At 36.2% G+C, this 144,179-nt stretch overlaps 8 protein-coding genes across 9 annotated transcripts; 3 read left to right on the plus strand and 5 right to left on the minus strand.

Annotated features, from left to right (window-relative positions):
- Positions 1–3,745: 3,745 nt before the first annotated feature.
- Positions 3,746–17,082, minus strand: LOC121419407 (cholesterol 24-hydroxylase-like). Its single transcript, XM_041613861.1, has 13 exons — positions 16,622–17,082; positions 15,426–15,506; positions 14,489–14,570; positions 12,983–13,143; positions 12,160–12,298; positions 10,927–11,040; positions 10,140–10,374; positions 9,539–9,611; positions 8,368–8,452; positions 7,672–7,782; positions 6,843–6,937; positions 5,815–5,887; positions 3,746–5,426 (listed from the first exon to the last, which is right to left on the minus strand). The coding sequence occupies exons 1-13, from the start codon at positions 16,759–16,761 to the stop codon at positions 5,286–5,288; spliced, it is 1,530 nt and encodes a 509-aa protein (XP_041469795.1). The 5' UTR covers positions 16,762–17,082; the 3' UTR covers positions 3,746–5,285.
- A 1,143-nt stretch (positions 17,083–18,225) lies between these two features.
- LOC121419408 (apoptotic protease-activating factor 1-like) lies at positions 18,226–45,066 on the plus strand. The gene is made up of 22 exons (XM_041613862.1): positions 18,226–18,394; positions 22,828–23,167; positions 24,472–24,510; positions 24,823–25,029; positions 25,690–25,876; positions 26,217–26,329; positions 27,025–27,395; positions 27,799–27,972; positions 28,787–28,956; positions 30,342–30,465; positions 30,790–31,065; positions 31,401–31,526; positions 34,810–35,061; positions 35,620–35,796; positions 36,529–36,657; positions 37,083–37,223; positions 37,875–38,030; positions 42,035–42,175; positions 42,607–42,732; positions 43,123–43,242; positions 43,968–44,087; positions 44,536–45,066. The coding sequence occupies exons 2-22, from the start codon at positions 22,861–22,863 to the stop codon at positions 44,713–44,715; spliced, it is 3,636 nt and encodes a 1,211-aa protein (XP_041469796.1). The 5' UTR covers positions 18,226–18,394; positions 22,828–22,860; the 3' UTR covers positions 44,716–45,066.
- Positions 45,067–51,403: 6,337 nt separating this feature from the next.
- On the plus strand, positions 51,404–62,026 carry LOC121419409 (radial spoke head protein 9 homolog). The gene is made up of 5 exons (XM_041613864.1): positions 51,404–51,806; positions 57,230–57,395; positions 57,707–57,836; positions 58,488–58,634; positions 59,671–62,026. Exons 1-5 carry the CDS (start codon positions 51,580–51,582, stop codon positions 59,832–59,834), a joined length of 834 nt encoding a protein of 277 aa, XP_041469798.1. The 5' UTR covers positions 51,404–51,579; the 3' UTR covers positions 59,835–62,026.
- A 2,398-nt stretch (positions 62,027–64,424) lies between these two features.
- LOC121419453 (neuronal acetylcholine receptor subunit alpha-7-like) lies at positions 64,425–77,600 on the minus strand. Its single transcript, XM_041613931.1, has 6 exons — positions 77,534–77,600; positions 70,715–70,869; positions 70,050–70,094; positions 68,859–68,968; positions 67,396–67,931; positions 64,425–66,042 (listed from the first exon to the last, which is right to left on the minus strand). Exons 1-6 carry the CDS (start codon positions 77,598–77,600, stop codon positions 65,609–65,611), a joined length of 1,347 nt encoding a protein of 448 aa, XP_041469865.1. The 3' UTR covers positions 64,425–65,608.
- A 6,964-nt stretch (positions 77,601–84,564) lies between these two features.
- On the plus strand, positions 84,565–94,591 carry LOC121419410 (galactose mutarotase-like). Its single transcript, XM_041613865.1, has 8 exons — positions 84,565–84,705; positions 87,040–87,241; positions 88,532–88,686; positions 89,823–90,032; positions 90,792–90,876; positions 91,364–91,499; positions 92,068–92,242; positions 93,225–94,591. The coding sequence occupies exons 2-8, from the start codon at positions 87,055–87,057 to the stop codon at positions 93,300–93,302; spliced, it is 1,026 nt and encodes a 341-aa protein (XP_041469799.1). The 5' UTR covers positions 84,565–84,705; positions 87,040–87,054; the 3' UTR covers positions 93,303–94,591.
- A 923-nt stretch (positions 94,592–95,514) lies between these two features.
- LOC121419411 (protein-cysteine N-palmitoyltransferase HHAT-like) lies at positions 95,515–108,544 on the minus strand. 2 transcript variants are annotated; one of them, XM_041613866.1, is made up of 12 exons: positions 108,464–108,544; positions 105,815–106,005; positions 105,041–105,108; positions 103,748–103,864; positions 103,127–103,321; positions 102,221–102,454; positions 101,201–101,372; positions 100,481–100,631; positions 99,916–99,951; positions 98,998–99,199; positions 98,178–98,322; positions 95,515–97,329 (listed from the first exon to the last, which is right to left on the minus strand). In XM_041613866.1, exons 2-12 carry the CDS (start codon positions 105,999–106,001, stop codon positions 97,205–97,207), a joined length of 1,632 nt encoding a protein of 543 aa, XP_041469800.1. In that variant the 5' UTR covers positions 106,002–106,005; positions 108,464–108,544; the 3' UTR covers positions 95,515–97,204. The 2 variants fall into 2 exon arrangements, with proteins under 2 accessions (XP_041469800.1, XP_041469801.1); XM_041613867.1 differs by lacking the exon at positions 103,127–103,321.
- Positions 108,545–111,598: 3,054 nt separating this feature from the next.
- LOC121419412 (transmembrane protein 187-like) lies at positions 111,599–118,421 on the minus strand. Its single transcript, XM_041613868.1, has 2 exons — positions 118,341–118,421; positions 111,599–113,262 (listed from the first exon to the last, which is right to left on the minus strand). Exon 2 carries the CDS (start codon positions 113,236–113,238, stop codon positions 112,408–112,410), a length of 831 nt encoding a protein of 276 aa, XP_041469802.1. The 5' UTR covers positions 113,239–113,262; positions 118,341–118,421; the 3' UTR covers positions 111,599–112,407.
- Positions 118,422–120,293: 1,872 nt separating this feature from the next.
- Positions 120,294–140,322, minus strand: LOC121419413 (atlastin-2-like). The gene is made up of 12 exons (XM_041613869.1): positions 140,247–140,322; positions 139,175–139,327; positions 138,560–138,694; positions 137,553–137,657; positions 136,997–137,110; positions 129,140–129,232; positions 128,379–128,514; positions 127,478–127,605; positions 126,741–126,797; positions 126,260–126,331; positions 125,328–125,759; positions 120,294–124,606 (listed from the first exon to the last, which is right to left on the minus strand). Exons 1-12 carry the CDS (start codon positions 140,319–140,321, stop codon positions 124,520–124,522), a joined length of 1,587 nt encoding a protein of 528 aa, XP_041469803.1. The 5' UTR covers position 140,322; the 3' UTR covers positions 120,294–124,519.
- Between the last annotated feature and the right edge of the window lie 3,857 nt (positions 140,323–144,179).

Genomic DNA, 144,179 nt, shown 5'->3' on the forward strand with positions numbered 1-144,179 from the left:
TACTGATCTCGGCACTTCATGTAGAGAGAGCGGCAGTCAGGAGTGAAATCCGAACATGCTTTTGCAGTCTCGTTGTTTATGATAGTTTTTTTTTATAAAAATAAATTTTTAACTAAATGAATAGAATGACAGACAAAATCAAAATAAACAGATACTTATAATGGAAAGACAAATTGAAGTTTGATGGATTGATACACTTAGAAGCTGCCGAAAGATAGATAGAAGACTGAAATAAATAGAGACAAGATAGACGGATAGATAGATAGAAATAGAGAGAGAGAGGTGGATAGATAGATAGATAGATAGAAAGAGAGAGAGAGAGAGATGGAGATGTGTCGTAGATAGAAATATGGACGGACAAAGAGAGAGAGAGAGAAAATGCTAGAGAGGGAGAGATTGAGAGACAGATAGATAGTTAGATAGATAGAAAGATAAAGTATGAGAGAGAAAGAGAAGATAGACAAATTAACAGATAGATAGATATATAGATAGTAGAGAAAGACAGGCAGATGGATAGATAAATAGAGATAGATAGATGTTAGATAGATAAAGAGGGAGACAAATAATATTAACAAATTAACAGATAGATAAGTTAAAAAATAGATAGATAAATAGATAGAGAGAATAAGAGAAAGACAGACAGATGGATAGATAGAGAGAGATATTAAATAGATAATTAAAGAATGAGAGAGACAGAGAAGATTATTAACAAATTAACAGATAGATGAGATACTCTAGTTAAAAAAATAGATAAATAGATAGAGAGAAATAGAGAAAGACAGACAGATGGATAGAGAGATAGATAGAGAATTTGAGAGATAGATAGATGTCAGATAGATCAAGAATGAGAGAGAAGAGCGACAAATTAACAGATAGATACTGTAGTTACATAGGTAGGTAGAGAGAGAGAGAAATAGAGAAAGACAGACAGATGGATGGATAGAGAGATTTGAGATAGATAGATGTTAGATAAAGAATGAGAGAGACAGAGAGGATTATTAGATAGATAGATACTGCAGTTACATAGATAGATAGAGATAGAATTTGAGAGATAGATATATAGACAGATAGAGAGAAAGATAGACATCAGCAAGTCGGCAAGGCAAATGATCAAACCTGGAAAGTATAAGCTCATGCAGCTGCATTTGCAAGACAGTACGGTATGTTCTGCGGATAACTTCGGTGCGGACTTTGGATCGCGCGCCCAGCTGATAATGTAAACAAACGTAGACGTAGACTCTTCGCTAGTCGCTTTTTAGCTACTTTTCCGGAAAATGCCTTCGCCAGGGTGTAAAACGGAAACGCGCGTACGGCACTGGCTAAAAAAGTACTTTCACTGACATGAGCATGATGATTGAAGAAGAAAAAAAAACATAGAAAGGACCCGGAGAAAAGAACTGAGAAATTACATTATTTTAACCTCTGGTAATCAACTAATGTCAGCATTCTCCATGCAAGTCACTTATCTACTTGACGTATTTATTGACATATAGAGGGGATGACACGGATGATAAAATTAAATGGAAACATTAAAAAGGATATTCCTGTTTGAAAATAATTACAATGCACGTCTGAACATGGACCATAGAGATATATACTTAATACATCTCTATGACATGGACCTACTTCGTAATAGGTCCATGGTCTGAATGACTAGAGTAAAATTCACCCAGCGAAATGTCGAACGACGTCATTCGTTTGTGAAGTTAGCAATATTTTGCGAAAACAGTTATAAGCACTGACCTTTATGCACATCGTTATGAATATTCATTAGGTGGACTGACGATGTCACATCCGCAACTTTCCCTTTAGTATACATGTAACTGTTATTAGTAATAAAATTAAATAATTGTAATTTCATGTAATAACTTATTTCATGAAATCAATTTTTTTTTTAAATACAAGCGTGAGTGATGACTCCCTTATATAATAAGTTTCAGAAATGAATATCTATCGCATTAAATCAGTTGTTAATCGTTTTTTTTTTTTTTGGGGGGGGGGGTTCTTGGAGGAAAAAATACGAAAGTGGAATATGACATCATCAGTTCGTTGTTCCGAAGGTTCGTTAGTACGAAAATGAAATACGAACCTCAGTCGGAATTACGAACCTTCGGAAATACGAACCGTCGGAATAACGAACCTTCGGAGTATCCTAACCTTCGGAATTACGAATGTATGCGATTGTCTCACATAACCTTCAAATAGCTCTATAACGCCCCCCTGTAGGGACCCTTCCTACATTAAGCTTTAAGTTCAATCACTGGCGTACAGGCGCGGGGGGGGGGTCTTGGTTCCACACCCAAGAGAAAATAAAATGAATTGTAGGAGACAACGTATAATGAAATGAATGGAAACAATGAATTGTGTTATTTGCTAAATAAAATGGAAAAATCTATCACATAATTGTGACTGGATGAGATTCATTCTTGACTGGTCTGCTCTTGGTCGGCACGTAGTTCGTCTTGATCAGTTTGTTGCATATATTAGTAGTTTGGTCTTCGTTGCCAGCACTACTCTTTTTCGCTGTCAATGTCAATAATAATCTACTCCTATGTTGCTGAAAGAAATTTGACCAGGAAAAATAGGGGAAGGTTTCACTATAAAATAAAGGTCGTTTTGGTCCAAAGAAATCTGACAAGCATTTCAAATATCTTGTTCTGAAAATCGAACATTCTGGGTAATGTTTTGTAATCCTGAACAAAATGCGTACATGATCGAAAAGTGACTTGTTGAGGACTGTTTGTAGTTAGCCAAAGCGATACATATTCAGTAATCAAATAAAGCGAGCACAAAGCGCGAGCTGAAAACTTTTGTCGTTCCAATCTAAAAATGGAAATTCTAAGCATATTTTATAATCATGGACAGGATATGCATATAGCTAAGCAATTCGAGCGCGAAGCGTGAGCGAAAAAAATAGATTTTGACCTAAAAACGGGTCACTCTATTCATGTTTTGTAAATCATGAAAATGTGGGTAATTGGGTATCTTAAATCAATAATGTGAGCGCGAAGCGCGAGCAGAAAATTTTAGTCTGAAACTGGATAATTTAAGCATGTTTTAAATGAAGAACAAGCTGTGTATCTCAATTAACATGCGTGCGCGTGTTTATGATTTACCTTGTATCTGGGCATTCTAAATATATTATTATAAATATAGTGACACGAAATGTTTTTTATTTCATTTTCCAAGTAGCCCCCTCACCTTGCTTTATTCACTCTTCTTCATTCGCTTATTTTCTCCTCTCTTTTCCCTTCTTTTTCTTTTTTTAAATGCCTTCCCCCTTTTTTGCTCCACCAATAGGGAGTCCTGGGCCCCCTTGATCCGCCAATGTAAATTTGACAAGCAAAAAAAAAAGTTTCACTACAAAATGAAGGTTGTTTTGGTGCCATGAAATTTGATAAGCCAAAAAGGGTTTTCAACACAAGATGTTGGTCCTTTTCCATACATTTCCTCTATGTGACACACCAACCAGAATTTCAGGAGGTGCTGCCTATGGAAAATAATACACGCATCACCCCTGGGAAAATCTTGGGGGTGTTTCAGAACCCCAGCACCCCTGCTGCCCGCTTTCCAGGTCCATGACGGATGCTCGATGGATAGAGCACTTGAAAGACGTATGCAATGAGTACACAACGGATGCATAGCGTTTTCCAACGGATGGCGAGATTTTTTAAAGGACAAGTCCACCCCAACAATAACTTGATTTGAATAAAAAGAGAAAAATTCAACATTGAATCATTATTTTTAGTAGATTATTAACATGTTTAATTGCTTACACATTGTACAGAAACATTCACGTTGCAAAATTGCGTTCTAAAACCTCACTCTCTGCCAGAAAACTAAGGAATCGCTACTTTTTAATGAAAATACAATTTATTCAATTTGCTACTACTTCGTCTGTAAATGAAAACTTTATTTCCATGATTACCCGTTGACGAAGGCTTGTCACTGGCAAGATTATTAATGTACTAACTCAAAACAAACTTTATCACAGATATACATGTATTTTATTTATAGTAAGTATACTGATTGTTATTACAATTATGACAATATTTGTATACCTTGTAAAAAGACGCCATTGGATTAATATGCAATAATTGGGTAAAGATGAATATTTTATGATTGTTCATTAATTTTCATTACATATATTTTTGCAATAATTCTTTACTATTGTTTGTGGAGGTTTCTTCGATATAATTTGTTAGAATAAAGTTACCAGAAGGTCATATATGGAAATGAAAAAAAAAACATGAAAATTCATGTCATGTTCTCATCATTTCATTCAACAACTAAAACATTAAATGTTACGTTGGAAAAAAAAACAAATGACAAATACGATACTAACATACAGAACAAAATATTTTAGAGAACCACGGTTGTAGAATATAGTAGGCAAAATGGCAAATGCTAAGAATCCTATTAAACAAATGTCTATTGCGAACAAAATCATACCAAAATAGTTCACATAGTATACTATTCATTTTACCCGTTAGTCGTGTATTCTATTTAAACAAGGCTATATTTCTTTGTAATACAGATGTTTACTCCATCGCAAAACATCTCCTTTCAATTTCCTATCATAAAGTGATTCGTTTCGGTCTGCTATGATCCATAATTCCCAAGTAAAACGAACAAATATTATGCAGAGGATAACACGGAAGTGCAAAAAAAAATACCTTGTCGATCGTATCTTTATACTTCAATGAAACAGTACTTTCATAATCGTCATTCGTTTTACTTGATTCAAAGTCTTATTTTTCGGTGGGGTGGGTATGGGGGTGGGGGATTCCTAAAGCTTTATGGCATGATTCACTGTCTGATGATTATCAACTAAATTTTGTCCGAAAAACTTCTACCGTGAAACATGGATACTTCGAGTCAAGCCATCACAATTAAAAGATTCTTAACTTTGTCCAGATGAATAGTATGTTGGTTATCATTCAAGATCCAAGTGTAGGACCCTTCAGGTATTCACCTAGCAAAATATAGGCTTAATTATGCTGATGATGAGTATCATTACTCATGCTAAAGTATAAGGTAATTATTAAGGGTTGAAGCTCTACTTTTGTTGTACCAGTCAGGCTCCAAATAGGCGCAATATAAATGTTGTGGACCACTACCACCACCATCATTGTTATCCTCCTCCTCATCATCATCAGGGCTGAGTTTAAAGTTTGGTGTCCGAATTCAGTCAGTCCAACAGCATTGTGTCAATTATGCCTCTGAAACTAGAGAGTGAAACATCATCACGTGATTTCAACTCTTCAGTTGGTGCAGAGTGACATTCAAACCCTGAGAGTCAAGTAATTCTTGCATTTATCCAACGGTTTCAGGGTGAGTTCATCAAGTATGACAGTGCGCTGAGACTGGTTAAAATGAAATTCAAACCGCTGAAGCAGTTTACCCAGGATTACCCTTGCTTCAATCTAAATGAGAAGAGACAAAAAAATATCGATAACCTTATAGTATGACTTGGTCAAGAGTGAAGATTACTGGGGGCACTTTAACAAAGGAGGATATCCGTCTCTTATCATACTCTGTACGACTCCATAAGAATATCAAAAGATTGTTTTATATAATTTTCTCTATTAATTGGTTAGTTAAAGAAAATAAATGATTTCATAAAATGATTCATAAATGAGTTGTGGTAGACTGCATGGAATTAAAAACGACAAGTTGAAAACAGGATCACTACAAATAAAAAGGTACGTCATGCCCGCGATTCGCGGGGTTCATTCGAATAACTAAAATAGAAACATTTTTCATAATGTTCATGTTTTATCTTTCAGAGAAACCTGATTTCTGTAAGCTTACCAGGGCAAATTGCTGACCGATGCAAGATCGTTGTCCAATTGAAAAAGGAAAGAATGCATAGATGTGCCTTGGTCTGAATATAAGGAGAGCAAAAAAGGAATTGGTCTAAAATCGGATCAACTTCTGAAAATGTGTTAAAGTTTTAAGAGTAAATCATGAACCACCTGATATTACTGATTACAGTTTATCACGTCTACTGTAACACGAATCCTGTGTATTAAATTCGAGTAAGTAGCTATATGCACCATTCAATTAAAATAGTTCAATGTATTTTATTAAAAGCAATGATAAGTTATGTAACTTTGACCTAATAACATACGCTGTGTACCAACGTATATGAGTGATTATATACATTGGAAAGTCATCTAAACCAGCACATTTCAATTAAATCAAAAAATGGTCTTTATTGATAATCAAACATGTCAACAATCACACATGAAAAACACAGCAGGAGCTGAAAAATCATGTTTACAAGTTGGTGTTGGCACTATAAATACATGGTTAAAAACCATAGTAAAATACATTAAAAAGGCTAAACATTTAAAAGTAAATACAATTCAGATAAAGCATAAAAGGCAATGAATGAATGAATGTAACATGATAATGGCAGACTTGAAGGAGAGGAGACTGACACTTATTAAATGACAAAAATAATTTATGGTTGGGTGGGGATGACCATTGTGCATTGCCTTTCCTAGTCGGCACACTCATCTTTTGTTGAGTATGTCATCCAAAAAGGCAATGGACTGGATTATACCAAACAATAAACTTTTAATTTGTTTATGGTATATGTTAGAATATTGCTGTTTTGTATGCATTTCAAACTGATCAAGTTATTTGGACAGTCATCGTTAAGACCATAAAAGCATCGGCTATTTGGAATTTTAATGGCCAGTACCACGCTTCCTAAATCATGTCAAGTAACACCAAATATTCGAGAACTTGTGTCGCAATATCGTCAAAGAGCATATCATAAGATTTTGCAAATAGAAATAGTAATAATAATGATAATAAAAACTTTTACTTACAGTTTATCATCTTCTCTTGGTTTGAAGCGATCAGGATTAAACAGGAGTGGATCATCGAAATATTCTTCCATCCTCGCCATAACTGAATGGAGAACCTGTTTAAAGAATGGTGTTTGAGAAGAATACCAAAAATATAATCTTATTATTTATTGAGCATCGTTTAAATAATAGAAGAACTTGATATTTTTCTACGCAAAAGCTCCGTATAGAAACATGCAAAGGGGTAATTTTGAAGAATGTAGTAATAACATTACATAAACTCTAACACACCATGGCCCTGTAAGAGTTACAATTGATCCAATCAATCGTAATTCTATGGAAATCCATCAGTGTCATAATTTTTTTTCTACAGGAAATTTGTACAATGTTCTTTGTAAGCAAAGAGAAGCACATTGAATTTTCAAGAAAACAATGAATGCATGAATATACATCATAGCTAGAAAATATTTTGAACATAATACATGTTGACGTTGCTGGCCGTCCATAGTTGCGATTGATCGGATCAATCGTAACTCTTTGTAAGATTGGGCCCTGATATATGACTTAGAGGATTAGCTGGTTCTATTATTTACAGTGGTCATGGTGGTGCAAATACCTGTGACCAGGTAGAGACTGGCCAAGTGAGAATAAACTTTCTAATTCATGGTATAATCAGAAGGTTCTAGTAATACTCCTCATTTAATTCTGCTTACACATTTATCATTGTCCATTATTCACACAACACTATGTCATTCTATTTGTCATAAAGATAGATAAAATATAATATAATCATACTTTAAGTCGTGCATTACCTATTCCACAATTATGATATGATTGTGAATATACTTACGGACACCTCAACGCCAGCAGGAATAGTGAGATCTTTATACTTGATCGGATGCGCAGTGACACGAGTAGTCCCTATAACAGGGGGATAGAGTCTCAGCGTCTCCTTGAAAACCTTGAAGTTTGAATGAATATTATTAATTTAACTTTATCGACCTACTCATACAGTTAAATAGTGCTTTCGTTTTGTAAAGAAGCTAGTAAAATCAACAGCAATGTTTTTCTTACACAGCAAATCAACACTATTTTCCATTCTTGGAGAAAAGCAATTGAATAAATAATTTTATATAAAACGTAAAAAGAATATTAAAGTGCCACGTAATCGATTTGGTCACTTCAGATTTACGAGGACATATATATAACCGTTTCACCAAAATAATGCATACCTCCAACTTTACTATTTCTCGTTCGATTTTTATGAAGATGGTCAGCGTTTTGTTTGTCTTCGTGAAATATCCCCTAGAATAAGCTCTTGCAGCTCCTTTTAAAATGTTCACATTGCAGGGAGGTAATAGAGATGCAGAAAGGGTGGAATTGATGAAACACAAGATCTGTTTATACATAATTTACACGAGTTTTACCATCCTGACCAATATGACCCATGTATAGATCAGTGATAAGCATGACCATAAGCCAAACTACTAGAAAACTGAAAGGTACAAACGGTTCATATTCCAATACGTGGTGTGATTATACGTACCATCATCATGTATTCGAGTTTAGCCAAATCTTCGTACTCGATGTAAGATTTCTGACCTAAAACTTCGTCGACTTCTGCCTGAAGTCTGAAATGAACAACAAAATGTACTCAATTCATAATATATTACTATATCCATTTACCGATAGAAAAAAAAACAGCACTTAAACAAGGGCCATCACTGACTTGTCACTGAACGAACGAATTGAAAAATAACTGGCCTATCATTAAGAAGCTCCAATCACCAAGGCTCGGTTGATTTCTTTAAGCTTTCTGCTCGATCTACCTCCATTATAGTCTCAATAACTTATCACTGAACGCGCGAATTGAAAAATAACTTGGCCTATCATTGAGGAGCTCCAATCACCAATTAATGCTCGGTTGATTTCTTTAAGCTTTCTGCTCGATCTACGAGCGAATTGAAAAATAACTGGCCGATCATCAAGGAGATCCAATCACCAAGGCTCGATTAAAACACTTTCTTTGAGCTTTCAGCTCGATCTACCTCCATCGTCATTTTCACATAAATGACTTCCGTGCAATGCATATGGTATTGCAAGAAAAAAAATCATTTAGGATATACACAGTAAGGCAGCCAAAACTTGTAACTACAAGTTTGCTTTGAACATATCTGTTGCACATAGCGAACAATTAAAAAACAAAGCACACAAAACCCTTTTGAACTTGGGAGGGCGTACGTTTAGCGAACTTCAGCGCACAAAAATATGAGCCACAATTGCTCGTTAAAAATACATTATATCAGATGAAAACGATCTATTTAATATCTAAGAATGTACTCTTTTGAGGGCAGAGGGCCACTCAAACTCGACAAAGAAGGTAAATGGTGTTTACTGGTAATTGGAAGAGGGTTAAAATAACTTGACGTAAGCACGGTATTTTTCAAAAAGTAATGGAAAACAATCTACGCTTTGGTTCAAATTCTAATCAAAATCTTATTATGGCATTTTGTCTACATTTTTTCTTTTGTTTACAAGTCTCAAGGAATATCTTGCACCACTTTTGTGTACCGCGGTGGTCAGGCGGATTACGTTCGATGATCTGTTGACAATGCTACAGAATCAATGTTCTCATTTATTGCTAAATGTGTTTTTTTTTAGCGAAGAAAATTGAATATTATATACCGATTTATTGATTTGGAAAGGAACAGACTTACTTCTTAGCTACTTCTGGATTTCTACCAAGCTGTTGGATGGTAAATGAAAGCAAGTCGCTCGTCGTTTCTTGACCTACGATGAAACAAAACAAACAAGACATGTAGGTATGGATATCAGCATTAATTGAGCTGAAAGAGTCAAACGAAATTGAACTTCAAAAAAGAAGAAAAACAGGCTCTTGAATCTATTCCATGACAGATATGTCTTTAAGAGGAAGGGTGGCATAGAGGCTGCAGGGAGCACGTGTCTGGCTTATACCGTTGGAACCTGCCTTACACAGTTACAGGGCTGCTTTTCGTTGTCGCTTGCATCAAGACGATATCTTGGTGGGTCTGAAATGCTTCCACATTTTCTCCTCCTCATCCTTCTTTTTAATCATCATCATCATCATCTTCTTATTATTCTACTTCGTTTTCTTCTTCTTCTTCTCCTTCTTCTTCTTCTTCTTTTGCGTCCTCCATTTTTAAAAGCTAAAACATGTTTTCAAAGAAGCTGTGAATAAATTCAACCAAAGTCTGTTGGCCCCTCACCCATTGATGAAACCTTGGATCCACCCCTGATACTTTGTAAGTTAAATAATCATCGACGTAATTTTTTTACCTGCTGCGAAGATTGTAGTAAATTCATCAACCATATTCTCCATCGTAAAGTCTTTGTCATCCACTAGATCGTTGGCGCAATCGAGTATCACATTGAGTATATCATGAGGTACATGATCACCTCTTTGACGAGCTTCAATTCGTTCTTTGATATGCTGTCGACCAGTCTCTCGAACGAAATTCACTGCCTCTCGCGATTCGTTCCGTACTTTCCTGGTCTTGCTTCGTGGGTCATACTTTTGATACACATAAAAATGTAATCTTGTCAGTATAACGTGGGGAGGATAATCGACTACAATATTATTATTAATACACTTGAACTCGGACTTCATTGAGGGCCGATCACTGCTCTTGATGTGAGCAACGAAACTAGAAAGGAATATTAAAAGATCGAATCATGACTCCTTCAACATTATTCTAGTAAGATGCCTCATTTGTTTAAAAACACGTTTTTCGCTATTTTAACATAAGGTAAATATGTGCACACAACTTGGTGCCAACATGACTGTAGGCAGACGAAGGGGGTATTGCAGGTTGTTGCCTCCCACAAGTTTTCTTGAAACTAAATCACAAGAATAAGAAAATCCAGAAAAAGTGTATAATATAGAAAATACTTTATTTCCATTTTTGAAGGAAAGTGTTCCCTATCAAGTATTCGGTGGCTTCTCTCTATCTTTTCTGTATATTGCTATTCATTAAAGTGGCTTGCCTCGTCATACCCCGACAACCATAGTTGTTAGAGGCAGTTCATTAACCCAAGGTATCCCACTCAATGTCCTTATACTTACCATATGAAATGGTTGTTCTATCATAGTTTGCATTCCTCTCAAACACGCATTGAAAGCAGCTGGAAAGGGGCAACTTGGGTCTCCTATTGCCCCTGTTGGCATACTGAATGCTACCTGCACAACAAATTAGGAGACCAGTTAGCACACAAAAGGGAAGATTTTGCTTTCTTCATTATAAACTATTATGTATTACCAAGGAGGTATTAATTCGTCTATCAAGACTTTGTTACATTTGTTAATTTTTGTAATATTTTCAAATACTAATATCAAATGGTAAACAAATGGAATCAACGAAACACAGAGACATACGCTTAATTGTTTACTTGCTTGACTTAGCCTGTTAAACTAAGATCCTGAAATAAGACTTGGTAACAACAATGTCCTTTCGAACACAATATAGGATACGCGAGGGTACATTATTTTCACAGTCGAAGTGATCTAAAGCTGATATGAACTTATTGTGTATCATGGTATGTAAAAGTGATAGATGGGCGTCGTTCAAACTGGCAAGGGAATCAGAGTCAATCTGTTGTGAGTTTTTTTTTGTAGACATGCTTGTATCGTTTTCTCTCATAAATCAAACATGTCAAATACACATTTATATAATTCATTTAACAAAATCGGACAAGTTGTTTATGATACTGCTTTTACAAAAGGAAGGTGAATCATGCATTCAGATATTCCAAAACCCTGTTATCAAACATTAATTAATTTATAGACATCAACTATTTGCTTCCACTCATATGTGGATGCAGGGGGCCAAGTGGCCGCCCCCTCCCCTTTGACATCACCCCTCAAAAAAATAATACTAATGATAAAGGGAGAAGGACAGGAGACAAAGATATGAGATAAAAAGGAAGATAAGAGATTAAAGAAAAATAAGATTACTAACAAATGTGTTGCAAATAAAGAGATGGGTATAATTAAAAAACACGAGCTTATAGCTCTTCGAGCGGTCAATGGTAAGTGGGAATGAAATTATCACCCCATGGCAAAGGTTAGATCTGCCCTTGGATATATTTTTCATATAAAAATAAATTTCTTACAAATCTTCCTACAATATTTTTGGACATGTTCCACAGGTAGGTAAACAGAATATACTCGATTAGGCAGACCTGGATCGCGGTAAATAACTGCATTGGGGCTATTATCGGACTCCATCGAGTTGATCGCTTGGCGTAGTCAACTCCACGCCCCCAGCCAACTTCCCTCTTGTAATCTATAAGTACTAACGTTTGCGATGACGTCAAGAGTGACATTGTTGAATTCGTCAAGCATTTCTACTTCTGTCTGTCCGTCAGCTTTACTAACGAGATGCTCACAAAGGTTCTCAGACTCAGAGTTGAATTTCTCCATCATACCAATTAAATATCTAGTTTAAAAATATAAAGCACAGACAAGTTATTACACTCTCCAGCAAATCATATTACGGATGATTTTAAATGATTACCATAATGGGGTATATGGAGATGCTTGCAAACGTCGCAAAAATGGGATTTCGATAGGGCTTGTAAAAAATATATAAACAAAATTATAACTTAGGTTGCATGAAAGTTGTATTAAACAGTTCTTAATGACCTAAATATTTTTCGGGGAAAATATTTCAATACGTTCAAAGTCTCTCTTCGACTCTCTTTTTTTCGCGCAAACAATTGCTCATGGTTGTAAAAACATCTGTAATTCATTGCAACAGGTTGTAAGACACAGTCAATAAAGATATGTTTGATTGGCAACTGCTTGCGACCACAATCGGCTCTGCGTGAAAAATTTGCGTTTAAGCAAAAAATATTAATTTCCTGTTTAAAACAGTTCGAATCAGCGTGAAAAAATTGCGTTTAAGCAAATATTATTCAATTCCGGTTTAAAACAGTATGTAAATAGCTTTCGATGACACACACATTCGGAATCGTTTGCAAAACTTGTCATAAAAGTTGACAAATCCAAACATCGCTTCGGACAAGCATTCCGTTCCTCGGTGAGACGTGCAAGACATGAAACATGGAAATTTTAAAGGAAATAAAAGGTGAATATGGTGAATAAATATAAGTCAACTCACTTTCGCCTGAATGCAGGATTAATAATGGCACGCTTATGAAACCATTTCTCGTGGTTAATTTCCGACACCAGACCTGTGCCCATGAAACGAGTCCCAAACATGTACTGAAAGTGATGATAGAATCTCAGCGGCTTTATATGACGGCTATTCAGAAGCAATTCCTGTCATTAACATAGGTAAATATATTATACTAATTACAATATGCATTTATGATGTTTACAAAGCGTCATATAAATAGATATAATCTACTCCGAGACACACTTCCAACCCTACCCCTTTTTTGGTCGAGCGGCATATTGATACAGCAAAATCCTTTCCCGATATTCAATGTCCAATCCTTATTATCTTAACGATACGCGTATCATTTCGAAACATTTGCATCCCTGAATCCTTATTAATCCATCATAGGATGTTAAAGACTACATGGGATAATTCAGAAAATTATTTAACGAAAAATTTCACAAAGCAACTATTCAAACTTCATCTGAAATTCTTGTCACTTGCACTTGACCATCCAAATATGACAGGTGGGAATGAAGAGAGCCTCATGCTTAGAAATCATGTTGATCATGAAAACACTCTATGATAATAAAATACCATGTCAATTGACCCAACATGACCTTTGACCATAATCATGTGTCTAAGTTGTGATGCCAATTCAAAAAATACCCACAATACGGCCAAATTTCATTGACCTTATATAGATGACCATTATTCATGTGCCCTGAAACGCACACAGGATACATGGTTACTCGATGTCCAAGTTTTATGAACTCGATCCATAAACTTTTAAACTTATGGTGAAAGTTCCACAAATACCACCAACATTATCAAAGTTAGTTGACCCTAAATGACCTTTGAACTTGGTCATGTGACCTGAAACTCGCACAGGATGTTCAGGGATACTTTATTGCTCTCAAAGTTCGTTGACCCTTAGTGACCTTTGACCTTGCTCAAGTGACTTTAAACCCAGGCAGGATCTTCAGTGATAAGTTAATACCCTTATGTTTATGTCTTTTAGGTCCATACCTTCTAAGTTATGACAACATTTCAAAAACTTAACCTCGGTTAAGATTTCGATACTGATTTTTTTTACATTTATTTATTTACCACTTGTGGGATGGAACACCCTATCAGCACATGCTGTTTTTCGTAGGGGTCCATGAATTCCCCAACATGGTCTAAGTTCATTGACCATAATGACCTTTGACCTTGGTCATGTGACCTGAAACCCATGCAGATATTCAGTAATACTTGATTACCTATATGTTAAAGTTTCATGATGACGTTGTAAAAACTTAACCTTGGTTAAGACGCCGCCGTAGGAAAATCGGTGCTTATAGTCTCGTTCTGCTATGCAGGCGAGACAAAAATTAAACGTATTTTTCATTTCATAATATTATCGATGATTAAAAGCGAAAACCCACGAGTATATCAACTATATGCACTAGTAATAAAATTTACTAAAATAAAACAGAAATATAAATTGTTAAACTAGAATCGTACCTTCACAACTTCAGGAACAGAAGCGATAATGTGAGCTCGGGAAAAAATACGCATCCAGAATACAGGTCCATGTTCAAGAGTTCTGTTTAATGTCAAGATTACATAAAAATAGGCCTTCATAACATTTCTCAAAATGCATTTGTATAAAACGATGAAAAGAAGAGTATGAGCCGTATGGATATTTAGTGAACCATTGATAGCATTATACGTTTTTATTTTGGTCGTTGTATTTCTTTATATGAAATTCATAATGATAGGTCAACTGTTGAGACACACTTTCTTATTATCATTTATCTATGCGAGGGGGATATTCGATTCGACGATTCGAGCCTTTATTTGTAAATGTAGGAATTTTAATCAACTCTGAACTAACTAACGTAAATTCTTTGTCTCTTGCCCACAAATTATAGATAAATCTTGAAAAAAAAAAATTAAATAATTTTTCTAACAAAAAACAAAACCAAGGGGGAATGGCCTCGATAGGTCTTTCCTAATTCCCCAAATCCACTGCATGTTGGTCCTATCCTTTCTATTTGTCATTATACTGATTTGTTTATGTATATGTTTATGACTGTTCTTTTTATTGTTCAAATGATATTGTATGTTGTATCATTGTACCTTTCTGGATATAATGATAATAATACACTTCATTTATAAGGCGCTTTTTCAACAGATAGAAAGCGCATTAAATAGCGAAAAAATAACAGAACACAAATAGGGAGTATGAAACATAAGAATAATAACTACAAAATTATGAACATTATATGGAAACCGTACGGAAAAATTAGAATAGGTAAGTTTGAGACATTTCTTAAATGAGGAAAATGTTGGGGGAAGTCTTTAGTGAAGACGGCAAGGAGTTCCATATTGTAGGGACAACGGTAGAGAAGGCTCTATCACCTATTTGATATAAATTGAATTGAAGTGAAATACTCACAGCGTGTACATTAACATTCCGAATGGCTGACCCAAAGTCTCCTTTGTACCCATGATGCTTAGTATGTTCCCAAGCAAAAAACTGAAGAAAAAAACAGAGAGAGAACGTTTTTTAATATATACATGTATTATATAAAAATAAAGAATATCTAGTTGGTGTTTTAACTGGATATGTCTTGATTTGTTTTGTTATCACTTAAGTCACTAAAGCCGATATGTGACAACACTTGGATCGGAGATTGAAATGATAAACATGAGAAAGAAAACATATTAACATCTCATCACATTGTACAATGACCTCTCCCCCTCAAGAGGAATACTATACCTCCTTATTCATTATTATTATTATCATGGAGCAGTCCATTAAAAAATGAGATCAACATGTAACCTCCTCATGATAAAATGATTTTATTTTTTACACCATTCACACCTCTATCATGTCTATATATAGTGAAATGTCGGCCTTTACACTTGTATCCGGGTCTCTAGCCGCCCTTTCACACCGTAATAAATAGCAATTTGAATAATGATTCCAGTGAAAAATAAGGCTAATGACGAATTTTTAGCACTTGTCATTTTTTTCTGGTAATAAATCCTTTATTTGTGGTTGAAGACCCTTTTTTTTGCTTGTCAAATTTTTTCGCGGACGAAATATCCTCCAAAAAATTTGCCTCCCTTTTGGGAAATCCTGGGTACAGGGGTACGCCGCTGGTTCTAAGGTCTATTTTTATTCGCATAACTATTTCAACGTTCTGCGCAAATAATTTTTCACTAACTTTTCAAAAGTAAGTGGTGCTCGCTCAAACGGAAATATTTTTCGACAGTTACATCGTCATTTGCTTAATTGGATCTGTACCTATGTAACAATGTGGAAAAATCACAGGATAATACCAATGTATAATTTTACAGGATTTTTTCTAAGTGTAAACTTTTTTTTGATACGCACTGTATAGGGTATACGTACAGCACCCTACATTACCATACATATATACATCAGGCATATTTATAAAACAGGCTGAGAGTAAAATACCGCAAGATGCACAACAAAATAAGCATTATGGGGGGGGGGTGAAATGGTTATGAATGTACACATTGATCGAGGTTACAAAACTTAAGTTATTGGTTGATGCAGAAATCATAATTCAACGTATCGTTTGAATAATACTCTGCAAGTGTATGCTAAAAGGGATGATATACCTATCTCTCTTCGGTCCTGGGAAGTCACGATATCTGTGCTCTGTTCGAAGAATAGAAATCACGAAAACAACCAGTCCAATTCCAAGCATCGTAGCAAGCAACGCCAACACATACCCAACAATCACGAGAAACATTCCCATGGTGTAACTTATCGTGAGGACTTCAATTAAATTAAATGAACACCACAAAGACCATTCACGCTCTGGACATGCTCTTGTGAAACCCTGATGAGTCGGACACTCGACATGAATTAAGAACAAAATAAAAGTTGTACAACTAATGTTACATGGACGAATGCTCGCAATCCCGCGAACGGTTTTTAGTGAAAAGGTGATTCAGTAATTCACAAAGAGTGTAAATAATGAAATACTAGTAGGCAATTGCACGTACGTAGACAGTGCGATCTGCGTTATGGTAGCTATACACGAAGTAAGGGGTCAGAGTACAGACGAGGAACTGTTGAAATTTATCAGTGCGATGTCATCATTGTGTAGACTACATGTAGTTTGACATCTCAAAAGTTTAAGGCTCCAAAATGAAAATTAGATGTCTTGGAATCTAAAATTCGGTATGCCCAGTAGACCCTAAAATTACGGCTATAATTATTAAGATCCAAGGCCTACTTAAAATTGAAACTAAATTTACTTGGGACCAATTAAAGAAAGCAAATATCAATTAGCAAATATAAAAAAGTCCCATGAGTGTAAGTCACACTGCGTTTTGTTCTAAGGCAAGGCCGTTTATTCACCCCCTGCTTTCTGGCACCTCGATCGGCTCCGCCCATCCCTCTTCAGGCTCTATTCTAATTGGCTATCATTTTTCCCTTTTCACTCTGCAAGTACAGACGGATGTCATGAACATGTCCGGTATATTTTTTTTGAGCATATGGATAGGATGAAAAATAACAATATTAGAGCTATGATCATGTGGAGCGTTGTGGCCCAGTGGGTATAAGTCTTCTGACTTTGAAACAGAGGGTCGTGGGTTCGAATCCCAGACATGGCGTAATTTCCTTCAGCAAGAAATTTATCCACATTGTGCTGCACTCGACCCAGGTGAGGTGAATGGGTACCCGGCAGGATTAATTCCTTGAATGCATGAGCGCTGAGAGGCAGCTCGAGCTAAAGCCGGGGTAATAATAATAATAATAATAACGCGCCTCGGAATAGAATATTTCGAGATAGATGGCGCTATATAAATGCCTATTATTATTATTACTATTATTATCATTATATTGTAGAACAACTAAAATTACTGTTTGTAAAATGGTTTTTAAAACAGTATACTATATTCTTCATAAATAGATTCTTGATAAAGAATTATTTACATTAGGGCCTACTCATAATATTATTTTGATATTTTGACATTCACTACCTTTAGCGTTTTTACATTGATTCAATTATTGTGTATCAAAGACATATTGTGTGAGGCTTTCGGAATATTATACTAGGACTATGCAGTTTGTAATTTCCCTATTATGAAACTTGTACTGTTTGAATTTGAATCGACACTGAAGTACAGACTTCGAGCAATTTCCTGTTTCTCGTGCATGTTGTCAATGTATTCATGGGGCCTCCTAGGTCCATGATATTTATACGACAAGCATCCACACACAATCCGTGTGATATGGAGACAAGCGACCATCTGATTATACTTACTGTACAGTGTGTTACGGTACCAGCAAATTATATACATTTTGACCCCTAAACAACAAGAATGCTACATATCATATACTAATGATCTTGATTTTCTCAATTGGCATAACGGTTAAATGTGAGTATACCCTTCTATATGTTCATTTGACATGACATTTTTAGCTCGCACTCTTACTTTGTTGCTGTGCGTGTATCACGTATGTTAATCCGTGTCTACTATCTTCTCGTTGCTAGTGTACGAGAGATTACAAAATATGATATTCCTACATGGTGTTTGTTTTATCTCGATAATTCAACAATGATCAACCATAGCCTTGGCCGTTGTTCAATCACGTTCAGTATATCCATTGACAAAAAAATGAATGCATTCTTGCGGCCCGTAACCATTTTTTTTTCCATTTATTCCAGGCATTTATTTTGTCAAATATACGTCGTTTGTGAGTGGCGTGAAGCTGATCTAGAGGTTTAATGTGAATCACTGCCGTATATAGGCGGGGGGGGGGGGGTTACATCCCCCAATTAATGAGTTACACTACAGATAAAAAAAATACAAGCCTTTTAGGCGAATCTTTATTCAAAATTAGTACAAATCGGCTACCTAGCTGATCAAAATAAACGGAAACAGTCTTTAGTATGAGAGCTAGTGTATCAAATATAGTTTAAAATGAGTAGGTAACAGCTCAATGACATTTTGTTTCAATATTGAATGAAAGATCATATTTTCTATATTTTACCTCATTTTCCCCTATAAAAAAATGAGCAGCACTACAATAGTAATAATAATGATAATGATGATAATAATGATAATGATAATAGTAATAATAACAATAATAGTAATAATAATAATGTGACTTATAAACTCGCCAAATCCACTCTGTAGAGTGCTCCAGGCGCACAACTGGAGCTAATAAGAGTTAAATAAAAGTTTTTAGAAGATTTTTGAAAGTTTATACAGAGGTACATTGATTAATGATAATAAGCCTTCAGCCAAATTCAAACACGGGCCGCGGAACTGTTTTCAGAGTTGCATGGCTACGCCGAAGGAGGGGGGGGGGGTACGGCACATTGTGGTAGATTACCAAAATGTGCAAAAAAAAATGCCGTAAAGGGGAGGGGGCGGCATTCCACGTAAAAAAATCATAATAAAATTTTATTTTTTTATACATGGTTTTGAAAAAGTGTGGGGGGGGGGCTCAAACACCCTAGCCCCTCCCCCCCGTGCCGCGGCCCCTGAAAAAAGAATGGAGTAAAATTATTTTGTGTTTAATAATAGTATACCAGATTTAATAATAAACAAACCCACATTTGCTATCAGTATTTCGTATCCTTTGCGAACTCGAATAAAAAAAAATCGTGTTCGAAAGTTCTGGATCGAAACCTTCATTACACATGTTATCGAAGATATCGGCTTACTAAGTTTCCTGGGGCCTGTTGCAGAAAGAGTTGCGTTTAAACGCAAGTCAAAAAGTCAAATGCAAGTCCCAAATGCGCGCTGTTGATTGGTTGAAAATCAAGTTGCGCTTGATATTTAGAGTTGCGATCGATTGCAACTCTTTCTGCAACGGGCCCCTGGTCTGAATACATGTCATTTTGCTATCCTCGTAATGGGGTATACTTATAGGCACATTATACTCCCACTGTATTACTCGCTCAACAAGGATTGTGATTTAGACCACTCCTTTGAAAGTGAAAGTTATACATGTAGAGTGAAGCTCCCCAAATTGAAATGATCTCCGGACTAAAACAGTTGATGTGATGAAGAAAGGCAAACAGTGACAATTCGTGATGGGGGGGGGGGGTATGAGACATACTACCCTATCTCCCACCTCTTCTCATGGCACCGTCATTATACTTATGGTGTTTTACTCTTCGTGAGTTAAATTGGTTCTTTCTTTCTTTTTAACCATGTAATATTCACATTGACAAAGAGAGTGTTACATTTGCAGATAAGCAGACAAATAAACAATATCTCAACTGGATACTAATGAAAATTGTTCTTTTGACGTTTACTTCAACTTATGCTTTGATCATTGCAGCTTTTATAATCATTATGTTAATTTCACTTTTACAAAGAGAAAAGTAAATGTTACGATTGTCCAATTAACACACACAGATTGATAAAAAAAAATCATAAAGCAACCTTGAGTTCAAGGTCTCAATACTCGCTGCATTTCAACCCAGGTTCGCTATTTCCATTTTTGTTTTGAAACCTTTGATAGATTATGGAAATGTGTGTCATTTCCTTTTATCAACCGTTACAGTTTGCAAAATAAATCATTAAGAGAACACCCACCAAATTGGAGTCGACTTCTCCTACACACATTATATTATGTATAGTGTTAAAGCATACTCTTATAAATAATATTATATTTTTCGAATTTGCATTTCATATAAGAATAAATATGATACGGTACCTTGGTATGATGCCGTATTATATTTGTGCGAACGAATTGTGAACAATATTAAGCACTTTACATCATATATTATACTCCCACTGTTGAAAATCAAGTTGCGCATTATTTTTAGAGTTGCGATCGATTGCAACTCTTTCTGCAACGGGCCCCTGGTCTGAATACATGTCATTTTGTTATCCTCGTAATGGGTTATACTTATAGGCACATTATACTCCCACTGTATTACTCGCTCAACAAGGATTGTGATTTAGACCACTCCTTTGAAAGTGAAAGTTATACATGTAGAGTGAAGCTCCCCAAATTAAAATGATCTCCGGACTAAACAGTTGATGTGATGAAGAAAGGCAAAAAGTGACAATTCGTGATGGGGGGGGGGGGTATGAGACATACTACCATATCTCCCACCTCTTCTCATGGCACCGTCATTATACTTATGGTGTTTTATGGTGAGTTAAATTGGTTCTTTCTTTCTTTTTAACCATGTAATATTCACATTGACAAAGAGAGTGTTACATTTGCAGATAAGCAGACAAATAAACAATATCTCAACTGGATACTAATGAAAATTGTTCTTACAAATCGGCTACCTAGCTGATCAAAATAAACGGAAACAGTCTTTACCGGTAGTATGAGAGCTAGTGTATCAAATATAGTTTAAAATGAGTAGGTAACAGCTCAATGACATTTTGTTTCAGTATTGAATGAAAGATCATATTTTCTATATTTTACCTCATTTTCCCCTATCAAAAAAATGAGCAGCACTACAATAGTAATAATAATGATAATGATGATAATAATGATAATGATAATAGTAATAATAACAATAATAGTAATAATAATAATGTGACTTATAAACTCGCCAAATCCACTCTGTAGAGTGCTCCAGGCGCACAACTGGAGCTAATAAGAGTTAAATAAAAGTTTTTAGAAGATTTTTGAAAGTTTATACAGAGGTACATTGATTAATGATAATAAGCCTTCAGCCAAATTCAAACACGGGCCGCGGAACTGTTTTCAGAGTTGCATGGCTACGCCGAAGGAGGGGGGGGGGGGGGGGTACGGCACATTGTGGTAGATTACCAAAAAGTCAAACGCAAGTCCCAAATGCGCGCTGTTGATTGGTTGGTTGAAAATCAAGTTGCGCATTATTTTTAGAGTTGCGATCGATTGCAACTCTTTCTGCAACGGGCCCCTGGTCTGAATACATGTCATTTTGTTATCCTCGTAATGGGTTATACTTATAGGCACATTATACTCCCACTGTATTACTCGCTCAACAAGGATTGTGATTTAGACCACTCCTTTGAAAGTGAAAGTTATACATGTAGAGTGAAGCTCCCCAAATTGAAATGATCTCCGGACTAAACAGTTGATGTGATGAAGAAAGGCAAAAAGTGACAATTCGTGATGGGGGGGGGGGTATGAGACATACTACCATATCTCCCACCTCTTCTCATGGCACCGTCATTATACTTATGGTGTTTTACTCTTCGTGAGTTAAATTGGTTCTTTCTTTCTTTTTAACCATGTAATATTCACATTGACAAAGAGAGTGTTACATTTGCAGATAAGCAGACAAATAAACAATATCTCAACTGGATACTAATGAAAATTGTTCTTTTGACGTTTACTTCAACTTATGCTTTGATCATTGCAGCTTTTATAATCATTATGTTAATTTCACTTTTACAAAGAGAAAAGTAAATGTTACGATTGTCCAATTAACACACACAGATTGATAAAAAAAAATCATAAAGCAACCTTGAGTTCAAGGTCTCAATACTCGCTGCATTTCAACCCAGGTTCGCTATTTCCATTTTTGTTTTGAAACCTTTGATAGATTATGGAAATGTGTGTCATTTCCTTTTATCAACCGTTACAGTTTGCAAAATAAATCATTAAGAGAACACCCACCAAATTGGAGTCGACTTCTCCTACACACATTATATTATGTATAGTGTTAAAGCATACTCTTATAAATAATATTATATTTTTCGAATTTGCATTTCATATAAGAATAAATATGATACGGTACCTTGGTATGATGCCGTATTATATTTGTGCGAACGAATTGTGAACAATATTAAGCACTTTACATCATATAAATTTATACCCTTTTCACTATTTTTCATAACAGAATCTTTGTTGATTGGTGTTATAATCTACCAGCATGGCATCCCCTTCACCACCATCTCATGGTTTCCATGCCAACGGGGCCTCCTTGAGTGACATCATAATGATGGAGCTATGTGAACACCTCCATCCCAATGATTACCGTCCTCTTGGTATCCGTCTTGGATTCACTGAAAACAGACTATCTCAGATCGAACGATCGCATCTTGGAGTGATATCGGAATGTTTTTATAGAATGTTGACCGAATGGAAAAGGCGGGAAGGACACGAAGCCAAGCCACAGATTCTTATCCAATCTCTGAGAGACAGCAAGAACTCAGAAGCAGCAGATTGGTTGCAATCAGGTGAAAAGAACTTATCAAATACCATCTGTTGAAAAAAGCTCGAGACTAGTATAGCTGAAAATCATGTTACAATTCAGTATTTCAGAATTTTTTAAAATATTCTCTTGTTCATTTGAGTGTTTATACATGGCTATAACGATGATAATAATTATGGTAAAAACAGTAACAATAACATTAACAATAACATTAACAAAAACAGTTAGAATTGCGTTTAACTCTTTGAAACTCTCGAAACAAATCAGTCAAAATGACGAGTTAATTATAGGTCAGCTGTGTGCAACTGTTATTCTAATCACATTTGACTTTTTCTTCTCGTATTTTACTATAGAACAGAGTTATTTCCGACTAGGATATTCGTCAGGAATGTGACTATACTTATCAGTAGCACACACCGGTATACGGATCTAGTCAATTTGACTGATTACTTCTGTGTTGGTTTTAATATTTGTTATACACGCTCGCATTGGAAGAGTGTGGATTGGGGCTGGAGACCCACCAGATTTTTTGTCATATCAAATTTAAAGGACAAGTCCACTCCAACAAAAACTTGATTTGAATAAAAGAGAAAAATTCAACAAGCACAACAGTGAAAATTTCATCAAAATCGGATGTAAAATAAGAAAGTTATGGCATTTTAAAGTTTCGCTTATTTTCAACAAAATAGTTATATGAACGAGCCAGTTACATCCGAATGAGAGAGTTGATGACATCACTCACTCACTATTTCTTTTGTATTTTATTATATGAAATATGAAATATTTTGATTTTTCTCGTCCTTGTCATGTAAAATGAAGTTTCATTCCTCCCTAAACACGTGGAGTTCCATTATTTTAACATTTTGTGCTTCAGGCAAGGAGGTCCAAATTGTCAAATTCGTAAAAATTGAAATATTGTATAATTCAAACAATAAAAAACAAAAGAAATAGTGAGTGACGTCATCGACTCTCTCATTTGGATGTAACTGGCTCGTTCATATAACTATTTTGTTGAAAATAAGCGAAACTTTGAAATGTCATAACTTTCTTATTTTACATATGATTTTGATGAAATTTTCAGCATTGTGCTTTTCTGGTTTTTCTCTATTGATTCAAATCAACATTTTTCTGAGGTGGACTTGACCTTTAACTTCGACGTAATATTGATTAAAAAAAGTTTTGATTGCCTCCTCGCTTCGGTCCTCCGTCTTATTCTGTCTTGTCGCATCAATAAACTATTCGTGATAGCAATGTTCTAATATGCTAGCTTGATATTGCTGAATGCAGTTATTAAAATTATATTTCATTTATCAATTTCATTTACTACAGAACTTGGACTTTGCAACGCTGCTTTACGGACCATATCAGGTAAAAATGACTCCCATTATTGAATATCACTTTAATAAATCGTTTGAAACTTTACCACTTAACATATACAGGTACATGGACAAAAATGATTCCTAGAATTCCAAATATGGGTACATTATAAAACTTCATCGATCATGATTATACCTTGTATGTAATTTGCTGACATGGGGTTTATATGTACCCTTCAGAGTGTGAATAGATATCGGTTAGACATGATTTATTCGTCTTCTTACAATCTTAGTTTTATTACAATTATCTAATAACAACTCATCAGGTGAAATTAAAATTAATTTCATTAATTCATTTTTCTAGTTGAAGATAAACTGAATGAAGGTAACGTTCCTGCCTTGCCTGACTGTTTAACAGAGAGACCAGCAGAATTAGCTGAACTGAGGTGTAAACTACGTAGAGTTGCTTCTTCAAATAAACCTAGTCGATGGGTGGTGGTGTATGGTATGGGAGGAATGGGTAAAACTGTCTTGGCTAATCAGGCTGTCAGAGATGATAAACTTGTAGAAGGTAAGTCGCAATTACTGTTAAAAAAGAAAAAAAATCACATTGCTGCATTACCTATTTTGCATACGCATCGTAACCGCTGGCATAATCCTTGCGTCACACCTATTGATCGGAGGGGGGGGGGGTCGATCTAGTGTTCCACCCCCCTCCCTGAGCAATAGGTTTGATGCAAGAATTTACGTCAGTGGCTTGGGGACACACCCCCCCCCTAAAAAAATAAATAAAATAATAATAAAAAAAGTAAAAAAATACTAAAATACTAAAATAAAATAAAATAAAATAAAAATAAATGAATAATAATAATAATAATAGATAAATAAATAAATCACAATCGAAATATTATAGATCTCTGAATAGCTTGTCAGTATGTATATCACGAAATATGATTTAAGTATTTTAAAGGTCAAAACTTTTGTCACTAAAAGCTCGATTGTGATAGACAATATCGCGTTATGAATGATCCCCAGTGAAGATAGATTTCAATTTTTAACTCAGCAATTATTTTACACCACAAGGAAAATGAAAATGAACAGTAATTTTTAGCAAAATTCTGATCTACACCGTTGAAAGATCACATATGTCTGTAATGGAAACCATTTCACAAAAAAATTGGTATAAAGTGTTGAAAATCACTATTTTTTAAATTCTTATTTCGAAAAATAGAGCATTTCTCGGACGGAATATTCTGGATGTCTATGGGTACGGTGAAGGAGGAGACTAGTATTCCTGATCGTCTAGAGACATTGTGTCGAATCTTTGACAGTAATCTATCATCAGCTCCTTCTCCTCCAAAGACAACAGAACAATGGAAGAATCTCTTAACTAAACTCATCAGTCAACGATATCCAAGGTGAGAGGGAATACAGCCTGTAGATTTACCAATGACGAGCAGTAGAATAGCATCGAACTCATGGCCATTTTTTTTTCAAAATTAGCCGTAACTATTTTTTACTTGATAACAATAATGATGAGCACTTCTGTTCATCTTCCTTCTTTGTGGTAATTTGCGTTACAGGAAAAATCTCATCAAAACTATTTTTCAGGGACTGACGCCTTCTTTCGTATACGAATCTTCTATATGATTTTATTTTTTGGTAGCAACTTGTTTATGTTTGCATTTTTGTCGATTTTCATGAATGAATGAATGATGCAGTTTGCAACCGTATTTAAAACTACATGTTTTGTTGCAGGTCTCTTTTGGTCTTGGATGACATCTGGATTCCAAATGTGGTGGCAGCATTTGACGTCCGTAGCACTGTTCTTATTACTACACGAGATAGCGGTGTGATGAGTCGAGTGTCAGGCAAGTCATTATGAGCGTTTAACTTTGAAACGTCCTAAAAAGATTGTTTTAATGATAAACTAGTTGAAAGTTTCCAGGTATCCGTACAAAGACTAAATGTGTGGTATATGTTAATAGTTGTTATAAAAAATTGTGCCTGATTGTTCGCGAACATCATTACGAACACTGTATAAAGATATATTTTTATGATTAAGAACAGTCACAAGATTGATACGTCGGAATATATAAATATATATATATAAATATATAAATATATAAACTTAAAAGGGCCAAGAAGTAACCACGTTCTCAAAATGTTACTCAAACTAATATATTTCATTTCAGTGATGGAATAAACTTTTATACGCGTTTGAACGATATTTTGATTAAGTCAATTTTTCACATTCTCGATAAAAAAGTAAAAAACATAGAAAACATGTTTTGTGACAAATCAACTCATGAGAAGTGAAAGCTTATAAGACCCAACGTTAACAAAATTATATAACTAAACCAAAGAATATCATATGCACGACACACTTCAAGTACATAATGTGAATTAACGTGATGAATCTCGCGTGTTTCACACGATGGTCACTTATAAGCCGTTTGTAAAAGATTAAGGTGAGACACTAGAACGTTCCGTGTTTCGTTAGAAATATAGATTCTCCATACTTCCTAGGACAAGGTAATATCTCGGCTACCTTCTTATCCCACAGGAGACAAAGAAGAGCTTAATCTGTCCCACGGTCTGTCTAAGGCTCAGTCTACCAAGGCTTTATCTGAATGGACGTGTATCCCACTAGACGATCTTCCTCCCGAAGCTGAGCTCATCCACGGTTTCAGCTGCGGATCACCTCTCGTCATCTCCATCGTAGGTGCTCTCCTCCGTGACTTCCCTGATCGATGGCAGTTCTATGTGGCTAAGATGGAAGCCAAGAAACTCAAGGATCTCTCCTCAGAATCCAGCTATGAATACAGTAGTGTCTATGATGCCATTGAAATGAGTGTGGAACAACTGACTAAAGCTCAAATCGACGTTTACTCTTGGTTTGCAGTATTTGATGAAGGTATCAGACTTTCGAGTCAGGTGAGTTATGATTTCACTGTGTTTAATGATGTTTAAAGTTAATAATTACTTTTTATTGAAAATTATAAAGCAAAGTATTAACGTTAATATCTTTCTTCTTTCTGAATATTTCATCATGATTTTTACAGTGATATTTTAAGAAACCCTGAATGTCACTTATAACACTCTTTAACGATTTCCCAGAACACTTTGACAACATTTAAAAGTATATCGTATGTAGCTTGTACAACGTGTTCATATTGTCCATTCAACGGAAAATTAAGAAAGGGAAACATTTAGGAATATAAGTTGCATTTTATTATAAATTGTATCAATAAAAAGTTATTAGTTCTTAAGTATGTTTCCGTTGAATATATAGTGGACCGATTCTTGGTGATTATCGAACTATTTTTTTTTCATGCAGGTCTTAGCGATGCTTGTTGAGTGTTCCAAAGAAGAAGTTGAAGATAGGATGAGAGGTATTACTCAGAGGTCTTTGGTGTCGACAGAATGGTCTACATATGATGAATGTCGAGTCTATTGGATTCATGACCTTCTTCATGATCATCTAGTAGCCAGAGGGGCTGCAAAGGACAAGGTAGGTGTCAACTTAGGGTAGGTGCTGATCCAGGGTCAGGGGCCTTACCCCCCCCCCCTTCAAACTGTCCTGACCCATTTTCTTTTTTTCTGGGGGGGCTACTCGACTCTTTGCGAGTAGCCCCCCCCCCATTCTATTGGATTCATGACCTTCTTCATGATCATCTAGTAGCCAGAGGGGCTGCAAAGGACAAGGTAGGTGTCAACTTAGGGTAGGTGCTGATCCAGGGTCAGGGGCCTTTAACCCCCCCCCCTTTCAAACTGTCCTGACCCATTTTCTTTTTTTTTCTGGGGGGGGGGGCTACTCGACTCTTTGCAACCAAAATGGTCCTTATGTGTGGCGATAGCACCCATTTTTCGCTTTGTGTAAAATTATTTATTGGGGAAATTTCACTTTCTTTTCTCAGGAACAACATTTATAGAGATCAATTTTTTCCAACGAAACTTATGGAGAAGAAGTTTTTTTTTTTTTTAGGTTTGTAGATAAGTTCTTTTTGTTGTTATGATATCATAAATTCTTATCTGCTCTTGCTGATGGTATATGCAATATTATTGATTAAAATAAATTAAACAAAATACCAAAAAAATCCCAAACAAATGGTGGCCGATTTACACTTTTATGATAAGAAATTTCACAATCTATCCACTAATCTTTTGTCTCGGTCATACCGTCAAGGAAGTTTTTTTTTCGTGTAAACCGAGAAGGAGAAATATATTGAAGATTTTTGAGTGTGCTTCAACCGAGCACAACTATTAGAGGCCATGTGATAATATGCAGTATAACGAAGTTTGATTATTTCTTTCTTTTACATCAGCCTCCGACTGTCTGCAATGAGTTTAAATGTCTGCTTACACTCTGTCGATTCAAATCATGTAGAAGAGATATTGTCCAGACCGCCTTACAACTCCCTCCTTCATGTACTGTTTACAGGCGAGCGCTTAGAGTAGCTCAGCAAACAAGAAATGGGTTTTTCATCAAAGAACGGTAAGAACCCTGACAAAATGTAATAGTTCATTCCCTATATGATTTAGAATGGCACTACAGATTTTAGTTCAAGGCACTACCATCACTTGAACCATGCACAGGTTTTTGTCCGTAGCTGCCGCTCTCTATAAAATCCCGTCACACTAGAGGCGAAATGAACCGGAATGCCGTCGGAATGAAAATTCTTGGTACATTCCTAGATATTCGAAGCGCATTCTAAAAATTCTGACTGCATTCTGAGTGCATTCCAGACATTCGGGTCCATTCTTGTGACCGGCCCGAATGTTTTGCTCATGTTCAAAACTTTCGAAGTGCATTCGAAGTGGAGAAATATCGAACGACATTCGAAGTGCATTCTGACTGCTCTCTGACTGCATTCTAAATATTCTTACGACATTCTAAGAGTATTCGAGGCATTGTGATCGCATTCTAGAGAAAACTGAATCGCATAAAACGCGGCCAGCTGCTGTTGTAACGTCATTTGGCAGTAGAAGTCACCCAGTCATGTCGCAAAAAAGGAAGACATTTTTGCAAAAGTAGTGAAAATTTCAAATTCCCTCCCGAATGTGGCACGAATTTTGGAAGTTCTTCATTCCGGCTGGTTCTGCTCGATTCCTGCTGATTCCGAATAAGTGTGACGGGGGTATTAAGGAGATGCCGTGGCCGAGTGGTCTGAGGCGCCTGACAAGACACATGAAAGTCTGGGGTTCGATCCTCGGCCACGCCCCTCATGCCCTTGAGCAAGGCATTTATTTTTTAAAGGAAAACGTCGAACAATTCTGCATCCATGTCCTACTTTTTTTCTTAGCCCCCCCCCCCCCTCTTATGGCCCCTGTATCATGAAATGTAAGATCCGTCGCTGCCTCACCTAACAAGAATATTACTGATCGTAGGAATAGTAGTATCTGTCAGTATATAGTATTCAATATTATCATTATTATTATCAAATATTAAGGAATCAATATTATCACTCTCATTCTTGTGATCGTCATCATCATCACCTTCGTCGTCGTCAGCATCATCATAATCATCATCACCACCATCCCCATCACTACCACCACAACCATCATCATCATCCCCATCACTACCACTATCATTATTATCCTCATCATCTTCGTTGTTGTCATCATCATCATCATTATCATCAACACCATTATTATCATTGTTATCATTATCATTATAATTATTAGATAACAAAAATTGTCCTATAAATGAACGATTGAGTACTGACAAATAAATCAATGGCAGATTACTGTCAAGAATGTAAAATAAACACTTTCATTCGAAATGTCAGAACATTTTTAATACTGACATTTCATAAACCATAAATAGGCATTCATCTTCTTTGACCGGGCACGTATTGCTCCCTTTTAACACTTTGTTAGGACAAATGACCAACCCTTGATGACTTGTGTTAGACATGGGGCCACTGGTAAACCTGCAAAACGGGCCAAACTCCTATCAGACGGAAAAGAAATCGTATCGGTTGGATATGAAGGAAGACTTCAGGTAAAAAACAACAACAAATAAATAAGCAATTCTAAAGCAAGGGGAAATGCTCATGGTAAGAAAAATCCCATGTGAAATGGAAACTGATATAAAAGGAGGTTTCGACATAACCTTATAAATAAGACAAACACGTGTTTCACGTTGATCACTGCCAGTTCAGTATTGGGGTTTTAGCACCCCCTCCCCCCCTGCAAACAAATTAATGTATTCATAAATGATATGTTCTTGTTATCGAATACATGAAACAATAGGATAGATTGATGTTTAATTCCTCGAGATTAAAAAAAATGTTACAACTTTTTTTTTTAAACGCCCTCACGAAAGATTGCCGACAGATATTCTGGTGCTGTTCGATTACTAACATCAGCTCATACTGACAGTATCGGTGACCTATCGGTTAGTCCTGATGGAACTCTCCTTGTGACATCATGCTCAGCTGATCGATGTATCAAGGTCTGGAATATCACAAAGGAATGCAGCCAGTCACAACGTCTTGTCAAGCAATTATGCCAGGATAGTTCCAGGATTACCTGTTGTGCTTTCGTTTCCGTCCGCAATGAATTGATGCTAGTATCAGCAGATGATTCAGGTTGCATCAAGGTATATCATTACTTTACTCATTCATTCATTCATTCATCCATTCATTCATCCATTCACTCATTCATTCATTCAACCATCAAATGGATAAATAAACGATTCACAAAGTAAGAGCAAAAATACATAGATGGCTCGGAGACCCAGGAGAAGCAATGCTCATTAAAAGGGGTCGTCACCAGAATACATACAAATTCGGATTCGAATAGAACTTGAAACAGAAATATACATGTATATTATTTTTTTTAAAACGTTGCTTGCTTGATGGCATAAATAATTTTGAAGGTTCAAGTGAAACATATAATTAAGTTACTGCGAACTTCTCTTTTTTGTCTTTACAGATATATGATGGATGTTTTTCATTGAAGCACTCTGTGAAAGCACACACTCTGTCTATCATTTCTTGCAGTGCTTGTCACAGTGATGGAACTATTTTAACGTGTGCAAAGAAGGACGACACTGCGATGGTGCATTTCTAATTATTTTTTTTTCTTTTTAGTCAAAAAATATAAAAAAGCTAGGAACAATATTTTTTAACCCATTTGTTTTCATAAGACCGTATCATGATCAAAACGGTTCCATGTAGTATAGTAAAACACCGAACTTTTTGTTGTTGTTGTTTACTTTATGTTGCCATTGGATCATGATCTGGGGCTCGTAACACAAAGCTTAGCAATGATCGTAGAACATTTTTCTACGATTGATTGTATTGACTACAATGTACAATCAATCGTGAAAATCAAGTGTAAGATTAATCACTAACCTTTGTGTTACGGGACCCGGGTTTTATGAAAAAAATCTTAATGGAACAACTCTTGAAAATCACAACTGTAACAAGGAAAAAATGTACTCGATTTATGATAGGCTAAAGTATCGGAACTGAAGGTGCTGCCATTACAGGCGCGCCGGAACACTTTTAGTTTTGGGGGGGGGGCAAAATCCCGAAGGGGGCACAATATTTTTGACAGCGTGAGTTACCGAAGCGATCGAGCGGGAGAGGGCGTGGGACCCCCCCCCCACACGGTAAGGACTTTGTGTAAAAATGGAGTTTAAAAGTTACGTTTCTAAGAGAATTCAAAAATAAATTTCTTGAAAATTAAACATAGAATTCACTACGAAAGACTATACTCAGTGTTTATGAGAACCTATGAAATCTACGCGCAAAACGATCGCTTAATTCGGAATGTGGTTTTCGTGTCTGATTACGTAAATTACGTAATGCGCTGATATTGACTCAAAATAAAAGAAATTACATTTTTCATGCAATATCCTTTCAGAAATATTTATTTATGTACATTCACATACACGGACGACGCGAGAGAGCACAATTATCATAAGTTTCAAGGAGTGTATTAAGCAGAAGAAGCGTAACAACAGAAACAAAATACATTCTAATGAATGTCTTTTAAAATTCAAAATGTCATACTGTTCTGACGTGGCAGACGACGATAAGCGCTTAAATCCCCATTCTATTTAAATCATTTCTGACCTCAGCATTGGAGAGAGTCCCTGATTATCCATGCATAGGCAAAACGTTTCATCATTTGTAACTGGAGGAAAAAGAAATATGACCTGCTTAATTATTGTCCAACAATTTAAAACTTTTCTGAAAATTTAAACTTTTCTCGATTTATGTGTTTCCTTTGGCATGTTTTGTATGGCTGGGAAGCACTTTTGGATGACCCCTTCAAAATCTTCTTTTTCCTTTACATATTTTCTGGGGAAAATGTGACCATAACTAGGAAATGATGAATATCAAATTCCAGGAAATATTCATTTGTAAATAATCATGAACTAACAAACTACGGCAGTTCATAATGTACATTATGTAACATTATTTAGAAGAAAACAATTTCATTCCAAGAGCGGATGTGGTTGACGGTACACCATGTGGAGTTTTCGAAAGAAAAAAAAAATGGTGGATAGAGGAAGAAGTGAAATTGAAAGGAGGAAGTAGACAGTTGATAGTCGAGTAATTTTTTGTTCAAACGAGCGTAGTCCTGATAAAGAAAGTAAACCAGAAAAGGTTGAAGAAGAGGCTTGATTAGTTGATAGATGAGTACTTCTGCTCTGCACTCCATTCGCCGACTCAAGCTAGCATCTTCTCATTTATCCAATAAGCAACTACTCAATATCCTCTATAACTCTTTAAACTTTTCGGTTTTACAGCTATTTTCAGATTCCATATGTTGCTCGAGTAACTAGCGTTCACGCGCGTTGGTGATATCGGGTCCGGGGAGCGTTTCATGAAAGGACTTGTAGGACGTTTTATCCGACAAGTCCTGTTTTATCCGACAGTTACTATGGTAACACTGCTTCTCAACCAATCAGAATACAGGAAAGTTGTCAGATCTTACAACTTGTCGGACGAAAATATTGATGAAACACCACTCCGGTCTGAGCGTTTCTGGGCGACCGCGCGTTTGTTAGCCGACACAGCCAGCATGCAAATTTTTTAGTCTGAAATGTATTCACTAATAGGCCCCCATTCCACAGAACGGAGACCATTGAAAGACCACTGAAAGACTTGAAATTGGTGAGGTCTTACAGCGGTTTTCAAGATCAATGAAATTTTCATCTCTTTGGAATGGCTCAGAAAGACCCCTCAAAGAACTCTGAAAGACTGATGGATATTTCTTGTCGTACTGGTCTTAGACTAGTCCTCTCGAATTCTTTCAATGGTCTTTCAGATATCTTTTATGCAAAAAGTGATCTTTCAGAATTCTTTCCATGGACTTTGCCTGGTCTTTCAATGGTCTTTCAATGATCTTTCAATAATCTCTCATGAGTCTTACAGTGATCTCCGCAAAAATCTTGAGAGACTGCCGAAAGATCAATGAAAGACTATGAAGACCTTTGAAAGTTCATCGAAAGACCGCTGAAAGACTGCTGAAAGACCACTGAAAGACAATTTTCCTGTAAGACCGTTGTAAGACTGTTTTGAACCGTTTCAAAAAGTTTTGGAGCCCATGAAGACCACGAAGACCACTGAAAGATTGGTCAGGACTCGTGTAAGACCTCAAAGACCATTGTAGGTTCTTTGAGAGACCTCTGAAAGATCAACCAAAATTCATGGTCTTTCAAAGGTCTTCCAGCGGTCTTGTTCTCTGTGGAATGGGGGTTTAAAAGGTTAAACGTTATCACACTGTAATAAGATGGAAAGGGGCTTATCAAAGGTATGTTTCACAGAGGGACATGTTCGTCAAAAGACGCAATGCTTGTGTAATTGCCCCGTCAGGGGCGAAATTTTTTCATTTTTGACAAAGGAAATGACAATTCTTAGGCAGAAAAGTGCCTTCATCGTTACTTTTGTCCTTAAATAATATATTTTTTTCTTCTTTTAGGGGGGCACATGGGGGGGCAAAATTTCGTTTTGCCCCCCCCAAAAAAAAATTTCTTTGGGGGCAAGTGCCCCCCCTGCCCCCCCGCTTCCGGCGCCCTTGTTCCATTATATTGTAAAGTAAGTTTTATACAATTCGGCATTTTTTTACTTTGAAATGTAGGGTCGTCTGTAAACGTCAAGTTGATGAACTTTTTTTATTCCCTTTCTGTCAAACGTTTAGCTGTAACTAATTTACGTTACGATTTTTTTTTCAATTCTTTTAGTGAAATTGAGATAAATTTGTATAAAGAATATGATTAACGAAACATCTATTTTATACCAGTTCAGGTTCATTGTAAAATTATGAATACATTTTATCTCTCTGATTTGATTGATCTAAAATCCTGCGTTATTTTCACAATCTGCAGGTATTTTCTGCATCAACGGGAGAAAGAAAATGCGAGATAACACATTCAGACGATGTTCTCGATGCGGATTATTTAAGTAATGGTTTGATCGTGACAACAACAGGTTTTGACGTTCAGTTATCTAACAGCAATGGACGTCGACTTTGTGTATGGTCTGGTCATACCGAGCATGAGTTCTTTGATAAACTTAGTTGTTGTTCAGGATCAGAAGGTCAATTCATAGCAGTTACCGGCCGAGGAGGAACAATCACGGTAAAGAATGAAGATTGGTAAAAATGTTTAAAGTTACCTTTGTCAGATTTAAATCTTTTGTGGACATTTTCAAGGTAAGTAAGCTCCCAAAAGGAGGCGAAATAGCCCACGAATTCAATAGATATTTTAACTCTATACATTCACATTATGACGGTTTTAAAATATATTATAATTACATCACTGTCAATTCAATTTTTGATTGTTCATACGTACAGATCGCCAATATTTTAATTGCAAATAAAAAGCAATGTCCAAAGTCATGATGTAATACCTCGTAGGGTAAACGCTTAACTGAGTTTCTGTGTCTCTTTGCCCATATTTAGATTATATTTTCGTCCGCCCCCACCTCTCTCTATATATGCATGATATGTATGACCTAACAAAAGTGATTTTTCTCTGTTTTCAATACTGAAAATTAACAATTTTCCAAAATGACCACGACTGATGAAGTGAAGTAAGAATAGAGAAAACGGAGGGGGACTGGATGGACATATTAAAAGATGGATAATTTGCCTTCAAAAACTTGTATTCGTTCTCTTTCAAATTCCCTTTTCCCAGATTCTACGATTGGGAATGACGTTCCCAATATCACGGAATCTGTCGTTATTCTGCCGGTTTAGGACAGGAGGAGTCCACCGTGGTATCAATCATGCTTCCATTTCAACAATAAAAGGAGGGAAAGGAAGTAAAGAATCGATATTCGTAACAACCACGCTAGAATGTGGACTAACACCGGTAATGCTCGATCCTTTTCTCAACTCACGTTATGTTTTAGTACTAGAATGTGGACTTACATACTCGCTCTTTTTCTCAACTAACGTCATGTTGTTATGTGTTAGTAGTGCAATATTAGCGAAGTCAATTATATCTGTTCAAGATCAGGTTTGATTTCCAACATGACACCATTATTTATTATCCCTTTGTTTATCATCCTTTTTAAACGGAAATAATTAACATAGCGTGTTCTCTGTCACGTAGTTTTAGATAGGTTTATCTTCTACTTCTATTGAAAAGTACGCACAAGAAAGCAAAAATTAGTCATTACATTACTTTTCCATCTTCAAGGAAGGAAAGGGAAAGTGAGGATAACAAAACCGAAAAAAGACTTAAATGGAATTGTACAGAGATAGGTCTGAAATAAAACAGCAGTTTTTTTTCTAATAGCCGCGGGGCCAATTCCAAGTAACACAGGTGTTATGTAGTATTCTTTATCAGATTTATCATAGATTTATTATGCAACAACGTATGATTGAAAATTAAATAGAACAGTAAAATATGACACCATAATGATCCATAGTGTTCGCATCTTTGTCAAAATATCCTTCAGTCCGCAAATGTAAGCCAGTCGTCACAAGTTAATAAAAAATTATAGTTTTATTTATGTTTTTAGTTAATTTCCATTTATCAATCATTAACGATCTGATCAATATTCTTTTACGAACAGACTACCACTTTTCATTCCTACAGGTTTGGAAGATATCAAAACAGGATCCACCTGTTACTATGAATTACGCAATCTGGGATGCTTCCTTTGACCACAAAGGAGAGTTAAATTGCATCGTTGGTAGCGAAAGTCCTGAATCCAAACAGATAGTGGTAAGTATATTTTACCGCTTGGATCTACATTTTTTCCTTATGAATTTAGAAAAGGTCAGACAGTTTTAATACATGTGCCAATGCGTATCCGTGTCGATTGACTAGCAGGTAATATCATTTTAAATGTATTAAAGTAAATTAATACTAGTAGATTAATACTGGTTGTTTATTATTATTACCATTACTGAATAGATATATGGTGATAATTAGCACATAAAACTTTATCTATATCACCCACACAGTCTCCCGCACCTCACAGAAATTACGCTTTAAGTTATATCTGCTTAATAATTTATATAAATGTTCAGATTATACGACGAATGTGTCAAATATCATGTACTATCTATAAACTAGATTTAACTACTAGATTTAACTAGCCAAGGAAAATGTGTACTTGATTATTGTTTATTTATTTTGGATATAAGATGGTGAATTTCTCGGAGGAGAAAAACTGCTTCAATTCTTGCACCAAAGTACTGAAGGTAGGAGAGAAAGTGGATATATATGCCATTGATATCAACCAAGCACCAGGACAGGTTGGTGTGGTAACAGATGAAGGCTTACAGGTACGGCAGATTTTTACGACTTTAATTTCATTTTTTTACGACTTATATTCAACAATCCGAATATTATCTGTCACTATCATTAATGCTGAATGTGCTATTAAAGAGTTTCATGTAGAAGTGTTAATTTAATTTAATTAAGACATTGCCTTCGATATAACGAGTGTTGTAGTGCCTTGAAGCTCGACATTTTCCTGGATGCGATGTAAGAATGCTTTGCCGTTGGCCTTTGGTGTCCATGCCGTAGCCCAGGGCATTTTCAAAAACCTTGGCCTGAGCCCTAGCCTTGGCATTGATGGTTTGAACCTTGACTGCAACACTGGTTATGAAAGCATGTCTAGCATTTTTGACAGATGAAAAATGCTAACTTTGTGTTGCTGGACCATGTGTGTTTATTGCGTCTTATGTGTTAGTGATGATAGAGTGATGACAATGTAATGAGGACTTGTATTTTTTGTACTCTTTCTTTATTATTTATATTTAAGTGCGTTTCATTTATTTATCAATGTCGCAGTCACCACAGTGACACCGATTTTAGACCGATCAAAGCTAATACGTTAATTGCAATGACATACTATTGATCGTGCCTTTTTGTGTGTGACTGTGACATATCAAACTATCGCAATTGTTAATAACAATCTTTGAATTCTTCAGGTTATAAATCTTCCGAAACCGGGGAAAAATCGTAGCAAATCGACGAATGATTGTCAAGTCTTTGAGCCATCAGAAAACAAGATTTTACTTGCTCGGACTGTTGTTAGTAAGCGAGAACTTCTTACGGTCTCCACCGGATCAGGGATATGTATTGAGGTAAGATAGTTACTAAATATGATAACAATAATAGTCATATAACCGCTTGCTTAGTAGTTTAATAGAAGAGCATTTTTTTCTGAAGACCTAGTAACATGGTAGTCATTTTTTTGATAATGTGAAAACCACTTTGAATACATGTGTTATCTTTCACATTATCAAGGATAAGTATTGCTTAAGATTATGAATACATATTGCTATTTCACTTCACAGATTTTTGCGGGTACATAGCGTACTTAAATTTTCTTTTTTAATACTTTGTATTATTGATTAATTAAAAAAAAATATTTGTCTACGTTTTTCCTCCCCCGCTTTTATTTCACTGGAATTTCATTCAACCCACCTCTTTGGTCACTGTTGAATCGTTTATCTCTCAATCAAAATCCATTCGTTAACTATTTATCTTTCACTCACCACTCACTCTTCATCAATTTTTGTTTCCTTACTGGTTCAAACATTCATTTCTTACTCGTCACCCACTCGTCTTGAATTTTCGATCACTCTTCGACCATTAGTCATCAATTTACCCCTCGTCGCCCACTGGTCATCTATTCTTCTCTCACTCGTCACCCACTGGTCATCCATTCTTTTCTCACTCGTCACCCTCTGGTCATCTATTCTTTTCTCACTCGTCACCCTCTGGTCATCCATTCTACTCTCACTCGTCACCCCCTGGTCATCAATTTATCCCTCGTCACCCACTAATCATCAAATTACTTCTCGTCACCCACTGGTCATCCAGTTATCTCTCGTCACCCACTGGTCATCCAGTTATCTTTCGTAAACCCATTGGTCATCCATTCTTCTTTCCTTCGTCATCCATAGTACATCCATTTATCTCTCGTCACCAACTTGCCATTGATTCTTCTCTCACTCGTCACTCACTGGTCACCGTTTATTTATCTTCATCCACTGGTCATCCATCTATTTCTCACTCGTCACCTACAGAACATTCTTCTTTTACTCGTAACTAACTGGTCATTCCATTCTTTTTTTACTCGTCACCCATTGGTCACCCATTTATATCTCGTCACCCACTGGTCATCCATCCATCTATCTCTCACTCGTTACCCACTGAACATTCTCCTCTCACTCGTCCCCCTCTGGTCATCAATTCTTCTCTGAATCGTCACCCACTGATTATCCAATCATCTCTCGTCAACAACTGGTCATCCACTTATCCCTCGTCACCCACTGGTCATCCATTTTTCTCTTACTCGTCACCTACTGTACATTCTTCTCTCACTCGTCACCCACGGGTCATCCACTTATCTTTCGTCACCCACTTGTCATCCATTCTTCTCTCACTCGTCACCCACTGGTCATCCATTCTTCTCTCACTCGTCACCCTCTGGTCATCCATTCTTCTCTCACTCGTCACCCACTGAGCATCCATTCTTCTCTCACTCGTCACCCTCTGGTCATCCATTCTTTTCTCACTCGTCACCCTCTGGTCATCCATTCTTCTCTCACTCGTCACCCTCTGGTCATCAATTCTTCTCTGACTCGTCACCCACTGATCATCCAATCATCTCTCGTCAACAACTCGTCACCCACGGGTCATCCACTTATCTTTCGTCACCCACTGGTCATCCATTCTTCTCTCACTCGTCACCCACTGGTCATCAATTCTTCTCTTACTCGTAACCCACAGGTCATCATTTATTTATCTTACTCGTCACCCACTGTACATTCTTCTCTCACTCGTCACCCACGGGTCATCCACTTATCTTTCATCACCAACTTGTCATCCATTCTTCTCTCACTCGTCACCCACTGGTCATCCATTCTTCTCTCACTCGTCACCCTCTGGTCATCCATTCTTCTCTCACTCGTCACCCACTGATCATCCATTCTTCTCTCACTCGTCACCCTCTGGTCATCCATTCTTTTCTCACTCGTCACCCTCTGGTCATCCATTCTTCTCTCACTCGTCACCCTCTGGTCATCAATTCTTCTCTGACTCGTCACCCACTGATCATCCAATCATCTCTCGTCAACAACTCGTCACCCACGGGTCATCCACTTATCTTTCGTCACCCACTGGTCATCCATTCTTCTCTCACTCGTCACCCACTGGTCATCAATTCTTCTCTTACTCGTAACCCACAGGTCATCATTTATTTCTCTTACTCGTCACCCACTGTACATTCTTCTCTCACTCGTCACCCACGGGTCATCCACTTATCTTTCGTCACCCACTTGTCATCCATTCTTTCACTCGTCAACCACTGGTCATCCATTCTTAAATCACTCGTCACCCACTGGTTATCCATTCTTCTCTCACTCGTCACCCTCTGGTCATCCATTCTTCTCTCACTCGTCACCCACTGATCATCCATTCTTCTCTCACTCGTCACCCTCTGGTCATCCATTCTTTTCTCACTCGTCACCCTCTGGTCATCCATTCTTCTCTCACTCGTCACCCTCTGGTCATCAATTCTTCTCTGACTCGTCACCCACTGATCATCCAATCATCTCTCGTCAACAACTCGTCACCCACGGGTCATCCACTTATCTTTCGTCACCCACTGGTCATCCATTCTTCTCTCACTCGTCACCCACTGGTCATCAATTCTTCTCTTACTCGTAACCCACAGGTCATCATTTATTTCTCTTCACCCACTGAATATTCTTCTCTGACTCGTCATCCAGTGGTCACCTATTTATCTCTCACTCGTCACTTACTGGTTGTCTCTTAATCTCCCACTCGTCACCCACTGGTCATTCATTTTTTTCTCTGCCTCGTGTGTGTGTGTGTATTTGAGTTATGTCAGACGTGTATCAATCAGATATGATCATTTACTTCTGGGACCGACCTTTAACGTCACCATCCGAAAAAACGTAAGAACCTCTGCATCAATTTCTAACTTCCCCACAGCTTGGATTACAGGCGCACGCCACAACGCCCAGTTGCCTCGTGACCCACTGGTCATCCATTTGTCACTCGTCATCCACTGGTCATTCATTTATCTCTGTCCCATGAACCACTGGTAACCCTATTTATCACTCGTCACCCATTGGTAATTCATTAATCTCTCACTCGTCACCCATTGATCATCCATTTATCTCTACCTTGTTACCCTCTGGTAATCCATTTATCTATCACTCGTCAAACAGAAGAAAAAAGGCAACCTATAAACATCAACATGCAATAATGAATATCTCAGTGATCAACACACAAGAGAGATAATGGATGGCTATTGGGTGACGAGAGATAATGGAAGACCGGTGTGTGACGAGTGGGAGAATTAAGGGATGACCAGTGGATGACGAGAGAGAGAGATAAATGGGTGACCATTGGGTGACAAGTGCGAGATTAAGGGATGACCAGTTGGTAACGAGGCAGAGATATATGGATGACCAGTGGGTGGCGAGAGAGATAAATGGATGACAAGTGAGTGACGAGTTGGGATTAAGGGGTAACCAGTGTGTGACGAGAGAGATATATAAATGGATGACAAGTGAATGACGAGAGGTAACTGGATGACCAGTGGGTGACTAGTGGGAGATTAAGGGATGACCAGTTGGTGACGAGGCAATGATAAATGGCTGAACAATGGGTGGCGAGTGAGATGCATTATCCCTCATCAACCAGTGACGAGAAATAGCTGGATGACCAGTGATTGACGAGTTGGGGATTAAGGGATGACCAGTGGGTGACGAGGCAGAGATAATGGATGGTTCGTGGGTGACGAGAGAGATAATGGATGAACACTGGGTGACGAATGATAGATAAATGGATGAACAGTGGGTGGCGAGTGAGATGCAATATCCCTCATCAACCACTAGTCATCAATTTGTCTTTCACTATTCACTTTACATGTATTCCAAATAGGTAGCCCGATTAATACAATGGTTACGTTCTCCCCACCCCTCCCCCCTCTCTCCCATTCTTTTAACCTTTATTGAACTCAGTCCAAACTGCCAATCAGTGATCACTGAGATATTAATTATTGCATGTTGATGTTTAAAGATTTCCTTTTTTCTATGAAAAATATCAGGTTTGGTCAACGGATAAACAACCATCAGTGGTTTCCAGTAGTCCCCTAATGACATCACATCAGGGTCTCTCTGCCGATTTATCACGTGATCAAACAAATCTTGTTGTTGGCTGCTCTGATGGAACTGCTTTCCTGTACAAGGTTACATTCATATTAACTATATCATCGCATAATAGTTGTATACAATATGTTTGAATTCAAAATATGTCCCCAACACAAATAGAAATATGAAAAGGAATTGAAAGAATTCAAATTTGTAAATGGTAAAAGAGGGGAACAAATTAGTGGGGAAATGTTATGGCAAACGGACCATGTAGTGTAGTGTACACATGTCGTGTCAACAGATAAATTATAATTCGAATACTTCGACATACTGATGTGCTGTGAAAGTATATTTAAAGTATAACAGATTCAAAGACCATGTCAATTGTTGGCTGAAATGATCTAAATATTATTATTTTCAATTTTGTTTGATTTTGATATGAATAAACATTGCCAGACATCATTTGACATGTCATCCATAATTTTTCACTGATTTTTATTTCAAATATTTATATATTCATTTTTGATAGATGTCTGATGGGAGGCTATGTGAAGGAGAGCCAACGCGCTTGCAGGGTCCAGCAAGTCGGGTGAGCCATACACAGTTTTCATCGGATGGAAAACTATTACTACTAGCTGGCTGGAAACATCTTAAGGTAATTATAATAACAATGATGACAATGATAATACTTAGTATTTATTCAAAGGTTCAATGCGAAAGATTTGGAGAAAGAAAAATGAAAGGAAAGATGAAGGATACAAAGACATAACGCGAGTAAAAACAATTTTATTTCTCATAGTTTATTGTATCACTAACCACCAACACCCTGCTGCATTACTATACTGTGAAAACTACGGTATTCTATAAAATCCATACTAGTCATTCTTTAAGTAAGTCACCCCTTTAATATGCATATATTTGTTTATCCTTCCACTTGTTTTCAATTGCTTTTTACCAAAGAGATGATGTCTACAAATTGGAACTGTAAATGGGATAACTTTTCATTGGAATGTAATTTTTGTTGGTGCTTTCTTTTAAACTTCAGGTCTATGACGTAAGTACCCTGCAAGAGTTAAGCAGTATCACAGACGAGATGCCTATTACGATTGCAAAGTTTATTTTGGATTCCACCATGATATTAACCGCGACCGGGGGTGTATTAAAGGTAAATACCAAACAAACACATTATAAATACATTATTGACTCATATAGTTTGGTATCGACATCAGTTCGGTAACTATACAGTGTGAGGCATAAACGAGATTGGGCGACCACTACCCCAGTGATTATTTCGTGTATTAAACACGGAAATTCAAGGAGAATATTGAAGTAAAAGAGAAGCAGAAAGAAAGATGAATATTGGAAAGAGTGTCATGGGTAATGTAACTACAACACATCTCTATGTGTTATCAAGGAGAAAAGAAATTAAGTTACCATTGTTCATCTCGGTTTCCCTTCATTTTGATTCAGAGGAAACGAATTACAGTATAGCTCAATCGCTAATAAAAGCAATAAGAAATAATAAAAAACAATGTACATGGAAATAGATAATAGAAAATATGATACAGCAACATTCAGTGTCATATCACATATCAAACTTCCATTGACTAAACTTGTGCCTTAATTTTCTCTTCATTTTTATCGCTCTGCATTCCCTTTCCTCATTTTGTTCCACTATTTCCTGGGACCTTGGAAATGTTGAATATCTTCTCCGTAAAAATAGTTTGATTCCGCCTCTGTTTTCTGTGGTTTTGGTGCGGATGTCGTTAACTCTCCATTTATTATCAATTCATTATCATCATATTTCAGAAAGGTGAAGTAAAAATGAAAAGGAGAAAGTGGGAATAGAGCAGTAAAGTTTATCCCATTAATATTCTCATTTTTCTGCAGGCAAGATCGGCGAGAGATGGTAAGACGAAATGCACGAGAAAGAGTTACACTCAAGTGAATAACATCCAGGTTTCATCAGATGGGTCAATGTTTGTTACGACGGGACACGTTAGAACCTTTGTAAGAGAATTCAGATTTTACTTTTAAGAATTAATTATGGGGATTTAAGACATATCGTATGCAATACTGGCACTGATTCGACCCAGGCATCACTGGGTGCCAACAAGAATGAATTCCTTGAATGGTGATGACGATGTGTGATGTTGATGCCATTGATAATAGTGACAACGCTGATGAAAGATGACCTCTTTGTTCTGTTTTATGTCATTAAACCATTCTGCAACCAGGGAGTTGGGGTAGAAACGCTAACGTCACCTACAAACTGCAACATTATCTACAAATAATACCAAACTGATTATTTTGCAACAAAATTCCATTAGGCCTACATATTCAGTGATTATAACAATGTCATTTTCTTCCATGTCCTCCTGTATGAGTGTGTCATTACGAAACTGAAATTCAGGTTCCTTACTTAATTTCTTTATCCTCCCTTTAATTCTCATTTTAGGATCATGGTTACATCGAGTGGTGGAGAACAGAAGAAGAAGGAAATCTTGTGCTATTGCAGAGATTCCGACTGAGTAGCCGTGTAAAACGAATTGTGTGCAATCCCCAGTTTTCTTCATTCATCACAGTAGACGAGCTGGGACAATTGTTCCTTTTGGAAAGAATAAACACAAATCAATGAAATGAAATGGAAGAAACTTACACAAAGGAATATGAAAATATACATGTGAAGAAATTAGATTTTGAATCCGTGCCCTGTAAGTTGAGACGACATTAGATGCTGGAATTATGACGTCCAATAGGTAATGCGTTGTTCTTCTATTGCTACGCATCATCCATGTTTTGAACGGATAAGTATGATATGATACTAAATGTTGATCTGGCAAACGTGATAATTTTGTTTTAAATTGATGTCTCACCGTAGAGGGTTTCCACAGTAATCGAGAAAATGGCAAATTGACATTTGGTCTAAACCTGCTTCGTCTAATTTGAGTTTCTACTCATTCCACAAGGTCTTGTACTAGTACATATATACAACAGCAGCTTTGGTAGTTCGTGTAATAAAGATTTGGCCTAATTGTCATTTCGTCTAATGTCCGTTTGATCTAACACTATGTATATTTTTTCTTTATGGTAGCTATGGATCAAATTTTCATTTGAAAAATTGCACAAAATAATTAGCAGTTGAAATGGAAATATCACCATTTAGGAATAAATGAGAATTAGACTAAGTGAGTACTCAAAATGTGTAGTATAGGTCAAACGGCAGTACAGCCAAATCAATAGTAGACCATATAGACCAAATAGATTTAACCCTTGTGGTATTCTGCTATCTGATAAGTAGACCAACTGCAAATAGAATATAAACCATACAGAAAATAAGTTTGTAGGTATGAAGGAATGAATGTCTTAATTAAGTAATATTATTAGCTTGGCTTTACCTCATGATCATAATGATATATCTATAGACCCCAGTTATCGCCTCTGTCATTCGACTCAAATCTGCTTGAACACACATATTTTCATGATTTTAGTCCCATCCTACGTTTATATTCACTTTATTACTAACTCATTATAAATAAACTCATTTCTATATTTCAGATTCAACAATGAAATTGGAACCGAAACCTATTAGGAACAACTCCTTGATATATATATATATATATATATAGACGTAAATGTCTCAATCATTGATGCAAGACGTAGCTTCAAGTGTCTCTTTAATTGGGCTAGCTTTCGGCCAGAATTATAGGGCCTTCATCAGGCCTATAATGCATTGAAACAAAGTGGAACAAAACCATACAAATAAAATCGTAATAACAACAAAGTAAATAATGGGTAATCAAGGGTACAGAACAGAATGATTACACTAGGATAACTAAATAGCAAAAATAACAGAGGGGGTTGAGTACAGAACAGGATTACAATAAGATAACAAAAAATAACAACAGAGGGGGTAATGGCTTAAACGAGACGGTGGAATACAATAGAAATGATTGGGAGGACAAGGTATTTACCGGCATTGAGATTAACTGTGGATTCTGTTCATCTGAGGTAGTGGTAGATCTTGTGTAGGTAATACTGTGAATGTTTCAAGTAAAATGACAATTCGTTGAAGTATTATACTATATCTTGTGTTTGAGTACATTATCATATTTCGGGATTATATTGATCCGTTAATATAGTATACAATATATTCTTCCTTCTTTTATACAATATATTCCTCTTCCTTTATATATATATATATTAAATGTCACACTTCTTCAACATCTTTATTGTAATCAAAAGAAAGGGGAAAAATGCAAGAGAGGGGCAGAATTATCTAAAATATAACAGTACGAAACAAAAAAGCATGGAAAATTAGCCCCTATTAATAGAAGGAAATCGTTCGGTTTTTAATGTTTCACATGTTGGAATGCACGGTATGTTATTTCTATTTTTACATTTTATTTCATATTATCTGACATAAAATAACATGGAAGGCTTATTATTATGTGACGTCACTAAATAACGAAGAATTTTTGAAATCACAACTTTATTGTTCTGTGATGGAAATTCTCCAAAGTGATATTTGTCACTCTTCTGGGTTCCAAAATAAGGCGGACCGTGGAATCGTCTTTGATCACTTCTCTAAGACCGCTCAGTATAAATTAACAATAATTGATGAAAAAAATTATAGTTTCTGTATTCGAAAAGCTAATTTATTCATGATAACTGGGATTCAGTTTTCATTATTTGCTTATTTTATCAACACACTAATCTAGTTAATAAGAGCTGAAATGACTATACTGGCTGAATAAGGCTCAATTCTAATGAAAAATCTGATCTGAAATGTTTATATTTTTACGAGGCCGCCATCATTTTAAACCTTAACCGCTCACGATGGCGGTCTCCTGCATTCGTTTAAACTGATATTTTCTTTTAATTGATTATTATGAATATACAGTCTTCAAAAAATTATTCTTTCAGTATATTGAACTGTTATCCTTCCATTCGTAAATAATTTCTGAATGAAATCTAAATGCGATCTTTATCATGTCCAGAGTTCATTTAATTACAAATAAAACTTTGAATGATTTTGTAAACATGTATCCGTCGACTCCGCTGTTTTGTGGCAGCTTTCGTCTTTGAAAATATATCTTACATTTTCCTTTTCCTTTCTCTTTCTTTTTGCTCCATCGTAAAAATTTTGGGGTCCATTGCCCCCAGGGCCCCAATCTTACCCCCCCCCCCCATCTAGCGTTCAACGATTAAAGGGATAGAGCCTCGTTGATCAGGCGCTGCACAGCGGCTGCCGGGCCCACGATCAATTGGGCAAAGCAAAATTTCGGAGTATTTCATTTCATGTCTATTTCGAACAATAAATTATGGATTTTACTTCCCCATCATACAGATACGCATAATCTTATATTTTCAACAAACAATGAAGTTCAAAATATATTCAAGTGGTTTTGCTGTAACAAACTTTTAATAAATGCTAGTGAAACACAATGTGTTGTTTTTAGAACAAGGGGTAAAAGAATCCCTGATGATATTGATACATTATCAATAGGAGGTCATCATATCAATCGAAGCCAAGATGTAAGATTTCTGGGAGTTGTATTTGATGATCACTCATCATGGAAAAAGCACCTCAGTTATGTTTGTGCCCCGGGGGCCACTTCCATTCACGAGTGGATACCATGCGCGACCATGGGGTCTCGAAAAGCACCCTAAACACGTAATTTCCATATTCTGAAAATGCACCCCTTAACAAGTATTGGCGTGTGAAACCCTACCCTTAACAAGTTTTGGAAACAAAACGATACTCTTGGCAAATAGTCCCTGAAATGAACCCCTAAACAAGTACAGGAATGTTTTATTATTACGGGTCCTTCGGTCGTCGGCTTTACAGTAGTTTGGTTTAGTAGGATCCCACCTTCTACACCTCGCGCAAATCGGACTCTAAACACGAAGTGTTGGGGCAAAAAGGACATCCTTTATAAAACATTTTAATTTTGTTTCATCATCCCCGCAAATTCGACTCTAAACACGTAATTTTCCTAGCGAAATAGATACCCTTTTTTCATTATTTTTGTGTTTTTGACACCCTTATCACGTTACGTACGTAACGTGCCCTATCGTGAAAAAGACATCCTTTTTACGTGTTTTTTTGGTCGCGCATGCTATGGTATCCACTCGTCAATGTAAGTGGTCCCTCCGGGGTTTGTGCCAAGGTATCAAGGAGTGTTGGTGTCATTTATAAGTTACGTTTCTCTTTTCCTCAGCAAACTAACTCTTTAGAATGCTATTATTGCGCCATGCACACTTAATTTATCGTAATGTTGCATGGGGAAATACCTATACGAACCATTTAAACAAGCTATTTTCTTCAGAATTACGTTATCTGACTCATGACATACTAGAATTACAGAAGTACAAGTATACCTTCATTTCTGCAACTGAAGATTCTGCCTATTGATGATATAGTATCCTTGAATTGTTTGACATTTGTGTACAAGTCACAATCCTCTAAAAATTGTTCTGTTTTAAGATGCATTTGTTGTTAACTCAAAGGACCGTACGTTAAATACATGTCAGAGAAATCTTATCCATCAACCCCGGGGGGGGGGGCACTCGACCAAAAAAGTGGTGGGGGTGTGCCGCGGGCGAGACAAAAAACGGGGGCCTTGGAGCGGGCTTATTGTAAAAAGGAGGGTCCTCGGAACGGGCTTCGGAACGACAAATGTTTGTGAAAACGGGGGTCCTAGGAACGGATCGCCAGCGTGTGAGTGCGTATGCATCCCTATGGATCGGTCATGTGTGCATGATGCAGCAAGCGCGGCCTCCGCCGGGGGAGCTCTCCGGCCGCTTTTCATCAAAATTGCGGCTCGTTCAATGCGATCGGAGCGGCGTAACGAAAAATATGCGAAGCTTTGGAGCGGATTTCTCTCTTCATTTTTCTCGATAAGAAGAAAATGCTATGCCTTGGAGCGGCTTTCTTTGTTCTTTTTCTCAACAAGGCAAAAATGCTATGCCTTGGAACGGAATTTTGAGTGTGAAAATGGGGGTCCCCTCCGCGGCACATACCCACTATGCATTATATACTGAGTGCCCCCCCGGGCATCAACCACTCGCAAGAACAAACACTGCTTTGATTTTTTTTGGTGATAGTTTGTATCAAAGAATGAAATAAGTTACAAAAACACACCAGATCCAGTTCAAGACTGCCTATGTCGAAAATATTTATTTGAGAGATTACGAAATCTTGAAACATGAGGATGTGTGTGGATTCATGTATGTATTTTTCTTATTTACTTTCTTAATTATCATCGTAAATATTTTTCCATCAATATTCTTGTTGTAATGTTCTATATAACTTTCACAAGCTGTGCTTCTCTGGGGTCCCAATCCTATCATATGTCATCATTTTTTTTTTCAATTTATGTAACATGTTTCGTATTTGATTGGTTTAAATTAAAACTTGAACTTGTACGCCAATTGTCCTATTGGCACGAAATTTTTTTAATTTGGTACTTTCCTTCCTGAGAACTTTAACCCCCCCCCAAAAAAAAAAAACCAAACAAACAAACAAGTGCACACCTAGTAAGAATGCATATATCATTCCCATTTATTTGAAAAGAGCACTAGAGCCGTGACCGGGGATCGAACCCCTGACTTTCAAATGTCTATTTACATGCTTATAAATAATCAGAGAACTATTTTATTATTTTATTATGAAAATAAATACGGTAGGCTTTTAGCGTTGTAAACACAACACTTAAATACATTTTTCAACCCTAAATTTATATTTGTACCTACCTTTTGAAGTGTATTCTTACACCCTAAGTGGAAAAAGTGCAAAGATGCACTTTTATTTGCACCAATGAATGCTCGTGTGCTTCCTAAAAGGTGCAAATTTGAAACTTTTAAGGTTCATAATACTTGACATTCAAAAAGGTTCAAATTTGAACTCTTATGGTTCATTCTCTACAACCTATATAGGGTGATTAATATAGCTAATTGCACCCTTAAAGGTCCAAAAAAAGCAAAATTGCACTAATTAGCACCCTTTGAGCTGCTGCTATTGTACTAACCCTTGGCTTAAGGTTCAAATTTGAACCCCTATTTCTTACTGTGAAAAAAAACAAATGAAAGCTAATGAATAAGTAATTAAAGGACAAGTCCACCCCAGCAAAAAAGTTTATTTGAATAAAAAGAGAAATCCAACAAACATAACACTGAAAATTTCATGAAAATCGGATGTAACATAAGAAAGTTATGACATTTAAAGTTCCGCTTAATTTCACAAAACAGTTATTATTCACATCCTTGTCGGTATACAAATGAGGAGACTGATGACATCACTCACTCACTATTTCTTTTGTATTTTATTATATGAAACATGAAATATTTCATTTTTCTCCCTATTGAAACAACATTTAATTCCTCACTGAACATATAGAATTAGCATTGTATAATACTATATGGTTCAATCAAGTCGGTCTTTTTTGTCAAATCTGTAAAAAATGAAATATTGTATAATTCAAACAATAAAAAAATGTGAGTGAGGGCCATCATCGACTCTGTCTCATTTGCATGTCACTGAGTTGTGCATATCAATGTTTTGTGACAAATAAGCGAAACTTTACAATGTCATAACTTTCTTATATTTTACATCCGATTTTGATTAAATTTTCAGTGTTATACTCGTTTGATTTTTTTTCTATTTATTCAAATCAACATATTTCTGGGGGAGGACTTACCTTTAATTAAAAACATTACTATTCCCTCGTATCATCATGTTATGTGTTCAAGAAGAATTATATATTTCATGGAATGTGTCAATGTGAATAGATTAAAAAAATCAAATTAAAAGGAAGAAAAGAGAAAGGAGAAGTGGAAAAAAAATTAGGAAAAGTAGTTAGGGAAAGTGTGAGGAGATCATAAGTAACAACCGTTGAAAATGTTCAACATTTTAAAACCTACAAAACCGTATTATATGCAATAAAGAGAAGATTGACCTGACTGGAAGATATAGCGCAAGACTGTTAAGACACCCTTTTTTTACAAAAAAAGTGATCCATGTCAATGTTCGTTAACTTTGCCCTTGAAAGCATAACTGAACAAAAAATGTACGTTCTTTTTGCCCTTTTTTTGATTGAGATTTTAAATTAATTCAAACATCCACTTTATGTTCAAACTGAGAAACATACTTTTTGGGGGAAATGGAACATTTCTCTTAAGGTACTGCATAAGAAACAAATAAATTGAAATTATATGTCAACGAATGCAGGACTTCGAGAGAGGCACCAGCCGACGAAGGCCGCTTCTTGCTTGCTCATCTCAACTACGTTCGAGAGTACCCGACTACAGCGCATGCGCAGAGCTCCATGACGACATCAAAACAATTGATTGAGCATTGAGCAACAGGACGAGACGACCGTCGATGTGTTCGCACCATAAAACGTTTGATTTCAGGTTTAAAAACTCTTTCTTTCATACATCAGAGTTCATTTAAAGAATATATACCCCTTTGAGGATTTCTTGGAGACAAAATATCACGATGGATTCGGAAGGGCTTCATTTAAACATCAGTTATGTTGGATCCTGTGGCACTGTGCTGAGCGCAGAACAGAGCGCTGCACTGCAGACATCGCTCGTTATCCTCCAAAATAACTACAAATTTAGCCGTGTCTTCTTTTGGGGGAAAATCATGGGCATAAAGGGTGACTACTTTATTGCCCAAGGATGTGGAAACGACGAAATGGTCGACAGAAAAACCCTTTACAGGTAAAAACTACAAAATCTACTTTAACTTGTCATTAGTCCCATATGCTGTCATTTGTGTTAGCAAATGCACGGCCTCATCACACTCATTGAATGCACTCATTCAATGAACAAGGTTATAATATAACCTTGTTCTCGGTTATATCTCCATGTGTGACAAAATAAGGGTGGCATTGTTTGGCTTATTTTCTCTTTTTCTTTGGGGCAAATGCTTGATTTTTTACACTGACAGTTTCCATTAGACCTGTTATTTCATACTGCTTGGCTCTTATTTAAATTTAATTCTTTATATCATTTATTCTTAATTAAAAATAGAGATAAAAAAATGAAAATTTTCTTGCCATATTACTTTTCACCAATAGAGGGCGTACATAAAAATATGCCCAAAATTCAAGTTTTTGAGCACTCTGGTGAATACAAAAAATATTCCCACATTACTAATGATAAATAAATTGCAACTGTATGGAAATTAGTAATTTTGGTCACAAAAGTGATATTTTAATGATTTTTTAAAGTGTGTGCTCTATACAGCATTGGCATACCATAGTCCTACCTGTAGATTCTCTACAGGCCAGATGGTAGCAGTGAACAAGTGATTCTATGATGAACAAGGTTTATAGCCTTATCATATGGTCTATCGAAGTCATTTATTATATAGGCCTAACAAGCATAGTCAGTAGAGGCGCACGGCCAATATTGGAGACTGTCTCCAATGTGGGAGATTATCTCCAATATCAGAGACTTTTATAAAGAATTTGGGTATCCAATTTTAGAGACAGTCTCCAGTTTTGGAGACTAATTTCCTTTGTTTACATTTGCGGCAAAAGGATTACCTTGGCGGCAAATAAAAATGTGATAAGCAGATTCCTCATGAAAATTTACACCTTTTCACCGTCTACTTTAAAAATTCACCGTCTACTTTTGTTTTGATAAGGATTTTTGTTGTCATCCACACACAAAACAAATGGGCTTCTGACCTCAGCGAGACAAACTTTTGGGTGAAAAAATTGTGCTTTTGTTGGTGTTGTTTCTTTTGTCCTTTTGCAAAGCAAGTCTCCAATGTGGGAGATTGTCTCCCCTATTGGAGAGAGTCTCCCATATTGGCCGTGCGCCTCTACTGAACAAGGTTATATCATATATCATACATGTAGTAAAGTTAGAGTCACTCATTCTATGAACAAGGTTATATACCCAGTTGTGAGTCCGGACAGGTTGTGTTTCCGGACGATCAATTTTAGAATGTCAATTGGAAAAATTTACAAGCGAAGTTTCATCAGTTTTTAGTACAAAAATGTTAGGAAATATTATAAAGAATAAAATAGAAGATGATTGTGTAATCCAAAGACAAAAAAGAAGGCTTCAAAAATATAAACCCTCCATCCTATCATATTCTAACCCAGGGAACTCCTGCCCGCGTAGCGGGCGGGAGCCCAGGACCTTACGTGTTGACCATACCTGACTAGCGTGAAGTATGGTCAAAATAATTCTCTGAATAAATAGTTAAAACAGAAATCAAGCACTTACCACGATTATATGGATGAAGGTCTAACGAGTGGCAGTTTCCCGACATCTGGGCACAAACTGGAACCTCAAAAAAACGAAAAGTTCTCTCCTTCTACCCCAGTCTCGACCGGCCATTTTTGTTATGAATCGTAAGAAAATGGCCGATGGAGACTGGGGTAGGAGAGAACTTTTCGTTTTTTGAGGTTCCAGTCTGTGCCCAGATGTCAGGAAACTGCCACTTGTTAGACCTTCATCCATATAATCGTGGTAAGTGCATAATTTCTATTTTCACAATTCATTTGGAGAAATATTTAGACCATAAATCACGCTAGTCCCATGAGTATGGTCAAATACACGGTAAGCCCCTGGGTTAATCATATTCATAACCACCATCCAATGAACAAGGTTATGATATAACCTTGTTCTCAGTTATATCTCCATGTGTGGCAAAATAAGGGTGGCAATGTTTGGCTTATTTTCTCTTTTTCTTTGGGGCAAATGCTTGATTTCTTTACAATGGCAGTTTCCATTACACCTATTATTCATACAACTTGGCTCTTATTTGAATTTGATTCTTTAAATCATTTTTTCTTAATTAAAAATAGAGATAAAAAAATGAAAATTCTCTTGCCATATTACTTTCCACCAATAGAGGGCGTACACAAAAATATGTCCAAAATTCAAGTTTTTGAGCATTCTGGTGAATACAAAAATTATTCCCAAGTTACTCATGAAAAATAAATTGCAACTGTATGGAAATTAGAAATTTTGGTCACAAAAGTGATATTTCAATTGATTTTTTAAAGTGTGTGCTATATACAGCATTGGCATACCATAGTCCTACCTGTAGATTCTCCACAGGCAGGATGGTAGCAGTGAACAAGTGTTCATAACCTTGTTCATTGAATGAGTGACTCTAACTTTACTACACCGTACCTTTAGAAGGATAGCATACTAACCTTGTACTTGTAGTCGTAGCAAGGAAGCTCCTGGAGAGTAAAAATCATTCTACTACGGTCTATGTAGGCTTTCTGATTCTCTCAACATGTACCGATGAATTGGGCAACAAATAATGCTCCAAAACAATACTTGTTTCAGGGTTCGATTCCTAACTTATGTAAATGGGCTAAAAAAAGTAAGCTTTGGCACTAAAGTAGAGGAGCGTTTACTTACAGTCTGTTAATGTCGCCATCTTGCCGTCTTTGTTATAGCTTAGCTGCAAAGACATGTTATAGTCTATAGACACTCATTCAATGAACAAGGCAACCACTCCACACAAAAAATCAGAAAAATGAGAGGTTTCTTTCCAGAAGGGCTATTCCACGGTTACTCACGTTACATTTAGAGACACCTTGACTCATACTTGGAGCTGTAACTCCATTATTATTGATAGTAACGAAACATCTCCTTATCACAACAAAGTACACAGTCTGACTATCCTTTGTATAAAGTAGAGGAGCGTTTACTTACAGTCTGTTAATGTCGCCATCTTGCCGTCTTTGTTATAGCTTAGCTGCAAAGACATGTTATAGTCTATAGACACTCATTCAATGAACAAGGCAACCACTCCACACAAAAAATCAGAAAAATGAGAGGTTTCTTTCCAGAAGGGCTATTCCACGGTTACTCACGTTACATTTAGAGACACCTTGACTCATACTTGGAGCTGTAACTCCATTATTATTGATAGTAACGAAACATCTCCTTATCACAACAAAGTACACAGTCTGACTATCCTTTGTATAAAAACAAAACTTGGGAAATTTTCTTATGCTCCTGGCAAATCTTTGGAATGTGTCGGTTACATTACATGATTTCGACATGCATAAAATGAAAAGTCGACATAAGTGAAAAATCTCCTCATACAAGGCTTTTATGAAAGTTGATTATATCCATTTTAAAGAAGTATATTAGGGAGACAAACTTTGTACATAATTAAAAAAATAAAGAACGCACGGTTTTTACTTGGGGTGCAGATAATATGGTTACCCACGTTACGGTTATTCACATTACATTTTGTCCATGTATGCTTAACAACACAAATGTCATTAAAAATTCAATAATGTGTGTAAAATTCATTGTTAGGAACATCAAAAAGAGATTTTATACCAAAAATTGGAACAATTGGAGCTTTATTAGGGAGTAAGAGGGAAAAGTATGATTTCACTTTCTAATTATGCATAAATTAGCATAATCTCTTAATACCAATTTGCATGAAATTATTGTATAGTATTGTAGATTATGTCCAAGACAACCTGCATGCAAATTTTCGGCGTGATCGTGCGGCCAATGGCCGAGATCTCAAGGGGGGCCTGGGAGGCCCCAACCACCCCCCCCCCCCGGCCATATTAACTCCCAACATACCCCAGCCTAGATAGGGTTACAAGTAAGGGCATTCAATGTGTTCGAACACTTTTTAAAGTTTGGTTAATCGAAACCAAGTCTTACTCATGCACTCTCGCATTGTGAATACTTCTACTTATATTCAATTTTTTGTGTGATTGTATGACCACTGATATTTTGATGAACAAGAGTCACATCAGAGAGGTGTACCCTCATTTTGCTTTTAATTAATCAAAAATAACTTCACAACTCACCATGAGACTTAAAACTTTACATCCCACAGAAAATGTTACCTAACTGCATGATTTTTACTGGTTACTCACATTACATGATGGTTACGTTACAGTTTTTCTTCATCATTTTTATAAAAAATTGTACTTTTTAATGATTTTGATAGTCATCACTGTGTCAAAGATTGTTTGAAGGAAGAGAATTTAAAATCCCACCAATTAGCTGTGAAGAAATTTTCTCTCAGAAAAAAAGTCATTTTTTTCTGTTACTCACGTTACATCACCTGAGCAGGTTGCAATATTCATTTTTGAATACATGTAAGTACTACAAATTTACTTGAAAAGCTGTTGCGTATTTTAAGTAATTTGACTTTTCTAAACTATATAAACATATAAAGTGGTATGTTGTTGCAATAACAAAATGGTAATAAGGTATATTTCATTTTTCACTATTTCTCTTGTACAGTATTTTGGTACAGAATGGAAGACACAACTTTTGAACATTTTTTTATAAAGTATACATATGAAAATGAACTTTTTATTTCTTGTTCCTAAGACTATCATGCATGAAGGACTTAAAGTATTAAAAAATTCAAGAAAATATTGAATTTGAATTTTTAAGCTCATGTCCACCAACCTGTGGAATTGCCCAGAGCGGTCTCGTGAATAAACATTGCAAATACAATAGGCTTGACCCTGGTACAGGTTCGTAATGACGTAGCTTCGATGAGCGATGTTACAAAGTGCCGTATTGGTGAACGATTTATAGATTAGAAATTTTATTCAATGAATAATGAACTTAAATCTTGATCGTGAATTTATTAAATAATTATTTACCATCAAAATGAAAAAGAAATAGATACGGTATGTCAGAAAAAATGCACATGTAAAATATTGGGCAGATTATTCTACATTGAGCTGAGGTCTCAAACTCAAAACCTCTCTGACTATGACTATGTGAGCTGATCTACATTAACATGCTACCATCTCAATCTGATAACAATTATCACCCCAACTTTCAATAAAATTGTATGAATTTGAACAAATGTATTTAAAACTTTATTTTGATATCAAATATTCATAACTTTACACCACAAAATAAAAAGTAAGGACATTATTGTGTCACATATTCTAGAGTCACAGCAGTGAGAAGACTTCTGTCTAGGTTTTGTAGAGCGACTCAAAGTACACCTGTATACATGACATTTCATGTCAGATCTTGGAGTGAGAAATAATAGATTAAAGGATACATGCTTCGCAGAAAATCATTTTGTAAGGTTGGTGACCACTGTGAAGAAGACTCAAGATCATATGTTAATATTCCCATTTATTGTTTGTATTTTCCAACAGTCTTGACTGTGTTACATGGGGCCTTCTACCACAAGCTACTCAAGCAATTCGGGACCAGTGTTCAGTGGTAAAAGGCCGCTTCATTGGAGATCCATCACACGAGTATGAACACATAGAGATCCAGAAGTTAGGAGAAGGAGAAGATGCTACAGAGGAAGAAAATACGGTAAGAGAACACAAACCATACTAGTGTGCTATTTCATAAAGCTGTCCATAAAGTTTAATGAGTTTTAAGAATGACCAGAATATTACAAGCTGGATATAATACCCAAAGTAGAATCAAAATATGGTATACTATTATAATTGTTGTAAAGCAAACTGTACATGTACTGTTCTTGTATATAATTTTTTTTGGGGGGGGGAGGGAGCTGCCAATATATTTTTGATTACCCGTATTAGCAATGCATCTTGGTATAATTTTAAACAAATGTGAGTTTGGGTGATTTCAAAACTATATGTATTTTTTTTCTTGTAAAGATAATGATCAAGGAAGAAGATCGTCTTGCAGCAGTGATCGCAAAGATTGATGAGGAGGTAGCCATCGTTCCAAGAGGAGCCTACGCAAGGAACCCTAATAACCTTGTTTGTAAAAATCGAAGCTTTGAAGGTGGGTAGTATGTATTTAACTGAAATTTGTCTTTGAATAAAGAAAACAAGTTGATGATATCATAACTGAAGCTGGTGGAAAAGTAATCTTTTTTTAACACCTCTGAAATTTTGGATTATGATACACTCCCTATTGAGTTTATTTTGATAAAGTTTGTTTTACCAAGGTAGCTCAAATCTCATGCATTTATTTGTTTGAATGATGAAAACATGAATTTGAACAGTCAATCACCTGTCTACATGTAGTCTTTCTTGGTTTTAATGTTTCCCTTATTGCTCAACAGGGGATACATGTATGCATGGTGAAATCACTTTTACCATAGACTTTGTTTGAGATTTTCATTACAACATGTAGAATTTTAATTCGCAGGGAAAGTTCAAAAAAGGTTTGGACTTGAACTCATTAAAAAGTTGGAAGGTCAATGAAAGTTCAGTCTGAAAGCAAACTTATCACAGTGACCTTTATGTATTTGGGCATAATGTCAAATTATGACTGCAGCATGTCAGTAGTACCACACTTTGTATTTATATCAATGATATTTGTTCAACAAGGGTATTAAGAACAATAGAGAGCATGCTTACATAGTTTCCACCGTTTTTCTTGAGTATTGAGATTACCTGTATTTTGTTTTATTTTGTGTATAATTGTCAGGACTCTCTGTCACTGAGGCGGGGAAGCTTCACAACTACTTCCACTTCCGAGAGGCAGTCCGATTGAATGAGAAGACTCTATTAGAGAAAGCTGACCTTGATAAATCAATAGACTTTCTAGATGCTATCCATGAAGACATTCCAAGAGGTAAGTTGTTTTACTTTTCATTTTGCGGGAATAGACTTCAGTATGTTGTTCATCCTGACATTAAAATCGTATTGGTTAGATGTTATAGCTGGTGTTTAATTAAATTCATTACTTTATATACTCTTGAATATTCAATTAGGTTTCCACAAATATTGCACTTGTACAGAAATCAATGTTGTGCTTGTATTCGTACAACCACTTAATCCAATAATGATATAGAATATGGTGTGAGCATTAACAACATTTTATTTTTTTTTGTGTGTGTTATGTTAGCAAGCAACATTCTATATGTTAATTATTAAATGATTGATTTTGATAGAACTTTTGAATCAAGATCATTTGCCTGTTCTTTATTCTAATGCTCACAAGTATTGGTTATAAGTCATCAAAATATGTTGCCTACTGTGCTTAGATTAGATAGTTTTCGTATTTTATATGTTACTAGTACTAATAGTGATACAGGCCTAAAATATGTAATGTGCAGTGTAATCTGTGAGTCCATATCCATTCAGGTGATTAGTAGGGCAATCATTCAAAACCTTTGCTAATTCTTTGTGCCCTGTCTTTTGCTAGACTATTTGTTGTTTGGAAAGTGTGTCTGTTCTTTCTTTTTAATTCAGTATTATTCCAACATATTTTCTTTTCTCTTTGTTTTTCATGGTACATGTATGTGGTATTTGACCATAGTAACGTAAATTAGCCCCCCCCAAAAAAAAAAAAATCCCCCAAGATCAAACATGCTTAATAGGGCATATTTTCATGTTTGTTAAGAAGTTTCTTTTAATCCAATGATTTGGGAATTTATTTCACTCAACATGGTAGTTACATGTAAACTGCCAAGTGAGAAAGGAAATAGGGTGATAAATTACTGGCAGGTCACTTGAATTGAAAAGGAATACGATTCATAATGGAATCTGACATTGTGGTCTTTATATACGTGTTGGTACATGTAGTTGCAAAAGCTGCTTAAACTGCATAACACTTAAGTTTGTGGAATAGCTTATATTAGAAATGTTTTTCATTATTACCTTTCTAGGCGGTTCCTGGTCATTGGACTTTGCACGTGGGAGTGGACTGGTGATCATACGCAGTCTTCTTTGGCCTGGGTTGAGTTTCTATCATGTGCCAAGCTCAACAAAGTTTGGTTATATCTACAGTGGTACAGGAGAACAGAACAAAGATCTTCCTTTCATGCTTTGAGTCAGATTCTTGTCTTGAGTTGACTCTTTACAAATCAGTAAGGAAGCCCCAAAACCAAGCAACTTTTCTGCATGTTTTGAATTCAACCCTTTACCGCAGGAGAGCTCTTAATGATACATGTTAAGCAATTTTATTTCATGTACATGTATTTTACAGAGTTTTTATCTTAACAAATAACTTATATTCATGATGTCAGAGGGAGGATAGAAATGACTTTAGAAATTTGGAGTTGAAGAGTTATGGAGATCCATGAAAAATTACTTCCCTGATGCAGCTAACAAAGCATGTATATTTACCACATGTATACAAATTTATGCTGTGGTCATTCATTTCTAAACTTTTCATTGTACTTTGGAAAGGGTCAAAAGATTTTACTGTACCACACTTTATTTGTGTGTATTAAAACAGCATTTTGTTTGTCCAATTTCAAGTCAAAGAATAATTGTATTTTGGTTTATAGGGGAATTTCAGCCAAGGTGTTATGTCATCTAGAAAAAAAATTTGATTGGTCATGTTAAGGCCTTTTGTGTCAGATTTTTAACAAACTCTTTAATTGAAAATATGACATCTTGACAATTTTGTCTGTAATATATTACAGCCATTTCATCCTTCATTTATTATGTAAATATGTAAATAAACTTGATGAGAGGTACATTTTATTATCAGTGTGAGATGTTGGTCATTCTTCTCAGCATATTATTTATTGCCTGGATAATAAATAATATCCATGTCCCATGTGAAGCACATAGCAATGTTTTATGGTATGTGCTATACAATAACTGAGTATTATTATTATGATTGTTATTGTGTCTTCTACCATTTTCATCAAAATGTCATGTCAGCGTTCGTTTTGAAATTAAATATTTGATGTCTCTAAAAAATATATACGGTTGAGGCCAAGAATTTACACCCATGGAATTCAGAGAAATTTGTTCACTTGCCTTCAGAAATATAAATATTACCATGGCGAATTTGGTATCACATGAAAGAGCTTATTAGGTTCTTTCATATGATTGGGATGCCGTTGGGATTAAAGTATATTTCAGGTGGAATTATCTTTGAAGAAAAAAGTATTATTCATACCAAATATATTCTATTTTTTGTTATATTTTCACACTTTGTTTATTGAAATATGTAAATGTCAAATCTGATTTATACATTACATTTTCCATCATGACATGTCACCACTGATCAAAAAAGAGTAATCTGAAATGTTTGTGTTGAGAAGTAAATAGCACAAATATGAAATGTTTTTGTCAATTTTTTATTTTTAAATATTTCTAAAATATGAAGATTTTTTTGGGGAAAATGACACCTAAATATTTTTCAGCTTCTGATGACAAAGCAATATGATGAAGGGGCATGACATACTCATTTGTTTGACATCAAATTTGTCATAGCACTAATAATTTTTAAGATGGAGTCAATTTTATTATGTTTGGCAAGTGTTCACTTTTCTTTGAATTTCCTGGTGTACATGGATGTAAACTTCTGGCCTCAACTGTATGTATGTATTTATGCATGATTCACTTTGTTGAAAACACATTCATTCTTTAATTGATTTATTATACTAAAAGAATAAAGAATATCTCTCACAAAAGAAAAACAACCTTAATGGGGGGGGGGGGGGGGCAAAGGCACCTATGAAAAGAAACATTTTTTCAGTCTATATTTTCCACGATTACTGAGGAAATCATAAAGGTGTAGTGGCCATCCCCACTGTTATAGTGCTGCCCCTGGAACCAATTTTACAGCAATCATGAACAATTAAGAAATTGCAGTGTCTAACATTGATATTACATGACATGTGTGCCAGCCGCAAGCTTGAAATTTCAAGCAACAACTTTGAAGCTTTGTAACTGATTTTATTAAAATTTTCATAAATTTTCCTCGTTTTATTTTAATAACCAGTTTATCTTTAGAATGGACATTCCATGTACTTGCAAACCATTTCTGAATTATCTGTTTATTGCAGGATCATCAAGTTCATTTAAATTGTCAGAAACCTTGAATTTTTATTCATAAACAATGTTTTAAGTATTCCTCTAAAGGTATGTGAATGTTATCTCAATGTTACACATGAAAGGTGACACAGTAAAGGCACGTAATTGTTTTTTGAAAAGGTTGTCCAATTATTTATTTGTTTGTTAAGGATGTATTCCTTTCTTGTAATAAATTACTTTATCAAAATATTTAACTAATGATGTATTTTTTTATCTCATGTCCTTATCTTCTTCTGTTGTACATATGCATATAAAAAATTCCCCAAACCCTTGGCAGATCTATTCAAGTTAATCAAGGAAATGAAATCTATTTATATATCTGTCCAAAGAGATTTTGGTTAGTTTTCTTTCAAGCTACTTCTTAGTAGAATTCTTATTCTGGGATATTAACTGTCACACAAAATGGACTCGTACACTCTTAAAATGTTTGGCAACATACTGTCCACACAACAATTGGTAAAAAAAAAATATCCAACTCTGGGTAGCTTTCAACCAATACTGTGTAGTTTTCACCCCAAAACACTCATTATTGGTTTGATTAACTACCCAGAATTGGGTAAAGTTTTAACCAGTTGTGTGGACAAAGTGTTGGCCAACATTTTTAAGAGTGTATGCAAGTAATTAACTCAGTTTTGGTAGTTATCAAGTAATCAAGCTTTAAAGATATGCACAAAACGATAATTTTGTTTGCATTTACTAACGATGTTTTTCAAGCCAGCTTATACTAGCTCAAGCTTTTGCACAATCGGATTTTTTTACTTTACGGAATCATATTCTGGGAAGAACAATTAAAATGTTGCACGAATGAAATTAGTTATTAGAAATTTGAAAATATTGCATTTCAAGGCGAAACGGGGGGGGGGGGGGGTCACGGTGTTTCATCAAAGTTGTCAGCACTGACTAAATGGTCAGTGCTGACTATTTTAGTGAAATCCTTGGTTTTGATTGGCTAAGAGGCACTGGCCTTTGACTGTTGTTATGGTAACTGTCGGAGAAAGACAACTTGTCAGTGCTAACAACTTTCATGAAACGCCCCCTGATTACCTGCCAGATTGTCGGTTTACAATAAAGAAGTGTAAGCTTCCCACAAGTGGCAGTCAATAAAGCTGCCTTTCATTTTTTTTAGCTTGACTGCTAAACCAAACGAAAATGCTAGCTCGAGGCAACGGATGGTCAGTCAGGGACTGGCCTGTGCTTGCATCCCGGGGTGGGGTCACTTTCATTGACGAGTGGATACCATGCGTGACCAAAAAACACGTAAAAAGGATGTCTTTTTCAAGATAGGGCACGTTACGTACGTAACGTGATAAGGGTGTCAAAAACACGAACATAATTAAAAAAGGGTATCTATTTCGTTAGGAAAGCTACGTGTTTAGGGTCAAATTTGTGGGGATGATAAAACAAAATTAAAATGTTTCATAAATGATGTCCTTTTGGCCGTAACGCTTCATGTTTAGAGTCCGATTTGCGCTTGTAAAAGTAAAACCGACGACCGACGGACCCGTGACATATCGCTGTACTTGTTTAGGGGTTCATTTCAGGGAATACTTGCCAAGAGTATCGTTTTGTTTCCAATACTTGTTAAGTGTAGGGTTTCACACGCCAATACTTCTTAAGGGGTGTATTTTCAGAATATGGAAAATACGTGTTTAGGGTGCTTTTCGAGACACCATGGTCGCGCATATCCACTCGTCAATGGAAGTGCCCCCCCCCCCCCGGGCTTGCACGAGAGGAAATAATGGTCAGGGGACAAGCATAATGGTAATGAATGCGAAATTGATTCAGTTTGTTTTCTCTGCGCAAACATATGCTAGTCACACTAGTAGTTATAAGCTCTTTGTTAAAAGTAATTGCTTATTCTTAAATATACCAATTCAAGCAAAAGCTACCAAATTGCTAGAAAAAAGCCACTTTTCATGTATTCGGCTCATTGTCTAGAATTTCACAACTCAAGTTCAATTTATTCAAAAACCAGACATAGTATGGGTAAAAATCAATGATCAGATGGTACAAAAGAATACAAGTACAAAAGAACTGAATCTCCATTTACCTTCACCAAGCTTTTGGGAATCTTCATTTGATAGTTTGATCATGTACAATCAAGATCAAATATGTAAAATCCATTGAGGGGGCTGCTTTTTGAACTCTTTTATACAAAGTGTTTTTAAAAGGTTCAAGATAAATATAGCAATAAAGTAATAACATCAAGTATTCCTAATCTGACAGAGTCTGTTATAGCTGGCATTAAAAATTATCTTAGAAATTGATCTAATTTGTCGTTGTTTGAATGAAACTAGTTGAAAGACAGTACAGGCGTAAATTAAGTTATGCCATACTATACTCTTGACTCAATTAGCACGTCTCATGTAGTTATTCATAAAGATCATACTATTTATAAAACGGCTTGTGGAACTTCATCCTGGATATGGCATGTTGTTAAACCCAATCCATCTTTACTAAAAGGTCCGTTGTCGCTAAAATGCAATTTTTCAAAATGCTTGCAGAGCTTCATATAATGTTATATATATATTACAAGGTTCACAAGGTTGACTTGAGATTCATCATCAAATTTAATTGATTCAGCAATAGAAATAGAAACATTTTGTCCATTAATAATACACTATTTAAACATTTACACACATTTTCAGTCAAATAAAATTGAAGAAAGCATTAGGTTCATGAGCTGCGGAGTAGAGGATTATCCTTTGGGGACGGACATCTATCGCTGCGTCCCCCAAATACAAAAGATAATTCTCTGCTTCGTCGCCCGTGATTAAAATATTGTGTTTTATGGAGCAAGCACTTCCGTACAGATGGGGGCTTGGGGTATATGCCCCAAACACTTTCACGGCCAAGAAAAAATAAACAAAAGAAACAAATGAAAAGAGTGGAATATCATTTTCTGAGTATTTTGTCATTATCTATCAAAATTTTGCATATTTTTAGATTATTTGCTCCAGCCTCTTTGTCTGTCCCCTAAAATCATTGATTATTATCCAATTACAAGCAAGATTACCTTTGACAGCCCTTAATTAAATTTGCTTGTGATTCACATTGTATGCACATTAAACATTAATGTTAACATCCTTGCTTATATATAATAATAATCACAAAATTATTGTACATGTTCATGTATAAAGTGAAAAACGCGAGTGCATTCCCAGAATTATGGGACATTGCAAGAAAAGATACAATTAAAAATCATGTATATGAAAGGGGGTTGCAAGGAAGTTGACATTAAACACATATCTACAAAAACTGCGTTTGATTAACGGACTTATACTTGACTTTGACCTAGGCTTGATTTGGAATTGAATTTATTTATTTATTATTCATTTATTTCAATATATTTAACCAGGGTAGCCCACTCAGCAATAAACTGGTCTCCCGTGGGGCCCTGGAATACAAAAACAAGTATAAAACAGTCAAATACACAGTAAAATATACAAAGAAATTGAATGTATAAGTTTCTTGCAGCGTCCCATGTAAAGCAGAGTAGATCTACTCCTAAACCAGCGCCACACTGAGTATACAAGTTGGCAGTGGTTGTTTTTCCCTCTCCATGATCAACAACTGCAAATTTCACTTAAAATATATTTTCATATAAAAATAATACAAATTAGATTCACTTAACCACGATTTGTTGCATACATCAAAGCAGCATTAGAACAAATTTAGAAATAAATAGTAATAGAAACATTCATGGGAAAATTTAACAAAGCAGATGAGATTTTGTCACATTAAAAAGGCGATGTTCGTAGAGACAGAATGCTAATCATGATCATGATCACCCTTCGTGTATGTTGCTGTGAACATTCTCAAAAACGTGAACAAGAAATTTCCTATGATGCAGCAAATGGTTATGATAGCAGCTTTATGTTCAACAGATGACGCAATCAGCTTCCAGAGGTCAGCATTTTCTGTCGCGGGGATATTGGATAGCCTTGAGGGACTCCTCAGATCTGTCAGTTCGCTTTGTTCTGGACAATCGTTGTTGCCTACCACATGATCAAACGGTTGAGATACACCGGATATGGGTTCACCGTTTTGACCAGATCTGATATGTTGGTGGTGATCTTTACTCAAAAAGCACATCAAACATTTAGGTACAGGTCTTGTGTTGGCGAAGCCGTACATTCGCAGAACGAGTGCCTCTGCTATTAGGGATGCACCTGCGACGACTACCATCGTACATATGTAATTGGCTGGAAAATAGATGTTGGCGATAAAGTAAGGATAAATTATATGAATATTATATCACAACACGAAGACAACAGTGAACGAAAACCACTTGGTTTGTTGAACTTATCATTAATTGCTCTTGATGTAAGAACTCCAAGATCACCTTCAGAATGATATGTAATTGTCAAAGGTGTATATTTATGCTGCGCATGATAGATAAGAAAACAGAAGGTTTCACAAGTCACACCCTTCGTCAATGCCCACGGTGTGACAAAAAGAAGAATTTAAAATGCGATTTAGAAACAGTGGTAAAAACCACGTCTGTATTATGACTGTTTCAGAAACAGATTTTGAACTCTTCTTTTGTCATACCTTTGATTGGCAGTGACGAAGTGTTACGTTGCCATTCATTTTTGAGAGCTAAGCTCCGTTTTCTTTTAAAATCTATTATTTCAATTTGTTTGTGGCATTCTTCTATTACTAATCGTGCTATTTCTTGCATTTTTTAGATGCCAAAGAGACAAAAAATTATTTACACATAGACCTATTCACTTCTTTCGCAATATATATATATATATATATATATATATATATATATATATATATAAATGTGTAAAGTTATACATGTACAACAGCTTTTGGCAACTCTTTTTTATTTAAATATTGTAAGAAATGGATGAAGAGAACAATGGTAGGCGTAGCTTAAATCAAGGTTCCCCAGAGCTATCTACCCTTTGGAAAAATTGGTGATGCCGAAAAAATGTCTCTGCCGGGAATCGAACCCGGGCCCCCAGCTTTGAACGCCGGTGCCTTAACCACTAGACCACAGAGACGGTTAGGGCATTGACGAAGGGTGTGACTTGTGAAACCTTCTGTTTTCTTATCTATCATGCGCAGTATAAATATACACATTTTCGACACTATACCAATTATATATTCCTTTGTCAGGTGAAGTGTCGAAAATCTGTCTATCTGACGGTCAATCGGATCGGGCTCGCCCTAGCTACTAACCGTCTCTGTGGTCTAGTGATTAAGGCACCGGCGTTCAAAGCTGGGGGCCCGGGTTCGATTCCCGGCAGAGACATTTTTTCGGCATCACCAATTTTTCCAAAGGGTAGATAGCTCTGGGGAACCTTGATTTAAGCTACGCCTACCATTGTTCTCTTCATCCATTTCTTACAATATATATATATATATATATATATATATATACATATATATATATATATATATATATATATATATTTCGTTCTTTCTTTCTTCTTTCACTGCGCCATGGGCACTCTGCCGAGTGGATTTGGCGCATTACAAATCACATATATTATTATATATATACATGTGTGTACATATACATGTACATATATATGCTAAATTACCAAAGATTGGAGAACCTGTCGGTGGCATGGCAGATCGTACAGTTTCTTGGAAGAGCACCATGGCTAGGAGATTGGTGATACCAAAGGAGATCTTCTCTCCAGACTCTGGAGGCAGTAGAAATATTATCATGGTGGATAAAGAGAGTAAGACGGACGGGATAATAATACCTACGACGTACACCTTTGATTTTCTCCTGAATGTGATGGCATAACAAATCTCCACAAATGGTTCGGTAGCGGTACTGTAAGTTTCTTCTGTCCTATATGCTGTATCATCCAAGATCTCCCATACGCCGTTGTCAACGTATCGGTCTATCGTCGTTTCGTTACGTTCAAAGAAGTAGTCCACGTCCTGCATGTTCACGGTATTCGACCAGGGTCCCCATACAAATCTACAAGTTTGGATATCGAAAGGGAAGAGTTTGACATCAAGGAGGCATAGACTGGTGATCATAGCAGGAGAAAGCCAAATAACCATGCCATTTGAATATACCTCCGCGCGACGGTGATTCAATGTCAAGAACTCCTTGCTGTTACTGTATAAAGTAAGAATGAAAAACATGACCAAGTATTGGTTAGCCCCACGGTCAGTCTTTTAATCTTGCAAGGACAAATAGCCCCCTTTTATGGTCTCAGACCATCCCCATGCAAGGACGATTTTTTTTTAATTCGTCAGTACTTGCGCACCCGACGAGAGAGGGCAGGGGAATGACGATAGTACATGGCCTATGGGAAAGTTGTCCTTGCTCCTTGTCATAATTTACTTACCCAGTTGCTAATTTGGAATCTACATAGTCTTAGGGATCTCAATTTCAAAGCAGCCATGACTTTGTTATTACTTGTCCAATTTCTGTCAAACTTTCACCTCTCTGTTTTATTCATTTTTCTCCTTTCTAACAAAACATTTTATGACCAAGGCTGGATTCCCCTTTAAGATTTTTCATCGACTCGCCGGAAACTTCCATGAAATCCGATTGGCTGATAAACACACGTTTCTAACTGTAACTATGGTAACTATCAGATAAAACAGATTCTATCGGATAAAACAACCGACAAGTCCTTTTATGAAACACTCCCTGACAGTGACAGTTTAACCATGCGAGACTATGTATTCGTGTAGGTTTATAGAAGTTACAAGAAAACTTTATTATTAGCAGTTTTTCGCATTCAGTCGGACCTTTCTATTGGTCGTTGGTCTTTATTACACTCTAGTTTTAGGATTACATTTTTGACAAATTATTATGCCATTGTAAAAAATATCTTCTCATACATAAAAAAATTACTCCTGATAAAGAAAAAAGTTTATTCTGCTATATACTATGGTCAAATAATTAACTATTAAGATGTATTCGATCACAAAGGAGGTATATCAATTACTAAACACGATTGTCAAATCGAGTCTTGCACCCTTTGATTCATTACCTGCAACAATGTTTTTTTAATTACCCCTAACCTATACCAACCTTGTCAAGAGTGTAAGATCAGGATTCCATATCTGATCAACGTTTACTTGAAGTGATTTTACTCCTCCATAATCGCTCTCATTCCACCTCAGAAATTCGTCTGTCCAAATCTGAATTAAAAAAAATTTGAGGCAGAAAGTCATCATTGGTATCGAGTGTGATAGCCAAATAGTCTTTTCGAGACAAAAAAAAAACATAACCAAGCGACCCGCTTGAAGCTGAAGACGGGTGTCGGGTTAAAAAGTAATTGCTTGATTTTAACGAAGGCGCATAGAATGTCGTCAACAATCTCATCCTCTTGTTACCGGGGTTCAATGGCGTATCTAGGGCATAAATGGCGCCCGGGACAAGTGCAAAATTGCTTCCCTTTCAAGTGTATGTTCTATTATTATGTGTGTGTGTGAAGTTATACATGTACAACAGCTTTGGCAACTCTTTCATTGAAATACTGTGTGAAAGAAATTGATGAAGAGAACAATGGTAGGCTTGGCTTAAATCAAGGTTCCTAGAGCTATCTACCCTTTGGAAAAATTCGTGATGCCGAAAAAATGTCTCTGCCGGGAATCGAACCCGGACCCCCAGCTTTGAACGCCGCGGCGTTCAAAGCTGGCGCGCCGGTGCCTTAACCACTAGACCACAGAGATGGGTTAGTGGCTAGGGCGACCCCGATCCAATTGACCGTCAGGTAGACAGATTTTCGACACTATATCAATTATAATTTCCTTTGTCGGGTGAAGGTGGGTTTTGAACAATGACAAGCCGCCATGCCTCAGCTGGATCAAAGGTATTGCTTTGATACAGCACACGTATGGGAGAAAGTATACAAATGTGTGAAGTTATACATGCACAACAGCTTTGTTCTCTTCATCCATTTCTTTCACAATATATATATAAACTACACTCAGTAAAGCGATTCTATGTTAGCTTTTCATTTTTGGTATCATATAACATGATTCGTATCTAACAACGAACGAGAGCGCGAAGCACAGGCTGAACATTGTTAAAATTTAGACCTGAAGTCGGGACATTTTAGGGAGAAGTAATCCCACGATGCGTATCTAACTATGCAATCAATGAGCTGAAATTTTTTATATACTTACCTGAAAGGGGGGGGGGGGGTGTCTGTGATCGATATCGAGTATTATTAGTTTCAGTGATTATAATGGATTATGTCCATATATATCAACTTACCAATTTCATTGAACAGAAGAGCGTCACCTGTTGTTTTGGTTCATCCTATACGATAAAATATCGATAGATGGCAAATTAATGCACTTTGATTTCCGTGATCTAGCTTAAATGAGTAATGACTACTCAGTGTAGATTAATGTGAATACTAATTAAAGATGAATAAGTTGTTCATTTTGGGGGTATGATTATGCATGGACCTATCCACGGATGGTTCTTCTTGTTACTGCATGGGGCCGCTGAGCGTTGTCACATCACCCCCAGTAACAAAAGATATCCTCCGTGGATAGGTCCATGTGATTATGGAGTAGAATCTAATGGTTTGAAAGGGGCTCATAAGTAATAGAGCTACTCTTTTGGAAAGACAAATAATTTTTTTTGCAATCAATGAATGGTCGATATATTTTGAATCATTTTTAATGTAAACGCCAATTTCCCTATATAATTTTGTGTGTGTATCTTGTACAGTTTATACAGTTTACGGAGCTGTTCAGTTCGCACACTTTAAAAATATACCTCAGTTATTTTCTGGGTTATTATTTCCTTTGGGAACATTTTTCTAAATTACATTAGGATTGAATTGGACTGGAGTCACGTCGAAATTCTTATGTAATTATATTAAATCTATTTGTCAATCATCATTTAAAAAAAATTTACACAAGACTTACGAAATCAGCAATGTGTTCTAATAACATTCTCATCCGAACTTTGACAGGAGCAGAGTCGTTTTTGATAGGGCGGATGGTTGGAGGTCCGTACGAGTCGATAACCTCTTTATAAAGCTTTCTCCTCCACTCTCTTATCCCATCATCATACTCAATTCCTACACGTATTCGAGGAGAGAGAATGGGAAAGAGGGGGAGAGAGAACAGAGAGAGAAAGGGTGCAAAAGAGAATATGAGAAGCAAAAGGGCAAGAAAGTGGGGTGAAAGAAAAGGGGATTTGAATTATTAAAAATAGCATTAAACAGTTTAGAATTTTTTTTAAAAAAAGGTCAAACTTCACTAACAAAATAAATAGGCCTACAAGAGCTTCTTGGACTGGTTTGAGGACCCTTACACTGGTATATAACCATATTTCGTGTACAGAAATTAGTCAAGAAACCGGGTATGGTGGCTCAGTGGTAGAGCGTCCGCCTCATGAACGGGAGGTCATGGGTTCGATCAGTGGCCGAGTCATACCATATAAATGGAACCCTCTCCCTTATTATTATTATTATTATCAGCATTATTATTAGAGAGAGGCAGATCAACTGGACATGATTATGTTAAAAACGAAGCAGGTATTAATGGAGGAATAACATTGCAAACACTGCACGATAATTGTGTAATTTTCATGAATAGGTTAAAAGATTTATGACATGCTTGCTACCATTACTGAATAATATAATATAATACCCAGAATCCGTATGATTTATTTCAACTCATTCTGTATTCATGGGGTTAAAGTCTGTCTTATGCTTTGGGAAAGTGTCAGTCATTTTGAATTAGAGTATAGTGTCATTTACATTTAAATATCACAAAAGTGAAGTGGTCATTACATGTTTTACACTAGCTGTACCAAAATTTCGTATTTAACGCCCTCCCTTGGTAATGCTTTTTTATATCCAAAAGAACCCTTTGAATACTTATTTCACAAATTTAGCAATTGGGCATTATAAAAGCTACAAAAACAAACAGATCACACACTGAAATTATTTGCCCATCTCATGCTGGAGAAGAGGTTCAAAACAAGACAATTATATCATTTTATTTTACCCGATCAAAATACGTTAAAATCGCCGAATTTATCAGATAAAACATGTTTTTATTCTATATCCTTCACATAGAATCACTTTAGTGCACATACGTGCATATAGAGATCGGCTTTTAAAGCAATTATGGCTGAATCTTTTTTATGCGGTGAGTGATGGAAGCAATGGATCACCGTACTTCCCGCTCAGTGAAACCTGGTGAGCCGTGTCATTTCATTCAGTATTGATAATAAAAAGATAATGCCTCCAAATTGATCAGGCAACTCAATGTGGTTCTGACGAAGTCCATCTTTAAATTGAGATTACCCAGCATCATACATGATAAATTTTAATTTAATGATGCCATAAATGCTCTAAATTGAACGGGAATCGGGCAATCAACAAAACTTTGTCCATCGGTCCCTGGTGTTCTGAAAGGCTTTAATAGCTAGGACCGATCCTTTATTAATGAATTTGGGGTGTGCGAATTCTTATTTCATGGATATTTCTGTTCCGTATCAGGACAACTCCCCCTGGACAATTACCCCGGACAAGGCCCGGATAACCCCCAGGACAATTCCCCCCCCCCCGATTACCCCCGAGGACATTACCCATGAAAAATACTCCCGTAGACAATTACCCCGACGGACAAATACCCCTCGGACGATTACCCCCTGGACAATTACCCCCCCCCCCCCCCCGAGACCGAGGACAGTCACCCCTCAGAGAAAAAGAGAACACAAAGTCATACGACGGCCGTACGTTTGACGTAAGAAGTACTCAAGGCATTCTCGAGTATCTTGGAATCCTACGAACGCTGCAAATCTTTACGAAACCCAGAATGTGTTCTTATGTGTATTATCTTTGCTTTAAAGTGATTAAACTTACTGTATCAAGTTATAAAACCACATCTTAATTTGGAATGTGCACCAATTATTTCATAATCTTAGCTTCTTGCTTTTTGTATTGTTTTTAAATATCAGTTTTATACTTGTCACTATTAGTGTTCATGGTTGCGTTATCGACTTTCAATATTTTACATAATATGAAGGTGTTTTTTTAATGTTTTATCTATTTGCCTGATATTTTTTCCTGAAATTAAACCGAAAATAAATAAATATCAGATCAGTTGGAATCAGAGATATTCAGCATTTGTGATTATTATATGTAATCGTGTCCTTACATGAATGTTCAATTGTTCTATGAAAACTTGAAAATAAAAGGAAATATGAGGACCAGTTTGCATATTTTCTGATGCATATATAGCCAACCGGGAGGTTCGGGGCGCACCCCCCCCCCTTTCATTACACAGAAGGCGCCGCTAAACAAAAAAAAATGTGAAGAAAAAGGGGGAAGGGAGAAAAAGGGGGAAAAGAGCAGAAAGTGAGAGAGAGAAAGAAAAAGGGAGAAAGAAAAAAAGGGGAAAGAGCAATATAAACGAGAAAAGGAAAGAGAAAGTTATTTAGAAAAGATGAAGTAGAAAATAATCCTAAAACCTGTGCCCCCGGCCAAGACATACGATGGGTTCCGCTTGATTCTTAACATCGATGCCAGAGAGGAGGGGGGGGGTAATTTTCCGGGGGTTATTGTTATGGGGTATATGTCCTCAGGGGAAATTGTCCTCGGGGTAAATGACCTCAGGGGTAATTGTCCGGGGGTGATTGTCCGAGGGTAATTGTCCTAGAACCGTCAATGTGCATACATGAAAACTTAAGATTTACAAGCATTTTTTTAATCACAAGAAGTATCATTTGCTTGATTTAAACCATTCCTTTCAAACAGCCTTGAAATTATTCAAACGTCCATTTGCCATTATCTGACCAATGTGGTGTTTTATCCCGCACTATATTATGCATTTAAGTGCGATTTTAAGTCAAACTTAAATCTTTGTGAAACACCCCCTGGAAGTATTGATGCGATGTCTTGATGTATGAAAATGTCCAAGTACTTGAAGTGTCTGTATATGAATCACATGTAATTATTTATTAAGTGAAGAACGAATGTAATGATATATAAACAAAAACGGTATCTTAACTGCCTGTTTGATCACTTTGTTGAATTGAATTCTGTTACAGCGAAGTCATCCTCTTGTATATACTCATTGACCGGCGTGCTTTACGTTATTTCTCAATCTGTTATTTTAAAAAAAATGATAAAGAACCCAGGATCAAGTGCATGAGTATTGATTCATTAAACGTTTATCTCTTTATAGCTGTTTTAAAAGGAGTCGCAGGATTTCTGATAAACGTTCGAATGCATTTCATTTCACATTTTTAATAGGCAATTTATCATGATAAATATCTATCCACGGATCACAAACGACTGCGCTAGGTCTGCAATAGTATATATGTATTTGATGCAGATCTGCTCCGATTTGGTTTCAAGAAATGGGGTTTATATACAAAAGAATGCAAATGGAATTATGAAAATAAAAATTACGAATTCATCTTCTCTGTGTTCTATGATTTATATCCTAAAAGGCACCACGAGTTTGGAATTATGTATTATTTATGGATTTTGAAACAACTTATAATTATGTTGATCTAATTCTGATCAATATGAAGATTACATTTCAATTAAAATGTAAACCCTTTTAATCAATCATGGTTATTCACCCAAATCGAATTGATGGTTACGACGATTTTTCTTAAAAGGAGTTCAATATTCATATGGCAGGAATGAGCTTTAATGTAATATATTTGTTATGAATTATTCACTTTGTTAGTTAGATTTCAAATATTTTGATAATATTACACAAACACAGATATTTTACGTCATGACAAATTGTAAGACAATTTAAAGAATTTTGAACCTAGTACATGTATCATAATTTGTATTGTCGTACAATGTCACCTTGTGCGAATTTTATCCGTCAAATTTGATTCTCGGGGTAGGCCTGTATGTATATTGAACGAGTAAAATAAGTCACATTATAGAAATAAGCAGAGCAAATGAATGAACATAACTTCACTATAACTTAGACCAAGAAGGGGAAGAATTTATTAGCGCTCAGGGTAATATTGAGTGAAAAACTGAAATAAGTGACAGGATACCATAACAAACGTATGGAAAGCAAAAGAATAAATACCACTTAGCAGCTTAAGCAATGAAGTCAATCTGTGAGTATAAGCACAGTTCAATCATTACGCTGTCAACTAAAAAGGCATTTACGTTAATCACATTACTATTACAAACCGGTCGATGGTGTGTGCTCTGAATAATAAATTAAGAGGCTTTTTATAGGAGGAAATTATAATTTGTTTAACAAATTTTCGGCATTACTCCTATTTGTTTAAGATCAGTATGCTCGATCTGTAATGAAAATCATAAGATCAGTATGCTCGATCTGTATGAAAATCATAAATCATAAGTCAGAAAAAAATTGGAACCAGTGGGATTCGAACCTGCCATCTACTGCTTTCCGGGCAGCGACCCATGCTAAGCTTCTTGATAAGAAAAGAAAAAGTTTAAAGATGACCTCTATTCAAAGACATGCAGTCATCGATGTCCGTCTTAGGGTGCTCTTTCAGCCTCGTTCACCAGCTATCGTTACTTTACAGCCTTTTATCACATAATATGTCACGCTAAATTTCAGAGACGCTGTTTTCGTTATGTAGAGATGCAATTGTGGTGCAAATTTGTGCATGGGCCATGATCTTCAGTTAACTTCTATCTTTTGGTCAAAATAAATTGATGTTTGCAGAGTTTAAGGGAAAGGGAAACCAAGGTTTACCGCACCGAATTTCTTTCAAGAAATCACTGAGCCCCCCCCCAAAAAAAAAAAAATTATCGATAATAGAGGACTAGGCTGAAACTTAATTTCAGCTATTGCGAAGGTATATTTTACAATTGGAGAGATTAAATAAGAAGAGAAAAGACACTTTCTCAACAGATGGAGGTGCATGATGGGAAAGCACTAGCGTACAGTTACTTTGGGGAGGGGCTTGGGGAGTCTTACCAGCCCCCCCCCCCCCACAAAAAAAAGAAACACGACCAAGAAAAAATAGAGAAGGAAGGGATAATGGTGTAACATGATAATTATCATTTTCTGAATATTATGTCAAAATCTATCACAAACTTGGATTTTCGTAATAAAAATGTCGGAATATTTGCCCGCTCGCAACGTTTTTTTTTTTATTTTACGCTATAGGCCATATCGAGCCCACTCAAAAAAATTGTGGCTCATTACGCCACTATGGGAAAGGTACTTCGTGATGTCGAGGGGGGGGTGAGCCTGCAGTGATGAGGAACATTTTAATCATGTAAATTATAATCGTGCAAGTGTCCATATTCTGTTGACAGAGATTGAATATTCTGCTGGAAAGGAAGGGAAAAACACTAAAATGTTGTGCGGGGTGCATGTCGATCGAGGGATGGAAGATTAATGTTGTCAATGAATATTAATGAATTAGCAGGCGTATCAAGAATTTGTACACCGTCACAAGTTCCACTGAGGAGTTCCGGTCCCTAAGTTTCTTTAGTATCTTCTTCGCGATGTCTCGAGACATTTGATGGTCGTTTTAAAAAAAATCTAAATTTTGATCGCGATTCTGATGTTAATTTTCCTCGAGTTTGAATGGCCCCTAATTAATCCAACGTGATTCGTTCTATGTCGTCAAAATTAATAGTATAAAAATGTTTGGTGCGCTGCTTATTATGTTAGTTTAACACTGATGGGTGTGCAGTCGGTGGACGGTCATTTTTGTTACAACAAGAACAAGAATTTCTTTAATATTGAAGAAAAATATAGTGTAAGAAAATTAAGAACAAAATGCGCTGTAAAATTAACATTACTCGATAATGGTATATTATATACACCCCGATTTACACTGGATCAGTATTGTCAGTGTTATCAATTGATCACCAGAGGTGTAAAATCAACACCATGCAGTGTTAGTGTAAAATTAGCATTTATAAGCAAATAGTCAAATGTAACAAATGCCAAAAATTGTAACTTTTCAAAATCACGTTATAATCAAATATCTGTCTGCGTTGTCCTCTTTAATTTTTTTTTGTGTGTGTTCAGGTTTAACCACCTGGTGTTGAAATCAACATCGTTCTATTTACGATGTGAAAGTAGGTCAAATAGGAATGGATGACCTCTTCAAATTTTCTGCTCAGATTACAGTGTTAACTACCATCGATTCTAGATTTAATTTCAGAATTACTACTACGAATCAGCTGTAAATGGGTGTTTTTATCTTTGCTATTTTCTTTAAGTGTCTGTATACTCAACTACGGCCTATGAATCTCCATTTGGATGGGACAACAGATGTGGTATTTCGCAGGGTTGTCTTTTGGGACCGCTCCTTTTTATTCTATCCCTCAATGATCAGAAAGATTCTTCAGATATTTTAGAATTGTTGTTTCTGCCCTCTCTCTAATGGTTATTTTTACAATACTTGTAACGTTTTAATTTTGTATGTAAACAAACGGTCACATCCAGTACCGTTTGAAAATATCCAGCCTGTAATATGATCATATTGGTGATTATCATTTAATTGTCATTCAATATAGACATCTGTTAAGGAATAAGATAAGGCTAAAAGAAACATGTATCACCCAAAACTTCAAAGTCATGTGTCACGGAATCGTACATTATTTACATAGATCAGAAACATTTTAGGAACGAAATCCCATGCAGTATTTAAAGTAAATAACGCTCAAACCACTCGCTCACAAACACGGTTGTTTTTTTGCTCAATTTCAATATATATAGCTCTATGCTATCAATTTTACGAATGTTGCATCTTACCATTGACATTATTAGCCAAGAGCCATTGTATACCCCAGCAAATGAGCATCAAACGATGAATTTCCATTTCTAAATCGTAATAATCCTAGATAGATACAGCGAAAGCGTTGGGTCTCCTTGATCTATGAAGCTATAAATGAGCTCTGTGTTATACATACAATGAATTATATCCATCTCCCCGCACGATGTATTGGGTTAGCCAAGTTCAATCTTTCCTAGTATGTTCGTGACATCCGATACGACGCCAACACCTTTACTTGGAGTCACAAACGTTATACCACACTAACCATGCATGGTATACAGTGTTCTTCATGCACTAATAATTCCATGGCTGGTTATGTTGTTGTTGTTGTTTTTATTTCCGTAAGATTTAAAAAAATCATACAATTTTACAAATAAAAACGTACAGTTTATACAAGCAAGATAAAATTATGGATGGAAGCCCATATTCAGCTTCTATTATAATTGTTGCTGCTGGTCTTCCGTGGAGCCAGTGCAATATACGACAAACAATATGACAAATCATAACATGTAATATGATCCATTGATAATACTAAAAACTAAAAAACTAAAACTAAAGTAAAACAAAGTAAAACATATATGAAAAGAGTACATAATATATACATGTATATATACATATATATTTATTTAAAAAAAGAATGTGTTTTAAGTATGTTGCCTGTTCCAAGTAACATGCATACAATTTTGTCGTAATTGATCTTTAAATTGTTATCATTCACCCATGGTACCAGACATTTAAACTCTTTATTCAGGACTTTTCCAAAATTTCAGGATTTTTATGCGAATAATGAATGACCGTGTCATCTGCATAAAGATGAACTTTGCACTCAAAAGCAAAATCAAAGCAAAATTTATGTCATTTATATTTTAAAAAAAGATGAACAACAGCGGTCCCAGTAAAGAACCTTGTGGTACATCTTTCGTAATCGCTTTTTCTTCAAAAAGTACATTATTGATACAAGTTCTAATTTTCCTGCTGGATAACTATTAAGTTTCTAAACCATTGTAACTCTTTACCCTTGACACCAATAGACTATGCGTTGAACGAGTAATCTGTGACTGTGGCTAGTGCGGTTACATTGGAGTGTTTTGAACTAAATCCCGACTGATTTTGGCTAAGCAAGGAATGCATCTTCAAATAATCGAGTAAAACTGTCTTTGAACTATTCTTCCCAGAACTTTAGAGGCACAAGGCAACAACGAGACCGGCCTGTAGTTATTATAATCTAATTTGTCTCCTTTTTGTATGGGTATTACTTTTGCCGCTTTCCATTTGTCAGGCACTATTCCATCCGATAAGTAAAGGGTTCAATCATTTCAGTTATCGATTCCTTGATAACGAACATAGAAATTCCATCTGAACCAGCTGACTTTTTTTTGTTTTCATTGACATTACATGCTTGAGGACACTAGATGGGTATACATATAAAAATTCAAATTTTCTGTCAGGAGACCTAATGTCCTGAGAATCGAGTCTATTCTTAGCTGTTTGCTAATATACTTCAAATATTAGAAGATAATATATTTGCAAAATGATTATTAAACTCATTAGCAAGTCCATTCGAATTTTGTTTAGCGAAAGGGCTTCTAGAGAATTACAATTATTGCCCATAATAAAGATGAATTAGCTTTTTAGGGATCTTTGAGGGGAGGGGCATGTTTTCAAGAAAATGACCCCAGTGAGTGGTTAAAGCGACGACATTAACATAGTAATGTGTAAGCAGAATTGTCCTTTAAAAAACGTCATTTATTAGAACTGTGTAGTCCTTCATGAAACTATACCTCCCAGGAAGTAACAGAATAATTCTAGAATATTCAACCCAAAATATGTGAAAAATCACACTAAAATAAGTAAAAAAAAAATCATTGTCATTTCAATGTGTTTGGAGACCGAGCAGTTGAACGAAGCAACCATGCAGAGCCCAGGGCTCAACTAGTCGCCCTCCCCCTCTTGTACAAAAATCCTAGCTATGGGTATTTTTCGTAATGTGCACATGACTTGTTGATGACCATCGTTTATTAGATTGTGAATATTTCATTCTACCCAGAGATTCTATTCTCCCTCTCGTCGTAAATAATAGATATTAACCCCTGGATTTTTTTTTACATTGCCAAAAAGAAATAATCAGCAGTATAATATTCCGTAATTAGGGGTTCAAGGGGTATGCTGCTTGAAAAGAATCTTTCATTGCTTTATCGAAAAGTGGCCAAATTCATCTTTCTGAAACCGACACCCATGATTTGGGATGGCGTCGTCAGTATACTGCTCCCTTTGAAAGAGACATCTGTCTTGAGCCGATGTTTACTGAACTTACCGCGAAGGAGACAAGCAGCTGCCATATACATTGAGAATGCGACCAATCATCATCATTTTTGCTCCAGATGGCTCCTTTGGTATCACCATAGCCGTAATGACATGTAAATGCCATTCTATCAAGGAGTCATTATAAGTGACCCAGGTTGGTCGAGTCGGAGCCACTTATCCGTAGCACTTTTTTTTCTGAATAACAAAAAATGATGATGAAAAAATAATAAGAAAAATAAGTATACGGGACTAGAGAGAGAGGATGGGTGCGAAAGAATAGGTAGTAAATATTAAAGGGGAAATAAACAGGCATTTCTTGCTAAATTTATGAAAGCGGTACAAAGTATCTTTAGGTCCTACCATAATACCCAATGATAATTCCACATTTTATACTGGTAAACAAAATTTTGATCAATCGCCACTTCTCTCGGAGGAAAAGCAACTGAGTTGCCGCTTTTTCCTCTTTTCTTCTCTCAGCCCTCTTTTCTAATCCTTCCTCACTTATTTGAATTGTGTCTCTACAGGCCTATCCCGCTTAAAGATTTTAGGAACCTACACCCTCTACATATTTATATTTTCATGGCGATATGTGTTTATGAATGCATTGCTGCAGACAAGTCTTTAAAAGTCTGTAAAAAATGAAAAATTGTATAATTCAAACAATACAAAACAAAAGAAATAGTGAGTGATAGACATCATCGACTGACCCATTTGCATGCCATTGAGTTGTGCATTTCACTGTTTTGTGAAAAATAGGCGAAACTGCAAAATTCCATTACTTTTTTTATTTTACATCCGATTTTGATGAAGTTGAGCGTTATGTTTGTTTAATTTTTCTCTATTTATTCAAATCAACATTTTTATGGGGTGGACTTGAACTTTAAAGCCTACCGACATAAAACATGTCGGTGATTTATACAAATTAAGCAGTTTTACGAGAAATTACCTTGACTCTGAAATTCGAAAAAATATATCACTAAATGTGTTCAAAGAGAAATATAAAACTCTTATACTTAATCAGTATTTGAATTGATATAATTCAATAGGCTCTTGTATTTAGAGTTAGTAATAGTCTTGTTTTGTCTAGGGTTTGTTCGGCTTTTGTTGTCTCATTAGAGTGTAATTTCTAAACTATTTTTTTTAACCTTAAGTAATTGGGTTGGCGTTTATAAGGTTCGTCATTTCTTGCCACTACCCTCACTCATGCTCACTTACTGTCGGTATTAATATAATTATGTTTCTATGGTGATTGTTTTTTATGAGTGAAAAATAAATGCAAATTGAATTGATATAAAAGATTGAATGAAAATTTGTTAGAACGGCGCCAATAACTATGTATTTCCCAAGCCTGTTTGATCGAACCCCTTAAAATGTTCAAAAGCAAGAAATAAACGGGAAGGAACATTAGAAGAGAAGAGTGAAGAGAAAAGATGACAAGATAAAAGAACAGGTGAAATGAAAAAAAAGCGTTTTAAAGCCCGTGAAAGGGTGGATCGAAAACGAAAATGGCATCTGAAAAATTATTGAACGTCAAAGTTTGCGTGTTACACAAATCATGATTCATACGCGGGATGCGGGTATGGTTCTAATTTTATTTTCGAAAGATATGGAGTATAGGCCTATGCCACGTGTTTTGACATGTTTGATATATCATAATCGTACTGTTTAATTCAATTATGCCTATGTCATGTATGTTGGGGGTTGCCCTGGGGTGGAACTAAAAAATAGTAGTCACGGGGATAGTAAGTGGTTTTTCAGTGACACGTGGCAAATGTTACGGTGTATTGTACTCCATGGTTATGCCGGTGCGGCATGGTGACCTCTTTTTTTTTCAAACCTCATGTGACTCCTATGGCTAGTTCTTCACATTTCGCTCTAGCCGAAATGGCCCCCATTTTAAAAACACTCTCTCACTTAATGACCCTATATTCTCTCACTGAATGACTTAACGAATTACAATATTGTTGTTACTTTTCTGATAAAATTTGAAATTTTCAGCTGAATTAAACACTCTATGACCCTGATTTTTAATAAACAGAAGGCATCACCGAATTACCGCCTTAATTTTGCAATCCTCACCAATAAGCCAGTTCGTAGTTCCTTTCTGCGCATGATAGAAAGATTCTACGCATGATCAGAAGAAGGTCATTTGTACTAAAGTGACATGGTGCTTTAAAATCTAATGAGATAAGCACCAACTTTGATGTCTTGATTATTCATATATTCTTTTGAATTCTCGTTTTCATTTACATCCACAAAAAAACAATGCTTCCTCGAACGACTGGTATTTCACCTTTGCAAAGTACATCGTGCAACATGCTAAGATATGCATTTAAAGTAGGAATGCAACAAATGCCTTCATTAAGTGTTCATTTGTGTGCTATTCTAGTCACCTGATCTATTCAATTTCTTCACCCTGCTATGTAAGGCAAGCTTACGTAATATCTTGCTTTGAAATCTGCCTATCATGATGAAAGAAATGAAAGGTCATTTGACCAAAATTGTCCATGAAGTAACTACGAACTGGTCTATTAATGTCCCCATATTTCTCTTCTTTCTTTTTCTTCACTAAAAGACCACCTTTCCCCTCAATTTTGTTAACTGAAAGGCCCCTTCTTTGGTGGTCTGTTACCCGGTCCCACCTTCTCTGTATATCCGCGCCTGCATAGCGATGTAAGCCGATGTAAATATCCCTAATCAAATCAAACATGATTATAATATACCAAGACATGTGGCGTCATCCATATATTATTTCGTCCATGAGATGAAAACATATCTGCATGTCAGGTATGCATTACGCGCGCGAACCTCGTCGGTCAATTCTATTGTCCTATTTTTTTCCTCAACCCCCCCCCCTCCCACTAGCTTTAGGATGTTCCTTCTTTTCTCATCTCTTCTCTGTTTTCCCTTCCTACTTCTCCTTTTCTCTTCTCTTCTCATCTTTCTCTACTCTTCTCTCCTCTTCGCTTCGTTTGCTTCCTTCTGATTCGGAGATACCGTACTTATATACCCTTTTTACACAGGCTTAAATTTCCTTAACCCCGTACTATACAGGTGGGGCTAAATTGCTATTTAGCCCCACCTATAGTATGGGGTTAAGCTTAGCCCACTTTCTTTTTACACAACATTTTTGCAAAGTGGGCTAACCCCACCTTTAGTACGGGATTATTTGGCCCTGCAAAAAAGCAGGGTTATCCCAGCAATTGCGGTGCTAAGCATCGCTGTAAAACGAAAGTGGGCTAAGCTTAACCCCGTACTACAGTGCGTATCAAAAAAAAACGGGACAGATTTGAAAAGTCTATAAAATTTTTGTTTCATATTATGATCTCTATATTTTGGTGTCAATAGGTGCTCTTGGGTCTTATCCTTCAAATGATATTCAAAAAAATTAGTTTCATTCATGCTTGAGCGAACACGGAATGTTTTTGTCTGGGGCTAAAAAGGAGGCTTGTGCCAAAATGGCATCAAATGATAAATATGATGGTCGGACTTCTTGCTAATCAGCAGACTTCCTCTTAACCTTTTCATTATCTTTGCCATAATTTTCGAATTAAGCGGACACAATTAATTTCCAAATCTACTTATTTGCTTGAATATTTCTTTTGTTGTTCCTTTTCAATAAGTTCTCTTTTAGGTTTGAATATTCCTTCTTTAGGCAAGAACATTTTTTTTTAAACCGAAGTTAGGGAGAGCGTGTTTTTGAAAATCCTTTCATTGTGTGCTACAAAGGTTATGGTGCCTTTGAACAGTGGTATATTGATAGCTGAGGGCTCGGGGTGCTCCCCCCCCCCTTTAAAAAAAATCATGACAAAAAAAACGGTGGAAAGAAAAATAACATAGAAAGTGAAATATAATATCATTTTCTGAATATTATGTCAAGATCACAAAATTTGATATTTTAATGAAAAAGTGAAAAAATTCGAAAATTATGGCAAAGATAATGAAAAGAGAAAGAGAAAGTCTGCTGATTAGCCAAAAGTCTAATCATCAAATTTGTCATTTCTGCCATTTTGGCGCAAGCCTCTTTTTGAACCCCCGACAAAAACGTCCCGTGTTCGCTCAAGCATGAACAAAATTTATTTTTTTAATGGCATTTCAAAGATAAGATCGCAGAGCATCTATTAACATCAAAATATAGATATAATATTTTGAAACAGATTTTGTATAGACCTTTCAAAACTGTCCCGTTTTTTTTTTGATACGCACTGTATAGGTGGGGCTAAATGGCAATTTAGCCCCACCTATAGTACGGGGTTAAGGAAATTTCAGCGTGTGTAAAAAGTGTACGAGTGAAGTACTTGTACTACGAATGATCGACAAAAACCACTAGTCCGGGGTAAGCGAGTTTCGTGTGTGAAAAGCAAGCATTCCTTATCCGGGGTTAGCAATAACAATTTGGCATGTGTAAAAAGGGTATAGATAAAAAAGCATATTTTCTCGCTTGGTCTATACTTTAGGAAATGATGTCATAGCCCTATGTAAGTTTGCAAACAATTATTCATGTTACATGTAACGAGATTGTATACCAATTCCCTTCCACACTGAGTGGGCCCCGAGGGTATAGACCCACTTTCCTCGAACTGCTTCTCACCAGCACCCTTTGTTCCATAAACCCTTGAAGATTCATTTATTGATTATATCAATCATTCTGATTGTTGAGGTATCATAGTCCAACGATCACAACATTTCACCTTTGATAGGGAGTATGTGTACTATATTTAGGCCTACACATTATAGTAAACGATACATTAATTATCATATTGCTGTACAACGGTCTTAACGAATTCGACATTAGCGTTTGGAGAAGGAGCATTTACTACCGTTTATCACCCATACATTTCCATTGGTAAGAATAACAAATTAGTATTTTTTGTAAATCAATTTAAGTTGATGACGAAGATTTTAAATTGCTTCCAAAAAGACATAATATGAACTTTTACAAAACCTCACACGCTATCACGTGCACATTTACACATGAATACAATCAACTTCTTCCAATTTATTGCAGGGATTTTTTTCACTGCATTGTCAGCTGTTTATGAACTACTTTTGTAGTACTTATTTTTTTTTAAACCTATACCAATATAGACTATTGTCGAGGCCCTGGCGACTCGTCTTATTCCTTAACCCACTGCCGCTCGCCAGCCGACTAACATGACTAACGCACTAGGCGAGGTATATATAAAGGCATCCCTCTCTTTGCTCGGGATCATGATCGACAAAGAAGAGCCTCCAGACCCTCGTTAAGAGGCTGATACCATTTCAGCTTCCCACTGTGTCTCTATCATCTATACATCCGTCTGCCTTATCCAGTGGCGTACTGTGGGTCACGGCATTGAGGGGCACCAAAAATTTTTTTTAGTCAGCGCGAGCTGAAAATATTTTATTTTCAGACCTAAAAAGGGACATTATAAGCATTTTTTTGTAATCCCCAAACAGGTTTTTTTAAGGGCTATATTTTAGGAATCCATTAAGAGTATACATATCTCACCATAATCATCTAATGCGGGTGCCAAGCGCTAGCTGATTTTGTATACATCTAAATACATGAAGCAAATGGAGTCATTATAATCATGATTTAATAACATACGCCTTTCACTAATCAAATATTGCGAGCGCGAAGCGCGAGCTGAAAATTTAGGAAATTCAGACTTGAAGAGGGGCATTTTCAGGCTTGTTTGTAGGAATTCACCAAGACCATATTTTATTAACCTAATCATGCGAGCGCGAGCTGATTATTTTTTTTTATATTCAGATCAGAAAAAGGGAAATTTTTAAGGACCGATTTTAGGAATTCATGAAGCGCAGATACATCTCACCAATCCACTAATGCGAACATAAGCATAGACAGGAAATGTTTTATATTAAGACCTTAAAATGGGGCAATCACTTTAAGAAGTCATGAAAAAGAAGCATATGTCAGTGTATAAAACAATAACAACTCGGAGTGCGAGGAAATATATTTGGTTTATATTGACTTGAAAACGTGAGGATTTAGTACAACAAGATTATCTCGTTAAACAGACAATTCGAGCACCAGGAACAATGAAGACATAGGCCTTGAGCAAATTATGGTTCATAAAGTTATTAAAGAAAATGTTTCGTATGTAATAAAATAACAAAATTATAATACAACATTATAACGAACAATAACTTCTCCTTTTCCCAATACTTTTCTCTTCCTTTCTCCCTCTTTTTCTCCTTTCCTCCGTTTTTTTTTGGCCAGCCGATGGGGGGGGGACGTGCCCCCCATGCCCCCCGTAGTTACGCCACTGGCCCTATCCTATTTTTTTCCTTTAACCTTTTCTCTCGCCAACATGCCAGACCAGTTGTCTCTCAATAACTTGATCCATGCATTTTTATGATAATCATTAGTATTATTGTCATTGTTATGATAATCATTATTGAATACCAAGAATGCATATAGCATTTCCATTTAATGAAGGATAAAAGAGCACTGTTTCTCTCGGACATAGGTGCCTTGGCCGGGGATCGAACCCCCGACATAGAGATTCTTGGCTGATGCAAAAATCAAGACCGTAGTCATTGAGCTTCGTGTAAGGTGATTGACCTACGCATAAATTTGTACCTCATTCTCACTAGTCACTGGCCTTTCGTAGTTGATCACAAACCTTTTTAGGCCGTCAATAATTTCATTTTCAATCACAACGTATGCCACGACTGATCTCAAGATCTGACACGATTACTCCACGATTAGACCACGGTTTCAATCGTGGCGCGAGTCGTGACAGCGGGAACTGGGTGTTTCAATCATGTTGCAATAATGAAGAAAAGCTGAGGCCTATGCGAGATTGTCAAAAGGTTACCATCTATGTGGAGGTTGCCGCTTTATCTTTACTGGAAAGGTAAACGATGAGTTTGAAGAAGCGAGACTACAATAGGTGATTCGCCGTCATAGTCCGTAGTTTTGCCGCATCAGACATATTGCTTAGGTTTCATGTAATCATCATGCTCGTGAAAGCAAAGGAAGTAGCTGCAGCCTCCTCCTAGATGATAGACTAGATTACAGGCTAGTGTTGCCTTACAAGTTGTGCTGAAATTAAGATGTATTACTTGACCTTTTCACTGCTCTCAGCCAAGTGCAGTGTGCATGGTGACTGCATCCCGGTATTTCTATTCCATCCTTCATTATTTTATTCAATTCATCATCACTTTGTAGCCAAGTTAATTCGGTATGCCTGTCACTAAAGAAGAATACGGTCACACTGCAAACAATCAACGGGTAGAACAGTATACATTGAGCAATGTGAACGGACTGGTTGCCAAGATCATCAACTATGGTGCTGCTATAACCGAGCTTTGGATACCTGATAAGAATGGAAAGATAGATGACGTCGCCTTGGGCTGGCCTGACATCAAAGGTATATATAGTACATGAACTTTCTCTTGTTCAAAATATCCCTCAAATAATTTTCCATGTTAAATGGATTTCTGGGGAGAAAATTCGTTTAGGTTTGCTCTTTGACGGAAACATCGAGAATACCTCTGGGTTTTAATCTTGCACCCAAGTGAAATAGGGTGCAAAATGTCACATTTGCTCTACGGTGGTCTTACGGCGAGTCGAAAACAGCAGTTTTAACATTTTTTGTCCAACTACATATACATGATATAGGAGGTGGTTTGAAATGAAATTAATAAAACGGCTGTTTTCTACTCGCCGTACGACCGCCGTAGAGCAAATGTGACCAAGGTATTAGGGCGGTGTATGATATTTCACGTAAAAGTGGATTCAAATTTGAATTTTCTTATAATGCGTTCATCTCTATATGCCCTTTTTACATGCTGTATTATACCGCACAATATAACTGCACCATGCAAGTTGCATAAATGACCTGCACATCAAGTCAGTTTCCGACAGTTACTATAGTAACCATTTCCTGTAATCCTTAGCCAATTAAAACCAAGGAAAAATAATGTTTAAAGTACATTCCCATGAAAAAAATACCTATCATCTACTTTCCCCCTGTTAATTACCATTTCAGAGCACTTTTTGCTTTGGGGCTTCAGATGGCAAAGTACATTTTACTAACTCTTCACTATATCCTATAGACATGATAGAGTTACCTAAGGGCTACCAGGTGTCTTGAAAAAACTTGATAATCTGTGCTCCTTCACATCTCAATGTCACAATGGTATAATAATCTCTTCTCTTTTTTAACAGAAAATTAATGAGTTGGCGTTATGAAGTTAAATAAGTTAGAGTTATGAAGTAAAAGACACTTGGTTTAAGCTCAAGTAGTGCTGAAATTCAAAATCATTCTGAATATGGCATTAGTCCATTACGACCGCCTGTATAGCTTCCTACCCAGGCAAATGTTTTTACATAATTTTACTTGTGGAATAAAGAAAAGGATTTTTTTAATCCATTTTTGTTCAATATTCTGTCTTTGGCTTATTATTTTGAAGACATTCAATTCAATCGAAATAAACAGTTATTTTCTTCCTTGTCATGAATTTCTACATTATTTATTAGATTACATTATTGATATAATTATAAATGCACAAAATGTGAGAACTTTGATGGTTCGGGGATATATACGTCTACGCGTATTACAAGGGCGAAAATCTAAATAAAACACTAAAAAAAATAATTTGTATATTCACTCATTCATTGAACCGCTTTGTTGCCTAAATAACTCTTTCTTCATCAGGATATGAGAGCAATTCCCCTTATTTCGGTGTTATCGTTGGTCGTGTTGCAAACCGGATAGCTAATGGACAGTTCTCCTTGGGTGGTGTTGCTTATCAGCTAGAGATTAATAATGGACCAAACCATATCCATGGAGGTGTAAGCAGTTTCTCACATGTAAGCACAATCAGACAAATAATTAATTTGATACACCAATTATGTTGATTAAATTTTACCTTGCACATATTAAACTCCAGAAATCCTATTACTTAAAGTTCTGCTTAAGCATCTATCGAACTATGCTTATAATTACATACGAACATTGGCATAGTAATGAAAGTTTGGGGATCAGGGGAGCGCATAAAGGGACTTGTCGGACGTTATCCACCAAGTCCTGTTTTATCCGACAGTTCCTATAGTAAAAGTGCTTCTCAACCAATCAGAATCCAGGAAAAATGTCAGATCTGACAACTTGTCGGACAAAATATTGATGAAACGCCCCCCCCCCCCGGTTTTAAGAGTATTTCACATTTTCTACTACCACAATGATCAGCACCTTCCGTACTATTTGATAGTTACATTTTTAAAAGAATATGTACGTGGAGCAAAAATGAGCGAGCCTTCAACCAATTAGACACTTTAAAATCAGTGGTTGACATTCTGCATGAACGATTGTAATGAAAAATACATGGGGAAATACACGTATATTCATCAAGAAGATTATTCGATGAAAATGATGAAGATGGAAAAATGAATAATATAAGAAGTGCGATTATGACCTAGAGGGACTGCTTGAATATCGATTACTCACAATAATTTAATGGTAGTAGAAAATGTGAAATATCATCAAAATCAGACTCCCCCCCCAAAAAAAAAAAAACCAACACGGAGAAGTGCAGTCCCTTCCATGTAGAGTATAGGCATAAAGGGGAGAATGCTCCTAACCTGGGGACGGAGGGGAGGGGGGGGGAGGTGGAACAACATTTTTATCTTTTTTTTCTCTCTGATCATGTCATGTATTTTGTTAATATTTCATTTTGTAATTGCTGAAACGCATTAGTATTAATTTCTAGTATTTTTTAAGTTTGGTGTATAAGTTGTATAATTATATTGTAATGGATTTATTATATAATTTATAATTATGTTTCAAATAGTTTGTACAAATTGTTTATAGAATCTGATTGTGTATTTTGATTTGAGAGAATATAATAAAACATCCTTAAAAAAAAAATTAAAGGGAAGTAATACTTATGCGAATACTCATCTTAATGTATAATTCATCATTATCATTTTTTTCCTTCCGCTCTGTAAAGCGAGTTTGGGATGGTCGCATCAATGGAAATGGTGTATCTTTCAGCTGCACAAGCCCCGATGGTGAAAATAGTTATCCAGGCGAAGTAACTATCACCATCAATTATCAACTCACAAACGATAATAAAGTAATCATGTCGTACGCTGCCAAGACAACAAAAGCCACGCCCATCAATCTCACCAACCATTCCTACTTCAACCTTGGGGGTCACGTGAGTATGAATTATTTATATATTTTATTGCTGGAATTGAAAGATGTATGCTTGAATGTCTTGAAAATACAGAAACTATCTTTGTTTTTGTCTGCATTCGATTTTTAGGTGAAATACGGGTAATATCCTACAACCCGTTATCAGAAATGTAATCCACTAGTTGTAAGGATTAGTAAGAGTTTTTAACAATGACACAAAGATGTATAAAATTCTGGAACATTGCGATATGATTTTGATCATAATTGTTACATCAAAATTATATCATGATTGTGACTAGATCTATTCTGATTTTCTTGTATCGCTTTTCAACGATTATTTTTTTATCATCGTCACCATGTGCAACATCACCACCAGCATCATGGGCTTTATTATTCATGTTTTCTTAGTTCATTAAGTCATTCATTTTGAAAATATAATCAATATATTTCAAGAGACATGCTGAAATACATATGTGCGATAATGATGACGTGATGTGTCTTTGAATACGATTACGACATCGCTGGTCATTGGCTTCCATATTACTTGATCGATCGTTTGCAGTTGTTCGTTACACTATATATTTTGTAAGAAATCGCAACGCTTGCAACTATTCGCACAATCAATTGTCACAACCCTTTTATTTCTTGCCCACGTCATCCATACCCATTACTTTCATATATGATGAACATGATTGATGGATAGCATTCTCGCCTCTATAAAGATAAATTATAAATAATTATTATAAATAAAATATTATTTTTCTCCCCACTAAAATAAAAGGATTCTGGCAGTGTCCTCGATCATATAGTTGAGATTGATTCTGATAAATACACACCCATGGACATGGAGACTTCTATACCAACAGGTTTGTTGTTCATAAAAAAAAACACTTTGCAATACACAACTCAAGAAATGCATACTTTGCAATACACAACTCAAGAAATGCATCTAAGCAAGCAGTGGCTCATTCTAATTTTAATAGTGATGACTTTAATGTCAAGAAATGACGAGGTTTACCTAGATTTAGTAGATTACTCTTAAATCGATCGGTTTATTTTCGTCATATTTTAATTATAATTATTCAGACTTACGACGATCGTTATTATGAATGATTATAAGTTGTATAGTTATCATTATTATTGTTGTTATTATTGTTGTTGACATTATTATTTTTATTACTATTCTTTATTATTATCATCATTCGTATTAGTAGTAGTAGTAGTAGCTTTGCTGCCCAGATTTGATTAGTTTAATTAAATAGTGTCATCATCAAGACGATGCACGATCAAAAACAAAACAACAAAACATCCTAGGCCTATGATTAGTTTTCTGTTGTTAATTGTTGCAATCAGGTGAGATCAGTTGTGTTGATAATACGGTTTTTGACCTGCGAAGTCCAACCAGACTTGAGGATAAAATCAATGATGTACCAGGACTAGGATATGACCATAACTTCTGTGTGAAATCTTCAGAAAGACCTTGTGCCACGTAAGTACAACCAAAATCAAACATTGACTAATATTTGATATTACGAATATGGGTGTTTAAATGCTTATTTGTTTAATCTTTGGTTTTATAATTTTTCCACTGCCTAAACTTAATTAAGTATACTCTAAAAGCCAATCGAATCACACGCTTAACGGAAGCTATCATTGATGATGACCAAGTTACCACCATTGCATGACAAATGGGGGGGGGGGGGGCGGCTGTCATGAAAAAAAAAGTATGTGGTAGATTCGGGGTCTTGAAGACTCCCCCAACCCCTGCGGTGAAAATGTTATCATTATCATATGTGTCATCGTACTCTCTTTATACATGTAGATTGAAAATTAACCACGCGACTGTATACTCTAATTGTAACCAATCCAAAATTCTGTTGTTATTTTCTTATTTGTATGTTTTAGATTTTTAATCTAATTAAAAATGACAATTTAAACTACAGTTCTTTTTATACTTAGAGACATTCTCCCAATTCTATTTTCTTATACTAGAATAGGGCTACAGATATTATTTTCCCGTCTAAACTCGATCCACACTCGATGGCATATCTTTACAGAGTAACTCACAAGGAAAGTGGTCGCAAGATGAAGGTTTATACGACCAAACCTGGTATTCAATTCTACACGGCAAACTACCTGAATGATTCTACCATTGGAAAGCATGAGGCGGTCTATCCTAAACACAGCGCTCTCTGTCTGGAATCTCAATTTTATCCAAATTCAGTGAACCAGGTTTGAACTTTACTTATAGCTCAGTCATATTTCCCATACGACGCCTACGGCGAGTCGAAAATAGCAGTATTATTCATTTATATTCAAACCACCAACATGTAGCTGATACAAACCGCATACATTCGTAATTCCGAAGCTTCGTTATTCCGAAGGTTCGGATATTTCGAAGGTTCGTTATTCCGAAGGTTCGTAATTCCGAAGGTTCGTTAGTCCGAAAACAAAGTGAGGTTCGTTAATCCGAAAAAGAAACTAGGTTCGTTAGTCCGAAAACTAAATGATTAACTAACCTTATTTCGTTTTCGGACTAACGAACCTTCGGAACATCGAACCTTATTTCGTTTTCGGATTAACGAACATCGAGGTATAGGCAATTTACGTGTTTCGGAATTACGAACCTTCAGAAATTATGAAGTGTAACCAATACAATGTTTAAACGGCTATTGCCGACTCACCGTGAGGCTGCCATGGCGCGCCGTAGGGGAAATGTGACTGCGTCATTATGGTTCTTCCACTTGTCATCTGATAATATCCTCTGTGATAAACACGTATGTGCGATTAATTGAGTTTATGACTTTATTTCAATGTCAACTGAAGTATCTAAATGTTGACAGGATTTGGCAAGCAATGAATCCCCAAGTTTAACACTATCCGATGAACATTTTTAGACATAGTTACATATTTTAGTATGCTTCCGTGAGACTTAAAAAGGCAGGACTGCTAGGTGGCAGAGGGTGACAATATCTTTAAACTCTGATAATCTGTAAATATAAGATAGATGGGCAATGTTTCATTTTTGTGCAAATGTAAGGCATTTTAATTCCTTATCGAACAAATTGATGATTTTTTATAAACCCTATTCCATTGCTGATGTGTGATATATCTTCTATTCCATTCTGTCCTATCATCCTTCCTTCAGTGCACATGAATATCAGATATCATATTTTGAGTGAATATTATTAATCATTTTCCCTCCTTTTTTCAGCCCAACTTTCCAAGTTGCATCTTACATCCTGGGGACACATATAAACATGAAACTACCTATGCCTTTTCTTGGAACTAGAAGAACACAGCTTAAATAATAGGATCTTACAACATCATTTCTGTATAACTTTAAGCCTACTTCCAAGGTATGATTACTGAAGAGCCTACTATAAATAATTTCATTTATATATTTCTCAATTTTGTTAATTCAGAAATATTTTACACCTGCATGAAAGATACTAAATATCTGCAATAATTTTTGGGGGCTGAAAGGAGTATTTTATTATGAAAAGCGGTATCTTAAATCTACCTCATCTGATTACAGACTTTACTTGTTTAGCAATATAAATATGGGGAAAAACATTATTCCATAATTTGAATATTAATTTTGACATTTTGAGAATCATTGACAGAAAAGGGGTGGTTGTGCCAGTAAATACTGAATTGGAATTTTATGAAAATAATGTAGATGGATCTATGAATCTGCTCCATAAACATGGATAAGGTAACACTTTGAATGATTGGGTTTTATTCCGAAAAATTTGAATAGCAACAGCACCTGTTTGAAGGTGGTATATTTACAGGATATGAAAAATTTAAATAAATCGAAAATTAAAAAAGTAGATTAACTAGAGTACAGTAGCTGATGGAATATCAAAGGAACAGAATAAATGAATTAATCAATAAATACAAACAAGAACCAATATGATGTAAATATAATGGAATAAATTGTATTTCAATCAAAGAATAGATTTATAACATATGTACACATATATTCTCAGGTAAAACCTATGATTTCAGATTTGATAACACAATAAAATAACGATTAGAATATGACATGAAACTTCCAGTCATTGGAGGTAAAGATTATTTACTCTCCATTGTCCGCTAAAAATTTAAGATCTCTGTAGAATTCTGTCATACAAATCACCAGTTTGGCACTGAATTTACAAACAAGTAGTAATTAACTTGTATTAATTAAGTTTCAAGTTTCAAAACTGGAATTTTAAACTGATCATAACTAATTTCAAGTGATATTGAAATTCAAAATGTATATGTATATCTAAGGAATTGAGATACATTTTGAATTGAATACTGTTAGAATATAAGTTATGACAACACTGACAAATGGAATGATGATTGCTATACACAGAATCCATTTAGAATATAATTCTTACGAAATTCAGAAAAAATTCTGAAAAACTGTTAGCTAAGGGAATAAAACAAACAAATTGAAACATGCGTGTGCTTTCTTTGATTGTTTGATCTCAAAATGTGTCATGTTGTTATATTCATATTGATTTATTTTCTTAAAGGAGAATGAAACCTTGGGAACAAGATAGCGTGTGTGAAAAAAGAAAAATCAAAGAAACAGATCAATGAAATTTGAGAAAAATCTGACAAATAATGAGAAAGTTATGAGCATTTGAATATTGCGATCACTAATGCTATGAAGATCCTCAAATTGGCAATGCGACAAAGATGTGTGATGTCACTTGTGAACAACTCTCCCCATTACTTTAGTATATATTTCACTTAAATTGCCTCTTTTATCACATCTATCAGTAGACCATGTGTTCTTTCTATAGGAGGGCATTTAATACAGATTTTTAAAGTATACATCATGGACAAAGAGTTTGTATCACCACAAGAAAAAGCAGAAAGAGACATTTTGAGGGTATTTTATAGTCCATCAAAGATAAAGTTGTTCACATGTGACATCACACATCCTTGTCGCATTGCCAATTTGAGGATTCTCCATAGCATTAGTGATTGCAATATTCAAACGCTCATAACTTTCTCATTATTTGTCCTATTTTTCTCAAGCTCTCTTTGTTCTTATTCTTTGATTTTTTTCTGTTTCGACACAACCCTACTATTTCCGAAGGTTTAACTCCCCTTTAAATTGCTGTTTAATTATGATTAAGAACACATCAATAAACTCAAGCACTGTAACATAAAGGTTAACAATTAATTATGGGGCTGAATTCTATGATTGATTGCATTGATGTAGTATGTATTGTCAATCATAAACTTTAGCCCCATGATCAATAGCTAAGCTTTATATCCACTTATCATGAGGTAAAGTAACAAATTCAAAGCAATAAAATCCATGTAAATTGTCAAACATATATCAAGTACTGCAATTGTGAAAAATAAAAAATGCATCTATTTATATACATGTAGCTGTCCAAGTTTTCAGATGTTTAATGTTGATTATTTACATTATGAGATGAACAAATAAATTCAAACTTCACATATAATTTGGCAAAAATTCTTTTGGCAAAAAGTCTCTCATCATTGGATATTAATGATCAAATGTGTAATCAATTATCATTTGCATTACCAATGTTGCATTAGTGCATTTATCCTTAAATTAATTCTTACTACAAATTCTAAATTTCACTGTAAGTACATCATACTTATTTCAAGTTTTGCAATGAAAGATGACCTTAATATATTTTTGGTATGTGAATTAATATAAAATGTGAAAGCAGCATTTACAGAATTGGTTTCAGCATATTGAAAAAACTGAATATGCCAATCATCACTTGGCAACATATGATGCAAAAATCCTAAAAGAGCTATGATTGCCCTGCAACATTCCAAGTCAAGAAATAATATACAATCACACACAAGTATGACAATAATTTTCAATAAATATGTAAAATGATTCATGAATTGCAAGGTCAATATAATACCATAATTTTTGCACAGCACTAAATACAAATGCTGAACATATTTCAAGTATTCATGCAAGAGCTTCCAATGGAAGTAATTGATTACCATATAAAATATCCTAAACTTAATTGAGAAACTGGCTGTTAGAATTTATCATCAAATAAATTACAAAAGCACATATCTACAAATAAGACACCTTGTATTATTATGAAAGACAAGTGAAAATAATATTTTGATTGAATATGTGAACTATGTTAATCAATCTTCAGCCAAGTAATGTGTGCTTGAAATTTCTATAGTACAGGAATACTTATTAGATCATCATCATTTTTACCATGTTGACAGCCATTTAATGGCTTCAGGTCCAGTTTGGACAGCTGGTGTTGCTGTTGGATTAATTTTACACCACCCATAGCACAGAATCTGACTAAAAGAGGTGCTTGGACTGGCCAAAATAGTTATTGAGCTATCAATAAAGAGACTTTCTGTAAACCTACTTTGGAGCTTGGTTAGTGTGCCTAATTCATGCCCCTGACAACAAGAACAACCCCCACACTGAACTTGAAATCACAAACAGTACATCCAAGTTCATAACAAATTTACATAGATATTTGGGTTCATACAAGTAGGTAACAAAGCAAACTGTGTGAAAGTATTGGACTAATAATCCAAAGGAAAAAATATTTTGAAGTGACGTTAAAGCACTTTGGTCATCTGAAATTCTTTGGCAAGAGGCTGAAATTGATTAGAAAAGGCCCATTATACTGTATAAAACTTTATATGGACGGCATATGACTTTGAAATCTAAGGTTGAAATGAGATTACAGTAAATGACTGCATTTATGAAAGCATTTGTTTGGGTTCATTCACAAGACACCTTCATATGGCAGGTCCAAAACTTTTGCTCATGCTCAGAAACTTAGAGGTATGATTCAAGGTGAAAAAAATCAAACATTTGAAGTGTATTTTGCAATGCATATGCATCCGAAGTACTAAGGTAGTTTCATACAAAGTAGTTGTACTATATTTCAAAAGAGTATTTGAAATATTCTTATTGGATGAACGGAAAAAGGAAATAGTGTCTCCAAAACTCCTTCAACTCGAAACCTCAGTCAGTTTTTGTTGGTATGTCAGTCAGCAGGGACAAAATCTTAGGTAGTGTTACAAAGTTACAATTTATGCTAAAATATTGCCACAAATTTGAAGAAATCTTCCTCTGAGTTGCTTCTCCTTCAAAACAAGTTACAAATGACACATAGCAGGAGCTCAATACAGAGAGATGTTGAATTTAAAAACGTCTTACCATGAGCGATAGTAAAACTTGTTACACATGAAGTCTTTACCATACTGTCTATTGATGGACATGATGAGTTGGATGGTGCAGTAGAAAGTAAAGAATGTAGTAAGACAGTTATTGGGCCAGTCTGCACATACAAATAGAAAATAAATTGTAAACAATATAGATCAAGTTATTTGATCAATCTTTCATTTCTTCTATAATCAACCCAAGTTTATAACAAGTTTTCATTTGTTCATGCATTCTAAATGCAAACCAATTTCTACATTTCCACTTTATATGCAAATGATTCATTATTTGGATGGTAGATTTGTTTGAAAGGAAGCCAATTATATACAGATGATGAGCTTGTATATTATAGATGTTTGTCAATATGAAGAATTTTATCATGAGCAGAATGAAAGAAAAACAATATTAACAAATCAAAACAACAAAATAATACAATCAACCTACGTAAACAAACAAAAGCACCCAAACACAAACAGGAAGGTATTCTTACAGACATGGTTTAGTTAACCCTATGTATCTTAGATCACACTTTGTCGGAGTGCCACTTGACAACTCATTCACCAAATAAAGATTACTTGAATCTTGTGTCAATAAGTTATCCAAAGCAACCAATTGTGTCATGAGATGAGAAAAATGTGATGAGTTTATAATGAGTGTCATTAGAATTATTTGGTACATTACCTTAGTCATGAATACCAAATTAAGTGAGTAAACACCCCACATTCAATCAATGTGTGGATTAAAACTATGGGGATATCCAGGGGAGCGTTTCATCAACATTTTTGTCCAACAAGATGTCAGATCTGACAACTTTCCCTGATTCTGATTGGCTGAGAGGTGCTGTTACTATGGTAATTATCGGATAAAACAGGACTTGTCAGATAATATCCTTTCATGAAACGCTCCCCAGGTTTTATTATCAGCATATCACCCAAAGAACACTGTAAGATGATGAGGAAGACTTACCTTGCCTTACAAGAAGATCATAATATGAGTAAGATGTTCTGTTCCCACAAAGGAAGATCAGGTTAGATAGAGCAAGGCACATGTAGTTAGGAGTGAGGAGTATAGCTATCAGTCTTCTATACATTCCACCTGACAAGTACTTCAGCTAAAACACAATAAAAGATAACCATTTGAATAGATATCTAAATAAGTACACTGAATCACAGTATAAATACCCATGCTGTAATCTCCACTTTCTCTCACGAATAGTAGCTTCAGAAAATATATTTTCATCTACTAAAAATAGTTCAGTAGAAGACAATGCAGCTGGTATGTGACTTGGGATAAGAGCAGAAATATTCACATATAAGGTAGTAAGAAATGAAGAGAAATTCTCAGAAAATTTGTTGGGACAGTTGGAATAGATACATGTATCCTAGTCATTTATGTGCTAAATTCAAATTAACTGATTGACAAAACTCTGATTTTAATTATTAATAAGAATGGTAATAGAATACATTGGATGAGAAGAAACCAGAAGACAAGAATACATGGGATGGTTTCCTTCAATTTAAACTTAAAATCTTGATCAAATTTCGAACAGCAAACATCAAACTAAAAAATAAAGATGGATTTTTATTACATGCAGTAAAATTTCATATATCATCCGTTGCTATATATAAAATACATTGCAAACTTAGCTCCTCATATCTAAAATTAAATAAAAACAAATCAAATTTAGCACTCAAAACTACATCAATTCCACAAGAGATACATGAAATACCATTTACATGACATACTATTAACTGCACTGAATAGTTTGAAAGGATTTATTGCTTACCAGCATATTATTCAGACAAGTCCAATGAGCAAGTTTTCCAATCAGAACTTCAGTCTGGAGTCCAACACAGTTGAATAAAGCCCAGTAGATAAGATGTTCATCAGCACCATGCCAGAAGCAGACGAATGAGAAGCAACAGATTGAAGCCATGATCTGCCATACAATACCTCTTCTAGAACCTCCAAGAGGGATGTATATACATCTAAACAAAATACAATCAGCAAAGATAAAAAATTTAGAAAAAGGAAAAGCATTACAGTAAACTGAAAGCTATATTGTGAAAAGCATTAAGGTTTGTCTAACAGAGAGGATGCTTGACCCTTATTTCACCAGGGGTGGGGGGTCAATTTGACCAACCCCCCTCAACAAATTTTGTCACTACGCCATCGCGCAAAATATTTCTACCGCGCTGCTTGCTGACTTTTCACTTTTTTTAAGTCTTGCGCAATATTTTGAAATCAAATAAAAAATATAAACAATTAATTTTTTTTAATTCAACTATACACTCATACAATACCCCACCTAGGCCACCACTAAGAGAAATGTCAATAGATCTAAAACAAATAATAATCAATTGAAAGCCACCTCATCCCCCTCCCCCTGTCCGGATATTCTAATGATCATTTCAATAACACCCACACAACCCATTTTAGTTCATAACAAAGTCAAAATATCCTCCAACAGATGATGATTCAGCTAAGGAACCATACAGGTATAGCTAACCACAAGAGGCATTAAAATCTCCTGATATAGCTTTATCCCACATTCTTTCTCAATCATCAAATTTGTATTATTTTCTACAGAGAAACGTATTAGAAACACCAAGAAATAATCTTACTGTAAACTGGTTTTAAAAATCACTTTCCATTCCCCTATGTTTATATACAGTACATATATATTTTTTAAAACTGATCTTACCTCACAAGCAATGAATGCAGACCTCTATCAAAGTACCTGAATGGATGGAAAGCACAACAAATACTCATTAATTGGCATAAAGATTTCAAATTAAATTACTTATCCAATATGACTTTACTTTCACAGGGGGGGGGGGATGGGCAGTATTAGGTCTCATGTTTCATTTCCCCCTATTAAACCCAAATTATATGAACCATTATCTCAATTCATTCTAAGAGTGTATCTTCAGCATTTTACTTGAAATGGAATTGTTGCTAAATTGTTTTTGATGTTATTTCCATGTATAAATCATACATATATATCATCTTCATCAATAATAATTATAAATTCAATACCTCCACCACAATCATTATCATCATCTTCATCACCACCCTGCAACAAAACCATTACTGTCATCATCATTGTCATCTTCATCAATATAATAATCATCACCATTACCACCACCACCATCATCATCACTGTCATTGTTGTTGCCATCATTAATGTTTCCGTCATCATCTGCATACAGAAAGCATAAACCTACAGAAATATTATAGTACAATAACATAATTTGAAAGTCACATACCTCCAGAAATCTTGGAATAAGTACATGCCTAGTGTACAAACAGGTGGAAGAGGAGCATTGATGTGATCAAACATTGCATGAACTCTTGGTAGACCATACATCACTGTGTACTTCATCTGGAAGAAGAGCAGCTGACAAAGACCTAAACCACCTGTATGATACATACCACAAGATATTCAACATTCTATAGTCACTTGGTCTAAATTGGAGTAACTCTAATTATAGTAAGGGGCCGATTCAACCCACTCCCCTCAACCTTTTTCTTGTTAAATCATGGAAAGCTTGTGCTACACCATTTCATGACCTTTTTAAAAAGTCTATAAAAACTAATACAACTTTCGTGATCAAATTTGCAAAATTATGTCAAGCTATATTTTCATATTTCATTGATTCCTTGGAATGATGAGCTCTTCCCAATATTGAACATATATTTCTGCGCAGCCTTTCACACACAAAAAAAGACAAAGAGCACATTCAAAAATAATTAGAACAAACTTTAGTAAGCATTTCTTTCAGTTTAGCTTTTGCTATATAAGTCAAACATTTCCCTGTGTTGCTACATGATATTGTTAGAATAAAATGATTTGAAAGGAAAACAAAGCAATGCTGGCATTGGATTGGCTAATTGACAATTCATCTTATTTTCTTGGAACAGCTGGCAAGCCAAAATTACATTAATTCATTCACTATTAAAGTCTAATACATGTTTTAAAGACGTACCCACAGCCCATACTGACAAGCTATTGAATAGGGTCTGCCTTTGATGAAATGCAGGGAAGTACAGGAAATGAAGGACGGTTTCAATGAACATGGCCCAGAAGATGTACCTGAAAAGCTCCTTCAATATGTGCTTCCACTCAACTATGTTCAACATATGGATTCTTAAATTTATCTGCATAGGGAGAAGAAAACATTTAAGAATTATACCCCTTGGCTTCATATGGGAGCCTTGATTATTACTCAACACAACAGAATCATTATGACAGGGTAGATAATAATAATACATAACATTTATAAGGCGCTTACTACTGGTGTCGCTAAGCATGCTGTTTTCTGTTTATAGGTTGTACTTGGGATTAAAAAAATGTGGCAGGGGAAATTGACAAAATCACAGGGACTTTTACCATGGAAAAAAAATACAATGACAATGACCTGTTTTCAAATCAATGCTGCACTATCCCAGTGAAGAACCTAAGTTCAAAGACTGCAAATCTGAACTAAATAACCCTCTTTGCACATCATGTCTCCGACAATTGAGAGGATCAGCTCTCATAATTCAGTGAAATTCTTAGTTTCAATTGGCCAGGAAACAGTAGTTTATGACTTTCAACTTGTCAGTGTTAATATGCTTCACAAAATCTGTCCATATATATATCATATATACATGTATAATAATAGACAACATTCATATTTTGCTTACTATAAAGCTTTTAAGTGCTGCATACTATTATTCTGGCTTTAGCATGGTTACACTGATCAAGTCAGTAGTAGCAGCAGCAGAAAAAATTATTCATTTTAAGAGCATAGCAATTACAGCTGCATTCAATGAATTTATTGAATCACTAAAAAATAAAAACAGATCAAAATCACAAATCAAATTCAACATGAGCATAAATATGCATATCAACTTGTAGTATTAAATATTGCACTTTATAACAGCAAAAGAGACAAAGCCTTTAAAACATTGAAGATAATGTTTGGAAAACACAGTCATACTTGATCTTTCACCTTTACGCTTACCTGTTTAGAAAATTTATCGTATGTGAGAACAGGTCCACCAAAGAAGAGAGGCAAGTAGTAGATATAGAGTAGGAAATCTAAAATATTCCAATACTGTTTATCTGCAGGTCTATCAGCTACAGGCGTGGAATGGTAGTGGCAGAACTCATAAGCAAAACTGATATGTCTTAAAGTACACATTGCTAAAGTGAAAATCATCATGTTCAGATCATCCTCATCTGTGAATATATACCGCTGAGAGAAAATTGAGAATGTTGTGGTGATTCTTTTTGTGACTGAACAAAAACCGTGCATCGAAAGGTTCATATTAATGTTATACTTATGGGATTGAAGCTGCATTCAAGAGCATGCTTTGACTTGAGCTTCAGTTTCAAAAGTGAACATTTTCCAAGGCACAACAGCACAATGATATTAAATAATTAGTCTTAAATACTTTATCCGAATAGGTCCACAAATTTATGGCAAAAATATAAACACTGAATTCTATGTTTATGTATTGTAAGAAAATTATTTGTCTCACTCATATGTAAGATAAATGAGATTTCCATGTGATATCTTTATTATCATATACAAAGCACTACGCACATCAACGTAAAACACTTTCAGCTAAACCCCAAAGTGTAGCCTAAAAAGTAACAGTTGAAATGTAACCACTTGATTAACACAAGATGATCTTTTGCATGAAACTTGTAATGAAAGTTGGTCAATATGAGACTATTTTTCAATCGATATCATGTGAATTTTTATTTTCCTATCACAACTGAACCAAATCTTCAATGGCACCTAAAATAACCAGTCATTAATCATTGAAATTTCACTTTATAATTAGAAGAAAATTCAAGTAACATTTATTGGTAAAAAAAAACCACCTTACAAAACAGGAATCTTTTTTCAAGTTTTACCTACCTGGAATTGAAGAAAGAAATTGAGGTTGATAGAAGCTATCTGCAACAGCACAATAAACCAAACTGTAGACATGCTCCCAGTGCATGTTATTGTATAGATGAACAAGGAATGACATAGGAAGTATAAGAGGAGTCGAAGACCAACAAAGAGATAAATGCTGACCACAGCAAAGCAGAGCAAGAACACAGTCCGATACTACATGAAACAAATGCACATAAAACAGATCATAAATATATGAAAATATGTATAATAAATACACAGAAATTGAGAAATTAATAATATCTATCTTCTAGGCATAATTTGTAAACACATATTCTTGAGAACCCAAATCTTACCAAAGAGTTGCAAGCCCTTGCAACAATTTATGTATGTATACTTGATTCAAAGTAACATAGGTTGCTAATTTGAGACATATCTGTGAAATCCTGTGTAACAAACAACCCATGAATGGAACATTCACAATTTCAAAACATTTTATCAACAACACATCCATTTCTGACTTATTCTTTGAAAAATCTCCTCTGAAAATAGCAGTATTTAAACAAACACAAACGGGACATAAGATTGGTAATGTATTTTTAAAACTCTACAAATAAATTTGAATGAATGTAAAGTTTTTACCTTGGGATAAACATAACCCACAATCCTTCCTAGAGCAGCATGTAGTACCATTACAATCAATACACCAGGAGAAAAGAAAATCTTCCTCCAATGGGTCCACTCATAGTCTCCAATATCCTTCAAAACAATACAAAAAAGTGAAATAATATCAACCTAAGTTTTGCATTCATGTAATATCTCCATCTCCCTCTACATAACATCCCAAATCAAACCAAAATTGAAGCTGAACTTGAAATAATTACCAAAAAAAAAAGGATGACAATGACCTGTATTCATAGATCAACTAAGTAATGTATTAATATAGGTGAAATTCACTCCAATCCCAATTTAATAATAAAACAACAAAGCCAGGCTCAGGGCCAAGGTTTAAACAATACAAAGTTTGATAGAAAAAAAAACACTAATATCATAAATACATATTACTTTTTCATTTATGAATAATCAAACAAGGGCTTACTAAATCTAGCAATTATTAGGAAAATAAAAGGATAATGATAAAATTTACCAAGCCATACTCTTAAGAAAAAATAACAACCTGTAAGGATGATGCACTTATGATTTGTCATATGTTTCCAACTACAGAAATATCAATACACAAGTCACAGTAACTGCAATTTCTTTACAATTCAATTGTAGGCCTACTGTTTACTTTAGTGGATATTTTTTTCATTACATAAAAATAGAACTATAGAAGTAATTCTTTAAAGGAAAAGTCAACCTCAACAAAGAGCTTATTTGAACAAAGACAAAAATCCAACAAGCATAATCAATTTCATAACGATTGGATGTAAAATAAGAAAGAGGTGATAATTCAATGCTTTGCTTGATTATACAAAACAGTTATATGCACTCCCTGGTCAGTATGCAAATGAGGGGACTGATGACATCACCCTCAACATATTTCAATTTTCTCCTTATTGCCATGTGAAAAAAATTTTAATTTCTCCCCGAACATGCGGAATGATCATTGTTTAACATATTGTGATTCAGTCAAGTTAGTCATTTATTATCAAATCGTTATAAATTGAAATACTGTATGATTCTAGCAATAAAATACAAAAGAAATAGTGAGATACATCACTGACCCTCTCATTTGCATTTCACCGAATTATTCATATAAATGTAGACCTAACTGTTTTGTGAAAAATAAGCAAAAACTTTAAAATGTTGAAACTTTAAAGATCTTACATCCAATTTTTGATGAAATTTTCAGTGTTATGCTAGTTTGATTTTTTCTATTGATTCAAATCAACCCTTTTCTCAGGTGCACTTTACCTTTAAAAACATCTATACCTTATCTTTGTTCCAGAATATGTACCAGCCTTCTTCAAAGTTGAATGAGTAGAGAACATCTTTGAATTCTGTATTGGGGAAAAACAGTTCAATTCAATTCAAATTCAATTTATTCTTGATAATAATAAAAACATCATCAAACTGTACATTCGTATAAAGAAATACCATTGCAAGAAAAGGATGACAACAAAAAGTTTACACTTGAAAATAAGAAGCCTCCAAAGAATACAATAATCAATATAAATTATGTACACATCAGATGAAGAGGGGGGGGGGGCGAAATATGCTCATTCACACACAGACACACACACCCACCGAGGAACATCATCATCATAACACACAAAAGCACACCCGAAACATCCATTAATTAACAAAAATAATACTATGTATAAATGAAGTGAGCTTGAATTCAAATTAGGAATAGGTACTAATAATGATCTTTTTGAGCTTGCATTTAAACGAAGAAACAGTTGAAGATATTCATTTGAATCCAGTCCACAATTACTATCATAGGTTGCATAAAATGTGCAAAATAAAATTAGACTGATTACACACATAAACTGCTGACACAAGTACCGGGTACTAATATATAAAGGCAAATGAATAGAAAAATTGTCTATACAGTTTATCGTTCAATTCCAAATTCAAATACAGCATTTTGACAGATGAACAGGACATGTTTAACCTGAAAAATAAAATTGAATCATGATTAAAATTATGTAGCATATTCCTTCCCTTTTTAAAATAGATCAATATAAGAAATCTTATTCTAACCTTTGGAAGCTTCATATAGTGCAAGGAAAGCCTTTGTAAACACTGTACAGATAAATGCAGCATAGATGAATACCTCCAGAACAGGTAATGGTGCATAATCCTTACTGACATGTCTTGCTATTATAGGACTGGTCTTTGGTGCCTCGTTTCTGCCTTGAACTGGAGTCTTGTTTCTATGTCTAAGCATTCTCCTGAAGGTATTAAAGACAATAAGACATTAAATAATCTCTTAATTGGATTGTGAAGTGTAAGATCTGAAATCCACAAATTTATATTTTTCAGCATAATTTGAAATAATGTATGTAGTACCGTAAGGGCCCTAGTATTCAACCCGTTTAGAGAGTTTCTTCAAATATATAGAAATATGGAATTCACCTGAATTTCAGACCTGTCTTATTTCCAAGCGCAAATGCTGGTGCTTCTTTTTCCGTTATTTTTTTCTTCAACCAGTCGACTGTGTGCGCGGGCGACACCTTTATGTTTCAACCTTTATTTTTCAACCTTTATTTTTCAACCTTTATGTCAGTGATGACCCCCACCAATTCACCTGTGCCACCTTATTATCCTACCATCCCTGCTTGTTGTCTGATGTCCACAATAGCTTACTCCTAATATCCCTCTTTTTCCTTCACAAAATCCATACCTCCCGTTAATGTTGTAAATCGGATCAAAAATCAGATCGAAAATCGGATCGGCAGTTAAGCTTCTAAAATCGAAATCGAATCGAAAATCGAATCGGCGATGTTTAAAAATAAAGGAATACATAAAACTTTTGTTCTCGGTCGCGCGCATCTTCTTGACAAAGTCACAAAGACGAATGTTTAGGAATGGAAGTCGCCGACATGCGCGATCATTTGGAACATGTTTTAAAAGGGTTTTGAGGTGTTTCTGCTTTACAACAAAATGAGTGATTAACCGAATGACGCATCTTCCAGCAAAGGAAAATAATTCTCATAGATCACAGGTCAATGAACGATCGGCGGGACATCTTTTTAAGCTGAGCTCAGCTCAGTTCGCTCATTATAATATATGATTACAGCCACGCCCAAAAACCATTCCAAAGTACACCCATTTTGTGAAAATAGCTTACTTGTATATCATTTCTCCGAAACAGTCCTCGAAAAAGTTAAGTCACGCCTCAGTATCGATCTTTCTGTATACCCACCCTCTCAACAATATCAGTGAATTACCAAATGCGCGCAAGCACACAATACAAGATAGTTTTGGGGCAGAGCCGAAAACTGGTACCGCCCAGACATGAACGGGCTAGCGCAGAATTCTTTACTTTACCTTTTGGCATGTGCACGTGGTGGGTTTGATTGACGGTGCTATTCTTTGAATTAGCTCACTAGCTGGATTAATGATAATATCAGGGCAAGTATGGCTTACATAATACGTACAACACGCAACTCATCCATGCACACACACAGCTCTCAAATTCCCTTGCAATTATTCGTCCCTTGGTTGTGTGTGCACTTATGGGCGGGATTTAAGCAGGGCAATCACTAGCATCATGGACCTATTAGCATATATACAACACAACATTCAATCATACACTTTTCTCAAACTCCCTTGCTATTCGTCCATTGTATACACTCATGGGTGGGATTTATCAGCGAAAGCACTAGCATACATAATACGTACAACACATTCATGCACCCATGCGGTCACACACAGCTCTCAAACTCCGTTGCTATTGGCCATTGTGTGCACTCATGGGCGGGATTTATCAGCATTTAGCACTAGCATACATAATGCATGTAATATTCATGCACCCATGCGGTCACACAGAGTTCTCAAACTCCATTGCTATTGGCCATTGTGGGCACTCGTGGGCGGGATTTATCAGTATAAGCACTAGCATACATAATGCATGTTTTATTCTTGCACCCATGCGGTCACACACAACTCTCAAACTCCCTTGCTATTCGTCCATTGTATACACTCATGGGCGGGATTTGTCAGCACTAGCATACATAATGCGTACAACATATTCATGCAGTCATACACCCATGCAGTCACACACAGCTCTCAAACTCCATTGCTATTGGCCATTGTGTGCACTCATGGGCGGGATTTATCACCAGAAGCACTAGCATACATAATGCATGTAATATTTATGCACCCATGCGGTCACACACAGCTCTCAAACTTCACTGCTATTGGCCTTTGTGTGCACTCATGGGCGGGATAAATGACAATCCCAGTACAAGTACATGTTCCTTGTTTGTATTATACGATACATTCATCTAAAGTTCCACTCCCACCATACCAGTCAGCGCAGCTACCGGTAGGTCATAAGTAGGTCAACTTGTTGCGAGTCTTTTCTGACATTCCAGGAATCTGATTGTTCGAACTATTCCATTGTTAACAAGCTCTAAATAGAAAAATCTTGAAATATGTTCTTACTGCACTGTAAATAGATCTATGCCGATTTTTTATATCCGATTTTTTCCTTCAAGGGGCATGATCGAAGATCGGCAGGTGATCGCCGATTGTTGTGAAATCGAATGGAATCGGTTGCCGATTGCAAAATCGGTTACAAGCTTAGAATCAATACCCCATTGTATGAATATCAGCCAATTATCTCTTTATAGTAATTAAACAATGCAGCATGCTACTCAACAAATCATATAAATTTAGACTCACCTCTATTAAACTTATTACTGATCTGGCGAGTCTCTCGACTTGGTCTTGGAAGGAAGTGACACTGATCAGATAAGGCCAAAATTCAGAATATCGATACGCATATATAGGATTGGTATCGATATCGATGTTTTTTTTCTGTTTTGGGTTTTTATTTTGTTTTGTTTTTTCTCTCCCTCTCAGGGTGGGGGGAGGTGAAGCGTGGCTGAGTGTGAGTTTTGTTTTTGTGTGTGTGTGTGAAAATCCTCAAAATTATTGTGATTTTAATGGTAAAAAAAATCATGTTCAAATTGAGATTCGATCATCCTGGGAGATTCATTACTCAGTTTTATAATTATATTCAGATAGATTTTTAGAATAAGTAGAAGATTCATTTCATTTGTGATTATAAATTGTTAATGAATTATGTATATTTCACATTTTAAATATAATGAGGATGAACTAAAATGTGATTTAAACAAAATATGGAAATGCTAAGTGCATTCTTGGTAACATAGGTGTGCATTAGGTGTTTATTTATCATTATTTTGTTGTTGTAAAACTCCAGTACTGTCCATTACATTCGAAGCTGCGGATCATGGGGGAGGGGTGTATCTATTCCCAATTCTCTGCTTGCTTGACTAAAAAAATGACATTGTTCTTGGAATTCATCCTCCTTCCTCGATCATCATCGTTGATTCCTGTCAATGTCATTATCATCATCAAGTCCAAATTATTAGTATCATAACTGTTATCTTTATTTCCATCCGTATTATTATTATCGTATCATCATTCTCACCACCATCATCTACATAACCTAGATGGGGGGGGGGGGTGGGACCTTTATGTCTTTGGATTTGGAAAAAAATAAATTCAATATTGTGACTTTTTTCAGTTTTGTTCTCTATGATTTTGCCCAAACAACTCTGCTTGCTTTTTCAAATGGCTGTTTAAAATTGATTGATCGCACACACAATAGGTATGCCTCCGATTTTATATTCAGGGAAATAAATGGCATCACCTTAAAAAAGCCGTTTTTCTTCCCCCTTAAAAATAAAATTTCAATGCCCCTGTCCCATCTAAAAATTCATCATAAATTATCCATATTGCATTCAGTCCTCCTTCATTTCATCAATGTATTCCTGCACTCACCCACCCATCCATTCATTTACTTTTGTCTTTCTCTTGTTCATTCATTATTTAATTCCTTCATTAAATAGTGACTACTTTTAGTTTTTTTTCATTTATTCCTTCATATGTCCCATTAAATTGATTACTCATTCGTTCATCGATTCTTTCATCCTCTAATCTATTCCTTCATATATTCATCTACATATCCACCTATTCACTTATCCTAAATACTTCCATTTTTTTCATTAATCCATTCATTCCTCATCCATTGTTTATTCCTTAATTTATCAATCAATTGATGGTCTGTCCATTTAATAAATTCACTTTAATCTGCCTCATTCGGGGATTCAATTTAAAAGGAATATTAATTCATCTTTATTGTAAAAACCATTCAACATCCATAGATAAAGAAGAACATATACCGGTATAACCCAGGACCGAGGTTTACAAATAAAAGTATAAGTATTTAATTATGTGTTCTTTGTTATTGTTTGTTTCTATCCTTTCTTCCTTTTCTGGTAATCCAAACATGTTGGTTGCAAGCATCAATATTAATAAGCTGAATGGAGCTTGTTGTGCGCTGCTGCCTGCACAACCTTGAGGCAAAGGAAAAGTAATCCAAAAGTCCAAGTAACACATTTAACAGTATACAAGGCCATACCAATGCGTAAAGTACTTCATGTACGCATATGCACAAGCAATATATAGAAAAAGTATGGAACTTTGTGGGTGCTTGACTTTTTGGAGTACTTATTTGGCCTTATTTAGCTCTGTCTATTGATATTATTGATGGTTGCAAGAATATAATTGACTGACACTACAATAATGACATCGTGACTTTTTTCATATTTGTGTTAATATGTTCTATAATTCTCACTTTACTTCAATAAATACATAAACAAACAAAACCTACACAGCAAAAAGAGTAAGAGAATGAAATTACAGGTCAATTTACATATCTGACATTGTATTTACAAATATAAATTCTTGAAATTTATAATAAAATATTACAAAAGTACAAAATATATATCTGAATCCATACAATAAATACCTGTACATGTATGTCTAAAAGTAATACATTCTTCTTTCAAACTAGAAGAGAAAGACACATTCAGCCAGGATCAAGTAAAATCATCCTGTGGAAGTACAAATTTAACTACAGTGTATGATATTCATCTTATGTAACTGCATTATACTGTGTATAATTATCTTTTTAAGTCAGGTCAAACTGCTCAAATTAATATTCAACTTTCTTGAATTCAGAATTGCTGAATCAATCTATATTTTGTTAATCCAATAAGACTTGACATGAAGCTACCAAAAAAAAATGCTGTCAATTGTTGTATGTATAACTATAAAGAGATAATTCTAATATCAATATTGAATGAGTATAAACAGCTAAACTGCTTTGAAAAATAACTCTGAACATGGTTTTAAATAATTAACCTTTTAATAAAAAAAAGCCATAAGTGTATGGCTTGATGGATCAAAGGTATTTGGACACAGAATTGAAGTTCAGAAACACTGACAGTTGTTCTGCTCAAAATGTTTTTGTTAAGCCTACCAATTATTTTGTCTGGGTATGGGGACTGCAAAATCTAATATAAGCATTTCCTATTTCAGACACAATATCGGTTAAATATGGTATATCTCAAATTTATAACCACACTTTTAGCTATGCAATTGTAAATTATCACCTTTAAAACATTAAAGCCCTGGGATTGAATCCCAGGTATGTCAGGTTTCCATTCAGCAACAAATCGATCCACATTGTGCAGCACTCAACCAAGATGTAGTGAATTAGTAGTTTTTATTCATGCACCGATTGCTGGAACTGGCAGCTTGGTCTAAAATCCAAGGCAATAATCAATAATTGTAATAGATGTGCTTGGTATCCTGTGCAAAAGGTGCTATATAAATCCAGTACTCATTATTTAATCATAATATACTTTAATTGTCACAATAATACACTGCACAGTATTAATATCATATTATATTTTTAAAACTTATTATCATTTTTTTTTGGGGGGGGTGGGAGGGTAACCTTACCTACATACCACAAGTACATGCAAATTGCAACTCACGAACTGGAAATCTAAAATAACATTTCACTAACTACATAATAGTGAATGAACAGTGGTTTTTAGGTGCATCATAATAAAGGGAAAATACTGATCAACAAGAGCATTGCAGTATAAACATCACTTCAAAATGACAACTGCATCCTTTGTCACCAAACTACATTATTATTTCGATATACACAATATCACACTATTCTTTAATAGATTCTCAGGCAAATAGTGGATTAAATGGAATGCAAATCAGTAATTCATTATTGATTTGGAATGTAGGAATTTAATGGCAATTACATTTTCAAGCCATTTTTGTTTCAATTCTATATATAAATTAACACAATATCTTTAGAATATGTACAAAAACAGTACAGATTATCTTCAAATGATTTGTCAACACATTATCAAGGATATTCATAAGAGTTCCCTTTATATTGTCTATGTGCAAATGATGGCACCCACATGTTAATGTATAAACAACACTCACAAAAAACATTAATCACACATTGAAATCATATCCCCTGATTCTTGATAATCCTTTCTACCTTTTTGATATTATACTTGTAATACCTTAAAAAAATGGCGCATGGAGTTAAGAAAAAAAAACAGCTGGCTAATTTATTATACATTAAAAATTCACTAAAATGGCACATGTCATTTTTGGATCATGATCTACTATCTAATAGTAGATCATTTATTGGATTTATTGCCTTTGTCTTTAATTGTCTATTCATTTTTGTTATGGCACAAGTCAACAAATACTTCTCAAAACAACTTTTTAGCTAGATTTCTTGCTCCCCTGATAAGACTAACTTTGAAGAGCACTTGCAAAGCAAAGTGGGCCTGAAGAGCATCACAGACCTTTGACCAAAAATGACCAGTGAGCTCTTGAAAAATCCAAAACTGAGCAAGATGAAAGTCACATACTTTCAGGACAACAAAGCCAGCACACATCAATACAGCCATACCAAAGTCTCTTCTGTAGCCTGGAGGTGTGTATTTTGAACAAAGGTCCCAACTGGCAGAGACAGCATACACAATATGGGGTAGTAGAGCAATATCAAAGCCCTGCTCCATTGTAAACACAAGATTGTAGCTCATGAGGGATGCCAAGATTGTGAGCACCACAAATTTTGGTTGCCAATCGGTTAATAATGTCTTGCATGTCACCATCACCCATGCAAATATAGGTAACGTCACCCACTGATCCAGAATGGCCCACTCTTGCTTCTGAGTAATGATCCTAGCAAATTGGACAGGAGCGTAAAGAAACATCATCCACACCAGAACATACATCAAATATGCATCCATATTCTGAATTGACGTCAGTTGGTTATTGGAAATAAATATATAGATTCCCCAGTACATAGCAACAAGCATGTATCCAATATTCACCAAGGCATTTGCTGGCATTTTGATGCAGCTGGGGAAAGGTATTGGACCGAGCTTAGAATCTGCTGGCTCGGCATAATGGTCATAACCCGTCTCCACTTTTATACTGTCAAATAACCCAGAGTGAACGATCAAGACCAATACTGCCAAGGGCACTGCAACACTGAGGAATGACTGCAATACTGGATTGGTGAAAGGTGCCATGTTGAAGGCTTGCCTCGATTTTACCTACAGAAAGAAATAAACAAAATGGTGCAGTGAGTTTTTTTTATCATCATTTGCATTTTGTATTCTCTATATTTTATTACTGTTAAAAGCCTGCTATCCCCTATAAAGCTTTAGGCGGAAATTCAGAAATGGATCACACAATCTTGTTTATTTTACTCTTTGGAAAAAATAGGAGGAAAACTCATTCATGAAACAAGGCATATGAATATACTGTAGCTAGTATTTATGTTTCTTCTTTTTTTATGACAGGCCGAGGTTTAAAATTTGATGTGATGAAAGAGCACAGTTGCTCTTAACATTAAGAATATGACATCAAGGCATAAACCAATCTGTTTGAAGAATTCTAAAAAGAAATTCATGTTTCATCTCAAGTTGCAGACTATAATCTTAACTCATACATGGTGAGGTGGCACTGTGGCAGTCTTCAGTGCCAATATGCAGATCATTGCAAGTTTGAAACTGAAGAAGACTACAGAAACAGCAGTATTTTTCCAGTAGATGTGGTATATAAACAGCAATATAAAGATATAAAGACATGGAACAAGCAAGACATAAAAGAAGACTAACGTTGAAAGAAAATCTGAGTTAAAGTGGTGAAATGATATTACATTTCATTTTCAGCTCATGTAAACATGGTTATTAAAGGCCTCAAAATAAAGTATTCTCATTGAAAATGTCTGAATCATGTGTAGGTAATACTAATAGTGGATGTGCAGACATGAAAAGACATATTGTTTTTTATGGCAATGTCACAGTGGAAGATCTATAGTTGATCTATTTATTGTATTGACGGCATGGGTGACAGATCGATATGGATCAGTGGATGCCCCTCGATCATTCATGGGGACAATTGTACGAAAGGGTCTTTCCAAAGACCGTCTTTCGTGTAACCCATCCAACATGACCAAGGGCAAGGAACTAAAATAAACTGTTAGATTTTTACTTGCACAAACAGACGGAAGTGACCGAATCCGCGCTTATTTTGCTTATTTCTCCGCAATTACACAATTTATTCCAGAATCCTTTGGCACATATTTTTTATTCATACAAACAGACATTTGTGTGGTCATTATATTAGATTCTGTAAAAAGTCATTTTGAGATCGTTACCAAAACTGGAATTTATCTTTAATGTAAATCAGTTGTCAATTGAATTGTTTTAGTTCTTGGAAGAAAAATTTTGAATAAACCTAATTTCATATTATAATAAGATACAAAAGAACAAGGATATGACATCAGCCTACCTAATTAATATTCATAAAGACATGCCTAGAACTGTTTCACCATAATAATGCCAATCTTTAACTATCCAATTTTGATCAAATTTTCAGCATTTTGCTCTGTGAATTTTACTCTATTCATTGAGATATTACAAAGTTAAATATTTCCAGCCTGGACCTTTAATAAGAAGTTAAAATTTTGTCACCGATCAGTACCAGTGATCATAATTGTGTTTTATGGTTGCCTCGTAATAGATCCCAATACAAAAGAGAAATGTTTAATCAGAGGAAAACCGTCCGTCCATTGAAAAGCAGTGGAATTCAAAGCTTTGGAGATTGGATTGTTCATAATGACTGGAATAATATTTACTATGAAAGTGATATTGACAATAAGTGTAATATATTGATGGATACATTGCGGTATCATTTAGATTTGTTTTTACCAGTTAAGGACGTTCGAATCCACAAATCTGATAAACCATGGGTAACAGGAAAAGTTAAATCCATTATTCGTCAAAGACAACTGGCATTTCACAGAAATGATGAATCTCTATGGCGTTTACTTAGAAACAAAGCTAAGCGTTTGATTAAGAAGCAAAAAATTAGATATTATAACACTAGAGTAAAAAACTTAAAAACAACAAATCCTGCTGCTTGGTATAAGCAAATCAAGATTCTTACGAACAATAGGCAACAATATTTACCGGTTGATATTCCAAACATCGATAACAACCCTTCTAACTTTAAGATTATTGCTGATTGTATAAACGATCACTTTTCTCTCGTAGCAGCAGATCTCCCTTGTTTGGATAGAAGCAAATTACCTGCATTTCTACCATCACAATATACATGTCCAACTGTTCAACCTTATGAAGTTTATAAACAACTACAGTCTCTTAATCAACGCAAAGCTGGGATATCTGGTGATCTGCCTGTAAGAATAATAAAAGAATTTGCCTATGAGTTGTGTTTTCCTTTAGCCCATATTTTAAATGCTTCATTTCAGAACTCTGTTGTACCCTCAATTTGGAAAACAGCTGAAATAGTACCTATTCCAAAATCTAAACCACATACAGTGCAGAACTTGCGTCCCATTTCATTAACTTCCTACTTTGCCAAACTTGCTGAATATTTTATATGTAAATGGCTACTTCAAGATATTGTAGAGTGTATTGATCCAAACCAGTACGGAAATCGACCTGGATTAAGTACGAATCACTATTTGATACAATTTCTTCATCAGATATTTGCCAATGCTGACGAGCCCAAGACTCTATCCACTGTTATACTCACCGATTTTTCAAAAGCGTTTGATCGCATCGACCACAACATTGTTATTAATAAATTGATTGACATTCATGTGAGACCCTGTGTTATATCGTGGATTGTGAGTTTCCTTGAGTGTCGTCAGCAAAAGGTTAAATATTTTGGCCAAATCTCAAACACTGAAGTTGTCAATGCAGGAGTCCCTCAAGGGACCAGACTTGGCCCGATCCTTTTTGTCGTCATGATTAACGATGCTTGCAATAATTTTGAATTACCTTATTATAAATATGTTGATGATCTGACTATTGTTGAAAGCCGTAAAGTTTCATCTCAGTCTAATATACAAAATGCAATCAACGACTTGTATCAATGGTCTTTGAAAAATAACATGACCTTAAACCCATCTAAATGTTTTTCTATGGTTATAACATTTATGAAAAATTATGTTGAAGAAAGTCAATTTTTCATTGGAAATAATAATTTAAATTTTGTTCACGAAGCAAAAATACTAGGTATTCTTATACAATCTAATCTTAAGTGGGATAGCCAGGTATCAGATCTTATAAAAAGATGTAATAGAAAATTGTACATGCTTCGTTGCCTTAAAAAGTATAGACTCCCTTTGGATGACCTTATTTTAATATATAAAGGATACATTCGCCCAATTTTAGACTACGGAGTACCGGTTTACAATGGTAACCTATCTAAAAGCCATATACTTGCCTTGGAAAATATCCAGAAACGTGCTTGCAAGATAATGCTTGGATTCCAGTATGAAGACTATGCTAACGCATTGGAAACGTGCAATATTTCTTCGTTAGAGGCAAGACGAAAACAGTTAAGTTTTGACTTTGCCAGTTCTCTTGCCAAACATCCACAATTTACAAATAGTTTACCTCTTAGGCAGCAATGTAATTATTTTTTAAGATCACAATTGAAATATCAACAATATAAATGCAAAATTAAACGTTTCCAATGTAGTTCTCTTCCATACTTTGTTAATCTTTTAAATAACATGTAATCAATCTAATTTTGTTTTACTTTGTATTTTGACGATTCCACAGTTCAATTACATCGTTTGTTATCATGTGGAGGCGCGATAGCTCAGTCGGTAGAGCGGGGGATTCGTATTCTGGTGACCCGGGTTCGATTCCCACTAGGTGCGCTAGTGCCCTTTGGTAAGGTATTAATCCTCGGTACCAGGTCCTTCGGAGGGGACTTTAAGCCGTCGGTCCTCTGGTTGCTTGCTTACAAGCATTCATGCTTTCTTAGCAATCAGGTAAAAAATCACCACATACATGTTACCTTTTTACTATGTTAATATATTGAACGTTTTTATCGTTTATTTTTTATTTAAATCTCACTACAATTTTCTTACTGTATACCATCTGCGATAGGATATGGTGTGTACATGTCAAGATGTGATGAACGTGATCTAATCTTTTCTCCTCTTTTCCTCCTGGTTTCTCCTCCTTTTTCTGTCTCCTCTCTTTTCCATTCTCTCCATTTATTCCCTTACACCTTCACAACTTCCATTTACATTTTTCTAGTTTCCTTCTTTCTTTTTACTTACCTACCACTGCATTTTTCTTTTTTCTCCACTGACTTTTTTTCTTCTCTAAGATCACATAGTATACATAATAGGTTCGTGTATCATTTTAAGAAAATATTACGATACTTTGTATGAGAACTTTATATGTAACTTGCATGTTTGTAAAATTGATCACAATTCGGCCTATGGCTGCGATGATCTTTTAATAAACCATTTTATCTATCTATAATATGGTACAAAATTGCTTTTGTACGCAGTATGTGTCCAGTTTTATGATACGTGACTATAGGCCTACATTTGTATCCTGCTGTCGTAGAAGTCCATCTAACCCGGGGGGGGGGGGGGGGGGGACCAAGTAATTTCCAAATACCCCCTAAACGAGTTTTTCTTTGTGTGCAAAATAACCCCCTAAACAAGTGTTTCGCAGGTTTTATTTCCAAATTTTGGACCCTAAACAAGTTGCCCCCAAAATACGACCTGGCTCAGGGGAAAAAGCTGCCTTGGGGAAAAAACATACTCTAAACACATTTGGGTACCGTAGTCTGTAAAAAAATCTTTTGAAAAAAAAATACCCTAAACTTAATTTGAAGTAAAACTAGACTTGCGATTGACCAGTCTTTCAAAACCACCCTTCAAAAAGCTTCATTGTTCATGCCCTTTTTCTTGAAAATTGTTTTTAATACGAGTCCACGCACGGACCACGTCCAAAACTGAAAAAAAAACACCACTTTAAACATGTTTTTTGGTCACGCATGTGTTGTGTACAGCAGTATATTTGACTGGCCCCCTCCCCCGGGCGTAAGAAGTAGAACATGATTTTTAGGATCATCTAGATTCTAGCTACGGTCCTAATCATTCAAATCCATGTCATACTGCACTGAGAGTGTCAGGTCACTTAAGTTAGACCCTGGCATTGGCAATTTACTATTCAACCGAATTTTAACAAGTGAATCATACATTTGTCTTACTTTCCAAATTCAAATATTTTAAACAGTTTCTCTGCCACGAATCACATAGCCATTTCAAAGTGTAAACCCATACCTTAAGGTCTGTGTTGTTCCGGAACCTGTTTATTAACTCGCAAATTTGTGAACGCGGGTCTTCAGTTGAGCTGAGACAGCGGACCCCGGCCTATCATCGGCGCAGCGGCCTCGACCGGCTCGCTCAGGCGCGAGCCCACATCCTCTCCCCTGCTTCGGCCTCTGCTTGGGACGAGGTCCTTCTTTGGGGCGGGGGGGGGGGGGTGGTCGATGGCGAAGGAGGGGGGGGGGTGGAGGGCAAAGTATGCCTTTTGATTCAGCAAGTCCCAAAAGTTCCTATTCCCCCTCAGAATAATTAGGGACAATTTTCATTTGTTTATAATTATTTTTTGCCAAGGGAATAATAATAACGGCATGCATATTTACCCAGGGTAGCCACTTCTGTTTCGAAAACTATTCTCCCAGTGGGCCCTGCTATTATCATCCGGCTAAGCTAGGCTACCAATTCAGGTGCACACAGCTTGAGGAATTCATTCCTGCCGGTATATACCCATTTACCTCACCTGCATGGGTTGAGAGCATGCAGTGTGGATAAATTTCTTGCTGAAGGAAAACACACCACGGCTAGGATTCGAACCCACGACCCTTGAAAGTCGAGAGTCAGAACCACTAGACCACGACGCGCCCACTCCCTGTCCCCTCCTAAGTAAATTTTGACCATTTTCACTAGCTAATATTTTCACCACAAATAAATTGCAAAATGAAACATTATTGGCCATATCCACATTAAAAACATATTAACGCACCTTACAGAAACCAGAGTGGTGTTTATAAGTCCAGAAACCTGCCCCAAAAGTTATTCTGAATAAACCTACGTGTTTACTGTGTGAATATAAGCATGGCAAAAAGAAGCTGCTGAAAACTGCTTATCTAAAAAAAGAGCCAATGGAGTAAATAAGAGAGTCAAGAGGGGCCTATAAGCTTTCGATCCTAGCAGAATCTTCTTCGGAGGCAAAATGACAAACATATAAAGTGGAACAACCATAATATATATACCACAGACATTCAACAGCAACACTGGAAACAAGGAGACAAAAGGGGCATTAGTGAGAAGAGATGACCAATCAGGTTGATGAAGGGGATGAAAGAAAAGGAGTAGGGAGACACAAAGGGAAGTTGGTGGAGTAAGGCCAAAGAAAGACCTGAAGTGGGGAGGCATTAAGATATGAGGCAGGCAACATCAAACAGGATCTAGAACAAAACAGTGATGGGGGGTATGAGGAAGAGATGAATAACAAGAGAATTAGTGAGAGGTGGGTCAAACAGATAACAAAGAAAGCATCATCATGAATATAAGCATCATAGAACAGATGGCACGCACACTTTAAATTAGTTTCAATTATCTCAGTTCTCTCTCCCGCTTTTTGTTTATTTTGTATGGTACACTGCCTACCAGTACCAGGGGTGGATCCAGGATTTTTGGAAAGGGGGGAGGCACATTTTCCCCAAGGAAAACTTTGACAAGCGAAAAAACAAATAAAAATAAAAAAGTTTCAACAGAAAATTAAGGGGATTACGTCCAGGAAAAAAAATTGACAAGCAAAAAAGAGAAGAAAAAAAAGGTCTTCACTTTTAAAGAGGGGGCACACTTGAGTTTTAACGGCATTTTTACATTACAAATTTTAATTGTCCCTCTCAAAAGGGGTGGCACGGGCCAGGTGTGCCCCCCCCCCCTGGATCCACCAGTGCTGGCTACAAAGCTATACTATCAGAGTTGTCACCTCAAATTATATTTCTTTTTTTTTGTAAATGTCTTAATCTGATCAATGCTCACCATTTGGAAATATTAATTTACTCATCTAATGAAGCTGCTGATTTTTTTTCTTGTAAGCTTCTTTTCTAGGGGTATGCCCCCTACCCCAGGACCAACCCCCCCCCCCCCCTTAACACATCCTTAAAATTACTACACAAAGGTACACAATAATAAGTTAAGAAACAAGAAAACCCCAAATGTATTTGTAATGGTTTATTTTTCATAGACAATGAATTCAGGTTTGTTTTTAGTTGATTGAAAGCTTCATAAGAAAACAATGACCAATTGACATTTTTGTACTCCACATCCAAATGTTCAGGACAAAGTTTCATGAACTGCTTTTCCCCCACTTCATCCATATAATCTTATTATAAAGTCACATTAATGACAACATATAGCATATTAAACATATATATTTTGTATACACCCACATCAACTCACCACATTATGTCTGTAACAGCGTATTTATAGAATTGGGGCAACATTATTATTACCATTATAGATGCACTTCTACAAGTTATAAATTCTTTTTTTTTTCATTTTGGCTAAGCCTTAATATATGCTCTGAAAAATCATAATTACTACAAACAAACACACAATTATTTCCAACACTAGCCCTCTGTGGAATGTGTCATAAATTATGGGGATTTTTTTTTACAGGAAAAAGCATAAATCACTTTCAGACAGACAATGGGATGCTTAATATGGAGAAAAGACCGACGTGTATATAATCTGTTTCATCACTGGTATAAAACTGAATGTGGAAAGTCACATGTATAAAGTGCAGTAGAAAGGATTTCATACAAAATGAATGACACCAATTTGTACTTTTTCTATATTACATTCTTGCAGTGGGCAACCTTGAAATCACTCTATTCAATGGGGGGGGGGGGGCAACATTACATCAACACCCCCCTACATTTCAAGCTTGAATCTCCACACCATAAGTGTATGGGTAAATTACAAATCAGTTATCAATTATGTGTACGGTAATCATATAAATACTTGCCCAGTGTAATAGACCTCATTAGTTACAAGTCATTGCTAAAAACTACTGAAACTAATATAATTTGACTGGAAAGGGGCAGATTAATTTCTAGAACCTGTTATCAATGACATGATGCATGAAACTGGGTGGTAATGATTAGAAGGAATACAAAGGTGACGTTGGGAAAGTTGGTTTACATCCATCTGAAAAGTATAGATTTCACTCACATATTCATAGCTGCTGAACTCCACTTAGAATAGAAGCACATGTACATGTAAACCTGGCTAAGTGATCCTTGAATACAATTTCTTATTGAATCAAGAGCATACATTAATGATTATGTCCACATACCTCCTTTGTGTGGTCTTCACACATGTCATTTTACACCAATATCTCTACACACTGACAATGGTGTCATATAATATCAGTATAAACAGGTGCCACTGAACACCAGTGTCTTACATGCATTGACATTGGTGCCATTGTATATACCCATGTCTGACATACAAGTAATTGTACATCAATGTCTCAACATACAGGTATTCACTGTTAATGATGTATTTTACACACAACGACCAAACGTTACATTCAATAAAGTAGTGATTCATATTGCTCTTTCACAAGATATGCTCATGTAAGGTTGGAAAAATGGGGCATGAAGGGGAATCATATAGAGCGAAAGCTGAAGAACTATTCCAAAATAATGGTCTTTCACTATTTAAGCTATTCACAGCCAAAAATACTGTAAACATCTCCACAAAAACAACAATGACAACAAATCCTGAGCTGCAATAAAAAAAATCTTTGTTTGAATGCAGATTTCCAGTCAGTGACATTTTTAATCATAGCACTGGGTGGCAAGAAAAAAAAATTGTTCAGCACATATGATTCTTGCTTTCTTCTATAATATTGTTTAGTGATCTGTTCAATTTATCACTTTCTAGACCATATAAATTTTCACATTCATGACATGCAATTTTATTGCAACACCGAAACCAAATATATTAGACTGATAAAAAAGTAAGATCGACGTAGCATATATTCACTCCCGCAAATAAAAAGGTTCTTCATCTAACGAAGAGAGCTAATGGGAGTCATTTTCAAATAGGCATAAATGAATATTTTAAACATTTGTTTTTAATATGATATTGAGATCTAAATGAAAGAGAAAAGCTACATGGATGCTAATGAGAATGATTTACAATAAAGATTCATTTAAATGTGATTTATCATACTAAAAAGAATGAATCAAAAATAAATATTTGCCAAACTCAAAAGCATTAAAAATGACCCAGTGGTATCAACTCAAATAGATTAAATGAGATTTTAAATCTTAAAGATTGCTAACCCCTAGAAGGAATGAATCATATCTTAAATTATTAACTATATGCAGACCGGGTAATGATAAAAGTTGATTTACATTATCCAAGGAATGTATCATCTTAAGATTAATAAAACACAACAATGATTCTGTTTCATTTCCAGTAGTGAAGTTTCTTTGTAAAGTCATGTACATGTAAGTTGAATTTTGTCAGTTTAAACTATATCTCCCTTTCCATTTGAGTACCTAACACGCTCAAAATTCAGTGATTACTTGAAATAGCCCCTTTTTTCGGGCTTGGGGCTATTTTTATTTGTTAGGGGCTAGCAAAGAGTAAAGTCACCCATCACCCAGTTATTTCCTATGCACAATGAAAATGTGAATGAAGAATATGGTCATGGCGTGATCTACGTACACAATTTTTTTTTAGTAAACTGAGACCTTCAAGACAAACTATCATCTAGCTAGAATTCAAGATATTGGATGAAACTTATCCATGTATTTATCCTGAAGAAAATGAAAAAAACTTTTAATGAATTTTGAAAATAAAACTATCTTGACTAAAATATTTGAACGAAAGTTAAAGAAAGAAATCAATACACCATATCCACTACATTGACATCTGCATAATATATAACCGGGTCAAGAAATCATTCGGTACCATAAGTAGACTTGTCATCATCATATTCTGTATCAAATTCCAAACTTTATGAAATGTAACAAACCACTGGCTTTATCCCTGATTCCAGAATGAATACTCATGCATTTTCTTATAGGGGCAGAGGAAAGAGAAAATAATCTCTTTACTTGAAAATTCATACAGATATTATTAAGTATATATCTATGCTCAAGAGGTAATATATGATGGCTATACTTGTCCAATGAAAATCTTGGATATAACATAAAATTGTAATTGCAATACTACACTGGTCTGGATAATTGTACACTGTCTGGAGATGAAAGGCAGCTTAAGATTTCATTATACTACATTCAATGATCAGATAATACTGCTGTTTATCAGTTATTCATTCATTCCCTCTAAATCATTTGTTTATAACTTTCTTTGTATTCCTCCGGTGCAGTTTTCAGTATGCAAAGCAAGTTTGCAGAGGTTGGGAGGATGTGATTCAAATAGGGAAAATTACAATTTTCTATTCAATTTTCTTACAACACCGAGGTCCTACATCATTCCTGTGCATTTTGTGCAAAGTTTTCACTATGCAGAATGTATGTGCGAGCAGTTACAACAGCTGCATCCTTCACTTATCATTGCTGATGCATGATAATAAAGAAATAAATTATGACTTTATTTTCATCAATATTGAGTGACGTTCATTGACATGAATCATTGTTACCTTGACTAGAAATTATCGAAATCTAATATGGTAAAAAATGAAGAACACACTAGAATCAAATGTTGTAGTCAATGTGAAATTGTCTTTATACCTTTCATTAATTTTATATTCTATTCCTAATAATTGCATTTGAAAGGGTGAGATGCCTTGTCAATTAATTATTGACTTGATCAAAAACAAAAACAATAGCACAGAAAGTACACAAACAACACAAAATGACATTTGGTATTTTTTCAGCAGCAAACAAATAGACAACTATCCACTCATAACTTTTCATTTCAGTTGCTTGCTGTATCAAACTTGTCATCTCCCAGATATTGCAAATTGAGAAGTCATAGTAAGGTCACAAGCACATATGTTCATGGATTAGTCTTGTAATCACAGACATGTTGTTAATAAGGATCCATTGACGTTGCACCATCCATACATATATTCCTGTAGAAGCAATTAATTCAGTTAAATCCTTGATTATCATATCGGTGTATCACCCAAGTACTGTCATCTCCTTCACTTCTGATGTTGTAGTCCCACATGTTCCACAATCATTCAGTAGTGATCCAAGTACTTTACATCATATCCACCTAATATGTTCCAATCTAGTCATTTCATTGTATATCTGTCATAATATTCCTTCAGCTTTTAAGCGGTGCATCAACATAGTGTAAAGTAATAAGTTGCTGTCATTTCCTTGAGGAGCAAAGCTGATTTGAACATCCAAACAGAAGAGTGTTTAAAGAAAGAGCATACGGCTTTGATGAAAGTTTTATTTGGTCTTTTTCTCGGCTTGAGTTCCTCTTGGTTTGGTACTCGCTTTATTAGCTGTTACATATTTGTATAGGGGGCCATACACCTGTGAAATAAGGGGAAAAAGTAATGCACAATTATTATTAATAATATCAATGCAATCATTTCAGACCACGATGATTTTTTTCTTCAATAACTAAATTAATGAATAAAAATAAGTACAATGGTAATAAACAATGATCAATACCACTTGACAGTAATAATAAATAAAAAGCATAATGATGAGAAAGGTAAAGACAATTTCTTTCTTTGATATTAGATAAGAAAATCTATCAGCAGTCATGTATATGATTAAATTCTCAAAGATCTATATTCCATTGACTCATCCAATCACTTCTATAAAAATAAAATTATGTAATTGAACAATAACAACGTTACATGTGTTTGAAAAAAAAAATGTATAACCTGCTATGGTTGCAAAATTAAAATCAATTTTCAATATTTCTAGGTTTTGAATGGCAGATTTCACTGTGATAATATATCAATCACAAACAGCTCAATATCAATTTTATGTTGCATTCTTATGTTAATACGAATAACTGAAGAAAATTGTTGTCTATAAATGAAACTGTCTCTGTTTAAGTTGGGGGTTTGTAATTTCTTTAAACATCTGAGAAAAAAAACGAACTAGGCCCAATATCACAAACTAAGCACTTTACTGTAAGGCTGATTTTCACAATTGATAACATTGATCCAGATTGTGCAATCAAATCAACTGTACAGTCAATCGCTAAGGTTTGTAGTACAGGCCCAAGATGCCAACTTACATAAATCCAAACAAATTCTGTTCCGGTATCAATCCAAGTTCCAACTTCAACCCACTGGCCACTATAACGGACATAACTCCACGTACAGAGGAGAAAGATGGCAAAACCTAGCAGCATGTTGGCGAGATTTGACAAGGAGTAGATGCCTATAAGTCCATATAATCCTGATAGGATGTACATAGCAAGAATGGTGGTGACAAGGGTGATAGGGGTTCGTGCTACATTGAACAGGTTCTTGCTATCGTTGTGTTTGATGTACTGTTCATAAGACTCTTCCATTTCAGCTAACAGACGATCCTCATACTCCTTGCTGTACTCTGTCCCTCCCATCTTGCGTACTTCTTTGAACTGATTAGCGGCCTCTTCCTTGATTTGAATGTGTTTCTTCTCAAGCTCATCGGGGCTCAGGTATGGCTTGTCACCTCCGCACACCTGAGTACAAATGAAAATCCTTAAGAATTAGGATGCATGGTAAAAACCATATACCTTCATAAGCGAATCTACTCAAGCTGAGAACAGAGGAAAGGACCAACAAATTAATCCTCCATTGCATACACCTGAAGTTAATGACATCAATATTCCAATTGTATGAAAAATTAATCAAAACTTATAATACTAATATAGATACTATTGAATTGACTCCAGTTGGAGTTCTGCCATCCTACTTTATTTGGTAAAGATAATAAACCTACATTTAGTGCACTCTAACCAGGTGAATTAAAAATCAATAAATTTGAATCCTTTAACATTTAGGGTTTCAATGCTCAGCTAAATCCAATATAATGACTGATGTAATTTATTAAACCAGTTGAGTATAGTAAATGAGCCAAAACCATAACAATCAATGTACTTGGGATATGGACATGGCTCTCTCTAAGAAAAGAAAAAAAATATATTGGTGATCATCATCTATCTACTATCAATCTTCCTACCTGTTCCATATCCTTTGTGTATTTGTCCTTTGCACTTGCTACTGCAGCCAAGTTATTAGCCTCAGCAGTCGCCTGAAAAAAAAAACAGAAGGTATATAATTATGCATACTTCACGGTAGTAAGTGTCATTTAATCATAGATAGATATTACACAAACACAGCATTGCAATACATTTGTTTCCATTCCCGTTAGAAATATATATTTTTACAATGAATTTATCCTTTATTTCATAAATTTACTTGGACATATTGCCATGGAATGAAACAGTTCAATTTCAAGCTACATGCCTTTATGAAAATAACAGATTTACAATTGAAATATTAAATAAAACATTTAAGTCTAAAAAAATATGTCTGCAACATTCTTTCTGCTGTTATACATATATCTGTTGTTGTTATAGCTTATATGGCATGTATCATGTTGTTGTTTTAGCTTATACGGCGCGTATCATCAGCAGTGAATATTTGCGCCAAATTCTCACCTGTAACATAGTCTTGGGTTCAGGCAATTCATCCCCTTGATAGATATTGATATAAGCCTGAATAAAAAAAGATGTCAACAGAATAACAAATCAATACAAAATACATGGACAATAACTTGCATTCAACTGCCCATGCAGCAGTTAGTTACCTTCTCCTGTATCTCTCTGACAATGTAGTGGCAGATAGAAATGATGCACAATAAAGCAACATTCATATACTAGTAGTGCTCTATACTACCTATGAATAAGCAATGCTACCCTGATCAGACGCTCAAACATTAAAGGCATTTCATCACACTAGGTAAATGTTTCCTACACTTGGGTGAAGAATGGCAAATGATAAGAATCTTGCCAAAGACTGTGAGTTCTGCCATGAGAATTGAACCTGGACCTTGTGGTTAAGAGTCAAGAGACTTCCCCACTAATCCACAACACCTCTACCATGACTTGGAATCTTGAGGCATAGACATTAAAGCAAATCTGGTAGTTCAAATGCAGTGAACATAATGAAAACTAGCTTGCAGAAGAATTCAAAATAACCTTTGTTTATTAAACAGTGCCAGTGTCTGACTTACATTTCAGTCCCAGCACTCAAAATTAAAACCATTCCAGGCAGGCCTCCCACCTTTGTCTTAAGAGGGTTTCCTCTTTATACAGACTTTCAAAACACCAATAGATATTATTCACCATACAGGTTGTCTGATCTCCTGACATGGCAACTTATGCATTGAACTGACCTTGAAGTATTCTAGAAGTGCTCGACATGTAACCTTAGTTCCATTGATCTCCTTGACTATCAGATTGTCTTTTGATAGAAGAAGAGGGGCTAATTCCTGCAGATGGGTCTTGAATTCTTCACTGATGTCTGAAATCACAAAGAAAATCAAACTTATTATCTCACTTCACTAATGCCCAACCTTTTTCATCCATCCTGATCTTATCATTCCCAACCACTCTTGAATTCTCTTCACTGGCTTCCTTTTAAACAGAGAATTATGTTCAAATACTCTTGATTGTCTACAAAACACTGAATAAACAGGCTCCAAAGTATTTAAGTAACTGCTTGAATATGTATACACCAACTAGAGCTCTTAGATCAGCCAGTGATCACCTTCGCATCACATATTCACTAACTCGTACATTAGCTGGTGACAGAACTTTTACGGTGTCGGCTTCAAAATCCTGGAACGACCTGCCATTAATATTTAGACAGTCTCCATCATTAGCAATCTTCAAAAAGTCATTAAAAACTCATCTCTTTCATACTTTGTAGTTTTTTTTTTAATATTACATCTTATTAATTCATTGTAAGCACTCTGGGCCTAATGGGAAAAGCACAGTACAAATAATAAGTAATAATAATCCTGTTTTACATTCTACAATCAGTTCATCTAATATCTATTGGGTCTATGAGCCACCTATTCCACGTACCACTGTCTAATGTTGAATATGACCATAGGCAGTCATTCTAATCATACTTTTAAGTGATACCTCCCAAAGCTCAATAACATAACAACATAAAGGGTGTATAAAAACTTGTTTTCCAACTTCTTACAAGTTCTAAAATGTTCATTGGGCACCATTAAGTATATTGTGCTTTAATAATTTTGATCTGATTGAAAAAGTTGAGATACATACCTGCTAATCTACCATCAAACTTTGGATTGGTAGCCACAGCTAAACCAGGATGGGGCATTAAGAAACAGCCAAGTCTCTTGAAGCAGCTGGAAATATGACGTCTAACATCTTGTAACTCTTTATGCTTGGCTGATTGCTGCAAGTATATGAAGAACAGTCATCAAATTCAGGCCAATTTGGGGTCTTGAAATTCACACAGAAATTTTAAATGTAAAATTGTTTGATACTCATCATAATTTTTGCCTCAATATGTCTAATAAAAGAATCCAAATCATACACATAGATTTATAAAGACTGCATCGAGTTGCGTGATTGGCTGCAACTGGACTTTGATAGAAATTGTGATAGGATGTTTAATAAAATATTTACAAGTTAAATTCTTTTGAAAATTTCCTGAATTGCTGTATGAATAAGAGTACGCAGAATACTGTAGCCAGTCTCTTTCTTGAAAATAGCAAAATGCAAAAAATTGCAGAGAGACCGATCACAGCTGGTCTATAACTGGTATCCAATTTGACCCTCTTCCTAACTAAATGCTAAAAATTAAAAGCAATTGCAATATCAATATTTGAATGATCTTTCCAAACTTTGTTGAGAACCTTGTTTTAGGCTGACAGATACAGCACAAATGCTTTCCAAAAAACTTGTAATAGCATAATCATTATATTAATGCGTTCTTTAATGGCAAAACTACAAAGCTGTTGGTAATGATTATTTTCAAACTTAATTGAATACCAGAGTATTATATATGGGTTACTTACATGTAATTTCTTGTCAAGTAACTTGGAACCTCCACTTTCCCCGAAGGCATATTCATATGGGTAGCTCCAATCACGAACCAGGAACATCAGAGACTACAGATCAAACACAAATTATGAAAATACTTACCTGATTTTCTTATTTACGAGATAACTCATACATCTACTTGATTTGCTAGTTCAGCCCTCTGGACTGCCATACCCGAATAGAACTCCCAAGGATTTAAAAAGCGCGAGCGCGCCCTCTCCCGTTCAGGCTTACTACCCATGATCACCGCGCAATTAGCGTCCATCTTCCTCACCTTTCGCAAGCCCATACGTTGAAACATGTTGCTACGCAAGGCGGAGGGTCGGTGGGAGGGTATCAAGTAGATGTATGAGTTATCTCGTAAATAAGAAAATCAGGTAAGTATTTTCATAATTTACTTCAATAACTCCATACATCTACTTGATTTGCTAGACCAGCACGGACTCAAACCGTAGGGAGGCATGTTTTCAATTGTAAGCCTAAGAAAATTTAAAAGAAAAAACAAAAACAACGAAATTTAGGGAGAGGGGGAAAAAGCCGCAGCTGCTTTAAGCGCCGAAGCAGCAAATCTCGCCTCGCTGGACGGAATGTCCTTCAAGTAGAAAGAAGTGAAGGAGTTAGTTGAGCGCCAAAAGGCGGCCCTCAAAAATGTCCTCGAGAGGAATGCCCTGTATACTCAGGAATACTAAGTATCATGGGCCCTCGGCCTAGTGTCAGGAGAACAACATCACCTGCTGACTAGAGCGTAAGAATTGAAATTTGTTGAAAATTTCAACAAGAATGGTGATCGGAAAACTGAAGCTTTTAAGGCTCAGTAAGTGATCAATCGACCAATCTGAGAAGGCGAGATATCTCAGAAACCCTACCGAAATTTAAGCGTGCCGCTTGCTAGTAACTAGCATGCGACTAGCAGGGCACTCGCTTAATAAGCGAGTGCATGCTAGCGAACAGTCCCTGCTCGCTAAAAGATCGCTTAACTATTACTCTGCACGCATATCACACGCTTATTAAGCTAACCGCATGCTAGTTACTAGCATGCCGCAAGCTTGCGCAAGCTAGTCGCACGCTTCCCGCAAGCTTGGAAATTTCTGTAGGGGAAGCCTCCGCGTGGGAGAAAGCGCCCAGAATTCGATATCTGTCTCAAATGCGTGAGGGCAGAAATCTGCAGAATTCTGATAGAGAGCTGTGGTAAAAAGTTACTAGCGGTCCGAAGGGGACTAGGAACGACGGAGAGTAGGGATTTAGGAAGAAAACCACTCGTAAGGCAGACAAGGGTCGAGAAAGCGACTGAGTGCCATCCTGTTAATAAGGAATGCCGCGGACATGTTGCCTATGTAGAATAGAGCAGTCTGGTCAAAACAGCTCAACCGGGCGTGTCAGGGATACAGCGCGGTACACATCACGACAAAAGTGTGTTAGACCGAGTGATCGAGAGAGAACTCAGGATCCCCTTTCTCCCATACTGATTGAAGCACCCATCTGAGGGTGCAGTGCCCGCGGTGGAAGAGGTGGCTTGGCTCAAGCCACCATCGCTGAGAGAGTCCGTGAGGCTAGGCTGCGATGGCTGTCCGCTGGGCGGGGGAATCCCTAGCAGCAGCAAGTGTACGCCAGAGGGAGCTGGCGAAAAAAAATCTGTCACGATATTACGTGTAAACGACCATCAAGAGATGCTCTAAACGAACAGACATCGCCAGATATGATACCTCAACCGTTACATTCCCAACGGAATCGAATGAGGTAGCAACGGCCCTGTCCTATCAAGTTAGGGACGGAAACTGGCTAAGAGTGTCGAAGTCCTCGCTTGAAGAAACAAGCGAAGGAGACTTGAGGAAGTAATCACAAAATTTCCATCAGTCTGCGGTGAGAACCAGTTGTTTATGAAAACAGTCACAAGGCCTGTTTCTCAGGTGATCGTAAGAGCGAGCACCGCCGGCGCCGGTTGCGGCAGCGTGGAACAGTCCAATATCGGTAAGATAAGGAGCTCCAAAAAGCTGCGGGGGGGCGGCAAAAATGACGCCCTAAGTAGCGGGGGATGAGAATCTAAATTTCTAAAAGAAGAACTCCAGTGAAGTAAATCACTTACATGGAGAGGCTCATCCACAGTCGGCCCGAGAGAAGGCGGGTCGTAGTGATCGTGGTTAGGAAGGCATAAGCATACATCCATCCACTGTTACATCATCCTCGGTCGTGCGGTGACCCTGGCCACATGCCTTGCATGGAAGGAGGATGAAAGCAGCATGCGGGGCGACTCGAGTGTGCCGTGAAAAAATTTCTAAGAAAGAAGCCGATTCGACTAACGGGCACGGTAAAGACATCCACCGTAGACCACTCCGCACAAGGAGGGAGCGGCGGAGACGCCCGCAAGATTGACCCATATAGAGGGCAGTCTATAAGATAGACAGTTAGAGCTCGACCGATGGTCTGGCGGTGTACAGTTTGGTGTGAACTCGCCGACCCGGTACGGTGGGTGTGCCCAGAAAGTAGGCATAGAATGCCGACAGAGAATCCTGGGGCTTTAAACAAGTTTGAACGCGCGTACATAGCCAACAATCTCATGAGATGTACGGCGGTTACTTTCCTCCGAGATGATGTTTACCCAACCGGGAAAGACTCGGGGAACAGCTGTGAATGTCAACAGGAGGGATATCTAGCATATGAAAAGCTGATTCCTTCCACGTATTCGGTGCGGGTGCTGCCGGCGGTGTCCGGGGGGACGACCGGTGATGGCAGCTCGGGCAGGGTTCGTACGAGCCGCCCGAATACGAGACAAATAGGTTAACATAACCATAATGCACCGGGTGGTGAAGGCATAGCGATTATTAAGCACAGGAGAACTTTTAATCGCCGTGACATTCAGATCCGATATACATACTCATAAGCTCGGAGAGCTATGAGATAGTGAGACATACCGCTGAGCGGTGATGGTGCTCATATCAGAGTCGCCCTCTCTTCAGCGGCGATCGCTGGAGAACGGGTGTCTGTACTAGCCCTGACTCTGGCGTTGCAAGGGTAGGAGCTAAGTAAGACAGGGCACCCTTACTTTCGAATAGAAAGTGAGGTTCAGGCCAGAAAAGCGACGGTCCCGTCGCCTGGGCGGACGGTCCGCGGACGTGATAGGTTGTCCTCTCAAAGCAGCCAAACATTCTCACGAGAGAAGTGCGGCATGCGGTATGTAAGAGATTCATACCTCCAATCTACGGGCCCGCTTAGGGGGAAGAATGGAGAGAGTTACCGCTGAAGGAGTCGTCGCCGTATGTGAGCTTGACGTAGAGGGCGAATTCGGGAGTACCTGCATAATAATCGCCCCCCCCCTGCCTCTGCCTTCTCGCTAGCCTCGAGAGGCTTGAAAATTTCGAGACGGCGGCGCCGGAGCCTGGCGCTTCCGGGCAGCAGCAGAGCGGGGGTGGGTTTACACCCACGGAGCTGGCGGCTTCCTCGTCGTAGGAGCCGCCTCGTCTAGAGCGACCCCGTCACTCTCCGAGACCCCCAATTCGGCCGATTGAGCTCGGAGCGCCTGAAGAGGCGGGGCGAGAAAATATGGACTCCCTTGCTTCATCAATACCCCCGCTCGGAGGGTAGATGTGAGGTAGAGACTTGTCAAGCAGCGCCTGAGCGCTTACTGAAAAGTCGACCGCGGGATAGGGGTTGTCCTCGTAAAGGGAGTCTCGCTCTATGGACTGAACCGGGGGGTTGTCCAGTAAGCGCCGGGGTGGCCCCGCGTGTCGGCTGGGACACGTGCTCTGAGATCGACGAAAATGCTGGAAAGCACACGCGATCTTGGGGCACCCGGTTAGTCGGTGCACTGGCTGGCGATTTAACAGAATCGCTCGAGGATTTCCCGGGTGTCTGGTGGTTATTGCCCACTTGTCTCGCTTGATGCTCAGGGGCATCAGCGGGGTGAGTAGACGTCGAGGGTGGGGTGAACCCGCACTACTCGAAAGCAGAATGTAGCAGCATGAATAGCTGTAACATCTGACCACCGACACAAGGGTCTGAAGGAGGGACGCCCATGGCAACAGGGCTGGCCGACCTCACCTTCGACCTCTTCTTCTTCGCGGCCTCCGCCGGTGTGGCCGGGGCAGAAGAAGGCACAAGAGGCACGGGTGATTTCTTACGATTTGCCGCCCCTGGCAGGGCGGCCGTCAACAACGAAACTTCACCCGAATCTGACGGGGTCAGATTGTGGTCACAGTCTGATGTGTGACGCCTCTCGCGGTAGCAGAATGTAGCAGCATGAATAGCTGTAACATCTGACCACCGACACAAGGGTCTGAAGGAGGAACGCCCATGGCAGCAGGGCTGGCCAACCTCTCCTTCGACCTCTTCTTCTTCTTCTCTTTCTGCGGGCTCCGCCGGCGTGGCCGGGGCAGAAGAAGGCATGAGAGGCACGGGTGATTTCTTACGATTTGCCGCCCCTGGCAGGGCGGCCGCCGACAATGAAACTTCACCCGAATCTGACGGGGTCAGATTGTGGTCACAGCCCGATGTGTGACGCCTCTCGGTAGCAGAATATAGCAGCATAACATGTATGACTGTAACATCTGGCCACCGATAAGAGGGTCTGAAGGAGGAATGCCCATGGCAACAGGGCTGGCCGACCTCTCCTTCGACCTCTTCTTCTTCTTCTTATTTTGCGGGCTCCGCCGGCGTGGCCGGAGCAGAAGAAGGCACAAGAGGCACGGGTGATCTCTTACGATTTGCCGCCCCTGGCAGGGCGGCCGCCAACAACGAAACTTCACCCGAATCTGACGGGGTCAGATTGTGGTCACGATCAGATTGTGGTTACAGTCTGTGTGACGCCTCTCGCGGTCAGGGGCTGGGCGATCTCTCCCGATGCTGTCAACGGAGGACGACTTATACGGCAGAGATCCTGACCTGTGCCGGGGGGAGAGAACCGCACTCTCCCTCCGGACTTCTGGTGACCCGGTAGCCGGTGGGTCGCATAGCCCTATGGGTGCTGCGGCGGCAGGACCTAGTTTAGGCTTGGAAGCCTTGGCTACCACTTTTTCCTTTGTCCGAGACCGTGGCACCACAGTCTCGGCCTTCCTTCTCTTAGCATCCGACCGCAAATTCGGAATGCTGATCGACGCACCCTCATACTCACCGCCGCTGGGCGCTCACCGCGGCGTCCCTCCTGCTCGCCTGGAGGCGGCCGACTTCTGTAACTTGCAATCGGGGCGGTCCCCGTGGAGGGCACCAGGTCCTCTGGGGCTGTGTTAGTCCCATTCAAAGATACCTCTCTCTACCCTGAAAAAGGAAAAACAAGAATTTTTCTTTTTCTTTTTTTTTTTTTTTTACAAAGATCTCGCTTAGATTAAAAGTGGAGACCGGAGTGGTCTTTCCCTCCTCCTAAAAGGAGTTTGTTTGAGCAAACAGAACAAAACAAGAGGGGAGGGGTAGGGAGGAAGAAGAACCTAAGAATAGTTTAGGTATCTGCCTGTAAGAAAAAGGAGGTCGGAGACTTTGAAAAAAGAAACTCCTACAAGGTTCCCCTACTATATTCTCTTTTTTTTTTGTGCCCGAAGGAAAAATTCGAAACAAAAATTCAAAAATGAATGCAAGTTCAGAAGAGAACGAAGTTTCCACCTGCGAAGAAACACAAAAACAAGCATTTCAGAGCAGGAAGAAAAGGGATTGAGAGACAAATAATTCCAGATAAGAGAAATTTTACGATAATTTCCAAGAGGAAAAAAAAAAAAAAAAAAGTAACCTCCTGTGGAAAGGTAAAGAAATTCAGAACAGGAGGAAGGAGGAACGTCTCTAGTAACGATTCCAAGAGGAAGAACGACACAGTAAATCCTCAAAGGGAATCGTAGAGCCCGCCTGTCGAAATAAAAAAAAATATATAAGACTAGGAGGGAAGAGGGAATTGAACGAAGAAAACAATTCCGGGACAGGTCAAAAAAATTTCTAACAGGAAGGAGACCCCACCTGTAAAGAACAAAAATTTTTTTTTTTTTTTTTTTTTTTTTTTTTTAGGGGGGATTGAATAACCAAACAATCATCAGGTATAATTGCGTAAGCCGAATTAAACAATCCCCGAAGCGTCTGTGAATAAAATATTAATCAAGAATTTTATTCAGAACAGAAAGGAAAAGGAATTGAGCTTTAGGATGCGCCTGTGAATAAAATATCAATCAAGAAATTTATTCAGAACAGAAGGAAAAGGAATTGAGCTTTAAGATCCGCCTGTGAATAAAATATCAATCAAGAAATTTATTCAGAACAAAAGGAAAAGGAAATTGAGCTTTAAGATCCGCCTGTGAATAAAATATCAATTAAGAAATTTATTCAGAACAGAAAGGAAAGAGAATTGAAGAATTAATCAATCAATAATCAATCGAAAATCTTAATAAATCAATTCCAGAAAGCAAGGAAGGAACAGAGTTGAAGATCCCAACCTGCAAAAAGAAATAACAATAACACCCTCGACAACAAAGTGTAGAGGCTGTCTAGAATTTAATTCAAAAACGGCACCAAAAGCCACCACGCTTTGAACGTGAAGAACAATAACCATGACAGGTGGTGAAGGCTTGCTGCCACGTAGGCAGGCCAAGCCCGGTGCCTCGCGAACGCGCTAGCGATGCGGCGCGACGAGAACTCAAACGTTAGAAAAACAATTTAAGTGTCTCCAAAAACACGTCTAAAAAGTCACGCCAAGTGTAAATTCTGAACACAATCTTACACACAAATGGAAAGATTGAAATTAAAAGGGAGAATGCACCACAGATAAGCGAAAATAATATACCAAAGCTCAAAAAGATTTGAGCTCTTAGGAGACTTATCTGAGCACGTCTTGACAGGTGGCTTGCCGAAAGCAAAAGAGGAAGATGGACGCTAATTGCGCGGTGATCATGGGTAGTAAGCCTGAACGGGAGAGGGCGCGCTCGCGCTTTTTAAATCCTTGGGAGTTCTATTCGGGTATGGCAGTCCAGAGGGCTGAACTAGCAAATCAAGTAGATGTATGGAGTTATTGAAGTAAATTCACTTCTTTATGTTAATATCCTACCCCTCATGCATTCATAATTTGTTCAGCAACCTCTGGTATCTTTCATTTCGTCAGAAACAATCTTCATATTTTTCTTTAAGAAAATATGAATATGTTGACAATCATAATACTAATATTTTTAAATCATATGCTCTAAAATATATCTGAATTACTTAAAGATACCCTTCCATGAAATTTATTTCAAATGTTTGCTAAACGTCTTCTTTAATTGCTTGAATTTGTATTCCTTGATTGTAAACTGGATGTACTTTGGTGCTTTGCCTGCTATTTGCAATATTTCTTTTCAAAACAAGCCACTTGATCTGAGGTGTGATCAGAGCACTGATACAGCAATCTCTATTGTAGTAAAACAAAATCTAATCATTCTACTTGAATGTTGCATCTTGAGCAGAATGGGTGATTTTGAGTTTGGTCTTGGAATCACATCTAATATGAGTTTTTTTTCAGATCATGCTATTGATAGCACAACACCTAGTCAGGTTCATATTAGGATCAACTTCATTTCAAGTTGTAATAACAAACTCTGCTAAAACATCAAGACAAGAAGGTCAACAATTAATTTGAAATCATATATCATCAAAAGACAGAGGGGCAAATTCTAAATGATTGTCATGTTTCATATCACCACACTTACAATATTCAAACAGTTCCTGCACAGTATATCAGACATAATACATACACAATTAATTCAATGAAAATTAATTAAAGAGTTGTAAATACAAATGCATTAGTTGTATATAATGAAATGCTGATGAGCCAGATAAACTTAGCAGGAATAGTTTAAATACTGTAAGATGCTTTGAAACTATTATAGATACCTCACCTGGAATGGTTTTGCTTGAGGATTCTCTTCCTCCATGGCTAGTCTTCCATACTCAGTAAACAATTGTAAATGATGTAGATCATCTTCCTGGATATTTTGACTCAAGTTATAAACCTGAAACACAATCAATTAAAAATTTAATTTGGAACATTTGAACAAAAAACTAAAAGAGGCCTACTTTCTACTTGGAATATGAAAGATAGATATACTTCACTATTCATCTTATTTCTCTTTGATGGTGTAAATTCTAAAATAATTGTGAATCGATGATAAATGCAATTAATATATGTTCCACTCAAAGATATTGGACATACATGTATCACACGCATTATACACTTGCAGATACTCTTTGTTTATCTAGTGAGAAAATATTCCAATTCTTATTCATATAGTCCTAAAATTCATCAGTAAGATCTTCTGTCAAGCTGCACAGCACATTAAAAGATCTGCTGGTTCATAATGCATTATTCTGCATGAAATAATAAACATCCACTTTACTTTCATTTTCTCACATGTGAACAAGCCTTAATTTATCTAGACAAAGTACTTAACTAACCTGAACAGAGCTGGTCATGGTACTAAGAGCAAACACTGTAGCACAATCTCTGACTGTTGATTCAGAATCAAATGCTCCTTGTGTGTCCATTAAAATCACTGCAACCTAAGAGAAAATTACAGGATTGGCCTTCAATTTCAAACAAAAAAACATGAATACACAAGGGAAAAACCAAGCAAATATAGATAAAAGAGAAGAGCAGTGGGAAATAGAAACTACAAAAGGATAAAGAATTAGATAGAGACAGAAGAATGAAGAATGTAGAAAACAAATACCATGGCTAGAAGGGCAGTAATTCTTTAACAATGTATAATCATATGAAGTTGAAAACAATTAATTTCAATCATGAATGAATGTAAACAGTGCAAATTAACATCCATTTGTATACAACAATTTTTTATTATTATTCAAACATATTAATTTAGCCATAAACATATCTTTTTAGCCATAATTTTGTCCCAACATTAAAAACATCAATATATGTCAATAGTTTTAAAAAGAAATGAAAAAATATATTAATCCTACACAAAATGATCTGCTTATACATTGTAGAGCTATGATGAAATTTACGAAACTATATAATTCAATATAAATGTATTATATTTGTTGTATTAATATTGCTGCAACACAGATAAGGTTCGGATTTGATCCTTCAGTGCATGATGTTCAGAACAAAATCATGTGTTTCGCAAAACAGTTCCTAAGTAACAAACAACACTCTTAAACTGAAACATGTAAGGCTAAATGAAACTGCAAGACCCAAAATTTTTCCAGGTGTTTTAATATAGTGAGATCTCCCAAAACCCTCATCAAATTTGTTTGAATGATGAATTTTGCAAAGAACTGAAATCTACATTTCAACTTTAGGATGGAAAGAATAATGAGGCAGAACATGACAGGGCACTTAACAACAGATCTTTCAATATAGGGGTCAGCAGCAATCGAAGTTTTGAGTGTTTGAACTGCCCAAGACCATGTTCCTCCATTCATCATGTAGGATGCCTTACCTCTTCACCATTAGGACCAGGACACAAGAATACTTTACTCCAAGCCCAGATCCCTGTAGTCTCTCTCTCAGAACCTCCTCTCCATGAAAACCCAGCTAATGGCTGGTCTCCTGGTCCTAGCCAATCACTTGATCCCTGGTAGTCAACATAATACAAGGATGACAGTAAACACATCATTTATGCATTAAACCACAAGTGTGTGTAACAGCTGCTCTGCTAAAGCCGGAGTTATTATGCTCCAATTGTGTAGAGCACATTGGAACTTCTGACAAATGGAGTATGTGTATGCTTTATTATTACATAATAATACACAACATTTATATCATGCTTGATATAATATTTATAAGTTTTACATACATAATTTGTCTTTTCAATGATAAATCAAACTTGTAAAAGAATCCAAGATTTAGCTGTCTACATATGTATCAAGGATCTATCTGAGTACCGTAAAAACCAAGTAGCAATGAACCAAGTGTCATTGGATTAGCCCTTTTGGCATTATTCTAGTTAGCAAGTGCTGGATCTTGACTTTATATAGCTGACAAAGAATTTTGAAGTTTATCTCTTCTAAATGAGAATGAAGGGTTAATGAAAAACATATTATACATGACTTACCTGGTTGTTTAGATATCTGAGCATGAAATCAAGGAGGAACGACTTCCCTTTCCTGAAAGCTCCAGCGACTGAGACGACACACACCTTCTTATCTCGAACATTCTCATCAAGAAGAAGCTTGTCCAAGGCTTCAAAGTTTAATTCAAAGGAATGGTCATCACTTTCAGTATTGGTGGTAATTATCTGAATTGGCTCCCCTATACGGGCAGCCTCTGGTATAGGTGGCATTATGACTGTACAGAGAGATAGACAGAATGGATTCAAGTCAGACAAATGAACTGATCATGATTGCTCTGGGTATGGATGTCAAATCAAACAGCCATTTCTGATTATTCATAAAGAGAAACTATAGGTGGTTTCAAACCGCCTCAATCATAAGAATCCCTGTTAAATTACTTAAGGGCTAAAGGCTAAAAAATACCCATTACTCATTCCTGCATTCACACACCGCCCCGAAACATACCCGTCGGGATAAGTTCCTGAAGTTACGAGCATGTGCAGTATGGTCGGATAAGCAGGCAAGGCGCAAGATTCAGGGGTGTGAGTGGTCACAAATAAAAAGATCTGAAAAAAGCTGAAGAGTATTGAAAACGTCTGAAATAGAAAGAGCTCCCATACTTTTTGTACAGAAAAAAGCCAAATATAAGCTGAAATTCAACTGAAAATAAAAATACCTGCGACCTGGGAAAAATCACCGTGAATGTTCTCGTAATTTTGATAAGTACCTACTATTTAGTGGGTATTTTCTTTCGGGGAGAATACACGTAATTTGATTTTACATTGCCAACATTACCTGTTATTTGTATACATGTACATTTACACTCAAATGAATTAAGCACTTAGAAATTTTGTGTATCATGCACTAAAGAAATGCACTTTTACTACTTAAAAAAAAAATGATTTGGATTGGTTTGATTTGTTAAATTTTCCAGCCTAACACAGGGGATAAGTTTGCTTACCAAATCTGATATTGAAGCACATTTGGTCATAAGTTTGGTAAATCTGAACACAAATGAGAAATGACTTTTGCTTTTAATAGAAGACTTTAAATAAAAAAAAATTCAAAGGAATGGTCATCACTTTCAGTATTGGTGGTAATTATCTGAATTGGCTCCCCTATACGGGCAGCCTCTGGTATAGGTGGCATTATGACTGTACAGAGAGATAGAAAGAATGGATTCAAGTCAGACAAATGGACTGATCATGATTGCTCTGGGTATGGATGTCAAATCAAATAGCCATTTCTAATTACTCATAAAGAGAAACTATAGGTGGTTTCAAACCGCCTCAATCATAAGAATCCCTGTTAAATTACTTAAGGGCTAAAGGCTAAAAAATACCCATTACTCATTCCTGCATTCACACACCGCCCCGAAACATACCCGTCGGGATAAGTTCCTGAAGTTACGAGCATGTGCAGTATGGTCGGATAAGCAGGCAAGGCGCAAGATTCAGGGGTGTGAGTGGTCACAAATAAAAAGATCTGAAAAAAGCTGAAGAGTATTGAAAACGTCTGAAATAGAAAGAGCTCCCATACTTTTTGTACAGAAGAAAGCCAAATATAAGCTGAAATTCAATTGAAAATAAAAATACCTGCGACCTGGGAAAAATCACCGTGAATGTTCTCGTAATTTTGATAAGTACCTACTATTTAGTGGGTATTTTCTTTCGGGGAGAATACACGTAATTTGATTTTACATTGCCAACATTACCTGTTATTTTCTAATCGGGGTAAATTTCCCGATCAGAAAATACCTGGAACTGACGAGCTTCGAGGCAGTCTGAAACCACCTTATGAGGCAGAAGTACATGTATGGATCAGTTAACAGAGCAAATAAATAAATTACATATAATGTGTGTATATTCATTAGGACAACTGTCAACCTGTTTAAAAGCCACCTGACTCTGTATTAAAGTACCATCTGTCTGATTATAAATAGTACCATGTATTCAGAGTTGCAGACTATACAAAGTGTGCAATACTCCCCAGAAGCAATATAGTACATCTGAAAAACACTAAGTCACACGACATGTGTAAAAAATTACCGATAGAATAAATATTAGAATGGCTGTATAAAGTGGAATATCATAAAATGTTATTTCTCCTTTTATAGTCCTTATCTGACTCCAAGCATTTCTCAACTTCGATAAAAAGAAAACAAAGTCATTTATATGTAGTATCTCTTCAATACTACTTAATATCCGTTTCCACCTTCGAATGAAAATCCTGGGGAACGACTGGGTTTCAAAAAAGTGGTTACCCATGCTGATTTACCTGGATAAGAAAATTTTATATTAACCTGTATACATAAAATAAGTGAATGAGGTGCTCATGAATTATGCATACATATACGTGTATGCATAATTCATGAAAGAGTTTGGATGTCATACAACTGCAAGTTCACATTGAATGGATCTCATTAATGTTTTGTACATGTAAATGAATGCGGGTCACAGTATACAAGATTACATTCTGCAGAAGCAGAAACATTGGGCTTTCTTTAATAGCATACAGTGTGCCTTTCCCCCTTTTTATGTTACAACATTGAAACAAAGCTTCTTCAAAAGCACTAATTATCAAATGGCCTTTCGTTAATCATCCATTTCTGTCAAATCCTGACTACTTGGTCCATCAATGCTATATAGTTGACCTGTATGTCACAACGTGAACTGAATACCAACACAAGATGGCTTAGCTCCCCCCCCCAAAATAAAAGAAAAAAAAACCATACAAACAAAAAGAACACCAAAGAGATTAAGGAAGAAATGGTAAACTAAAAATTTAAAGTAGGCCTACACACTGCAAGGCTGGATAAAATGAAAGACAGGGTAATTCTACAAATCTATTATTTAGTCATTTGAAGAATTGTGGCTGGTAGTGTATGCTATAATTCCTGCCATTCGAAAAAGATTTGTAACAACTGAACTGACATTGACTGTTGCATTTACATTTCATCAGTAAATTCACATTGATTAAAGAAACTTGTTGTGCGTGCAGTGCGAACACATCTACAGCTGCTAGCTGATCACAATGAATTTTACAATGTACCTTCATGCATGTCCCCATATCAATTTAGGCCGTCAGGTAACAGCGTACATGAGCTAGAACGAATTGTGTGTGAACACACCTTTAGATAGCTGCCTGCTGCCCATTGACATTGACCAACGGATTCAGCTTTCATCACCTTTAAGAGCTGTCTCTCATCATTTGAATAGAGAAGCATCAACCTTTTCTGCTGAACTTCACAGATAGGATGCCTGATTCAAAAGAATTTGCTTCATTCCATGGTCTACAAAGTGGGATTCCATATACATGTACATGTACCCTAGATCTATACAATACAATGCATGTATCAATATCTTCCTACCTGGTACCAATTATACATGCATGTAACACCTAAGTGTAGAGTGGTAAATGTAGATAAACACCTTGTCATGGGATGCAAGTGCTGAATTTGAATTCAAAACCATAACCTTGTGGTTCATAGCCCAAAGACTCATCCACTTGGCTCTGTTGATTGTATGCACACCAAAGAATAATTAAACATTGTCCCAAGTCTGCTGAAACCCACTTAACATTAATGAAAATGTAAAGTCTGCTACTACATACTCAAACCAAACTGTGAACATTTGTGTACACTGCTGTAGCAGTTACATTTATTCCATGCACGAATGGAGCAAAAATAGCATGAGTTAATTAGAGATTCAAACCACCACAATCAATAAAGTATGCAAGATTGCAGGTACATTGTACACATATTGTAAGAGTCCTTTCCAGTGAGTGTGTTGGTGTTTCTGTCAAACTCATCCTCATTATTCACAGGATCATACCAACAGATAAGGTATTTTTTTAATACCCAACGGCTACTTTCCTCATCATACACATTGATGGCATGTAGCCAGGTCTGGCATTCTCTGCATATCACTGCATGATCCAACAACTGTCTTCTACTCATCATCATACTCCATCAATGAAAATAACAACACATGGTGGCATCACTAAAGCAACGTGTACTCTTGATGTGTACATGTACAAGTCTGCAATCAGAGTGTGTATCAGAATGTATACACTTTCCTGGATAACTGCAATTGATCGATACTGAGTGTACCATGTACCGGTTCTATGAAATATGAATTTTAATTTTGTATACATGTACATTTACACTCAAATGAATAAGCACTTAGAAATTTTGTGTATCATGCACTAAGGAAATGCACTTTTACTACTTAAAAAAAATTGAGTTGGATTGGTTTGATTTGTAAAATTTTCCAGCCTAACACAGGGGATAAGTTTGCTTACCAAATCTGATATTGAAGCACATTTGGTCATAAGAGAAAAACCCTCACATAAGTTTGGTAGGTCTATGTAAAAATCTGAACACAAATGACTTTTGTTTGTAATAGAAGACTTTAAATAAAAAACATGTGAAACAATTTCTGATGCGATACCAGGAAAATCATTCCATGTTGTAATACATGTATGTAGGGCTACACTGTAAGAACTAAGAAATGATTTCTATGGAAAAGGATTTCTGAAAAATTCCATCTACCTGGTACATTGAGGGATCGAGGATCCTTCTCATAATGTACAGGTACATAGTAATGAATTGTTATGCGACTGCCTATTTTCCATCATGCCAGATTATCATTGATACCTCAACTTGAATGAGGAAAGTGTTGTGGTCATAAGCTTGAGTCATACTATGACTAATGTTATGAGCTTACTTTAAGAAGAGATGCATCTAATGAAAGTGAATTTAGTTCATGCATATCCTCAGAGTACATTCACATTGGTCCTAATGTGCATTTAAAATGATTGATTATATTAAACATGAACCAGAGTAAAATTCCACAACTGTGTAGAGGTTATGAAAGAGAATCTATTTGGTAACAGTTCAGGTTTATTTATGAGTAGTTGTTTTTGGCTCAGAAGAGTTTGATAAAAAAAAAAGATTAAAGGTGGTTTCAGACCGCCTCGAAGTTCGTCAGTTCCAGGTATTCTCTG

Source organism: Lytechinus variegatus, chromosome 7, assembly GCF_018143015.1.
Source record: "Lytechinus variegatus isolate NC3 chromosome 7, Lvar_3.0, whole genome shotgun sequence".
Taxonomy (NCBI): domain Eukaryota; kingdom Metazoa; phylum Echinodermata; class Echinoidea; order Temnopleuroida; family Toxopneustidae; genus Lytechinus; species Lytechinus variegatus.

What these genes read in the sequence shown, in the direction of transcription:
- LOC121419407 (XM_041613861.1), bottom strand. Translation starts at nt 16,761, where the DNA reads ATGGGAATGTTTCTCGTGATTGTTGGGTATGTGTTGGCGTTGCTTGCT. An exon ending in CCAGGACCGAAGAGAGATAG is followed by an intron (nt 15,507 to 16,621) that starts GTATATCATCCC and finishes TTTTTTCTTCAG; the next exon opens with TTTTTTGCTTGGGAACATAC. An exon ending in GGAATGTTAATGTACACGCT is followed by an intron (nt 14,571 to 15,425) that starts GTGAGTATTTCA and finishes GACATTAAACAG; the next exon opens with AACTCTTGAACATGGACCTG.
- LOC121419408 (XM_041613862.1), top strand. Translation starts at nt 22,861, where the DNA reads ATGGCATCCCCTTCACCACCATCTCATGGTTTCCATGCCAACGGGGCC. An exon ending in GTATCAGACTTTCGAGTCAG is followed by an intron (nt 27,396 to 27,798) that starts GTGAGTTATGAT and finishes TTTTTCATGCAG; the next exon opens with GTCTTAGCGATGCTTGTTGA. An exon ending in CTGGCTGGAAACATCTTAAG is followed by an intron (nt 42,733 to 43,122) that starts GTAATTATAATA and finishes TTTAAACTTCAG; the next exon opens with GTCTATGACGTAAGTACCCT.
- LOC121419409 (XM_041613864.1), top strand. Translation starts at nt 51,580, where the DNA reads ATGGATTCGGAAGGGCTTCATTTAAACATCAGTTATGTTGGATCCTGT. An exon ending in CTACAGAGGAAGAAAATACG is followed by an intron (nt 57,396 to 57,706) that starts GTAAGAGAACAC and finishes TTTCTTGTAAAG; the next exon opens with ATAATGATCAAGGAAGAAGA. An exon ending in CCATGAAGACATTCCAAGAG is followed by an intron (nt 58,635 to 59,670) that starts GTAAGTTGTTTT and finishes TTACCTTTCTAG; the next exon opens with GCGGTTCCTGGTCATTGGAC.
- LOC121419453 (XM_041613931.1), bottom strand. Translation starts at nt 77,600, where the DNA reads ATGGAAATTCATCGTTTGATGCTCATTTGCTGGGGTATACAATGGCTC. An exon ending in TAGAACACATTGCTGATTTC is followed by an intron (nt 70,095 to 70,714) that starts GTAAGTCTTGTG and finishes TTTATCGTATAG; the next exon opens with GATGAACCAAAACAACAGGT. An exon ending in TCTTCTGTTCAATGAAATTG is followed by an intron (nt 68,969 to 70,049) that starts GTAAGTTGATAT and finishes TTTTTAATTCAG; the next exon opens with ATTTGGACAGACGAATTTCT.
- LOC121419410 (XM_041613865.1), top strand. Translation starts at nt 87,055, where the DNA reads ATGCCTGTCACTAAAGAAGAATACGGTCACACTGCAAACAATCAACGG. An exon ending in ACTTCAACCTTGGGGGTCAC is followed by an intron (nt 90,033 to 90,791) that starts GTGAGTATGAAT and finishes CTAAAATAAAAG; the next exon opens with GATTCTGGCAGTGTCCTCGA. An exon ending in TCAGAAAGACCTTGTGCCAC is followed by an intron (nt 91,500 to 92,067) that starts GTAAGTACAACC and finishes ATATCTTTACAG; the next exon opens with AGTAACTCACAAGGAAAGTG.
- LOC121419411 (XM_041613866.1), bottom strand. Translation starts at nt 106,001, where the DNA reads ATGCTTAGACATAGAAACAAGACTCCAGTTCAAGGCAGAAACGAGGCA. An exon ending in TGGGTTATGTTTATCCCAAG is followed by an intron (nt 103,322 to 103,747) that starts GTAAAAACTTTA and finishes TGTTTCATGTAG; the next exon opens with TATCGGACTGTGTTCTTGCT. An exon ending in ATTTCTTTCTTCAATTCCAG is followed by an intron (nt 102,455 to 103,126) that starts GTAGGTAAAACT and finishes ATTTTCTCTCAG; the next exon opens with CGGTATATATTCACAGATGA.
- LOC121419412 (XM_041613868.1), bottom strand. Translation starts at nt 113,238, where the DNA reads ATGGCACCTTTCACCAATCCAGTATTGCAGTCATTCCTCAGTGTTGCA.
- LOC121419413 (XM_041613869.1), bottom strand. Translation starts at nt 140,321, where the DNA reads ATGCCACCTATACCAGAGGCTGCCCGTATAGGGGAGCCAATTCAGATA. An exon ending in CCATGACCAGCTCTGTTCAG is followed by an intron (nt 137,111 to 137,552) that starts GTTAGTTAAGTA and finishes ATTGTGTTTCAG; the next exon opens with GTTTATAACTTGAGTCAAAA. An exon ending in CAGAATTTGTTTGGATTTAT is followed by an intron (nt 124,607 to 125,327) that starts GTAAGTTGGCAT and finishes CTTATTTCACAG; the next exon opens with GTGTATGGCCCCCTATACAA.